A 121,896-nucleotide genomic window follows, 5' to 3' on the forward strand; every position below is an offset into this window, starting at 1 on the left:
TGATTCAAAAGAAATAGGAAAACAGGTGGTTTCTGGCTGGAACAAATGAACCAGTGTGAGACTCATCAGCCATATTATGGTTCTCAGAGTGTGTGTGTCTGTGTGTGGGGAGTGTACAGTGGGCAGCCCAGGCCCAGCCTGAGAGCCTCAGAGATGCCCATCTTCCAGGCCCTTCCCAACTTTGCAATGGAATTAATAACTGGGACATGTGGCTTTGTAAGAAGTGGAGAATAGATTCGGATCAGAAAGGAGATGCCATTTCATCATAGAGGTCTTTAATAGACTTGGAGAACAGGATCTAACTGCTTTGACTGTTTCATTATATTCTAACAGACCAAATTAAGGCCTATTCACAGTCTCAGTCTTTTCATAGGGAACAACTCATGAAATAACTTTCCCAAGGTCATGAGTCAGATGAAGTAGAGACTAGAAGTCACATCTCCGAACTACCTCAGTGCTCTATTCACCACCCAAGTTACTCATTGCCCTCTGGAAAATATCTCTATATAGGTACTATTGATAATCAGGGAATTTTGAGCTTGCTGGCAAATTATTAGCCTGGAGCAGGAGGCCAGGTTGTTGATTAAACAGAGCCGCTGCTGGTTAATGCTGAGCACAGAGGCTAGACCTACAGGAGCACCACCTAGAGGATGGAGGGCAGACAGCGGGGCTCTGCCAGCTCCACAGGTGGGCAAGCATGGCTCTGCACACAGAGCTTCAGAGGACAGACAGAATATTTCTTTCTTTCTAGACATTAAAAAAATAATGACATCCCATCGTTGCAGGGAAACTGTAATTTATATATTATTCAGAGGCAAACAAGTTGGAGAGAGATTTTTGTTCAGCCACACTAGTGACAAACACTAGGGCAAGGTGTTCTCTGTTTACACAGGATGGCTGAAAGGCTAGAGATGTTAATTTTTGATGCGTTGGTGTCTTTTTTTGTTTGTTTTCATGAAATTCCACTTTGCCTTCAAACTTTTAGCTCTTCCTGGACACTTTCGTGCATGATTATTGGCTATTTTAAAAACATTCTCTGGTCACTTTAGCAGAGTTATTTTAATTAAAACCTTTATGTCATCACCCAACCCCCAGGATCTGGATCAGGTCTGTGATCTGATCTTCAAGCCCATAAACCAATCAGACAATTTTAAACCCACTGAGCTCAACAGCACTATTTCAGTTCACTAGCTCTCAGATAAGAAGAGACCTTACATCGAATCTAGGCCACCTTATTTCCCCACACATGTCCTTTTTGCTTTCTTATACAATAAATAATTATTTGCAGTTATTTAAAGTAGAGCTTTGGCAAAGAAGAATTTCACTAGATATTTTTAAATGACAAAATTCCAGTATTTTACAACTATTTCTCCCACTCTCAATGTGAGAGCAATTTTTAAAATGACTTTATGGTGTTCTTCCAAAATATCCAGCTTTTTTCTATCATGTTCAGCTTTCTGCACTGCCATACATGTCAGTTGATGTGTTTAGAAAGGAAACAAGAAGGATTGGTTAATTTAGGTAGTTAAGGACCAATAAGGTAGCTTATGTTACGATGTTTCTTGTTTAAAAAAAAAAAGGAAACTGGATGGGCCGCTTTTCTCTCTACACCCTTTTTAAAAAAGTTAATAGACATTATTTTTATAGAGCAGTTTTAGGTTCACAGCAAAATTGAGGTGAAAGTACAGGGAGTCCTTACATAGATGCCCCATCTCTCTGTCTCTCCCTCTCTCTCTCTTACACACTCACACCCCCCCCACACACACATATCCCAGCCTCCCTTCCGTCAGCATCCTAACCCACAGATTGATACATTTATTATGACCCAAGAGCCAAAACTGACACTTTGTTATCCACCAAAGCCCCTAGTTCAACTTGGGGTCCACTCTGGGCGGTGTATATCCATCCTATGTTCTTTGACAAATGTGTAGAGATGTGTTTCCACCCTTAGAGCAACAGACTGAATAGTTTCACTGCCCTCACAATTGGAATCTGTGCTTGATTCCAATCAAAATGCAGCAAGCACTTTTGTAATATTGATAAACTAATCATAAGACATATATGGTAAGGCAAATGTGCCAGGTAGCTAAAATAATCCTGAAAAGAGTACTGAAGTGGAGGGATCAGTCAACCCAATATTAAGGCCTTCTGTGTAACTATAGTAATCAAGCCATGCTGCTGGCACAGGAATAAAGCCCAGAGCAACAGAAATAGACTCACATAAACACATCCAGCTGATGGCTGACAGGTTGTAAAGCAAGCAGTTCAGCACCAGAAGGGTAAGCTTTCAATCAAAGATGCTGAAATTGGAGTCAGGCAAAGAAAGTGGACCTTCACCTAACCTCACATTTCTTACTAAAATTAACTCACAATAGATCATAAACTTAAATGTAAAATGTAAAACTATAGAAATCTTTAGATTAAATGTAGAAGAAAATCTTTGGGATTTATGGATTGGGAAATGGTTACTAGACTTGATATCAGAGCATAATCCATAAAAGAAAAAAATTGGAAGTTGGACCTTATCACAATTAAAAACTGCTTTATGAAAAGGCAGGATGTAAAAAGGGAGAAAATACTTGTGAGCCAGAACCTCATATCCAATAAACGATTATTATCTAGAATATATGAAGAACACACAACTTAAATAGTAAAAAAGTCAGAGTCCATCAGAAGAATGTGTTTCATGGAATAGCTTTGTGTGCACGGGTGGCAAAGAAACCCCTGAAGAGCTTTGACACACTTAGCCCTCAAGGATGTGCAAATTAAAGCCACAGTGAGATATCACTGCACACCTATAGGAGGGGCTAATGCCATTACTGACCAGATTAGTGCCCAAATGCCAGCAAGGATAAGGAGAATCTGCAATCCTCTAATGTTTCTGGTAAGTATGTAAAATGGTTTGGAAAACACTTTGTTAGTTTCTTATAAAATTAAAACACATGACCCAGCAATAATTGCACCTTTGGACATTATCCCAGGGAAATGGAAGTTTACATTCTCACTAAAAACAGCACCAAAATTCTACAGGAATGGTCCATAGTAGCTTTATTAATAATAGCTCAAAACTGGAAGCAAGCCAGATGTCTTTCAGTGGCTGAGCAGTTAAACAAATTGGAACATCCACACCATAGACCACTTACTGCTCGACAGTAAGAAGGAGCAAGCTGTTGATGTAAACAACTTGGATGAATCTTCAGGAAATTATGCTGGGAAAGGCAATCTCAAAAGGTTGTGTACTGTATGGTTCTATTTATGTAACATTTTAAAATGACAAAGTTATGGAAATGGAGAACAAATTAGTGGTTGCCAGAAATGAGAGATGGGAAGGCCGTCTGCAGAAGCAGGGTTGATGGTGTTACAAAAGGGCCCCCAAGAGGATCCTTGCAGAGACAGAACTGTTCTATAAGTAGACTGTTGGTGTACACAAACCCACACTTGTGATAAAATTGCACAGATGTCAACACACACACAAGCAGAAATGAATAAAAGTAAAAATGGGGAAATGTATAAAATCCCTGGATTTTATCAATGTTGACATTCTGGTTGTCATATTGTACCATAATTTTGCCACATGTTACCATTGGGAGAAACTGGATAAAGGGTGCACAGGATCTCTCTGTCATATTTCTTGCAGCTGCATGTGAATCTATAGTTCTTTCAAAAGAAGTTCATTAAAATTACTACTGAGCTTTTCTCCAGGATGCAGTTCTGTGGTTTGATCCTTTTGAGATTTGCTTTAAGTTTTGTCAGGTGGGTCTTTTTGTCCAGAGGTAATATGGCCCCATTTCTTCTGAGTGTCCCACCCAATGCCCCCTGGATTATGAGGTTTTTCCACTTTGGCTAGTGTGAATGTGAAGTATTCTGGGTGCTGCATGAAGTCCCAGGGTCTCTGTCCATCTCCAGATCCTCTCTGGGAAGTTCTCTCTTTTCCAGAGCTCTTTGCTGCACACACTGGCTGCCTTGGCCAGCCACAGCTCCCAACTCTGTCTCCTGAACCCGAGCAGACCTCTGGGGTCCTCAGGGTTTTTCCTTCCTGTATGTGGCTTTAAACCTCCTGCATCTTCAAACCATTTGGTATCTGTGGCAACTGTAAACTCAGAGCCTTGGTCCTGCTATGACTGATATCCGGTGTCTGAACATTGTCCTTTCAGATAACTTGCCTTTTTTAAAAAAATGTGTTTTAATGTGGAAGATGAAGGTAGCTCCCCTTACTCCATCTTGATTGGAATTGGGAGACTTTTTTAAATTAATAAATTAATTTTTTATTTTGTTATCATTAATCTACAACTACATGAAGAACATTATGTTTACTAGGCTCTCCCCTTCACCAAGTCCCCTCCTACAAACCCCATTACAATCACTGTCTCTCAGCATAGTCAGATGTTGTGTCAGACAAGTAGACAGAATCACTACTTGTCTTCTCTGTGTTGCACAGCCCTCCCCTTTCCGCCACCCCCCACGTTATACATCCTAATCATAATATCCCCTTTCTTATTCCCCACCCTTATCCCTCCCTACCCTCCCATTCTCCCCAGTCCCTTTCCCATTGGCAACTGTTAGTCCCTTCTTGGGTTCTGTGATTCTGCTTCTGTTTTGTTCCTTCAGTTTTCCTTTGTTCTTATACTCCACATATGAGTGAAATCATTTGGTATTTGTCTTTCTCCGCTTGGCTTATTTCACTGAGCATAATACCCTCTAGCTCTATCCATGTTGCAAATGATAGGATTTGTTTTCTTCTTATGGCTGAATAATATTCCATTGTGTATATGTACCACATCTTCTTTATCCATTCATATGCTGATGGACACTTAGGTTCCTTCCATTTCTTGGCTATCGTAAATAGTGCTACGATAAACATAGGGGTGCATCTGTCTTTTTCAAACTGGGCTGCTGCATTCTTAGGGTAAATTCCTAGAAGTGGAATTCCTGGGTCAAATGGTAAGTCTATTTTGAGCATTTTGAGAAACCTCCATACTGCTTTCCACAATGGTTGAATAATTTACATCCCCACCAGCAGTGTAGGAGGGTTCCCCTTTCTCCACACCCTTGCCAACATTTGTTGTTGTTTGTCTTTTGGATGGTAGCCATCCTTACTGGTGTGAGGTGATATCTCAATGTGGTTTTAATTTGCATTTCTCTGATAACTAGTGATGTGGAGCATGTTTTCATGTGTCTGTTGGCCAGCTGAATTTCTTCTTTGGAGAGTGTCTGTTCAGCTCCTCTGCCCATTTTTTAATTGGATTATTTGCTTTCTGTTTGTTGAGGTGTGTGAGCTCTTCATATATTTTGGAGGTCAAGCCTTTATCGGATCTCTCATTTACGAATATATTCTCCCATACTGTAGGGTACCTTTTCGTTCTATTGATGGTGTCCTTTGCTGTACAGAAGATTTTCAGCTTGATGTAGTCCCACTTGTTCATTTTTGCTTTAGTTTTCCTTTCTTAGGGAGATGTCTTGATGAAGAAGTTCCTAATGGTTATGTGCAATAGATTTTTGTCTATGTTTTTTCTAAGGGTTTTATGCTTTGATGACTTACATTCATGTTTTTTATTCATTTTGAATTTACTTTTGTGTATGGGGTTAGACAGTGATCCAGTTTCATTCTCTTACATGTAGCTGTCCAGTTTATCCAGCACCATCTGTTGAAGAGACTGTCATTTCCCCATTGTATGTCCATGGCTCCTTTATCATATATGAATTGACCATATATGTTTGGGTTAATGTCTGAAGTCTCTAATCTGTTCTACTGGTCTGTGACTCTGTTCTTGTGCCAATACCAAATTATCTTGATTACTATGGCTTTGTAGTAGAGCTTGAAGTTGGGGAGTGACATCTCCCCCCCACCCCCACTTTATTCTTCTTTCTCAGGATTGCTTTGGCTGTTCGGGGTCTTTGGTGTTCCCATATGAATTTTTGAAGTATTTGTTCAGTCTGTTGAAGAATGTTGTTGGTAATTTGATAGGGATTGCATCAAATTGGTATATTGCTTTGGGCAGGATGGCCATTTTGACTATATTAATTCTTCCTAGGCAAGAGCATGGGATGAGTTTCCATTTGTTAGTGTCCTCTTTAATTTCTCTTAAGAGTTTCTTATAGTTTTCAGGGTATAGGTCTTTCACTTCTTTGGTTAGGCTTATTCCTAGGTATTTTATTCTTTTTGATGCATTTGTGAATGGAATTGTTTTCCTGATTTCTCTTTCTACTGGTTCATTGTTACTGTATAGGAAAGCCACATATTTCTGTGTGTTAATTTTGTATCCTGCAACTTTGCTGTATTCCAATATCAGTTGTAGTAGTTTTGGAGTGGAGTCTTTAAGGTTTTTTATGTACAATATCATCTCATCTGCAAACAGTGACAGTTTAACTTCTTCTTTACCAATCTAGATTCCTTGTATTTCTTTGTTTTGTCTAATTGCCATGGCTAGGACTGCCAGTACTGTGTTAAATAACAGTGGGGAGAGTGGGCATCCCTGTCTTGTTCCCGATCTCAGAGGAAAAGCTTTCAGCTTCTCACTGTTCAGTATGATGTTAGCTGTGGGTTTATCATATATGGCCTTTGTTATGTTGAGGTACTTGCCCTTATAACCATTTTGCTTAGAGTTTTTAGCATGAATGGATGTTGAATTTTGTCAAATGCTTTTTCTGCATCTATGGAGATGATCATGCCATTTTTGTCCTTCTTTTTGTTTATGTGGTGGATGATGTTGATGGATTTTTGAATGTTGTACCATCCTTGCATCCCTGGGATAAATCCCACTTGGTCATGGTGAATGATCCTTTTGATGTATTTTTGAATTTGGTTTGCTAATATTTTATTGAGTATTTTTGCAACTACATTCATTGGGGATATTGGTCTGTAATTTTTTTTTTTGGTGGGGTCTTTGCCTTGTTTTGGTATTAGGGTGATGTGGGCTTCATAGAATGAGTTTGGGAGTATTCCCTCCTCTTCAATTTTTTGGAAAACTTTATGGAGAATGGGTATTATGTCTTCTCTGTATGTCTGATAAAATTACATGGTGAATCCATCTGGCCCGGTGGTTTTTTTGATTACTGCTTTAATTCCTTTGCTCGTAATTGTTTTTTTAACTTTTGTGTTTCTTCCTTGGTCAGTCTTGGACGGTTGTATTTTTCTAGGAAGTTGTCCATTTCCTCTAGGTTTCCCAGCTTGTTAGCATGTAGGTTTTCAGAGTAGTCTTTAATAATTCTTTGTATTTCTGTGGTGTCTGCATGATTTTTCCATTCTCGTTTCTGATTCTGTTGATGTGTGTTGATTCTCTTTTTCTCTTAAAAAGTCTGGCTAGAGGCTTATCTATTTTGTTTATTTTCTCCAAGAACCAGATCTTGGTTTCACTGATTTTTTTCTATTGTTTTATCCTTCTCAATTTTGTTTATTTCTTCTGTGATCTTTATTATGTCCCTCCTACTGCTGACTTTAGGCCTCATTTGTTCTTCTTTTTCCTGTTTTGATAATTGTGATGCTAGACTATTCATTTGGGATTGTTCTTCCTTCTTTAAGTATGCCTGGATTGCTATATACTTTCCTCTTAAGACTGCTTTTGCTGCATCTCACAGAAGTTGAAACTTTGTGTTGTTGTCCTTTGTTTCCATATATTCCTTGATCTCTGTTTTGATTTGCTTATTGATCCATTGATTATTTAGGAGTATGTTGTTAAGCTTCCATGTGTTTGTGAGCCATTTTGCTTTCTTTGTACAATTTATTTCTAGTTTTATACCTTTGTCGTCTGAAAAGTTGGTTGGTAGAATTTCAATCTTTTTTAATTTACTGGGGCTCTTTTTGTGGCCTAGTATGTGGTCTATTCTGGGGAATGTTCCACATGCACTTGAGAAGAATGTGTATCCTGTTGCTTTTGGATGTAGAGTTCTATAGATGTCTATTAGGTCCATCTGTTCTCATGTGTTGTGTGTTGTTCAGTGCCTCTATGTCCTTACTTATTTTTCTGTCTGGTAGATCTATCCTTTGGAGCAAGTGGCATGCTGAAGTCTCCTAAAATGAATGCATTGCATTCTATTTCCTCCTTTAGGTCTTTTAGTATTTGTTTCACATATGCTGGTGCTCCTGTGATATGTATTTATAATGGTTATATCCTCTTGTTGGACTGTGCCCTTTATCGTTATGTAATGTCCTTCTATATCTCTTGTTACCTTCTTTGTTTTGAAGTCTATTTTGTCTGACAGTAATATTGCAACACCTTCTTTTTTCTCCCTGTTGTTTGCATGAAATATCTCTTTCCATCCCTTGACTTTTAGTCTGTGCATGTCTTTGGATTTGAGGTGAGTTTCTTGTAAGCAGCATATAGATGGGTCTTGCTTTTTTATCCATTGTATTACTCTGTGTCTTTTGATTGGTGCATTCAGTCCTTTTACATTTAGGGTGACTATTGAAAGATATGTACTTATTGCCATTGCAGGCTTTAGATTCGTGGTTACCAAAAGTTCAAGGTTAGCTTCTTTAGTATCTTACTCTCTAGTTTAACTCACTTATTGAGCTGTTATAAACACTATCTGGTGATTCTTTATTTCTGTCCCTTCTTATTCCTCCTCCTCCATTATTTTATATGTTGGTTGTTTCGTTCTGTGCTCTTTTGTGTTTCCTTTAACTGCTTTTGTGGGTAGTTGATTTTATTTTTTGCCTTTAGTTAGTATTTGTTTGGTCTGCTTTCTTTGCTGTGATTTTATTTTCTCTGGTGACATCTATTTAGTCTTAGGAGTGCTGCCTTCTAGAACAGTCCCTCTAAATACCCCGTAGAGGTGGTTTGTGGGAGGCAAATTCCCTCAAGTTTTGCTTGTCTGAGAATTGTTTAATCCCTCCTTCATATTTAAATAATAATCGTGCTGGATACAGTATTCTTGGTTCAAGGCCCTTCTGTTTCTTTGCATTAAATATGTCATGCCATTCTCTTCTGCCCTGTAAGGTGTCTTTTGAGAAGTCTGATGATTGCCTGATGGGTTTTCCTTTGTAGGTGACCTTTTCCCTCTCTCTAGCTGCCTTTAAAACTCTGTCCTTGTCCTTCATCTTTGCCATTTTAATTATTATGTTCTTTGTGATGTCCTCATTGGGTCCCTTCTGTTGGGAGTTTGTGTTCTTCCATGGTCTGATTGATTATTTCCTCCCCCAGTTTGGGGAAGTTTTCAGCAATTATTTCTTCAAAGACACTTTCTTTCCCTTTTTCTTTCTCTTCTTCTTCTGGTACCCCTATAATGCGGATATTGTTCCTTTTGCATTGGTCACACAGTTTCATTCCTGAAGATCCTTTTATCTCTCTCTGCATCAGCTTCTATGAATTCCTGTTCTCTGATTTTTATTCCATCAATGACTTCTTGCATCTTATCCATTCTGCTTTTAAATCCTTCCAGAGATTGTTTCATTTCTGTAATCTCCCTCTGAACATCATCCTTTAGCTCTTGTATATTTCTCTGCAGCTCCGTCAGCATGGTTATGACCTTTATTTTGAATTATTTTTCAGGAAGACTGGTCAGGTCTATCTCCTTCTCAGGGATTGCCTCTATGACTTTGGTCTGTATCAGATTCTTCTGCCTTTTCATGGCGATAGAGATAGTTTGTGGAGCTGGTATGTGTGACGGCTGGGAGAACATCTCTTCTTGCTGGTTTGTGTCCTTCCTCTCCTGGGAGAACAGCAACCTCTAGCAGCTTGTGCTGGGCAGCTGTGTGTAGAGGGGGCTTCTAATTCTTTCCCAGTCACTATGGGGTTAAGATCAGTGGTTGTTGTGCAGTTAAGCTCCCCCGTTTCTATGGGCATGGCCTGCCTCAGGCTGCTGCTCCTATATGGCAGAGCCATGTTGGAGGGGAAACAGGCTGGGAGGCTGTTTATCTCTGTGAGGGGCCTCCAAGCCATGTTGCTGCCCAGGGGATTAGGGCACCCGGAGATCCCCAGGTTTCCCAACTGCTGAGCTACATGTCCTGGAATGCTTCCATCCAGCTGTGAAGTCCCTATCCCTTTAAGACTTTCAAAAAGTACTCCCTTTTCTTTGTCCCAGTGTCACCATCTGCAGGGACCCACTCACAGGTCTTACTGTCCTGTTTCTCTAGTTTCCAGCACCCCATGCATGCATTGTTTGTCTGTGCTCTGATGCGGATGGCTAGGGCTGGCTATTGAGCAGTCCTGGGCTCCCTCACCCTTCCAGCTCTGACTCCCCCCACTGGGAGCTGGGGTGAGGGGCGTTCGGGGTCGTGCTGGGCAGCGGCTTGTATCTTACCCCCTTTGTGAGGTGCTGGGTTCTCGCAATTGTGGATGTAGTCTGGCTGTTGTCCTGTGTCTTCTGGTCTCTCTTTTAGGAAGAGTAGTATTTGTTGTATTTTCAAAAATATATATGGTTTAGGAGGAGATTTCTGCTGCTGTATTTATGCCGCCATCTGGGCTCCACTCCCTAGATTTTGTTTTTTAAATAAAGAAAAATTTTAAATTAGCCACATACATAGTATTTTAGGAAAATGTAGTAGAAGCTGAGAAATCACAGCAGGTCATAAGGGAAGAATGTTAACTAGACAATGTTGAGAGGAATTGAGAATATTCATTAATGGGTATTAGAGAGCATTGGGCAAAGGGAAAATCAGTTATTTTGAAGAGAAAAAGCAGTAAGTTGGTTAGATAATAAGAATATTAGAATGTCAGCAAACTAAAATGTATTATACCTTTTGGAGAAACAGACAAAATCATAAAGATAAAATTGTAAAATATTTGGGAAATTGGAAAGTGGTCTGAAAGCTCATCTCCTGTTGAATAGACACAAATAAGAAAACCAAAGGAAAAATGAAGGAAGCAATTCAGAGTGAAAGAAGACAGAGTTATATCTGAGAAAAATATTGAGAGATCCAAAATATACTGCTTTTATTAAGGAACTAAAAGCATTGAAGAGCCGTACTGAGTAAATGAGGGAGGCATACAGAGAAAAATTAATACAAAAATGTAGGTGAGCTCACATCTCCCAGTATTTTAGAAAAAAAAATTATCAAACCGTGGGGCCTCTGCTTGGAAGCCAAGTAAGTGAAGGCACAGGTGGACCAGCTTATCTCCCATTATTGGCACAAAATATAATGAAAGGGAACCTATAAGCCCCCTTACTATCATGACATAATGGAAGGAGCGGGAATGTGGGCCTTACAGACGCCAACATTCAGTATCAGTGCAAGGCCATGCCACAGCAGGCCCTGAGGGGGGGCCTGGCTGAATGTGAGAGGCTTGCCAGCTTTGTGTAAGCGTGCTGGGACACTGCACGGAGACCTCAGTCTGTGTGTGCCTTCGGCTGACTCTGCCACAGTCAGTCCCCACTGCAGCCACACACGACCATTTCTGTGTCTCTTCCAATACCTCTGAGGATTCAGGGCTGCTCAACTTCCCCTCTCAAAAGGGATCCTCAGCTCCAGCTTCCACTTTCCTTTTTCCACATTGTGACGCCTCACTGGACAATGTTCGGATCCCTTTGCCCCTCAGAGTGCCTCCACTTGAAGGCTGTGTGTGGAGCTGACTTTGCCAAAGGTGGGATCCTGGGAAGGCTTACATCAGAGAGAAGAAAATTAAGTAGCTTAAACTCGAATGGCAGGCAGTCCTGCTCTTAAAAATTCTGTGGACCTTTCAGTCCCTGAGAAACTGCGGGCGGCTGTCCCTTCTCTTGGGGCCTGTCCCCCCCACCCCCACCCCCCTGTGTCCACAGCCCAGAGCACCACACCTGGCCTCGTAAGGCCTCCTGTGTGTCCATGACCTGGTTGTCTTGACTCCAAAGAATTCTGCTCATTATATAGAACAAGCGGGCTAATCTCTCTGCCTTGAGCCATATTCAAATGAAGCCTTCCGGGAATTCATGGGATTCCCCACACAGGCAACTCCAGCTTCTTCTTTGATGTTTGCCCTCAAATTAGACTGTGAACTTCATTAAAACTAGGATCGTGTTGGTTTTGTTGGTTACTGTGTAACCAGGAGCTTGCTCAATCCCCAGCACAGAATACAGTCCAATAAATATATGTGGAATGAATGCATAAATAACCGGTGCCTCTCATTTTCACAATCAAAAACATCCAACTAAATTTATTCTTATGTAATACCCTCCTGTCCCTGGGAAAAATTCTTCTGTTGGCTATTAAAGGATACTTTTCTTCCCATATACATTTGCGGTTGAGGAATGTAACACATTTACTTGGAGAATTATGGAGATCTGCGCAATGGCAATCTGCAGCTTTCTTAGCTGGTTTCACTGCTCACACAGATGTGACCAGTCCTCTGTGGTTCATCGTGCAGCAGAGTGGATCATAACCAGAAAGGGAAATGATATGCCGTGGGAGGTGGGCTTGCAAAAAGATGGGAATTCGGATGCCACATGGGGTTCGTGTGACTAAGTGCTTTGCTAATATTTTAATGGGAGTAAATAGTTAGCTCTAGAATCATAGTACCTTCTTTTGTGCACATTACATGCATTTTATTGTAATTTTTGAACATATGTATGCTTAAGTTGACTCTTTGGTAAATAGTAGATATTTTATCCCCATACATGTTTCTTTCTTGTTTTTTTTTTTTAGTTGCTTTTTGTTCTGATAATAAAGTTAATACAGTCCTGTTTTGAAAAATGCAGAATATAATGAAGAATATAAAAAGTATCCAGTAATCATAATATCTGTTAAAATTAATTGGTTCTGTGTGGTTTTTTTGGTCCCATATTCTGTATGCTGTTTTATACTTTACTGCTTTACTGCTTTTTATGCTTTTATTTGTATCTTTTATTGAGAATGCAATGCTTGAGGGCTCTCTAATATTTTATCATGTAAGTTCATATAATATTCTATCGTAGAATTTATGACTTACTCCTTTGCTATTTAAAATTTAAGTTGATAGTCTTTCACTATTAAGAATTATATGATACAGGATGCCTTTACATATAAATCTGCCAAATGATCTTTCTTATGAAAAATTTCTAAAAATAGAATTAAAGGTTAAAATGTGAATAGTTTTAAAACTCATAGTACATGATAATTTGGAATGTAAAAAATGTCATGTAATTTAAATTTAAAACCTTAACTTTTTCCATCAAAATTTCAGACAATTTGATAGGAGGAAATGATATCACATTATAGTTTCAATTTGTACTTCTTGGCCTACAATGTTTTTTGAGCATGTGAATTATATTGTTCATGTTTTTTATTTATCTAATGGTGATTGATCTCTTTAATGTTAAGAATAATAATACTTTATGTATCATCATTGTTTTTGATGTATTGTTTGCATTTTTAACTTGTAGATTTTCAGTTTATTGGTCAAATCCCATCCCCTGTGATTTTTTATTTCATGTTTGACAGTTTGTCCCAAACTGAGATAAGATTAGTATTCAACATATTCTTCCAGTGTTTAAAACTTTAGTTTTGATACTTAAATCAACCTGGAAGACTATTTTGGTGTGTGGCATTGGATGATACACACACATGATTTTGTAAAAATCAAAGTGTTGCATGAAAAGCAACAGGTCTCTATTTCATTCCCTTCCACCTTAATACCACTCATAAAAGACAAATTTTAAGTGTATATGTTCGCATATCTTTTATTTTCCTAAATAACATGTTTCATTATTTTTCTAGTGTGTTTCAAGTTATTTCTTGACTTACTCAGTTTTTACAATCTTAATCAATTTCATGCTATTAAAATGAAGATTTTAAAAATTTGAACCATATTCAGTTACTCAAACTTCCTCCTCCAAACCTCCTAATATTAACAAGATCAAATCCATTGCTAATCATTTCTATTATTACAAATGGCTTAAATATAAAAGCTCAACATTTTCCACATTAATAATGGAGAACACTTTGTGACTCCTCACTCCCTAAGAAAACATGATTTCCTCCATTTTCCTCTACGTCTCTTCTCTTCCTTCCATCCAACCTTCCTTTATGCAATCAGGTGAGTTTGGTTAGATGACAGGAGAGAGCCTTATCTGAGATAAAATGTAGACCAGGGGATGTCTTCTTTGCCTAGTGTATAGTGTGGCTTTTGGATGAACCCAGTTGAAATAATGTCAAGATCTAGTTCGGTGATTCTGGGGGCAAGATCATAGAGACTTTCCTGGAAGGATTTGAATGACTGAACTGTTTATCACAGTGATTGTCCTAGTTGCCTGAAAGACTAGTGGGTGACTGTTTAAAAGGACAGCGCTTTGGAGAGTGCTGGCTACACACTTGAGCCCTCAGCCTTGGGCCACCACCAACCAATTCAAGCCCCTTTCCTGCCAGAGTGGATGGAGAACAAAATGGATTCCAGTGACAGACAAGCGCTGTGGATCAGATGGTGCTTCTCTCAGGCGGACTCACTGGACTGGAACAGGTTCTCTTGAGAATGCCCCTGGGTCCTTCCCATCCACTGGGTGTGTTGTCTTTGAGCTCTCCACTCCTCTGAGGCAGGGGGAACGGGGGGATGGGATTAGATGGTCTCCATTCTGAAGAAAAACAGTCCTTGAGCCCCACACCCCTGAGATCCCAGCTCACCAAGCTCAACGTTTGTCAGCTTTTCTGACTATAACTGTTAATAAAGAGTGTGCGCTCAAAAAAAAAATTTTTTTGCCTTGGAGTCCAGGGCAAAAATACAAGTGGAAACGTATCTACCGTAAGTCTAAATATCTAGAAGTCATGTAACATGCTAATAAACTGCTAAATAAAATATGTTCTATTCTCCTACCTTAACAAACACACCTTCCGAAGGACAGAAATTCCAGGTTTGAATTTAGAGTTCTCTGACTCTGAGAAAATATATATTTTGTAACTATAACCAAGTTACATCCATATATAAAAACTCAGGTACTTCCTTAATGCAACTTTTTGCAGAGAGTTAAAATCTGGATTTAAAAAGCAGTTTATATAAGCTAAAGTCATGTGTGATTCTCAAATGTAGTTTCTAATAAGAAAGTATGTCCACATGGGCATAGCAGTATCCATGAGATGCTTCCTAAATATGTTTTCAGAGCATCTGAGCAAAGTCCAGATGTGGCTATAAATAAAATATACAGACCTACTCTTGATGTAATTTTCACAGTTAGAGAAAATCTAGATGCATCCAAATAGTATTCATGAATAAAAAGTCCAGCGCATCTCAAATCAACTTTTCACAGAGGCAGAGGCATTAGAGGAAATCTAGATGAAAAAATTCAGTTTATGCATAAAGAACTTCAGACCCACAAACACTTCTCAAATGTAACTTCAAAATGAGGCAGCACATCTGGATGAAACCAAGCAGTATCCCTTAATAAAATTTCAAGATCCTTCTCAAGTTTTAATAGAAAGTTAAAATCCAACTGTAATAGCTAGTCTTTATTGAGTACTTACTCTATTCTAAGACACTTACATAAGTTATGTCATTGAATTCTTCCAATATTTTGAGATAAGTACTAGTCTATGCCCTTTTTTACACTGGGAAACTGAGACTCAGATGAGGTAAGTGAACTCCAGTAGTGGAGCCATAATTTACCTTAGTCAGTCTGATTCTCAGGTCATCTTTCTTTCCCACTGTAATACACCAGTGTCCCACTGTGTGTATTTACTACAATCCAGTACTTCGACTCCCAAGTTATTACCATTAAATTACTGTTTGTATGTTAATGGGCTTCTTTTACATTCATGGTTTAAAAGTATGGTTGCTACTATTCAATTTTATAAGCCTGATTTTGGAAAATTGTTTAGGTAAATTTTTATTTAATTGGCTGGCATTGGCTTTATTTCATTATTTTGACTCGCATCTCATCTCTGAATGAGTTTCAGAAAGGATCTATGGGTTGTATATTTTTGAATCATTCTATATTTAAAGATAACTTTAGGTCACTGTTATATATGGATGACGGTTTGTGTATTGCATTCTTAAGTCATTTTCCCCTCAAAGCACAGTATCTAGTATGCGATTTTTTTCTGCAGTTGGCTTGTAGAGAAACAGTCTGACGATGCTGCGGCTTCTGTTGTAATCACTGTTCCTTTATAATAACTTATTTTAATTCCTAGAGGAGAGCAGAATTTTAAGTTTTAATCTCACATGGAAAAAGTTGCTTTTTATCAATTCAGAAGTGCCAGAGCAGTAGTTCTAATCTTCAGTTCAAAAGGAATGATGATTTTGTTCTGACTTTGTTTTTGTATTCGCAACTGTGTCCTTTTGTTCTGCTGTTCATTTGCTTTCTTCCTGAGGAAAATCATCAGTGTCATATTAAATCTGCTATCTAATGCGCCCATTTCAGTCATCAGCTTTTTGTTTCTCTTAATTCTTTACCTAAGTTTTGCATTCTTCGAAAAACTTCTAAAGCTTCTCAACTTATTTGTTTATTTAAGTTATTCATTCTCTTAAGTGAAAATGCTGTGTGCTGTGTTTTTCTCCCTTAGTGTACAGGGTATTAGAGATTCTGTGTTTTTAATCACAGTGGCAGAGTCTGCGGGTCAGCCATTGGTTTCTCTTCCTTCTTCGGGAGGGGCAGGACTACTATATTTTATGACACAAATTACAGGTAGGCTATGGGCAATTTTTATTTAATCTGCCTTCCTTGTATTCAGAGTTACCTTCTTTCAGATTCTGGCCATAAACTATTATTATATTTTGCTGGTGTTGTTTGGGGTTTTCACCTTTTCCCCCCACCTGCATCTTGATAGGTATATGAAGCTGAACACCTGACAAGTCATACGTCATTGAAAATCATAGCCATTGCTACACTTGCTCTTCCCTGAGTGGAAGTGAAATTCACGTAACACAATATTAACCATTTTATAGTAAATGACTCACTGACATTTAATACATTCACAATGTTGTGCAACCACAAGCTCTATCTAGTTCAAAAACATTTTTATCTCTCCAAAGTAAAACGCCCTAGCCCTCAAGCAGTTCCTCCACATTTCCCCCTATCCCCAGCCCCCAGAATCTCCAATCTGCTTTCTGTCAGTATGGAATTACTCATTCTGGATATGCCATATAAATGGAATAAAAAATGTGAGATCTTTGCATCTGACTTCTTTTACTTAGTTCATTAGTTTTTGGGATGTATCTATGGCATAAAATATATCAGTGCTTTACTCCTTTTCTAGGTTACATATTTTTATATAATTTTAAAAACCTGTGATATATGCATATATATGTGTGTATATATCTCACAGTTTTTGAACATTCATTTGTTGATGGACATTTATCTGTTTCTACCTCTTGTAAATAGGACTGCTCTGAACATTCTTGCACAAGTATTTCTTTCAGTACCTGTTTTTAATTTTTTTTGAGTGTATACTTAAGAAAAGATTTGCTGGGTCTTATTTATGCTAATTCTATGTTTGATATTTTGAGAAATTGCCAAATTTTTTTTCCCACAGCAGCTGAACCATTTACATTCCCACCACCAATGTACAAGTGTCCCAAATTCTCTACATCCTCACTAGTACTTATTTTCATTTTTCTTAAATGATAGCCATCCTAATGGGGTGTGGAGAGCTATTGCATTGTTTTGATTTGATTTCCCTAATGATTAATGATGGTGAGCATCTTTTCATGTGCTCTTTGACCAATTTGCATATCTCCTTCAGAGAAGTGTCTGTTCAAGTCAATTTCCAAGTTTTTAATTGGGTTGTTTGTCTTTTTTGTTACTGAGTTATTGAGGATTTTTGCCCCTATGTTCATAAGACAATATTGCTCTGTGACTTTCTTTCTTATAATGACTTTATCTAATTTTGGTAATTGGTTAATTCTGGTCCCACTGAATGAGTTTAGGGAGTATTTTCTCTCCTGCTATCTTTGGGAAAATATTTCAGAAAATTGGTATAATTTCTTCCTTAAACATTTAGCAGAATTTACCTGTGAGCCCATTGGGGCCTATGTTTTCTCTTTCGGATGTTTCAAATTTTTTATTCAGTTTCTTACATATAGTCCCATTCAGGTTGTCTATTTCTTGTGTCTGTGAGTTTTGGCAGATTGTGCCTTTCAAGGAATTGGTCCATTTCATCTAGGTTTATAAATTTGCAAGTGTAGGCTTGTTCATAATATCCCTTTATGATCCTTTTAATGTCCACAGGCTCTGTAGTGATGTCTCCTTTTTCATTTCTGGTATTAGTAATGTATGTTTCCTTTATTTATTTTTTCTCACTTAGCCTGGCAAGAAGCTTATTGATTTTATTGATCTTTTTAAAGAATTGGCCTTTGGTTTCATTGATTTCCTCTATTGCTTTCCTGTTTTCAATTAATTGATTACTGTTTTAATTTTTATTATTTCTTTTCTTTTACTTATTTTAGATTTAATTTGTTCTTCTTATTCTAGTTTTCTAAAGTGGAAGCTTAAATTATTGAATTTAGATTTTTCTTCTTTTGCAATATAAGTATTTGATGCTATAAAATTTTCTCTAAATATTAGTTTTGCTGCTTTCCACAAGTTCTTATTATTTTCATTTTCAATCAGTTCAGATTATTTTAAAATTTCTCTTCAGATTTCTCTTTTACTCATGTGCTATTTAGAAGTCTGTTGTTTAATAACCAAGAATTTTGGGATTTTTCAGCTGTCTTTCTGTTGATGGTGAGTTGTAAGAGTTTTCTATATACTCTGGATACTAGGCTCATATCACATATAAGATTTGCAAATATTTCTTTCATTAAGTAAACTGTCTTTCTTGATAATGTCTCTTCATGTACAAATGTTTTAATTTTGCTAAAATCTGATTCAGTTCTTTTGTTGTTTATGCTCTTGGTGCTTTATCAAAGAATTCATTGCCAAATTCAGTATCATAAAATTTACCCATCTATTTTCTTCTAAGAGTTTTTTAGTTTTAGATCTTATATTTAAGTCCTTGATACATTTTGAATTAATTTTGTATATGGTGAGACCATTGGTTGAAAAGACTTTTCTTATCCTATTGAATGATATTGGCACACTTATTGAAAATCAATTGACAGTAGATTTACAAGTTTATTTCTGGAATCTCGATTCTGTTCTCTCAGTCTGTATGTCTATGTATCTTATGCCATTACCATACTGTTGGATTACTCTAGCTTTGTAGTAAGTTTTACAGTCTGGAAACATGAGCTCTCCAACTTTATTCTTTTTAAAAATTGTTTTGATTATGCAGGGGTCTTTGAAATTCCATGTGAATTTTAGGATCAGCTTTTCTATTTCTTTTAAATAAAAAGGTCATAAGAATTTTGACACAGATTACACTGACTCTGTAGATTACTTTTGGGTAATATTTCCATTTTAACAATATTAAGTTTTCTAATCCGTGAACATGGGATATCTTTCTATTTATTTAAGTCTTTAATTTCTTCCAGCAATGTTTTGTAGTTATCAGGATGCAAGTTTTGGACTTCTTTTGTTAAATTTATTCCTAAAATATCTTATTATTTTTGGTACTGTTGTAAGTGGAATTGTTTTCTTAATCTTATTTTAGATTGTACACTGCTGGTGAGTAGAAACACAATGGATTTTTGTACATTGAACTTGTAGCCTGTAACTTTGCTGAGTTAGTTTATTAGCTCTAGTAATTGTGTGGGTGTGGGTGTGTGCATTATTTGGAAATTTCTTTATGTAGAATCATGCCACCTTTAAGTAGAAATAGTGTCACTTCTTCCTTTCCAATGTGGAAGCTTTTTGTTTCTTTTTCTTGCCTAAATGCGCTGGCTATGCCTTTCAGTACAATGTTGAAAAGCATTGGTGACAGTGGACATCTTTGTCCTTGTTGTCCAAGCTCTGTTACTCATAAACTATTTTATTTGTCTAATTAATTACAGCATGTATGTGTGGAATCAAGGTTAAAGACTTCAATCTGTGGAAAGGACTCTTTGGTTTCAAATCCTGATTTCTTCAAGACTCACTATATATTCTTGGCCCAGTTAATTTCTTTCAGCATCAATTTCATTACATCTAAAATATGATTCTTCAAAATCACCTACTTCATAGAGATTTATGTGCATTAAATTAGATGATCTACACAAACTTCCTGACACTCTTAGTCATTATAATCTTCACCATTTAAATCCTCAGTTTACTTATCTCTGAGTTAGGGATAGTAATAGTTTCTGCCTTATAGCACTGTGAGGGGTGTCACCTGTTCCAGTGTTTCAAACTCACTCTCAACTTAACAGCATAAAAGGAATACACTTCCTATGCTGTCAGGGATGTCAATCAGGAATTCAGATAAGGCATGGAAGGCAAGGGCTCAGCTAGGGAGACCCAGATACCTGGAATTATAAGTCTGAAAATGTCTTTGATTATAGCACTGCAGCTTACACTTGGATCATCCAAAGGTTGGTCTCAGTTGCAACTGACCACTGAAGTTCCCACAAGTGGCATTTCCATGTGGTTTAGGCTTCCCACTGGATGGGGCCTAGATTCCAAAAGGAGATCTGATAGGGAGAATTCAAATAGATCAAAACAGAAGCTGTAAGTCTTCAGACCCAGCCTCAAAAGACATGCAACATCCATTCTGTTAAAATCAGTGGGTTACAAATGAGTACTTATGCATAGTTCAGACTGAAGAGGAGGTTAATTATATCCCACCTCTTGATGGGACACGGGTGACAGCACACTGCAAAGGTGTATGTAGGATGGGTGACAATATTGTGACCATCTTCGGAAAGGACCATATGCCACAGACAATGCATGTTGTTCACTTAACACACTGAAGAAACATAGTAAGAACTCAATAAAAATAAACTTTTATTATTATGCAGATATGACTAAAACAAATCCCTACTTTTGAGGGACTTACAATTTAGTGGATAAAAACATTATGTAAGGCAATGCATGTAATAATATGTTATGATGGAATTCCATAATGGGTAGGATGGAGTCTCAGAGGAAGGGACCATTAATTCTCCCTGTGAGAATAAGCATCACCTTTCTGGAGTGGATGGACTTTGAGTTGACATATCCAAAGTAAACAGAGGAAATTTCTTACATAGGGTCTTACTGCGCCAGACATAAAGCCCAGAGCAGTTCTAGTTCCTGTTGTTGGACCACAGATCTTTCTCACCATTTTAGAACCACCGAACTGGAACTTACTGACTAAAGCAATGCTCACTAAATTGTCAGATTTATCCTCATGCAATGAGATTTGTAAAAGGAAACTCTTGCTTCTATGGCCCAGATGGATAGAAAACCTCATCTAAGTTCAAAAAGACAACTCAAAATACCTGTCCTCATTTATCCAGCAATGAAGCAGGAGGGTGAAAGGCTCAGTCTACTGGCAAAGCCCCTGTCAGAAAGGAGTATACTGCTCTTGCAGTCAGGGAAGGTGGCTAGTATGAGGATGCTAGGGGGCAGGCTCAGAGTGGATTATGGCAAGAGAAAGAACTTAACAAAACTTTTCATTTCTTACACCTTTCTTATGGCCTTGAGATAGTTGGCTTTTGTCTTACAATCAGTTGGGTGTTTAACAGATCCTCCTTCCATATCCTTTCTGTCCCCACAGAAATAACAAGCTCCTATGAAGGCAGACACTGTGCCTCCGTAATTGCACATTGCAAGGTACTATTGGACCCTCAGTAATGTTTAACAAATAAAGGTCCTTTATTTTCTTGTCCAAGGACATGTCACAGCTTCTCTGTTATATTTTAATATGCATTAAGAACTAGCCACTCCAGTTTCCCAATCCCCATATCACATCACAGTTTCGGGGAAAACTATCCAATATACCTGTTATTCTTAATCTGTGTGTATGTGTTTTGTGTGTTGTGTGTGTGTGTGTGTGTGTGTGTGTGTGTGTGTGTGTGTGAGCTTGCATGCATGCATGTTTGTGTATATTAAGGAAGGGGACTAGTTGGAAGATTTATAGCAACACAGCCTTGTCTAGATTTTCCTAGTAGAATAGATGTCTGGAAGCATTTTTCATAAATTTAATGTTTTCAGGACTGAATTGGAGAGCAGGCACCCATGGTGACATGCCTCTTTCCTGTCCTTGGAAAGAATAACTGTTCTTTTCTCTTTTTCTCTGTGAACAGCCCCATTGGGAGTCTCATATGACTTGGGTGATAGAAAAAGTATTTACAAATGTTTTCCTTTTGCCCCAAGGATGTATTCTGAGCTATTTTCATATTCGTTCAAGTGAATTTGGCTGGAAGAGGAGAGGGAAGGATTTCCATGCCTGGATTTAGAGTTGCATGTTAAATTGTCTGCAGGAAGTCAGAACGAGGAGTGCTAGTGTCACTTTAAAGTAGCCCTCAAGAGCTCTAAGCTGACTGACTGCCCGGTAGTTTTGATGTTCCCTAATATCTTCTTTCCAAAAACATTGAATTGACATTTGCCAAAGCACAGAATTTATTATACATTCTAGAATACAGTGAAGGTACAAATTGCTTTCTGAATGATTTCATTTTCATACTACTTACAGGCACACCAATGTTTTGAAAAATGTCTTTTGCATTGGGCATTTTCAATGCCATTGGTTGTCCATTACGGATTTGGAAGGGAAAATGGCTTGTGATGTGGGCAGATGGGTTCCCCAAGTGCGAACCATTGCTGGAGTCAAGAGATGGCAAAGGAACAGTTTAGCTATGTTCCATTTTCTGCTGAATTGGCACATAATGGTAGAGGATATTTATGCTTCATGTCAACATTTTATGAGGCATTGGCAGAATAAGAGGTGGCCAGGGAAAGAACAAATTTTTCTTGCAGAGACAGCTGTAAATCATTCATGTACAGCTGTTGCCTGATGTATATGATTTTTCACACTGTTCCTGTTAAAGAAAAAATTACTCATGATACTTGCTAAAGGTGGCAAGGAAGAATTTATTTAAAGGGGGTCATGTCAATGGGATTTTGTGGTAGCAGGGGGAGATTGGGCTCAGTTCTGTATATAATAAGGAGAAGTGGGAATTTGGAGCCAAGGAGCAGGGTGGGAGGTCGGTGGGTGGAAATTACTAAGAGGTAGGGCAATTCTTCACTAAAGTGACCTAACAGGATTTTAGGCTGTTAGAGGAGATTTGGCTGGAAGAGGAGAGGGTACCAGAGTGATAGGGTACCAATGGTGGGGAAGTTTTGCTAAACTGATTGAGCAGGATTTCCTGCTTAAACTGGAATGAGTGGGCCAAGGACAGAGCCTAAGGTCATGTCCTTAGGAACCTGGCTTGAGTTTAGTCAAGGGTAGAGTCTTATTTCCTAAATTCTGTTCTCCAGGATATATCACTCAACTGAATGAAATGCAACTTCAAGTACAGATGGCATTTAGTGACTAATAAAAGGGAAATTATCGTAAAGTTGAAAATACTATTTTTGGTAAATTCTCCTTTCTTTAATCTAGGTTTAGAGAGAGGGTTATCTTCCTCACCTTTGTTGGGGCATGGATTTCATTTTCTAAAATTTTTATTTAAATAATTAAAATCTTATAGGTATATAAAAATACAACTTTGTGCTCCATCTATGGATTATCTTATAAATAAATACATAAGATTTTGCCTAAACTTGCAGTTCCCTTGGAAATATGTGTTTTCAGAGTATGGGGTGCAGGGTGATTTGACTCAGAGCTCAGATTAGTGAGATATGAGGGGGACCTACCCCCATCCTGAAACAACAGTAAACTGCTTGGACAACTCCACTGCTTAACGCTGTGATTCCACTTGGGCTAAGCTGGTGTCAGGCTTGGAATTTAAAAGGCAATACAAGAGAACAAACAACCATAGAGAACTTTGAGAAGTTCTAGCATATACTTGGGGACATATAAGACTGGGCCCATGCATACAGCTGGGTGCCTGAATAGGACAGAACAGAGAAAGGGAAAGGTGGCAGGCACTCACCTCTGGTTGACCTTGAGGCTCTGATCAAGAGGCAGTGAGAGCTAAGGCTGTCTTGTAAACTGCCTGACGTTTATGCCTTCCTACGCAGATAGCCTTGGAAAAGGGTGGAAGAGGAGGCATTTTTTAGAAAAAAATCTTCTGACCGATAATTGGGTGACCACTAAATTATGCTGAGCTGGGTGTGAGTTTTAAGAACCAGACTTAAAAGTAAAAACAAGAACTTAGTTGAAACCTCAGAGGCTATGCACTAAAGGAAATACAGAATTAGTCCAGGAAAGTCACTAAGTAAATAAGCAACAACAAGAAGAGAAAAACAATAGACCGCAAGCAACAGACCAGCTACAACAACAATAGTTGGGGGGTGAGTAGAACAATCTGGTATTAGAATTGTTACCATATGCTATCTAAAATGTTCTTTCCAACAAAAACGTTTGTAAGACATACAGAGGAACAAGTAAATATGTCACATACTAAAAAAAGGCAGCCAACAGAAAATGACCTTCATAGATTTAGTTGAAAAAGATTTAATATCAGATATTACAAATATTTCCAAAGATGGAAAGGAAACTGTGTCTAAATAATTAAAATGTGATAACAATGTCTCACCAAACATAGAATCAATGAAGATTATCATGAGAAATCATAAGAAAGAATTAGATAGAAATTTTGGAGTAGAATAGTATTACAGCTGAAATGAAAAATCACTAGTGGTCCTTAATAACAAATCTGGACTGACAAAAGAAAAAAAAAAAAGATAAGCTTAAAGATAGGCCAATAGATATTATCAAGGATGTGGAGTAGAAAGAAAAATAAAAAAACAAAGAAAAAGAAATAGAACCTCCAAGACCTATAAGGCACCATTAAGAGTAACAATATATGCATAATGGAGGCCCAGAAAAAGAGAAAGAGAAAGGGACACAATAAATATTTGGAGAAAATAGTTAACAAAATGCCCCCAATTTAATAAAAAATAATCTACACATTATGAATCTCAATGAAGTCTATGTAGAAAAACTCAAAGGGATCCATATTTAGACAGATAACAAACTGGCTAAAGATAAAAAAAATTTTAAGGATCAAAAGGAAATCTCAAAAGTAGTAAGAGAAAAGCAATTTATTATGTACAAATGATCCTCCATAAGATTAATAGCTGATTCTTATCAAAAGTGATGGAGAGGAAAAAAGTGGGGTAAGTCTTCAAAATGTTGAAAGTAAAAGACTACTAAGTAAGAATCTACGTTCACATATACTCTCCTTCAACAATGAAGGATATTTGCAGATAAACAGAAAATAAAATAATGTTCTGCTACTAGATCCACCCTGTGAGAAAAGATTGGACTGCACTGAGACCGATATGGATGGAATACTACTGAGAATTCTTCCATGTTTATATTGTATTTGTGTTTCAGGTCCTCTGTTAAGAAATGCACACCTCCAAATACATGGCATCTTGAGAAGTCAGTCTCTTCTGAGCTTGGTTCCAGTGACCTGGTTTCCTGGATCAGAACCTGAGTGCTCTGGTGAAATACTCTAATTTACTAACTTATGCTGAGGACTGGACTTGTGATGTGGTAGGACCACATATCTGCATGAGGGAGCAATGACCACATGTGGAGTGAGAACGACCAGGTTTCTAGATCCAGCTTCACCTCTGTAGGGCCCTTGGTAAAATCTTTTAATTTCCTGAGCAACTATTTCCTCATTTCTAAAATACAGATAATAAGGAGTATCTTGCTCTATTATTGTGTAAGTGTGGAGATGTAAGTATAAATATATAGCACATGCTCAATTTTTTCTAAGTGGTAGTTATTGACATGTCAAACGAAACTTTAGAATGCAATTTGTGTTTAATAACAGTAAATTCTAAATATCACCATCAATTCACAGTTGTGTCTGCCAGGCACTGGGTTCCAAACTGGAAATATACCAGTGAACAAATAAGAGACACTAACCCTGATGGGAGGAGAAGAGCCCACTGAGAGCCTTTCAGAGGACAGAGCTCAGCAGGGTCTGACACCTGCTCTGCAGCCTCTCACCTCTCCCCATTTGATTCCACATCTTCCAGGCAATAAAAATCAGGAATAGAACTTTATGTTTGGCCGAGTCAAAAGGATCTGGGCAAATACACTCAAGAGGGAACTGCCCCACGTAGCCTGGGGTGGGCCAGAGAGGATTCTTATTTCAGGACAGCAAGGTTCCAGCTTTTATTATCTGGTGATCCAGACTCCATTTCCTGGACTTCTCCTAGAATCTGTAAGAGACTGTGGCTTCTCTGGACTCAGATCTTCCCTGATGGTCACCGTTAAGGTCCCATGGGATGGCAAGCAGAATTGGTTCAGTCTGGTTCTGTGTGTCCTCCTTCTACACCTGCAGACTTCCTGGGAGCTGTGCCCCGGAGCAGGTCCTTTTTCTTTCTGAAGCATGTTAGTTCAGATCCTCACTTACTCTGTTTACAAGGGAAGAGCTAAGCTTCCATCTTGCACAAAGGAGAGTACTTTTCCTCTGTCCGTGAACATTATTATTTTCCTAAGTTACCATAGTTGAAGCCATCTGTAGGCATAACTAAAAAATAGTTACATGAAAATTTAACTCTGCGCATTGCAATTTGGGGTCCTCAGAGATCCAGGCTGAGAGGGAAGATCCACCTGCACAGTAATTAAGATGCCAAGTCTGGGTGGTGGGTGTTTCTGTGGCCATGCCCAGGTGGCTTCAACTGAGTCTTCTCTATGTTTTAAAAATTTATTATCATAAATGTTAACGCTGAACTACCTTCTACATTTGTAATATCATAGGAACCACACAAATAGCTCATAGAACTTCCATCAAACTGCCTGTATTTGTCCTTTCCCATCCCTCCCACCACCCCAGAGCTTTCTCATGAGAGCATTTCCAGCCCAAGGGCTGAGTTTGGCAGCTATTGAGTCATAAGTCCCTTTTTAAGAAGGACATGTTGGTTGTGATGTCTGGCCTGAGGAGAACAGTTTGTAATGGATGAGGTGTCTGTGAAAAACTTGAGGGAAAAGAGAAATGAATAAACAGGCAGTTTCCACCTCCTGATGCCCTTCACTTGATCTGATGGGACTGTGGGAGACATGGAGGTTTTTGGCTCAGTGGCTCCAGCATTTTCCAGTTCTCCATAGATTGGAACATCATTTGATATATGTCAGCTACTCTCACATTGCAATACCAAAATTCATCTCTATAGCACATCTATCCTTTGAATAATGCTGTCCCAAGTGGTGGGAAAACGTTATTTAAATTAAATTAAAAATAAAAAAGAAAGAAAAGTCCACTCTTTAAGCTGCAAGCCAAGTTCTCCACAAGCCAAAAAAAAGCTCCTAAGACATGAAATAAATATCTGGGATATTTTATGGTGTGACTATTTGAAGGAAAGTCCAACATCATTTAAACAGAGGGTTCAAGTGATTTTCAAACAACAGAAAGTTAATGATTATTACCTCTTATGGGAAATGAGAGGTAAGCCTGTGCAATGCACAGAATCTAGATTATTTGGTTAAGGTGACAGCTCAGAAATGAAGCCAAAATAGGAAACTTTACAGTAAAGGGAAAAGTCCAAGAAGGAAGGCTTCAGACAGAAAAAGTTACAACCCTGAACAAGGAAAATAAAAGGCTCCAACATTGGTCATTTAAGACTGCAGGCTGGTCTAACCTTGAGAAATGTATCTACTTATTGGAAGATTTTAGGGTTATGTGAATAACATTGTTTTGTACAGTTAGGAGAACAACTGAGTTAATGGTGCTGCTTAGAAGGTACTGTTATTAAAAATAATTTATACTCTTGAGTTTTCATCTGACATATTAACAGTGAAAATATCTAGTATATATTTAAGGTGTTTTCTCATCCATAAATGACAATTAGCTCCTACCTTATTGGCATATTGTGAGGGTTGAATTATGTTACGCATGTTAAAAATAAACACAAATGACTCTTGGCAAAATGCATAACACATAATAAAATGTACAATAAATGGCAGTTATTATCATCAGCTAATAGTTACATGAAAATTCAACTCTGCGAATTGCAATGTGGGGTCCTCAGAGATCCAGGCTGAGAGGGAAGATACATAGATGTTTCTGAAAATAAAATTTATTATATCAAGAGAGACCTTGATAATTTGGAGAAGCCGATGGCCCAGACTAGAGCTGGCCTGGCTGTGTACTGACTGTACAACCTTCGGGAATCTATGGAACTACTCCATTTCTCAGCATATTCAACTCTAAGGGATTGTCTAAACAGTGGGTGTCTCCTAGAGTTTGATAGGAATCATTGAGATATGTCATGCAGAGCTCTTAGCAGGGTACCTATAAGAATACATAGTCTAAAATGGTTTTGTTTTTGTCTGTTGTCATCACTAATGGGAAAAAGAATGTCTATTTGTATGAGTTCTTTCACATTTTCATCCTGGTACCAGTAAGCTCTAAAGAGCTGGGATTTTGTTGTGGAAATAGATCTCAGAGAAGCTGAACCTGGGACATAGGAGCTACCAGCCAAAACAAAGGTGGCTATCCAGCCCTTGAAATGTGATTAGTTGAACCTGAAAGGAGTAAGTGTAAAATACAGTGCAGAAAAAGAATGTAAAGTATTCTATTGATAATTCTATATTAATTACATGTTGAAATGATAACATTTTAGAGATTGGGCTAAATAAAATATATTATTAAAATTAGTTTCAATTGTTTATTTTTAGTTCTTTAATAGGCTTTCTAGTAACTTTAGAATTGCATCTGTGGTCCCCTGTTGTTGTTATTATTGGAAAGCACTAGCCTAGCGTTCACTTCCTCACTAAGCAACTCTAATGCCAGGTCAGCTCTGTGCTACACGCTGGAAAAAAAGACACCCGACCCCCCAACCTGTTTAGAACGCCAGGAGAGGTTCTAGAAAATCACAGCTTTTATGAATATTGAATGAAGCAACTTATATTTGGTTACACAGGGATAAGCATATAGAATTCAATAAATATAATATTAGCCAATATTATAACCGTTACTTTTTCTCCATGAAGTGCAAGGTTATATGATTCGCCATTCCTCGGAAGAGGTGGGGAACATCTGACCTGCTTGTATACTTGCTGTGTTCTGGAGTCTGACACATGTACGGCACTCAGGCATACTGATCTTAAACTCTGTGGTCATGAAGATGGCATGGTGGGCAGCAGGGTTGTGGAGCATCTCCCTGGGTCAGTGGACCCTGCGACACCTCCCTGTATGACCTTTAACCCTGCAGTGCCGGAGCAAGTTTACAGATGAGACATTTGAGCAGTATGGAGAATGGAGGTTTGTGCAAGGACGCTGGGGGTGTCTGTGTTCTCCCACATTCCCTGAGAACTGACTGGCTTCTCTATCCTGTATCTCACCCCCCACCAAGCTTTCCAGGGGCCAAAGCATCTCTTTGTGAGGTGCAGCGCACTGGTGATTCATTTGAGGTTCTCCTGCCAAACGTTCTGAATGTTTAACAGGTCTCCACCAGAACATCTCATCTTCCCTTCCCCACTGTCTCAGTTTATTTCTCAGTATTAGATGCTAAATAGATTGGGACAGACAATTTGGCTTGCTCTGCTCCTTCCTGGCCACCGCTTGTGTTAGTTCCCACAAATAAAACCTGAGCTGACAGCAGAGGAATTTATGAAGACCAGTAAGAAATGAGGTATGCAGAGCAGTGCTCACACACAGCTGACCCTAGAAGTGCTGAGGTCCCCATTTCTAGGCCAAATTGCACAAAAGGTAGGGGCCCAACCCTTGCGATTGTGGAGGCCAAATATGCCAAAGTAATTCAAAGAACATAATTTATTTGTCTCTGGAAACCTAGGATTGGAATTGTGCTGAGGGACCCCTGTGCCTCCTCACACCCACGCACCCCAAGTTCACAGTTACCTCCAGGGCTGCCTCATCCTGCAACTGGGTGCGAGTATTCAATTCTCCCCAGGAGCCTGGATCTTGAGCTACAAAGAGAATACAATTCAGAAAGATTTTGTAAGGTTTTTCTTCTGATGGTTTACTTGTAGAGCAGATCAGAATTGATGTAAGCTTGGTAACACTTTCCAGATCCCCCAACAGGTGTGCCTGTCCCCATGGCACAGGAAGGTCTCCTTCCCCAGAGCAGGGCTGCACGCATTGTCCCAGGGACACGAAGAGCTCCAGGGAGTTCACATCTCACTGGTGGAATGTGGTGCCCTCGGGGTCAAAAAGAACCACTCATGAGGCCCGTATACTTTCCAGTCAGACTCACTTGCTTCAGAGTTCTTTGCTCATAAGCTCCATGGAGCCCTTCGGCACACAAGATTGGAAACACACTCTTTCTAGCCTTGAAATATAAAGGAAAGATATAAGTATACTGAATGAGCTTTGATTCTGTTAAAAATACACACTATTACATATATTATCATACACACATACATATATGTATACACAAGTATTTGTTCATGCATACACACATGCACAGATGTACACACAGTGCACATCAGATGTGCATATATGTATAAACACTCACACATATGTATGCATATATACACACATGCATGCACACACACGTGCCTATTTCAGAATCTCTGTAGACACACTGGAAATGGCTGAGGCACAGGGAACCTGAATGAAAAGTTCACTTACTCCAGTTCCTTGTGTGGCTCTCTTGGCTTTGGGAGATGGGCACTGAAGTTCCAGCAGCTCCAGAGCAGACCTGCAGCAGAGGCATTTGTCACACTGAGCTAGAAACCTGCCCGGACAGAATGAGTCCTCCTGCATAGAGGGCACTGCCCGCACTGGCCCAGGTCCCTGGAGGTGTGAGTGGAAGGAGGCAAACCCCACTCCCCTTGAGCTGGGCGCAGACCTGACCCACAAATAAACTTACGCATGCTTCACTACTAAGCACATTTTTATTCTAGACCTGCCATGTATGGTCACTCAGATGCCGTCCTTGAAAGTAAACACAGCCGAGGAAAGGTGGTCCTGGTGGGGAGAGAGGCCGAGGGGCCAAGCAAATGTGCCCTTCCTGCCTCAGATATCAAAGGACAAGTTCCAGAGCTGGAAACTGTGTTGGATACAGATGAATATTAGTACTAAAAAGTAAGTTCAAGGAAAGGAAAAAAGAAAAAAAACCCAGATATGTCCCAAACAAATGCTATTTGGGAAAATGTGGAAATGGTATTTGGAAATAAGAGATTTCCGAGCCCCCAGCCCCGGCTCCCTGGAACAGAATGCCTCCCAGCCTCCGGCAGTGGGCACCCACAGTGGGGCAGGCGGGTTGCCATCCTCTGCGCTCCGGCTGTGGGAGTGTCCTGCAGGGGAGTCCCGTTTCTCCTCTCGGTCTTGACCTGTTTACTCAAGCAAGTCTGATGAAAGTGAAAAAGCAACATTGCCTAAATAATTGCCTGAGATTTCTGTGACTATATACGGCTCTGTACAGGCACAGCATGCCTTTAAGTGAGCACATTAAGGCTCCACAGAAGTACTGATTTATTGTACCACTATCCACAGGCTGAGCTTCATGCACAGCAGTTCAATTCTGGCCCGCTGACATCAACTGCACTTTGTAATGAGGCAAAGCAGACAGCAGCCCGGCAGTCCAGAATGTGGTATTTACACCTCCCAGAGAACTGTCGGCACCTGAAACTATGTGGAGTTGATTCTCCTTTGGACATTGTTCCTTCCCGCTTCTGAGTATTTTAGAGAAGACAAAGCATAGTGTCAGCATGGCACGTAGGAGTGAGTGCTGTGTTTGTACAGGCGCCACTCCTGGGCTCAGCTTAAAACAGCTCTGTCCACAGCATTTAGCATGACTGTGAAATCACCCAGAAAAGGCGTGTCTAAGATGTACATGCCTTTTCTGGGTGATTTCACAGTTGGGTGCCTATATATTTATAATGGTTATATCCTCTTGTTGGACTGAGCCCTTTATCATTATGTAATGTCCTTCTTTATCTCTTGTTACTTTCTTTGTTTTGAAGTCTATTTTGTCTGATACTAGTACTGCAGCATCTACTTTTTTTCTCCCTGTTGTTTGCATGAAGTATCTTTTTCATCCCTTGACTTTTAGTCTGTGCATGTCTTTGGGTTTGAGGTGAGTTTCTTTTCAGCAGCATATAGATGGGTCTTGCTTTTTTATCCATTCTATTACTCTGTGTCTTTTGATTTGTGCATTCAGTCCGTTTACATTTAGGGTGTCTATTGAAAGATATGTATTTATTGCCATTGCAAGCTTTAGATTCGTGGTTACCAAAGGTTCAAGGTTAGCTTCTTTAGTATCTTACTGTCCAACTTAACGCATTTATTGAGCTGTTATAAACACTGTCTGGTGATTCTTTACTTCTGTCCCTTCTTATTTCTCCCCCTCCATTCTTTATACGTTGGTTGTTTTATTCTGTGCTGTTTTGTGTTTACTTAACTGCTTTTGTGGGTAGTTGATCTTATTTTTTGCCTTTAGTTAGTACTTGGTTGATCTGCTTTCTTTACTGTGATTTTATTTGCTGTGGTGACATCTATTTAGTCTTAGGAGTGCTCCCATCTAGAGCAGTCCCTCTAAAACACCCTGTAGAGGTGGTTGTGGGAGGCAAATTCCCTCAACTTTTGCTTGTCTGGGAATTGTTTAAGCCCTCCTTCATATTTAGATAATAATCATGCTGGATACAGTATTCAGGTTCAAGGCCCTTCTGTTTCATTGCACTGAATATATCATGCCATTCTCTTCTGGCCTGTAAGGTGTCTTTTGAGAAGTCTGATGATAGCCTATTGGGTTTTCCTTTGTAGGTGACCTTTTTCCTCTACCTAGCTGCCTTTAAAACTCTGTCCTTGTCCTTGATCTTTGTCATTTTAATTATTATGTGTCTTGGTGTTGTCCTCCTTGGATCCATTCTGTTGGGAGTTATGTGTACTTCTGTTGTCTGAGTGACTATTTCCTCCCCCAGTTTGGGTAAGTTTTCAGGAATTATTTTTTCAAAGACACTTTCCTTCCCTTTCTCTCTCTCTTCTTCTTCTGGTACCCCTACAATGTGAATATTGTTCCTTTTGGATTGGTCGCACAGTTCTCTAACTATTGTTTCATTCCTTGAGATCCTTTTATCTCTCTCTGCATCAGCTTCTATGCATTCCTGTTCTCTGTTTTCTATTCCATCAATGGCCTCTTCCATCTTATCCATTCTGCTTATAAATCCTTCCAGAGATTGTTTCATTTCTGTAATCTCCCTCCAGACATCATCCCTTAGCTCTTGCATATTTCTCTGCAGCTTCATCAACATGGTTATGACCTTTATTTTGAATTCTTTTTCAGGGAGATTTGTTAGTTCTATCTCCTTCTCAGGGGTTGACTCTGTGATTTTGGTCTGCATCAAATTCTTCTGCCTTTTCATGGCGATAGAGATAGTTTGCAGAACTGGCGCGTGTGATGACTGGGAGAACGTCCCTTCTTGCTGGTTTGTGGCCTTCCTCTCTTGGGAGAACAGCAAACTCTAGCAGCTTGTGCTGGGTAGCTGCGTGCAGACAGGGGCTCTGATTCTTGCCCAGCCGCTGTGGAGTTTAGCTCTGTGGTTGCAGTGGGCTTGGCCTGACTCAGGCTGTTGCTCTGATGTGGCGGAGCCGTGTTAAAGGGGAAACGGCCGGGAGGCGTTTATCTCTGTGAGTGGCCTCTGAGCTGTGCTGCTGCCCAGGGGGTTAGGGTACCCAGAGTTCCCTGGGATTCCCAGCTGCTGGGCAAAGTGTCCTGGGAAGCCTCCGTCCAGGTGTAGGGTCCCTGTCCCTTTAAGTCTTTCAAAAAGCACTTGCTTTTCTTCATCCCAGGGGCACCGGCTGCAGGGATCCACTCACAGGTCTTACAGTCCTGTTTCCCTAGTTTCCAGCACCCCATGCACGCACTGTGTGTCTGCGCTCTGGTGCGGATGGGTTGGGCTGGGTGTTCAGCAGTCCTGTGCTCTCTCTCCCTCCCCGTTCTGACTCTTCTCTTCCCACCAGGAGCTGAGGTGAGGGGCTCTCGGGTCCCACTGGGCCACAGCTTGTAACTTACCCCCTTCGCAAGGCACTGGGTTCTCGTGGGTGTTAATGTAGTCTGGCTGTTGTCCTGTGTCTTCTGGTCTCTCTTTTAGGAAGAGTCGTATTTGTTGTATTTTCAATAATATATATATGGTTTTGGGAGGAGATTTCCGCTGCTCTACTCACACCGCCATCATGGCTCCACCTCCCCCAAAACTCTTTTAAACTATATATTTTTATTGCTTGGGAAAGGCGAAGAGGACAGGTGCAGCATGCCCCACCCCCCAGCAGCCACTTTGGGAAAGCACTTGGGTGAGTAGGCTTGTCCGCCTGATACCACCTCATCCCTGCTACTCCACACCTGTCCTCTGGAGCACGCTCACTGGGCGTTCTCACCTGCTTAAGTTGCTCTTACATGAGCACATGAGCACACATATGCACACTGCCTCCCTGGAAAGGGAAATGGGGGAATCAGGACCAGATGTGGGCACGCACCACAGGATGCCTGTACTGGATGCTTACTTGTTTACACTCACCTCACAGCACATAGCTTCTTTCCTGCTGCAGCCCACCTGTGACTTGCAGGCACTGAGGTGGTCCTGCGTTGTCAGTCTGGCCTCTGTCTGACTGGGTCAGATGCCCAATGACCTGGCTGAGTTGCTTAGTTTTGTCCTTCGTTGGCTGAGGAAAGACACCAGCTCCCTCACCACAGTATGTTTAAGGAGAGGCCTTCAGACACTGTCGCTGGAGGAAGGGTTGGTCATTAGAAGGTGGGGCAGTGACAGAGACAATAATTAGCACTCACCTTAGCCCTTTTATCCCAGAAACTGGCAACAAATTTGTTAAGACTTCCTCATCCTTATGTATTGTAATTTGGATATGTAAAGGCTTTCTTCTGAAAGAATTGGCAGGGGATGGGTGGAAATGGATTTTAGAGCTGGGAGGAAGCTCCCTTTCAGAAGAATAATTAGCTGATTAGAGATGGAAGAAAGAGAGAGATCACAATGAGGCTTTCCAACCTCTCTCCAACACTGTGTAATGAAGAAAGAAAAGGTCAAAAGGGGAAACAATTACACTACTACTAATTATTGCAGTCTTCACATGCGGATTCAGGGAAAATGCATTACAAACAAAGTGATTATACACAGTACATTTCATGTTTAATTTTTGAGAGATTGCCAGTTTTATTAATAATTTAAAAAGTAATGTGTGTGTACACACAGTTCTTTTTGAGACATTCCCATGTTATCCTCTTATGAGCATGAGTATCTCATTTTCAAAATCTGTTCCTAGTTGTGCCACTGGGTCATCATGCAATTCTGTGATTTTTTTCTCATTTATATTCATCCTCACTGTCATTATTATTCTATGGGTAATTATCTATTCTTATTTTGTAAAATAGTAAATACAGTGCCATTTTCTTTCTAAAAATAATTATTATGCTGAAAAATTAGATAAAATCTAAATTAACAATAGAAAATAAGGAACATTATCAAGCATTTGGACATTATTCATGTTTTTGTTTATTTCTATCCTTTCTCGAGGTGTAAAATCCATTCAAGTGTACAAAGGGAACTGGTATATATATATGTGCATGCATATGTACATACACACATGCTTGCATGTATATACACACATGTGCATGCACAAATATATACATGCATGCATATATAGTATATGTACTATATACATGTGTGCATGTGTTCACATTTATGTATATGTTATATAATAAATATGCATGTATATTTGTCTCTGTGTGTGTACGTATCTATGAGTATATATTTCCATGTAACCACAACCCAGACCAAGATACAGAACCTGTATGTTTCCTTGTATGTCTCGCAGTGCATATACCCCACCCTTCAGAGATAACACCTATCCTAACTTCAGTCTCTATTGACTTATTTTCCTGCTATTGACTACCACCTAAATAAAGTAATAGGATATGTATTCTCCTGTGCCAAGCTGCAGTTTCTCAGTATAACATCTGTGTGATTTACCTATTGATTCATGCAGCAGGAATACAGCTGGGTCATTTCTAGGTTTGGGCTATTATATATAAGCTACTGTGAACATTCCTGTGTTAGTCTTTTGAGGGACATATGCAGTTATTTTCTCTTGGGCCATTTACTCTCAACTTACTTGTTCCATTTACTTAAATTATGTCTCATATAAACAGAGCATAGTGGGTCTTCTTCTTCTCCTCTTCCCCCTCATCTTTCTCCTCCTCCTCCTCCTTCTTTATTATTACTATTTTTTTTGTCTAGTCTGACAATCTCAGCCTTTTAATTAGAGTCAACCACTTACATCTTTTTGTTTGTTTGTTTGTTTTCTGGGCTGTGTGCTGTTTATTTTATTTGTTTATTTATTTTTTTCAACTGCTTACATCTTAATGTAATGATGGGTATATTTGGCTTAAGTCTTTTGCTTTTTGTTTTCTAATTATTGTATCTGTATTTTTATTTGATCTTTCTAGCCTTCTTTTTCTTCAATCAACTGCTTGGCTTTACAGAACATTTACTTTTATTATAGTTTATTTTTTAAATAAAGATTGCATATATTTAAGGTGTACAGTACATAGTGAACTAGCTTTTTCATTATATATTTGGTGTATTAGTCTTAGTGATCATCATGATTTCAATATACATCTTTGAATTATAAGTCTACCTTAAATTTGTACTCTTACCATATCAAGGATAACAAAATTATCCTGTTAATATTATTAACATAAAAAATTTTATATTGGAGTAACCACACAAAATCTTATTCCTATACATCCTCTCCCACTCTTTGGGCTATTGGTTTCATGGTTTACTTCACAAATGTTATGAGCCCTACAGAGCATTGTTATTACTGTTGCTTTGAATAAACAATATTGTCTTATATGCACCCACAGTCTTACTACATTTGGCACTCTATTCCTACAACACTCTTAGAAGAAAAGATGGGAAAATTTCATGACATTGGATTTACCAATGACTTTCTTTGGATATGGCACCAAAACCACAGGAAACAAAAGACAAAATAGGCAAGTTGCACTTCACCAACATTAAAAACTTTTATGCATCAAAGGTCACTACCAATAGAGTGAAAAGGTAGCACATGGAATGGGGGAAAATATTTGCAATCAAGTACTGATAAGGGATTAACATTTAGCATATCTAAAAAACACCTGTAACTTAACACCAAATAAACAAACAACACAACTTAAAAATGGGCAAAGGACTTGAATAGACATTTCTCTGAAGACTATATACAAATGGCCGGCATGGGCATGAAGGTCATTAACACCACTGGCCATTTGGGAAATGAAAATCAGAACTACAGTGAGATGTCACATCATACCTACTAGGATGGCATCAAGCAAAAACCAGAAATAATAAGTGGATTGTGGTTAAATTTGAACCCCCGTACACTGCCGCTGGGACTATAAAATGGTGCAGCCACCCTGGGAAAGATATGGTGATTCCTCAAAAAGCTAAACATAGAATTGCCTTCTCACTCAGGAAATCCACTCCTAGGAGTATAACCTAATGAATGGAAAACAGGGACTCAAACAAATGCTCGTGTACCATGCTCACTGCCACGGTACACGGTACCAAACAAACGCTCGTGTACCATCCAGTTCAGGCACAAGGTGCTCCTTCCTAACCATGTTCTGTTGGGAGAGAAAGGAAATCTGAACAGCGACACATTAGAAATGCCTGGTACCTAAATTAGAAATTTAGGTAAGACATATTTTACCAAAATAAAAAATATTTCAAAAGATACATTTTCAGTAAAAAGTAGGCTCTTCTTCTGGAAAAAATCATACCACAAGGAGCACCATTTTTGCTTCTGCACCCTCTGTGTGTGAACTTGGGGAGGTCACACGCCTCCTCTGGGTCTTACTTTTCTCAGGCACTGTGTCAGTTTACTGATGATTAAATGTACAAGTATGCACTCGGATTTTGCTAATACGCATGATATATTGATTGCAGAAATGCCTCCTACCAATGCAGGCAGGAAAGGTGGAGTATGTGATAACTTCTACTTTTCTGTTTTGGACTAACTACTCTTTTCTTAATCTGCAAGTTTTTTTCTTTTTTTCATGCCAAACCCACATGTAACCCAGCTTACACCGGAAGAACCTTATTGCAAGATTTTTTTTCCCTCATTGACAGGGAATATATTATTTTCTGTTGCTCCTTCAAGGGCCCATTCCATTTCCTCCATGTTTCCAGAGTGGTCCCAGAGCATTAGCTTTTCCTGATCCCTTCCAGGGCCACTAAAGGAATTCCTTCTCGTAATGTCACTGGTGAAGATTTATTTCAAGTTTCGAAGGGAGGTCAGGTAAATTGACCTCAAACATACCCTTCAGCCATGAGATTCTATGATTCTTGAATTCTATAACCTATTGAAGGAATGAGATATGACCCATTTCTCTCCCCATCTCTCCACCAATAAAATAAAATTAACAGGAGCCCCAGGTGATTTGAAATGTCTTTTAATAGAAAATGGAGTTCAGGTTTTTGGAGATACTGATCTTTATGAGCTTTTTAAGGAGTCGGAAAAGATCTGACCTGTTATTTGGACTGAAATCTCTTGTGAACCACTTTCCATCTGATTTACATCCAGTTCAGGCACGAGGTTCTCTTTTCTAACCATGTTCTGTTGGGAGAGAAAGGAAATACGAACAATGACACATTAGAAATGCTTTCCACCAGATTTGCCACACTTGAGGAAGGCACACAAGGGACTGCACTGCCACACATTGCCCCAGTCAGCCCTGCATTCCAGAACACCCCTGGCATAGCCCAGCAGGGAGGCAGTGTTTCCTGAAGTTTCCTCTTCTAGCAGCTGTCTGGCTTAGGATCCTCATGTGACTGTGTCCACGTGCAGACCTGACCCAGTACCTCCTGCTCGTCTGACTCCAAGTGGGTCTGTTTGCAGAAGGGAGCTCCCCCTTGCCCCTGACTCTCATTAGCAAGTCTGATACCATTCTGGTCTTTTCACAACCATACTCCATACAGTCTCCAGACTATTAATTGGAAAATTCAGTTCATATTATGTCATTCTTCATCATCAACTCTTTCAAGGGTTCCTCCATTGCCTTTACAATAAAAATCCAACCTCCCTCCAGAAAGCCACGATCTTCCATGACCTGCCCCACCCCCAGCTTCTAATACACACGGCGGTTGTCTGTTTGTTTGTCTGCCTCAGTGCCCTTCTCACGCCATCCCTTCTATCTGTAATGCAATTCCCGTATTCTTCACTTGTTGAACTTATATTGTCTAATGATTAACTCAGAGCCTTCCTCAAACCTCTGTTCTCAGCTCTTGCTCTTCCCCCACCAGGAACAGTTTCTTATTTCCACAATATTCTTTGAGGAATTTTATCACTGGATTTACCACGCTGTGTTGTAGCTTTCTGTTGGAAGTGTCTGTCTCCTTAACGAGACTGCGTGTTTGAAGGCATGGGCAATGGCATTTTTATCACTTTATGCCCAGAGTCCAGCACAGGGATGGACACATGCATGAATGATGGTGAGTGATTGCCTAAGCCAGAGTGCTTTGCCCTTCTGGATCCTCCTCACGGCCCCCCTGACCCCACTGAGTTACTGCATAGATGGGCCTGGGCCTCATGCGTCTCTGTGCCTCCCCGCCCATCTCCCAGTTGAACCACACAACAGGAAATCAAGTGTCTCTGCTGAGTCAATGACACTGTTGCTGGGTATGGATGCCTTTTGGAATAGAGGAGCAGACATAAATGAAGACCCACCAACCTATCTGACCGGGGGAGGGTAAGGGAAAGAAGACTTTTCACATAAGCCTATTGGCTTCTTTCGGTTGAATTCATTCACTGAAGAGCTGCTGGGAAATAAACTCAGTACTGTCTTGAAACTCACTGTCCTCTGGTTCAGGTGGGGATCCTTTGTCTTATAAGAACTCATCTTTCACGTCACTAAGGGACGTAGATCATTACAGGCTGATTGCCTGCCTGGCTTAATTGCCCTGGGCCATAGAGCAGGTCCGTGCGCTCTGCATGGTCTCTAGATCAGCTCCTGGTGGGCGGGGGTTCTTTCTACCCCGCCTCCGCACTCCACACTGCTACCTTGCCTGCAGGACCCCACCTGGCACCACCTGAGTGAGAGTCGATCAGATATACCTTTGCAAGTTTGTGATTCATCTCTCTGGCTTCCCTAGTTGAAATGAGTTTATTTGTTATTTATCATTTTAGTGCAGAAATTTTCAAAACTATGCAAAACAGCGTCGTGAACATCCATTATCAACAATTACAGACTCATGGCCGATCTTGTTTCATCTTAATCCTGACTCACTTCCCCATCTTCTAGACTATTTTAAATCAATCTCAAACATCATATCCTGAAATCCAATAACATTTTAGTCATATCTGTGAGAGATAACATCTCTTTAAAAATACTACAATACCAATATCATATATAAAATTAACAATACTTCTTTAATACAATGAGATAATCAATGATCAAATTTCCTCAATTGTTTTATTTTAGCCATTTGTTACTTCAAGATTCAAGTAAAGTTCATGCATTGACACTGGTTAATATATTTTCATCTATGTTCTTTTTCCTTGTAATTTACTAGTTGAAGAAACTGAATCATCTTCTACAGAAATTCCTATAACCTATAATAATCTAGTTGTTGCTAATTTCATTCCAGTGATGCCCTTAAAATATAGGTATTCTCTAGATAATTAAGTTTAAAAAAATTGATCAGATTTAGGGGTTTTTTTGGCAAGAGCACTCATATGTGGTAATGAATACTTCTATCAGGAGACACACAATTTCTGGTTTGCATTTTTTTAGAACCAGTTATTTAATCAAAAGTTACCACATAATGAAATTCTTTCATTCCTTCTCTGCTTATTACGTAGAATACTTCTATAAAGTGAATGTTCTCCCAACAACAACTTTATTATCCTGAGGTGGAATTATATAAGAAAAGCTATATAGGCTGGATTATTCTCCTTTATCAGTTTTAAAATAATGCATTGATTCCATAGCATGCTTGAAAGGGGATGAATTAAGGGTCTTTTTTCTCCTAGAATTTTTATGCACTTCTGGATTTAAACATTTCAATTCGTAACAAATATAATTACCACTGATGTTTAAATTCTTGCACTTTCTGCCAGTGGGAGCTTCTTCAAGGTGGTTCCTGAGTGTCTGGGCATAACCTCAGTAATTCTTGGTAGTTTCTCTGCTTTCTGGCATTTCAAGGTGCCCCAGATTCAGATGGTACATATCTTGTTTCAGATTTAGAAACACAACTTCTCCAAGACGTCTGTGTTCCATTTAATTTAAAATGATATTTAGAGACCCCAATATAGTTGATAGTGGTGCTCTTTACAACTCAGTGATCATTTCTAGGTGCAAATAATTGGGAAATAAACATTATTTTTTCTTTTAAGAGAAAATACAGGATTGATCAGATTTAGGGATTTCCAGTTCAGATTGAGAACTACAAGATTTCACTAAACTTTATGAATCTTAGATCAATATATCCTTCTTCTCAAGATAGAAATCTTCATTTGTTTTATCTCACCATAGATGGACACCAATCCAAAAATAGCAGTAACAGACAATGTTTCCTGAAAGCTGTTTAAGATCTTCATTCAAGTCTTTTTGTCCTTAGAGTTTATCCCACTAAAGACACACAAATTATTGTGTTTCAAGGTTATTTGAAAAAAATTCTCCATGTGTGTTTAGGCAACCAAATCAATCCATAGCCAAATACATAGCTTTTGCTTTATTTTGCCCTCCATTTTTAGGAATTGATTTTTACCAAATACAATTTTGTTTTATAATTATGCAAAATATTTGCCTGTCATCATCAAAGTCAGATGTATAAAACGGGACATATTTTTTAAAGGGTAGATTTGAACTCTGTCTTCTGAACCTTGTTTCCTCCCTCCTCACAGTTTTGTTATTTTTTATTCCTCTAATTTTAATTTAGGAAAATATGCATATACATCCATATGCCCCAATTTCTTTGATAAATAGTAGCGCACTACTTTTTTTTCCTCTACTTTCTTTTTCTTTCAAGTTAATATTGTGTAGTTTCCTCTTTGTATGTACCATAGCTGATTAAGTTAATGACCTTCTGGTGCATATTTAATTTTTGTTTTTGTTTTCACAAATCATGCTGCAGTGAAGACCTTTATGCATGCAACTTCTAGCATTTGTTGCTAGAATTTCAGCATTTATTTAATTTTTATAATGAATGGATATCAAATTTTGTCAAATGCCTTTTCTCCATCCTGGAGATATTTATAGGTTTGCCTTTTTTCTTCATAATTTTATTAGTATGAACAGATTATGTAAATGGTTTTTCCAATGGTGGATATTTCTACAATATATGCCTCTTTGCAATAATAATTTTTAAATGTGCTATTAAATTGTTTGCTTTTATTCATTTAGGATTTTTGCATCAGTATTCATGAGTGAGAGTGGTCTGTGGTTTTTCCATTTGGTTCATTCTTGGGCAGCTTTAGGGTTAGAAGTTATCCTTATGTTCTAGTTTAAGATGCCCTCTGTGAACTGATCCCTTGCAGACATTAACCTCCAGCCTACACTTCTGCCCTCAACTCCAGATCCATTTATCCAGCTGTCTTTTTAACATCTTCCCTACCCTGTTGAGCATTTCAAACTCAGCAATTCCAAAACTGAGCTCCTGCCCTTCCCTTCACACTTGTTCCTCTGTTGTCTCCCATCTCTGGAAATGTTGGCTCCATCCTTCTAGTTGTTCAAGCCATGAGCCTTGGAGCTTTCCTGAGCCACTCCTCCTCATAGTCCAGATCAGATCTATCGCCAATTCCGGCCAATTCTACTTTTCGTATATCCACCCAGAAGGCAGTCACATCCCACTTCTGTACCACTGAATCCCTCCTCCCACACCACTGTCACCACTCACTTGGGTAACTGCACTCATCTCCTAATTGTTCTCTCTGCTTGTGTTCAGACCATTTTTAACACAGAGGCAGGGACAATTTTTAAAGATCCATTTGCAAAGTGTGCCTATTTAATTTCAACTGTGAAGTGGCTCCCCCCAATGCACACACTCTTTGCAGTGGCCTGCAAGGCCCTATATGGTCTGGTTCCCTGTCACTTCCCCTCTGCTTCTGCTCTCCACTCACTCGGCACTAGTCACACCACTATAGGTCACACATGCCCGGCAGCCTCCATCCCTCTGCTGAAGACATTTTCCTCCACTGGCCACATGGCTTTCTTCCTCACACTGCTGGGATACTTGCTCTAATGTCACTTTCTCAGTGAGGCTTTCTTGGACGAAGCCTTCTCTAGCCAGCGTTCATCCCCACTCTCGTGGGAGCATTTATCATGCGGATCCCGACTGTGCACCCCGTTCACTGGTCCATGGTCTCTCCTGTTCACTGCTGCTCACTCCCCAGAGCCCAGAAGAGTGCTCTGCTCACAGTGTCATTCAATAAATACCCGCTGAACTTGTTTCCCAGGGATTAACCCACCTTGGTCATTATCTCATTTATAGTCATTGCTGGATTAGGTTTGCTAGCATTTTGTTTAGGATTTTTGTTTCTTCATTCACTAAGGAGATTGATTTGTAAAATTTCTGCTCCTTACTTGGCTCTTGTCTGGCTTTGAAGGAATTTGAGCGTATTTCCTCTTTAACTACTTTTCCTGAACATTTTATATAAGACTTGAGTTGAAATTTACTATCTTGTTTTCTTTGTGAGATTTTTTTTGTAAAGATTTCACTTAAATTTTTTATTTTATTCATGAGTAATTAGAATTAAAGTTAAAATTAAACTAAGTATTCAGTTCTTCAATCCCAGCAGCCACATTTCAATGCTCCACAGCTGCATGTGAGTGGACAGCATAGATATGGAATGTTCCCATCTTCTCAGAAAGTTCTACTGGATAGCACTGGTCTAGAATATTCTTCTCCCAGATATTTTCACGGCTGGTTTCCTTTTGCTCCCAGATCCTAGCACACATGCCTGCGCCAGCAAGGGGCTTTCCTGACGGATGACACAGTGTGAGTGGGCCCGCCACCCACAGAGCTGTCACTTTCATTTTACTCACAGTCCCAGCACTCTCTGAAAAAATCTTATTTCTTCATCTCCCCCGACTATCGACATGTACAGTCCATAAGAACAGGCACCTTTCTGACGTGTTTACCACTAAACCCCAGAATGCAGACAGAGTGCCTTGGACAGAGTAGGTGTTCAAAAATGATATGTTAAGTAAAGTAGATTAAGTGATCAGGGACACTATGAATGGCAAGTTGAAACTTTTACATAAAAAGAGATAAAGTTGTACATATTATTATCTTAACCTTTTGATCACTTATGTCCCACTTTTTATCCTTCATGGTTTCATTTGTGCCTTTTTATTCTCTCTTACTTATGTCTTATTAATCAGTCTCACCAGAGGTTTGCTTATTCCATTAGCTTCTTTCCAAAAAACAGCATTGACCTTACTGATGATCTCTAGTGCATATTTGGTGTCTCTATCATTTGTATTTGACGTTATTTTATTATTTCCTTTCTTCTGCCACCTTTGGGTTTGTTCTGTTGATTTTATGCTAACTTCTTTTTCTTTTAACTTAGCCCAATAATGTAAAGACATATTTTCTTTATACCATAAATAAAATACTTAAATGCCCTTTGATGTAATATTTTAGCTAGTACTATGTGTTTAGATATGTTTTTTTTTCATTTTCATTAAAGTTTAAATACGTTTACATTTTAAATATGCTTAAAATGTCTATGTCTTCTTTGATCCCTGAAGTAGTTAGAAGAAGACTTTTTTTGACTGGTTTCTTTGTTGTTAATATTATTGCAAAATGTATGAGGCTGTTTTTAGTTGCTTTGCATCATGGTGAGGGAAGTTTTTTTCTGCATGTTACAGATTCCTTAGAATTTGTTGGGGCTTGCTTTAAAGCTTAATACTTAGTCAATTTAAATAAAAAAATATACATATATACCATGTGTGCCTGAGAAGAATGTTTATTCTATAATCACTAGGTACAATGTGCCATATGTGTCCATTAAAAACTTAATTTGAAACATTTCTGCTGCTCACCAAAAGTGAGTCTGTGGTGACCCTGGTAAGAAGCCAGTAGGAAAAAGAAAGTCCCTTCTTCTCTTCTAGTCATGGGGTCATCCTTGCTCCCCCAGTTGGTAGGGCCTAACAGGAGGTGGCTGGCCAAAGAGAAATGGAGGTGAGTGCCAGCCCCAGCGTCGCAGACCCAGAAGTAGGAGGCCAGTTTCAGAGCCAAAAGAGAATGTCCTGATAACAGGTGCATACATGCTATGAAATGATGATCATGATTGACTTACTGATGGACATCTGAGGTTCCAAAATACTGTACAGAAAGCATCACAACATGATCAGTCCAGACTCGGGAGAAAAATCTCTACTCTGACTTTGTATAAACAGCACCTCCAGGGAAGGAATGAGCAGTGAGTCAATAACTCTTTTGAAAATAACTATTTTGAAAAGTTGAATGATTTCCTGTGTCTTGCCTTTTCAAATATCTCTTTCAGGCTGGATGCATTTGAAGTGTTTCTCATTCAGTAGGAAATGACCATTGTTCAGTGAAATAAGCAGAATTTCCACAATATGGAAGAGTCTCCCACACAGTTTTGATTTGTCCAGATGGTCCACACCATCCTGCCCGAGCCTGTTTGTTGGGGTCTCTTGCTCACAGCCTGATTAGCAAGGCCACCACACTTTGTGAACTATGAGTGATGGCTGCGGGCATACTCTGCTGGCAGGTGGTAGCCGCACAAAAGAGACAGAACCAAATGTTAATGTTGGAAGGCTGACTATGGTAGAATTACTCCACTGCTTTTTCAAGGTAGTGTCCCATTTCCATCGCTTTGGCCCAAAGTCTCAGAGTTACCCCACCCCTCTGCTTTCTCATAGCCTGTCAGTCCTCATATGCAGGTGACTTTCATTAGGCATCTGCAGACGTCTCAGTCCTTATCTTCCCAAACATCCCTTTATAGGACTCCATCAACCCAACCCTTGTCTCTTCACACGCTGGCTCCCTGCTGAACAACTTCCCTCACACTACTTTCTGGTTGACCTGCGTGACTCAGCAGAAAGCCTCAGGGCCACCATTCCCAGTTCGTACAAGCCACCGCCTAAACTCCTTAAACAGCTTCCAGCCTCCTCTCTCTGCTGTCTGGTCTCCCTGTTTTGCCCTGCCTCTCCTGCTTTCCCACATTAACCCCGTGCTGCTCATCTTGTGCTCTTCTGACATGTACGGGTCCCTCTCCCCTCTGCCAGCATGGCCAGAGAAGGAAACATCTTCAGGGGAAAAAGTATTTTTAGGAAACTAGTCCCTTGGGATGTTTTCATCTGAAACAGAATCATCCTGATTACCTTATCCAGTATCATTACTTGGTTATCTAACGTGGTCAGATCAAAGTTCTTGTTTTGTTTTGTTTTTCATTCCCTGAGGGATAAAAACATGGTCATCATTACCCACAAATTATAAAATAAATAACCATCTATTTCATGAATGCTTCCTTGAAAATTGCATATCTTTTCTAAGACACATAATTTGCAGGGTCCAGTATAAAATTAATTGCAAGATCCCTTGTTCAAAAATTGTTAAGAATTTTAAGTCGGTGACAGTAGAGCATGACCATTCCGGAGCTCAAAGCCCTATGAAATTTCACAAGTTGCATGTCCATGACTCCAGCCCTGATCCTTCTGTTGTATGTTTGACTTTTTTCCACGGGGAACCTAAGAAATATGAGCTAAATGCAATGCTTAAATATATACACTACATTACCTGAGGCTTCTAATATCTCTGACACAGGCAGACAACCCTCTTGGGTAAGGGCACAGCCCTGGGAATAGGAATGTATGATTCTAATTGTGTTGCCTAGTGGATTACTTAACCAATCTGTAGCTTCAGCTTCCTCTTCTGTAAAGCTGGGATAATAATAGCACCCACATCATGAGGCCCTTGGAGGGATTTAATAATTTAATACAAGTAATATGCTTAGTGCCTGGGATGTAGCATACTCTAAAATAAAGTTTGGTCTATTAAAATAACCTCTTTTTTAAAAAAGATTTCTGATTTCATTTTTTATCCTTAGTCAAATACTTCCAAAATGTAGCTACACTGTATTACAAGGCTTTGAAGTATCAATTAGAAAGAAAAAACCAACCAATTTAGAAAGTAACACAAATTCCACTTAGGATTGAGGTATAAACAAGAAGCGTGTAAACCTTGGTGTTGAGCCTAAATTAATTTATTGATTGATTGGTTGATTTGATTCTTCATTCTTTCACAAAGTATTCACTCTTGCCTATTGATTTCTGAGGATTTAGAAAGGCATAGATGAACAGAGCAAAATCCCAACTATTGCGACACTGTGTAATGCAGCCCCACAAAAGAAGTAAACACACGCCCGAACGGATGCCCGAAGGGAGTGTGATTCAGTTGTAGAGGAGGGCATGATGGAGAGAATTTGGCAAGTCTTTTTAGAAAAGGTGATGGTTAAGCTATCTCTAAAAAGATGAATCGTCATTTCCCAGGAAGATTCATTCAGGGTAATAGTATATTCAAAGGGCTGATGGTGCAAAAGGACAGGCTGTAACCAGGACTCACAGGATGTGTAGAGTAATAGAAGCGTAAGATACAGATTAGGGGGAAGGACAAAGAAGTGAGACTCGCGGCTGTAAGCTATGCGGTTGCCAGACCTCAGGAATGGCTTCCCACTGTACTCTCTGGAAGCATGCACCATGTGGGCAGGTGGGTGGAAGGTGGACAGTGAGATACAGTAGATACCTGACAAACTGACTGCTCAGAAGGTCATGAGTCCTCCTTGTCTGAGTGGCATATTGGCACACTGACCTTGTCCAGTGAATGTGACCCTGCTCCCCTCCTCTAAGCAAATGACCCAGTGGCTGGCACCTGATATGCAGATCAAACCAGGCTGAGAGAAGGTGTTCTTGTTAGACTAAATCAGTTTGGTTTTTGCAATAGAGGAGATAACTTTCTGTGCTGGACCCAGTACCAAATAGAATTTGGAATTGAAATGGTTTGTTTTATGTAATGTCACTTTAATATGATAACCAAATTTAGGAATCTATCTGTTGGTAGACTGTGTATGGTAATTTTTTTGTTTTTGTTTTTGTTTTTTTGATCATAGAACTTAAACTGGAATTCTGGCTTGTGATGGTAAGAAGGGTTATTGCTTGATGTGTACTTGCATTGGAGAGAGGTAAGTTGTTTTTTGGTTTGGTTTGGGTTTTCTTTTTTCTGTCAGGCATCCACTCTTTGACTCTAAGTCTACACTGAGCATTCCACCTCAAAAAAATAAATCTGTAAAAAAAAAAGGAAAGAATACATGGAAGTGATCCAATCTCCTTGCCAATGATGGCTTATTTCTAGTGTGGATGTCTACCCTTGTTCTCAACTCCCTAGGAGCTCCATACTGGCTTCAGTACCCCTAGTCTCAACTCCATTTTCAGTGGACAATTTGACAATATGATATAAGCTTGCATTTTGAGCTTTGAATGGTTTCCAGTCCATTTTAGGGCTATCTTCATTGGTGGAATTTTGTCAGATAACTGACTGCGGAATTTTGTCAGATAACTGCTTGCAGAATCAAGCAGAACACCAGCCAGCAGGGTCTTAAGAGAGGAACTCATAGGGAATCCAGGTCACAGGTAACAGGTAATCTGGCATATGATGTGGGTGAATTACAGAGGCTGTGTTCTTTTCAGTGTTGTCACCAAAGCCCTGTGGCAGTCGGTAATGCCAAGCCCTTGCTAATATCAGCTTTTACATTCCTTAGAAGTCACAGATTAGTTGATAATTGCTGTTTCTACCAAATCAGTTCAGAGATTCGTGGGGGAAAATCCATTTTGGGCTGATCTCATCCTGGTCATGCCAAATATCTGTGGGGTTAATTAGATTCATAGATCTCTGTCTATATATATGCAAGAGATAAGGGTTCAACAGGGATACACATTCTTCCAGTTTTCAGTCATCCTTGAAGAGTTGCGGCACAGCTAAAACAAGCTGCTTTGCTGCATTTAGAATGCATTAGACTAACTTCTGTGTTTATGGGGAGGCAAAATCCTGCACTTGGAAACCAACACCATATTTGACCATATTGTCTGTTTGCTAAAGAGTAAGTTAAGAATCTTACGTTCTTAACTTCATGGGTATTAAAATACAATTTTTAAGATGGAATCCTTCCTGCCTTTCACCATGTTGTTCATGTCTGGGCCTGCATGCTAAAATAGTTGTGTAGGTTACAAACTACCTAATTAGGACTGAAATTATGAAAAAAAAGCATATAGGTAAATGCAAAAAAATAAGCTGGGCCTGCATGATTAACACAATAAAGAAATAGGCTATGCTGAGGTACCCTCCTTTATCTGGGGAATAGTCAAACATTCCAGGCCAAGTTGCTCTTGGCTTTTTGAGCTTTAATTGATAAATTTTGGGTCCTCTTAGTGGACTTTCTGGCCTTTTTCTCTGTCCACCCCAATCATATCTATTTTCCTGCCTAATACAATTATGTCAGCCCCTGTAGGGAAAACGGAAGTTCCATGGGTAGGATCGTCACCTGATACCCATTGTGTACATGCAATGATGTAATACTTAGCCAACTGTACAGGCGTATGCTTGCATACCTGTTGGAAATAAGCTAATACTGCTGGTATGACTATAAAAGAGATCCCCTGGTAGAAGAGCAGAGCCTAGACAAGAGAGCAGAAGCTGGGCACAGAGGCAGAGCCTGGAATAGAGGCAGCACATGGGGCAGAGACTGGAGCTGAGGCAGAGACTGAGACAGGCCTGCCACATGCAGAGGCAGATGTGATTCTAGCACTTGGTCAGCCACCATGAGAATAAAGCTTAGTATGAGCCGCTTTTTACCCCAAACATTTGTTGTCATTGTGGGGTAAATTGCATTATTTTCAGAGTCTCCTGCCTGTCCTTTGTCCTTTTACATATACTGCTGCAGTTTCTCACAGCATCCAGGGCAAGAGGTGGGGAGAGACTGTTCGCTCTTCCCCTCTGTTGCATAATTGGTCTGGCACCTGTCAGTCGCCAGGGATCCACCCACAGAGTTTCTCCGGGAAGGGGCTGGCAGAGAGGTGAGCCCACATGCTGCCTGCGGAGTTGGAGGGTGAGAGCGGCAGCCAGAGGGGCCTAATGGAGCCAGGCCTTGTGGTGAGCAATAAAAGGTTTTCTCCCAACCTGGCCTTTCCCCAGACTGATTTCGGTTACACCAGTTTATTTGCCCACCCCTGGTGGGAATATGTTTCCCCCGGGAGCCACAATCATTTTTCCATCTCACTTACCTGGAGCTGAAACCCTCAGGTGAGACAACCCCCAATATATTCCCAATGCAGAAGAAAATCCAAAGTTCTGGCCTATGAAGTCAGCCATGATGTAGCCCCTTATTGCTTATGGTCCCCTCACTTGTGCAGCGATCTAGACTTTAGTGGCCCCAAGATGTGCCACTTTCGCATGCAGATTCTTTTGAGGTGAAAACCATCAAGGCCCAAAACACTAAGGAAAATACTTTGACCACCATCCCCACCCCTCCCCCCAACTTCAGAAAAAGGGATTTAGATAAAGGAACTGCTTTCGGAGGAGGGCTATCACAATAGATAGCTATATTATAATATAAACTAGGGATGATAGATAGGAAAGAATGTGACAGAGCATTTGGTTAAATTTTCCTCTCTGCCCCAATTGATTCTGTGTAGCCCATCATGTTTTTTTTAATCAAACATTTATTCTTTTCATATTCCTGTGGATTGCTTCCCTTTTCCTTATAAGTCTCAGATTCCTGCTCCCTTCTCCGTTCAGGATGACATATGTACCTTATTCTCCCTGTCTTTGCAACCCACATCTATGGCTCCCCCATACATATATAACCAACTTTGGGTTTTCTTTATCTGTCTCACATCAATTTGATTCTTAGATCAGCTAGAAAAACTTTGAGGGGTAGATGTTTCTTCCTCCCTGTTAGGCTGGAGGAAGGAAAAACAAGGACATGCAAACAGAACAGAGAGATACCATGAAAGGAGAACAGACCAGACCCCAAGGTCTGTGCCTTATATGGAAAGGGGACAGCTCTTCCTGAATTCAATCCCTCTGATGTGCCAACTAAGACCCAGATATCAGCCTCCTCCCTCTTGGAAGAGAAAAGTTTCTAGTTGTCTATTATGTCACCTTTAGCCAATCATACCTCTCCATGCCCCCTAGGATAGCTTGCCCACTCACCCCGCTCCTAACCCCTTATAAGCCCCCACCTCCCTGACTGGGTGTGACTTCCCCAGCCTGTGATAGCCAGACCAGGGAACATCACCCAGGAATTGCGCTCAAATAAACTGCCTGGCCCTTTGTTTCTTCTTGTTGCCTGCTTATTTTGGCTAGAATTTATCTTACATTTGGTGCCAAAACCCAGGAAGGAGCATGAGCATGGGGCCCCAACTGGCCATCAGCAGCCCTGCCCCCTCCTTCCCCAACCCAGGACCTCTGCTCTCTGCTGCATGGACTATTTTCCTGTGAATCCCTCAGTTTCCCCCGGTCTGTTTCCCTCCCTAACTCCGTTTCACCTGGTCCATTAGAAATTGTAGCTACGTCCAGGTTGGGGCATCTGGCCCTTGGGTATCCAGCCCACACTCTGCAGGCATCTGGCCCGCCCCTGTCCCTGCGGTGTGGGAGACGTCCCTCACCCAGGCTCCCAGGCAGTCTCCCCTGACTTGGTGCACTTGGGATGCTGGGTGCTCCTCTCAGGGGGATTAGTTGGGGAGTGACACAGACATGGGGAACCAGCCCTCAAAAGCAGAGCCTCAAACCCCACTGTGGTGTCTCATTTCTAATTTGGCTACTCTGTATTTGTCCTGGGAAGTTCGCAAATGGAAGCTAGTCTTTCTTTGCTCTGAGGCCGGGCCTCAGTATCCCTTGGACAATCAATCTCGCTGGCCCCCTGAGGGAACTTTCGATTTTGGCCTCCTCACTGACTTAAGTAATTATTGCCACTGGAGCAGAGAGTAGGGTGAAATCTCATATGTGCAGGCTTTTTGGACTTTGCACACCCGCCCAGACCTTTATGTCAAGTGTTCAATGACTCAGGTTCTCCGGGCCTGATCTCCAGTTAAAGATTGTCAGCCTCTTACTCTGCCCAGTCCTTCTTCCTTTTCAGATCCGCCGGAGGACCTTAGTCTCCCACCTCCCTCAGCTCACTACCCCCACCCCTCTCTGCCACCATCTTTAAGTCCTTTGTCTTCACACATGTCGCCGCCATCTTAAAGTCCTACATTCTCAACCATGCTGCCTTCCTGCTCCTCTCCTATTTCGGTGGCTGCAACACCCCTTGCCCCTCTCCTTCTGCCTTCACCGCCTTCTTCCCCACAGGAACACGCTCCTCCCACCCTCCGGTTCTGGGAGCCACGGACAAAAAGCTAAAAAGAAAGAAAGCAATTAAATATCAGTAACTCAAATCTTTATATCAGTTTGTCAGTCTGTGTATATGTTTTTATATGAAAAGTGTTGCTAACTGTAGTCATTATGTCTCAATTTGTAAGTTTGTGTGTCTAAGTGTGCAAATGAAAAGTATTTTCCTACCTCCGGATGGTATTAATAAAAATTGATTTAAAAACAAGCACTTGTGAAAATTGGGCATTCTAAAACTTCCAGAAAATCTGATAAAAAATGTTAAGCATTAATGCTAATTTGGGTTTGGCTGAGGCGGGCATGTCCTTGTGGTTATCAGCTGCCTAAGTTTACCTAAGGTCATTTAAATTGATGTTATCTGCTAAATCTTTTAAGAATAAAATGCTTAAAGGCTTTGCTTTGTCTAATATTCAGTAAAGATCTTGTAAGTAATCTAGCATAGTTGTTATGAATGAGTGAACTAAATAAGTGTGGCAAGTGAACACCTTTTTAATTGTGTGTTAGTGTGTATACCTATCTACAGCCTGAGAATCTTTGTGGTAACCTAAAACCTTAAAGTTTTGCTAAGTTAAGAAGATATACTTTGTGTTTAGTGAGAGATTGTGCTGTAAAGCTCATAGTTACAGAAATTATAAAATGTTCATAAATTTGTCAATCTAAAGAATGCTATTGTAACAGTTTACAATAGCCTGCTTCTCAGTGTTCACTAGAAATTAAGGTACCTAATGGTTTTAAGTTCTAATTAAAACTACTTAAAGTAATAAGGAAAACATTTCTGCATCCTAAAGAATGTGTCTTTTGATAAGAGAAAGTAACTTCGTTCTAAAGTACAGCTGTTTTTACAGAGAGAACTCTAAATGAAAAAAGAAGGGTATAGAAAGTTTATAGAAGAGTTTAATATGGTGTGCTATATATATAAAGTTAAAGCAAATGAGTCTTGGTATGAAGTACACAGCAAAATTAAAATTTTGTATTCAGTTAAAAAGGACAAAGTTTTTTTTAACTGTTAGTCTGCTCTTAATATTGAAAGATTGCAATGGGTTCTCTAATTGTTTAATCAAAGCAGTTTCTCATGCTTAAAGTCTCAGTGAGTTGTCAGAGTAGTTAAGAAAATGAAATCTTAATATTAAAAGAACTAAAAGCTAAACTTTGCTAACAACTGTGTAACCTTCTTTATTTGCCTTTGAGGTACTTTGTTGTCATTCTAGATAAATGGATAAGTATTGCTTCATGGCAACCTATAATCCTATTTAAGCAAGTGGCAAAGAAACTTTCTTCTGACAACTTCCCAAAATCAAATTCAAAAAGGTACTTTCACCTCTAGTTAACTCTGATATTTTCCAGAGGGCCCCTGGAACATGTCAGAGGAACTTTTTCTCATTGGACAAAATATTTGGCTAATTTGGCTTATTTATCTGATATATATTTACCTAGAAAGCCCTGTCAAAAGGAATGATGCTAAACTTTGTTACTGAATGTTTTGTGTTACAGAAATTTCCAAATTTCCTTATGACAACTGTCTTATAGTAAGCTCTCATCAGATCTTTAACCATTGTCATATGTAAGTCTTTTGTCATCTATACTCACTCTTTATTACTCCTAAACTAGAAAGAAACTAGATTTCAGCAGAACAGGTATTAGTTACATAGGATTAAGTAAACTAAGGAAGATGATTTTGTGGCTTTTTGTTTCAAATGTTGTTGATAAAGTGCTTTAAGTTTTTTCTCTTAAGCTGACAATAGTTTAGTAAATGACTGCCTTTATAAGCAGAATTGAAACATTTATCTTTCTCTCTACATGATCTCTCCAGAATTTAAAAACTTTCAGTGACTATTTTTATATTTCATGGCAGTATGTTTATTTGCATAAGTTCAATAAGAACCTGCTTTCCTTGTAAGAGGACCAAATAAAAACACAGGTTATACTACCAAGACTTTGACTAGAATGTCATACCTGAGAGACACGTGCATAAACTCAGGTATGAACAGCTTTAAGGAACTAAGGTTGATTTAATAAAGCCAACAAAGCCCCTTAGAAGAACTGGCCTGGTACCTTGCTTACAGAGTTCCCAGCAGCCTTACCAGGTGAGTAAGGAAGGTCACTTCCTGGCAGGTGCAGGAACCTCATGATGTCTTGGGAACCTCAAGAAGAGAGGGATTCACCCAAATGTACAGTACTGCAGGCACAACCTGATGGCAAATCTGGCTGGGCTTTCTGGCCTCAAGAAGCTTTTAAAGTCCAATCTGAAATTCCTTATAAAAAGTTCCAGCAAAGCATATTTAAAAGAGCCTATGTAATCAATTGCTCTTCTTGCTGCACTTCTGCAAATATTCAAGCCAACTGTTAACTATTTTCTTAATCTGGCTACTTCCAATAAAAATGAGGGTGATTTTAGAGAAAAGTATGATTTCAATAATGCAGTCTTATCTATACTAAATCCTAATACTAGTCATTGAGATGTAAACTCGATCCAGAATTCCAGTCCCCCATAATGGCCCGGCTAATGCCCCTACTGGGCCCCTTAATAACAGTTTGTGGTTTACTCTTAGTTGCCCCTTGTGTCCTAAGGTTCCTCCAGCAGTGGCTAACCCAGATGATCCGGGTCGCCACCAACCAGATGTTACTTCACCGTTACGCACCTCTTCCCACTGAACCCCCTCCTTCAGCCTGATACCAGCCTCAAACCCCCACCACGCCCCTTGTCAGCCAGAAGTAGCCAGATCGAGTCGTCACCCATTATGACCAAAAGGCTGGAATGTTAGGCTGGAGGAAGGAAAAACAAGGACATGCAAACAGAACAGAGAGATACCATGAAAGGAGAACAGACCAGACCCCAAGGTCTGTGCCTTATATGGAAAGGGGACAGCTCTTCCTGAATTCCAACCTTCTGATGTGCCAACTAAGACCCAGATGTCAGCCTCCTCCCTCTTGGAAGAGAAAAGTTTCTAGTTGTCTATTATGTCACCTTTAGTTAATCATACCTCTCCATGCCCCCTAGGATAGCTTGCCCACTCCCCCTGCTCCTAACCCCTTATAAGCCCCCACCTCCCTGACTGGGTGTGACTTCCCCAGCCTGTGATAGCCAGACCAGGGAACATCACCCAGGAATTGCGCTCAAATAAACTGCCTGGCCCTTTGTTGCCTCTCGTTGCCTGCTTATTTTGGCTAGAATTTATCTTATACTCCCTAACAAGGGGATAAAACGAATTCAAGGAGCTCAGTTAGGAAGCTATTGGAATAGCTTAGGTGAAACCTATGGTGACATGGACCAGGGTAACTGCAGAGGCATGGGTGAATTTGAAATAACTACTGTAACAAACAATAACTGACCACTGTGGACTAAGAATATGTCTCCTTCAAATTTACATGTTGAAGTCCTAATCCCCAGTGTGGCTGTATCTGGAGTAGAGAAGTAATTAAGATTAAACGAGGTGATAAGAATGGGGCCTTTGGTATCATAGGATTAATGTCTTTACAAAAAGAGACACCAAAGAGGTCCATGTCCACACACCCGGGAAAGGCCATGTGAGGACACAAGGAGGCCAGGAAAGAGAGAGCTCACCAGAAACCTACTCTGCTGGAACTTGATGTGGGACTTTTAGTCTCTAGAAGTATAAAAAATTGATTTCTGTTATTTAAGCCATCCAGCCTGTGATATTTTGTTATGGCAGCATGAGCAGACTAATACGCTAATAACTGGGAACTAAATATTGAGGTAATGTGTTACCATGCAAGATTCCTCATCTGTAATAACAGAGTGTCAAAAAATAATTTCTAAATATATTGGCGGGGCTGCCCATGGTGAAATTTTTACTTTCATTTTTTAGCCTTATATAATTTTTCTTAAACCATGTACTTTAATTTCATCTATGATTTTAAAAGTTTAATGTAATTTTTAAAGAAAATTCAAGAACATTATACTATTTCCCAGATTCCATTCATATCTACATTTATGATTTTATTGTATGTACCCTTTCTTGTTAATTTTCAGTCAACTTGTAACTTATATCAATTTTACTTCACTTTCAATTTAAGCTATTTATATTTCTATGATTCACATTAAAAATATGTAATTATTTTAAAATGTACCTCTATGTAAATCATCTTATCTCCTAACAGTGGTAGAGGTATTACAGTAGGTAGTTACTAAGGTATGAGCCGCAGAAAAGGAGAAGTGCAAACTGCTAACCTCTCTAGGTGGGTTCATACCCACTCTTTGCCTAAAACAAGAAGCCAGCCAGAGCCGGGAAATCCCCAGGTGGATGTCTGCACACGAGAACTGAGACAGGTTGGAGAACAACCTTGGCCCATTCACATGAACATACTGCATCTGGGGAGGTCTCTCCCTGCACACTAGGTGCAACCTCAACCTCGACAGGGAAGGGTTCTTGATTCTGATCAGGAAAGAATTCACACACAGGCCAGGCAAGTGTAAATAAGCAAGGAATTTATTAAAGCAAGAGTAATAGTGGATGGTGGCAGCCATACAGTTAGTAGAGAGCAAGGAAGAACAGAGGGAAGAAAGAAAAGCTCACTGAACTCCTGCTCAGCATGAGGCCAGTCCCTTGCCAACTCCTGAAACTAGGTCACCTGGCATCTGCTGTGTGCTTGAATCTGCACGGTTCAGGAACTAACCCCTACTACCCCAGGATTTGGGGGAGCTGCAGAGCACTGAATGGAGTGAGAGTATGTCTGGGAACTTCCTCAAAGCAAATAAAGGAGATTTTCATGCAGGCTACTAAAGAGTATGACTGTACAGCCACAGTCCCATCCAGGTCACTACAATGTGTTCTTTCATACACAACAATAGTAGTATTATACACAGCAGTAATAGTAATATAACTCCATTCAGGTTCCTGGACCCAATTCCAATGTGTGAATATGGGAGAGGGACTTCCTACACATACACCGAGCAATTGTCAAACACCAGCAGGATGTAGAGAACTCAACTAAATTCTGATGCCGTCTGCCCCAAGACAACACCTGATTCCCCAGGTTAAGGGCTCCAACCTACAAGACTGCCCTCCATCCTCTACTCCAGACACCAGTTGCAAGCCCCAGGCTGTTTGTTACCTGTATTTCTGACCTATGGGCTACAGATTGGAGGTTCCAAAGACCACCCCCCTAGTTTTGATGAATTTGCTAGTGGCTCACAGCACTCAGGAAAACACTTACGTTTACCAGTTTAATGAAGGATACTGTAAAGGATACAACAGCCAGATGAAGAAATACATAGAACAAGGTCCCAAATAATAGAGCTTCTACCCTTGTGGAGCTTGGGGTCTGGCTTGGTGGCACAGGGAGGCATTCCAGTTCCCCAAGCACAGAAGCTTTCTCCAACTGATTAGCAGAATCCAAGAGAGTGATAAGCTCTTTTTTTGAGGGCTTCATTACATAGTCATAATTGACTAAATCATTGGTCATTGGTTGATTCAACCTCCAGCCCTCACTCTTGGGTTGGGGTCCAAAGTTTCTCATTAACATGGCAAGACACCCATTTCACCTTTAAGACTCTGCAGTATTTTCAGGAAATGTGGATGAGACCAAATAAACCTGGGAAATATGAATTAGGTCATCTGAATGGCCAAATATGTATTTCTTATGACTCATGATATCACGGTCACCCAGGTTACTGGAACTTGCGAGCCCTAATTAGAGATCTTATAGCCCTTCCCTACCTGTCTGAAGTAGAACAGAGAGAGAGAAGACTAGTACTTAAGTTTAGAAAATTGAATGAACTAGTAAAGTAACAACACGCTTACCAGTAGGAAAGGTCTCTCACAGAGACAAAATGCTGTAAGTTAGCAGCAGGGCTTTATTTAATGCAAAGTACACACTTGAAAGAAAGGGGAATGCAGGCAGCCTCAGAGAGGAGGCATGCTTAAAGGTTTAGGATTCTTGTTTTTTAGGGATTTTAAGGATGGGATAAAGGGCCAAGGGAGCATAGCTTTGAATGTGGCCTCACAGTGTCCATCTCCAGTGGGAGACATTATGTCTTCAGGGATAGTCAGTCCTCTTAAGATTCTGTATGATAATAAACTTAACATAAGGAATTTATTGATCCCGTTCTTCTCCAAGATAGTGGTTACCCTCAGGCAGTGGGAACTTATCATGTAGGACTACTTGCCTGCCCTGCCTTAAAATAGGGTCAGTTGTTGACTAACTACCATAAAGTATGTTAGGAATCTTACCTCCTAACTCCCTGGTTTTAATATTCATATTTATTTATAGAATAAACAGGTTTTGGTCCACTTTTTAGCAGCCTGTCCATGTAACAGAGTTCTTCTATTTTCAATGTCTAAAGCACATGCTGTCTTGATAAGAGGGGAAAACTGAACTACTCAACACAGATGAAAATATTTCTCATTAGCCTGTATAGCTCCCCTAAAAGGTACATTAACACCTAATTGTGTCACTCCACTAACTTCTCACCTTTCCCTCTGTAAATGTATTTCTCCTTCTTGCTCAGAAGGAGCACCTTCAGATGTCTTTAGGAAAATGAAGGCATCTTTGTCCATTCAGTATTTAGTCTCATACAGGAAGTAGCGGAAAGGTAACCTAACTCTCCAGTTGGACCTTGCGTGGGGAAAGAAGCCCTGTACGGCACCTTCTGGTACCCCAACAGATCCCACCTGGGTTGGGCTACAGTTGCAGAGTCTACCTGTCTACCTGGATTGCTGCCTGTTATTTACAAGGGTTCAGGATCAGATCTGGCTAAGTTTCCATGAAGCAAGTGGTCTCCCAAAAGTTTAGCTGCTTTATAGGTTATATCTGGGAAGCAGAGCACCTTTAATGCCCTAAAAGAATACTTTTATACTTATAGTCATTTATTCCAAGTAGAACAAATTACTGATTTAATTAAATGATTTTATAAAGAAGGTATATATAAAATAAAAATTATTGTAAATAATCAAATAACCAAACTCATAATGAATAAACATTTATTTGAATTTCTCCTGGTAATAGCACTCAACATATAAGAAAAACAAACCAAGCTGTAAGATTTTACTTTAAGTATAGCCATTTTTCAAAAAGTGTAAAGTTGGGTTCTGTATTTAATGGCAACAAGAGGGACAGCTTCTGTTTTAAAACTACCATTCAAAAAGTAGTATTTTAAGAAATATATACTATGATTAACATGCTGTGTTTTATAGAATGGATACATATCTGAATGCCAATCTGAATACGGAAGAAATATATGTGTTAAAACTACACAAGAAAACCAAATGCTCTTTTTTATAAAAAACACCTTAAAATAAAAAGGCACTTGTTTTAGTAAACTCAATAATTTTTACATGGATTTTTTTTAAACTCCCACTTACCCTACTCCAATAAAAAAAAAAAACAGGTAGATTTGAATAGAGCTATTACTTGATAGATCATTTCAGTGCAGTGTGGAAGCTGGTCACACAGTTAATGTTAATTTCCTAAAGTGCATCTTTTGAAGACTTGTCTAGTAAAATTGCAGTATCAAATATAACATAACACAAGACATGCAATAACAAAGCTAAATCATTATAAAGTTTTTCAAACTACTTTTAAAACTTTTGATTCACCAAAGAATAAAGATGTCAAATACAGTAGCATTCTCAGTCTCCAACATTATGCATCTTATACTTTTGTCATTTGGCAAATCTTTTGGAGCCGAACAAAAACAATGCCGTCTAAACAGTATTTCTTCTGTCACTGTAATACAATTCTTCAGGCAGAACAGTAGGCACAGAGCAAGAATTAGATTTTTGGAAGTTTTGGTGCATTTACCACAGGATTTGCTTCCTGTAAGTATCTCTTCCCTGCACTCTTGTAATCATAGGTGCAGCCATGAGTTTCTGCGTAGCGATGAGGTGCACAAAAGTTGCTTCCACATCTAAAGCACAAAAAAAGATTGTGTGAATAGTCATGTTTCTATTAGAGGCTCATCTCCAGGAGAGGTGACCCTGACTGCAGGTAGTCCAAAAGGAGCCCTTTGGTTCTCGTTAGCAATTACAGTGCCTTGCACTCATAAATAAGCACAGGAATCCCCCCAGAAGAACAAGTTAACCACCCATGAACAGGAGAGTTTAGAATAAAGAATTCATTATGGAATGAAACAGGGTATAGACATTTATGAAGTAGTAAAATTGCAAAAAGTAGTAGTAAATATGTCCACCAATCTCTTACATCTAGTAAACCTGGGAGAACTCTCAATTTCTGAGAAATTGTCTCCTAAGAAATTTACATTATATAAAACCTAACTATGCCATGAAGGGTTTAAAAAATATTTCTAGCAACAAAATAAGTTATTTACATTTGAACAGAACATGCTCTAAAAAAACAGCTGATATTTTTAATGCCATGGCCTTGGCTTAAGGGCAGACACCAATCTTGAAGCATATTAATCATATTAATCAATGCTAATGAAAAAAATAATTATAGGTAGAAAAAAAATCATTGTTTTGTAAATATATTATTCATCTGTTTTGAAATAAAAGTGTACCATATGATTTTTAAAATTTATAGTACATTAACTTTAAATTTACTCCTTTTTTTGTTCAATCTGAAACAGAATCTTAGAGGAGGGTTCCTTCCAACCCATATTCAAACAAAAAACATGTATATCTAACATTAAACTTAAAGAAAGTACATTCTCCAATTGGTTTCAATCTCCTAATTTAAAGGGCAGGGGAGGATCTCATGTGTTTGGAAATGCATGAGCTGCGGACTATTTGCTCTTCACACTAGCCAATTAGGAGTTCTATTCTAGGCTGCTATCTGAACAGCATCTTAACGATGTAATCAATACCCAACTTAAAGAGTGTCTTATACTGTGTTCCCAGGTGGAGGCACCGCAAAGAAAGCATCTCAGCTTTTCCAGCTAGCCAACCTGCCTGCATTTGTAGCTAGTAGCCAGTCCAGTTTTCTTTCCACAAAGGAAACAATGCTTTGTCGTTTTCTTCTTTGTGTGAATGGGGGCTTTCACAGGTGGGAGGTGATGAATACCTTCTCCTGTTTAGAGAAAGGGCAGCTAGATTAATACAGACATAAAATTCTAAATGTGAAATACTATTAAGCAAAACACAAAATGCGTTCCTGTCACTGCAAAATTCTATGCCATGAAAAATTTGGACTACTTTTTATTCAGAATTACTTACAAAATCTGCAAGTGAAGATGCAGTAGAACTTACATTTTTCGAGATGTGCTAGGTTTCTACTGACTGGGACTTACATTTTAATACTTTTTATACACACCAATACTTTTCTGATTATTTCAAAGAGCAATCAATAAAGTACTCCAACTTTGATAGATCACCAAGAAAAATGTCTGGTTCAAAATCACAGTTATAAGGTCTCTGTGAAAAACCATAATATGTAATAAAATCACCTTGTTCTTTCCCACCAAGAAGGAGCATCAGTATCATAACACTGGTTTTTCATGATTACACCATAACAATTAATCAAACCATGAGCAAGTTATTTACCCTTTCAAAAATTCAATTTGTTTCTTTTTTAAGATAAGAGAACATGTATTTTTTCTCCTAGGTTTCTAAGTATCAACTCAGTTTTCGTGTGTAAAAATCATTCTGAAAGTTTTAAATTTTATAATTATATAAAATATCACGTTATCAATAGTGACTAACATGGTGCCCTATTCAATTTCACAGTGCTATCTATACCTTTTCAAGAATATTTACTAAATTTGGTACTATTGTAACAACTTGACTTTTTAACTTAAAAATAAGAGAACATGTTATTTTATAAGAAATAACTAAATTTATTTCTTTAACTACTAAGTGAAAGGATTTTAGAACTGAGCAAAATTCCCACAAACCCCATTCATAAGTAGAGAGGCTCCAAGTCACTGTCCATTGTTACAATAACAATGCAAGTACTTTGTGGCACTCAAAGGCCAAGAAGCAAGAGGCAATGAAAGAAAACAAAGCACAGGGAAGGAATGAGAAGAAAAATGATAGAGTGTCAGTGGTACAAGTACCTATTCTCCACTACTGGAAAAGTTTGGGAGGCCTGGGCTTACTGTTTATCTGGCAGGTATAAGTCTCTGGACTGGAAACAAATATCTCATCACTTTTACGGAATGTCATTGATAACGCTAAGCACACTTGGAGAAGAAGGCACTTGTTGAGTTGGTGCCTGGGCAGCATTAGGGGCCATTCAGTTGGTTGTTTCAAATTTTTTCTAGTTTGGGGCAAGATCTGGGAACATATTTTAGACTGGTAATAAGGCAGACTTAATTTTGCTGGGATTGTATACCTAGCACCCAATCTGGGTTTTGGCGAAAGACTCAGCACCAATTAATTGTAATTCCAATGTTTTGAACCCTTGAAGGATTTGCAGGGAGGTTTAGCTGCCAGATACACAGTTATCTTCTTCAAGGGCACTTACAGTTATCAAGAACATTTCACAAAGGTGATGGGGTACTTTCTGCTTCTTAAAAAATAAAAAGAAGCATTTACATAGGACACATAAGAAAGACATATACTACCAGAATCCCTGTGGAAGCTCATCTAATTGCAATTATCTTTGAAATCAGGCTTAGGATAGTCTTCTTTAAACAACAGTAGGAAAATCTGTTGATGATAATTTAGTTTGGTGTAGTTATATTTTCATTTTCTTCTTTCTTTGGAGTTGCTTAACTCAATGTTTCCTGAATGTTTTTTCCTTCAGTAACTCCTGTGAATGTGTGAGACAGAGAACAGAGTAGGGACAGGAATGAGGTGGCACAGAGACATAATGCTGTCCTCTCCAAGGAGAATGTATCCCTCTGCCCACCAGAGAAAAACCACTTGTCAGTTATTTATTCTAGGCAATGAACTATCACTGATAGGTTCCCTACTACCAACAGGAAAAATTCAAATTCCTTTGACTGGCATTCAAAGTCATTTGTGTCCAAAATGATACCTTTCTAACTTTCCAGAGTCAAGTTCTGTCATTTACCACATCATACCCACTCTGAATGATGCACCAGAGCCATTCACATGTGCTGTCTCTTCTAAAATGTTCTACTCCACCTTGTCACCAAGTAAGACTCTACTTATCCTGTACGAAGATATCATCAATAATCAACTCCTCTCTGAAGCCTTCTCTCAATGTGTATTGAACATGTGAATAAGGAAGAAGCCAGTTTTTCAGTCAAGATATCAATCCCTTATCAGATACATCATTTGCAAGTATTTTCTCCCATTCCTCAGGTTGCCTTTTTACTCTGGTTGATAGTGTCTTTTGATGCACAATAGTTTCAAAAGAATTGAAAGCAGGGTGTCAAAGGTGTAGTTGAATACTCATGTTCATAGCAGCATTATTCTCAAAAGCTAAAATGTGGAAGCAACACAAGTCTCCATCCAAAGGTGCATGGATAAGCAAAGCAAAATGTGGTCTCTACATACCATGGAATATTAGTCAGTCTTAAGTATGGAAACACTGAGCCATGCTACAACACAGATGAACCCCGAGGGCATTTACTAAATGAAGTCAGTCAGACACAAAAGATGAATACTATAGTATTTAGAGTAGTTAAAACTAACAGAACATAGAATGGTGATTGCCAGGGGTTAGGGAAAGGAGGGAATGACACAATGAGGAGTTAGTCTAAAGGTACAAGAGTTTCAGGTTTTCAAGATGAAAAGAGGTCTGGAGATGGATGGTGGATGATGGTTGCCCAAAAAGGTGAAATGTATTTAATGCTACTGAATTGTATACTTTAAAATGGTTAATATGGTAAATTTTATGTTACCTGTATTTTACCACAATAAAAAATTTGAAAAAAAAGTCGATGTATTAAGACTTTGGAACCTTGGGCCTCACACAGTAGTGGAGTGCAAACCTTAGGTATCTCTTTAAAGACAAAACTCCCATGACAACCATAATACATAAAGTATCCTTTGGAACCTTGGGGCTACAGGAGTGGTACATCTTTGGTAATGAGTTTCCCCCCTTTAGTCTGAGCATTAAAACACAAAAGATGATGATAGTAATGGCTTCCTTGGAAATAAGCACTGGTCAGTGCACGTTTAAGGGGTTACTGGTAAGTGCTAATGTTATAGGCATTTTTGCTACTATGCTTTAGAAAATGCTAGTGCTAGCGATTGTCCTTTTCTTTCATCCAGAAATAACCAATTCATCAAAAGGGGCTCTTACTACCACCCTTGATAGTATTGTGATGTTAACAAATACCTTTCTTGGGTACATCCTCACAACCCTCCCAGCCCCCCAATGTGGCTCTAGAGTGGCCAGTGTCTCGGCGGGTTGAGAACTACATGTTAATTCTTCCTTTATCTTGTCTTTTCACATAGACCATATCTCTTCCTCAATAGCAGAGACCTCCATTTAAATTTTTGTTTTATACTTTAAATATGTCCTACAGTGAATTTTCATAATCATTTCCTTAAGTGGAACAAAGTTTAGGCAGAGCATACTCTGTACACACTACAGAGAATTCTTATTTCTCTTTGAAAGGTCAGCAGTATGAATGAGATGATTTTGTTTTCAAAATCATCTGTGGCTTACCTATTCTTTTCCCTGCTGCTGTATTATTTCCATTCATTCCAATACCATGAGCAGACTACAATTAAAACACAAAACATTTATAGAGGTGAGTTAATGGAGAATGGAAGAAAAGTCACCAAACATGAAATACTTGTATTTTATTACAAAAAATGCTGTTGAGCTTTCATTTTTAACTATTTACTCTAATTTTTAATTAAATTAACATGGAACCTGATTCTCACTTCCAGTAATATTGTACTTATTATTTATCTTTGAATAATATTTCATGGTTCAAATAAAATTTATTTGAAGAAAACACTAATAAAAATATCATTTGAAAATCTGTGATAAATTATTTACACAAAATTATTTTCAAATTACAGTTTTCAATACAGGGTTAAAACATTACTTAAAATTCAACTGTCAGAAAGATTTCTACAAACTGGATAAACATTTTAAGAGAAACTTAGGAAAATAATTCAACCTTATGCCTCCTTAAGTATGTAAACAAAAGCCAAACCTTAAATATATTGAATCACTACAAGGATAACTAGTTGAACATACTGAAAGGCAAATACTTACTGAAAAAAATTCTGTAGGTTCTAACTGGGGAGAACTTTTCCTGAAGCTTTCTTCCTGAAAATGCTGGAGGTTTGCAGACAGCCCAATTCCAGAGGTCTGAAGCCTGCCTGCCCCACGTGTGCTCTGTAAACTGTCCCTACTTGCGCTCTGGGCCAGCAAAGCAAGAGAACCTGTATTATTTACACAATCAACAGGCTCTTTAGAAGCCTTGTTAGCCATTTCTGTGATATCCCTAGCCTCAACTTGAGAAATAATATCAGATCTTTTCCCAGGGGAATCAACTTTAACAGCTTGAAAGCAAGTAGACCTTGAGAAAGAAGAATCAGTTTTATTTCGAACATCCAATGACTGAAGGACTTTTTGTGAAGTAGAAGACTGGAGGTTCCCAGACGCAAAACATTTGGGTGGTCTCTGTGGTTTCACCACAGAATTATGTAGTGACATTGGTGTAGAATAGCAAAGAGGTGACAAGAGTCTTTTTTTGTGAGGACTTAAGTCATTGTGGTTGAGAACTGTAGTCTCTACTGATTCACCACTTAACCTTCTTGCAACATGTTCAAGATGCTCCTCTGTAGCTTTCAACCCTTTATCACCATTTGTGAGTAAGAACTCTGGATTTCCCTTCCAAGTGCCTTCTAAGACACTGCTCTGTTCATCACCATTTCCTTCTGCAAACGAAGCAAAAGAACCTACTTCAGGTAGAAGCGAATCTTCAGTTACACACTCTTCTAAAGTCGGAGATAAAACAGTGTCATTCTCATTATTAGATATCAAATTTCCTGAAAAGTGTTTTGTCTGCCTAGGCAAGGATGATCCAAGGTGGAGAAGAGGATCAACAAGCTCTTTGTCACTTTCCAACTCCGTATGGGGTATCCGAGGTCGCAGTTTGATGCTGCTATTGGAATGAGACAGTGGGTTACTCTCCCAGTCATCTTCCGTAGGAAAACCGCTAGCTATAGATGACGTGGGTCCATCAGCAGGGGGCAGAGCTGCCAAACTTGAAATTGCACCGCTGGATATTTCCCGTAGATAAGCATCCCCAGGAGAAGGCAAACAAGGCTGCCCAATGTTGGGGAGAGCCCTTGACAATCTGTGGTGAGCAGCTGCCGTGGAACTACTAGAAGGTCGAGGAGCTATAGGTGGATGAGGTTTTACCTTGACAGCTTTCTTAGGCTAAAAGAAAAGAGTGAATATATAATTCCTACTACAGTAATTTTCTTGGCCCATTAACAAAAATTAATGAAGGAAGAAACTTATTTTCCTTTAGCATATTGGCATTTTGGTTACCTCAGTTTAAAATGTTTAAAAATATCGAAAGCTTAAGCTTATGATTAAGAAGAATTTTGCTATTTTCCTTCATTAAGTAAATTTTCTGAGAATGTTAAAGTAATTTGCTTCACTGATTTTCCTCATTTCTGTTTATCTGTCAGAGTTTTGCTGAGAAGTAAACCCACTGGTAATATTGGATATAACATTGCTGACCTACTTTAGATATCCAACAACTTTTCCTAGTAAGATGGTATTTGGCTAGGTAGATATTGCAGAAAAGAGTTAACAAGCCTAAAGTGCTATCTGTGAAAAGGCCTGCTTGCAAGGTTGTCCCTTGGGTGGCTTCTGGGAACTTGTATTTCAGGATGACTCCCATCAACCTAACCAATAAGACTGTCTTCATTGTGCCTAACCTGTTTGTGCAAACAATAGGTTTACACTGACATTAAACTTTCCTTTTGGGAGTCTAGAATTTTGGTACATGCTAAGTAGAGGGTGCCTACATGAGCAGCCCCCAATAAAACCCCTGAGCAGAGATTCTGAAATGAGCTTCCATGGTAGACATCACTTTGCATGTGCTGACATAACTCATTAAAAGGAATTAAGCATGTCCTATGAGACACAACTGGTAAAGGACTCTGGGAAGCTTGTGCCTGGTTTCCTCTGGACTTTACCTTATACGTCTTTTCCCTTTGCTGCTTTTGTTTTGTACCCCTTTGCTGCAATAAATCGTAGCCATCAATACACCTATATAATACTCCTATGAGTGTTCCTAAGCTAATCATCAAATCTGCAGTGGTTTAGGGGTCACCAATACAGTAGGTTATAATAAAGGTGTCATAACAATTCCTGATGTTACGGATAAAGTTGCAAATTAAATATATGGAGTCTTAGCCCTTATCTTTAAGATATGAGCTGATATGGGCATCAGGATACAATGGAATACCTGATGACATACCATACTCCCAACTTATAAGAAATATAATTCAGTGGACATCAGTTGAGGCACAAACTAAAGGAGCTAAACATTCAAAGAAAGAAGAATCTTGGAAAGATACCTAAGCTCCTGTAGTCGCTTTTAGCCTAGGGTCTTGTCTTGCTACTCTGCAATTCTATACTCAGCAAAAATAAACTATTTTTCAAAAATGAAGATGATGACTTCTGGGCTTAGAGGTTAACAGTTGATGGCTAAATATGAATTTCCCTCATGCATCCTCTAAACAATCATACAGATGAACAATATAAAAAAATCAACCATAATTCATAATTTCATTAAACCAGGTAATAGATAAAATTAACTTCAAGTTACCTTAAGTAGGAAAATACCCAAATACAAAATCTAGGGGACTCTGCACAGCTTCTGCCTGTGGTGAGAGACAAGGGTGTGCAGTGAGAGAGAGGAAGGAAGGAAGGCAGGGATGGAGGGAGGGAGGATGGAAGGATTGGAAAGAAGACATGAAGAAAAAGAGTGGTGTGAGAGGAGCTCCAGATGGTGGTGTGACTAGGGCGGCAGAAATCTCCTTCCAAAACCATATGTATTTTTGAAAAACAGCATGTACAATGATTCCTAAAAGAGAGACCAGAAGATACCGTACAAAAGCCAGGCTACATCTACATCTGCAAGAAGTCGGAATCTCATGAAAAGGGTAAGCTACAAAGCCGTGACCAGGCAGAAGCCTAGCACTCTCCCCACCCCAGTGCAATGGTGGGAGGAAAAGAATCAGAGTAGGGAGGGACTGGAAGCACAGGACTGCTAATTACCAGCTCTAGTAATCTGCACCAGGAGCACAGACACACATTGCATGGTGTACTTGAGATTAGAGAAATGGAAAAGTAAAGTCAGAGACTGAGACTGCAAGTGGGTCCCCACAGCCGGCTCCCAGTGGGACAAAAGAAAAGCGGGCACTTTAAAAGTTTAAAGGGACAAGGGCTTAACAGGGGGACAAAATCGTCCTGGCACACTGAGCCCAGCAGGCTGGGGATTTTAAGGAACTTCAGGCACCATAACCCCCTGGATGGCAATGCAGCTCTGAAGCCTCTCACGGCGATAAACAGCTGGCCATTCATTTACCCCACTGGCATTGCAAGCAAACTGGCTGACCTCACCACTGCTGCAGGACCAGCTCCACCCACAGCAGCCACACAGAGTCCTTCTCCTAGCACGCAGCTAACCAGGCCAGACCCAGAGGCTGCTGCCAGCATGCAGCTGACAGGGACAGGAAGAGGAAGCCGGTGTGAAGTCTGGAAGGCACGAAGGGGCACCGTTCTTGCAGGAGAAACACACCTGGCAAGTTGGCAACCCCTCCACAGTGCTCTATGCTATCCCAAGGGCTTCCCACCCATGGCAGCTCAGGGGATTAACCCAGAGACTGATCCTAGAGTGTGGGTAACCGGCACAGGCAGCGGAGAAGGGCAAGGTGACCAGCAAGCCAGAAGAGACTTTGTTCTCCCAGCTGACACATGCACCACCAGCTGGCGATCACTTCTATCACCATTAAAAGGCTGAGGAACCTGGTCTTGTCAAAAATCACTCAAACAACCCTAGAGAGAGGGCCGGGCGAGAGAGATATAACCAATGTTCCTAAAAAAGGATTCAAAATAAAAGCCATAACCATGCTGATGGACCTGAAGAGAAATATGCAAGAGCTAAGGGATGAAGTCCAGAGGGAGATATAAGAAATGAAACAATCAACAGAAGGACTTAACAGCAGACTGGATGAGGTGCAAGAGGACTGTTAATGGAACAGAAATCAGAGAACAGGAATACAGAGAAGCTGAGGGAGAGAAAAATAAAAGAATCTCTAGGAATGAAAGAATATTAAGAGAACTGTGTGGCCAATCCAAACGGAACAATATTCACATAATAGGGGTACCAGAAGAAGAAGAGAGAAAAAGGGATAGAAAGTGCCTTTTGAAGAAATAATTGCTGAAAAACTTCCCCAAGCTGGGGAACGGAAATAGTCTCTCAGAACATGGAAGCCCCATAGATCTCTCAATACAAGGGACCCAAGGGAGGACAACACCAAGACATATATTAACTAAAATGTAAAAGATCAAAGACAAGGACAGGGTATTAAAGGTTGCCAGAGAGGAGGAAGAAAGATCACCTACAAAGGAAAACCCATCAGGCTATCATCAGACATCTCATCAGAAACCTTACAGGCAAAAAGATAATGGCATGATATATTTAATGCAATGAAACAGAAGGGTGTTGAACCAAGATTGCTGTATTTGGCAAGATTATTGTTTTAAAATTGAAGGAGGGATTAAGCACTTGCAAGATAAGAAAAAAGTTGAGGGAATTTGCTGCCCACAAACTACCTCGACAGGGTATTTTAAAGGGACTGCTCTAGATGGAAGTATTCCTAAGGGCTAAATAGATGTCACCAGAGAAATCAGAGCAAAGAAAGCAGACAAACCAAATATTAAGTAAAGGCAAAAAAATAAAATCAACTATCCATAAAAGCAGTCAAAGGAAACACAAAAGAGTACAGAATAAAACACCTAACATATGAAGAGTGGGAGGAGTAAAAATAAGAAGGGAGAGAAATAAAGAATCATCAGACTGTGTTTATAGTAGTGTAATAAGGGAGTTAAAATTAGATGGTTAGATAGCAAAGAAGATTCCCTTGAACCTTTGGTAAACATGAATGCAAATACTTACAATGGTGATAAGTACATATCTATTGACAATCACCTTAAATGTAAAATGGACTGAATGCACCAATCAAAAGACATAGGAGTAATAGAATGGATGAAAAAGCGAGACACATCTATATGCTGCTTACAAGAGACTAAACTTCAAACACAAAGACATACGCAGACTAAAAGTGAAAGGACAGAAAAAGATATTTCATGCAAACAATAGAGATAAAAAAGCAGTACTTGTATCAGACAAAACAGATTTCAAAACAAAGAAAGTAACAAGAGATAAAGAAGGACATTACATAATGATAAAGGGGTCAGTCCAACATGAGGATATAACCATTGTAAGTATGTATGTACCCAACACAGGAGCACTGACATATGTGAAACAAATACTAACAAAATTAAAGGAGGAAATAGAATGCAATGCATTCATTTTAGGAGACTTCAACACACCACTGATTCCAGAGCACACATCAACCAGACAGAAAGTAAGTAAGGACACAGAGGCACTGAAGAACAAACTAGAACAGATGGACTTAAACGGACATCTACACAACTCTACACCCCAAAAGCAGCAGAATAGACATTTATCTCAAGTGCCAAATGGGAAAATTTTCCAGAATAGACCACATAATAGGCCAAAAAAAGAGCCTCCGTAAATTCTGAAAGGTTGAAATTCTACCAACCAACTCTCAGATCACACAGGTATAAAACTAGAAATTTTACAAAGAAAACAAAAAGGCACACAAACACATGGAGGGCTAAACAACATGCTCCCTAAATAATGAATGGATCAATGACCAAATTAAAACAGAGATCAAGGAATATTTGGGAAACAAATGACAACAACAGCAGCACAATGCCCCAACCACTGTGAGATGCAGTGAAGGCAGTTTTAAGAGGAAAGTATATAGCAATCAAGGCCTGTTTAAAGAAGGAAGAATTAATCCCCAAATGAATAGTCTAAATTCACAATTAATGAAATAGGAAAAAGAGAGAACAAATGAGGCCCAAAGTCAGCAGAAGGAGGGACATAATAAAGATAAGAGAAGAAATAAATAAAATTGAGAAGAATAAAAACAATAGAAAAAAATCAATGAAACCAAGAGCTGGTTCTTTGAGAAAATAAAGAAAATAGACAAATCCCTAGCCAGACTTAGTAAGAGAAAAAGAGAATCTACACACATAAACAGAATCATAAATGAGAGAGGAAAAAATCATGACAGACCCACACAGAAATACAAAACAATTATTAGAGAATACTACAAAAAACCTATATGCTAACAAGCTGGAAAACCTTGAAGAAATGGACAACTTCCCAGAAAAACACAAACTTCCAAGGGACCGACCAAGGAAGAAACAGAAAATCTAAACAGAGCAATTAGTAGCAACAAAATTGGATCGGTAATCAAAAAACTACCCAAGAACAAAACCCATGGGCCAGATGGATTCATCGCTGAATTTTATCAGAAAATAGAGAAGACATAATATCCATTCTCCTTAAAGTTTTCCAAAAAATAGAAGAGGAGGGAATACTCCCAAACTCATTCTATGAAGCCAGAATCACTCTGATATCAAAACCAGCCAAAGATGCCATGAAAAAGGAAAATTACAGACCAATACCCCTGTTTAACATAGATGCAAAAATACTCAACAAAATACTGCAAACCGAATTCAAATACACATCAAAGGGATGATACAACATGACCACGTGGGATCCAATGCAGGGATACAAGGATGGTACAACATTTGAAAATCCATCAACATCATCCATCACATCAACAAAAAAGGACAAAAACCTCATGATCATCTCCACAGACGCTGAAAAAGCATTCGACAAAATTCAACATCTATTCATGATAAAAACTCTTAACAAAATGGATATAGAGGACAAGAAACTCAACATAATAAAGGCCTTATACGATAAACCCACAGGTAACATCATACTGAACACCGAGAGGCTGAAAGGTTTTCCTCTGAGATGGGGAACAAGACAGGGATGCCCACTCTCCCCAATGTTATTCAACATAGTACTGGAGGTCCTAGCCATGGCAATTAGACAAAATATATACAGAAATACAAGGCATCCAGATTGGTAAAGAAGAAGTCAAACTGTCATCATTTGCAGATGATATGATATTGGACATAAAAAACCCTAAAGACTCCACTCCAAAAATACTAGAACTAATATCGGAATTCAGCAAAGTTACAGTATACAAAATTAATACACAGAAATTTGTTGCCTTTTCATACATTAACAATGAACTAATAGAAAGAGAAATCAGGAAAATAATTCCATTCACAATAGCATCAAAAAGAATAAAATACCTAAGAATAAACCTAACCAAGGAAGTGAAAGTCCTTTACCCTGAAAACTACAAGACACTCTTAAGAGAAATTAAAGAGACACTAACAAATAGAAACTCATCCCATGCTCTTGGCTAGGAAGAATGAATATTCTCAAAATGTCCAACCTGCCTAAGACAATCTACAGATTCAAGGCAATTCCTATGAAAATACCAACAGCATTCTTCAATTAACTGGAACAAATAGTTCTAAAACTCATATGGAGCCAGAAAAGATCCCAAATAGCCAAAGCTCCTGAAAAGGAGGAATAAAGCAGGGGGGGATCTCATTTCCTAACTCCAAGTTCTACTACAAAGCCACAGTAATCAGAACAATTTGGTATTTGCACAAGAACAGATCCACATACCAGTGAAACAAAATAGAAAGTCCAGATATTAAACCAAACATGTATGGTCAATGAATATATGATAAAAGAGCCATGGATATACAATGGGGAAATGACAGCCTCTTCAATAGCTGGTGTTGGCAAAACTGGACAGCTACATGTAAGAGAATGAAACTGGATCATTGTCTAACCCCATACACAAAGTAAACTCAAAATGGATCAAGGACCTGAATGAAAGTCATGAAACCATAAAATTCTTAGGAAAAAACATAGGCAAAAATCTCTTGGACATAAACATGAGCCACTTGTTCACGAATATATCTCCCTGGGCAAGGGAAACAAAAGCAAGAGTGAACAAGTGGGACTATATCAAGCTGAAAACCTGCAAAGCAAAGGACACCATCAATAGAACAAAAACGCATGCAACAGTGTGGGAGAATAAATTCATAAATGACAGGTCAAATAAAGGATTGACATCTAAAATATATAGAGAGCTCATGCACTGTGAACAAACAGCAAATAATCCAGTTAAAAAATGGGCAGAGGATATGAATAGACAGTTCTCCAAAGAAGAAATTCAGATGACCAACAGACACGTGAAAGGATGCTCCACATCACTAGTCATCAGAGAAATGCCACAATGAGATAACACCTCATGCAATTATGCACAGAAATTTGTTGCCTTTTCATACATTAACAATGAACTAATAGAAAGAGAAATCAGGAAAATAATTCCATTCACAATAGTATCAAAAAGAATAAAATACCTAGGAATAAACCTAACCAAGGAAGTGAAAAACCTATACCCTGAAAACTATAAGACACTCAAGAGAAATTAAAGAAATCACTAACAAATGGAAACTCATTCCATGCTCTTGGCTAGAAAGAATTCATATTGTCAAAATGGCCATCCTGCCCAAAGCAGTCTACAGATTCAATGCAATCTGTATCAAATGACCAGCAGCATTCTTCAATAAATTGGAACAAATAGTTCTAAAATTCATATGGAACCCCCGAATAGCCAAAGCAATCCTGAGAAGGAAGAATAAAGTTGGGGGTTCTTGCTCCCCAATTTCAAGCTCTAGTACAAAGCTACAGTAATCAAGACAATTTAGTACTGACACAAGAACAGACCCACAGACGAGTAGAACAGAATAGGAACTCCAGACGTTAACCCATTGGTAACTAAAAGTTACCAATTGGAAAGCGACTGGGTACGATGGGTGGGAATGGAGGGATAAGGGGGAAAGAGGGCCATTATGTTAAGCAGACATAATGTGTGTGGGGGGTGCAAGAGGAAGGCTATACAACAGAGAAGACAAGTAGTGATTCTATAGCATCTTACTACGCTGATGGACAATGACTGTGATGCGGTATGTGGTGGGGACTTGATAATGGGTGGAGTCTAGTAAGCATAATGTTGCCATTGTAATTGTAGATCAATGACACCAAAATAGAAAAAAAAAGAAAAAGAGTGGTGTGGATAATCTAGGGCTAATGGAACTAAGATAAACCTGCATGAAAGAAAGAAAATCCCACTTGATTATGAAAAACATGAAAACAGGTTTAAGATCTAGGATATTGTAACATAGGCTATTGAAAAATCAGAAATAATTGATTTGAAACTGTTCAGGACTTAAGGAGATAGTTTCAAGAGGACACCACTTCTGGGGGAAGAAGGCATAAGTCAGAAAGAAAAGGCACCCATTGGTTGAGAACTTGACAGTGAAGATAAAGAAGGCAGCAAGAATGTGAAAGTAAAGAGCCTACAGACAAAAAACAAAATCAGAAAATTAGGAAACAAAACTCCACCCTCCAATAAAACAGCACCATTGATTTAAAAAACTGCATTTCACTGTACTGAGACAAGAGGATGCTTTTCAAATAAGATACTTACTTTGCCACACAGAATCTTCACGTTTGTCTACTCACAATTGTTAATATCCATTAAAGCAAATTAAAACCCCCACCCCCCCAAAATCAGGAAGTAAACAGAAAAAGGTAGGCCAAATTCATACAAAGCTACTATAAAAATACATCAGAAAATGAGAGTGTCATTTCAGCTGATGAAAATTGACCTCCAAAACAATGAACCAAAAGAAAACTGATTTACAACACTCCAACATGAATATACTTGTTATTTTTTAAAAGTTCACATCATGGGAGGAGCGAAGATGGCGGTGTGAGTTGGGCAGTGGAAATCCCCTTTCAAAACCATATATATATTTGAAAATACAACAAATACAACTATTCCTGAAAGAGAGACGAGGAGGTACAGCACAACAGCCAGGCTACATCTACACCTGCAAGAACCCAGTGTCCCACAAATGTGGTAAGATACAAGCCGTGGCCTCGTGGGCCCCGAGCATGACCCCTACCCCAGTTCACTGGTGGGAGGAAAGGAGTCGGAGCGGAGAGGGAGAGGGAGCCCAGGACTGCTATATAGCCAGCCCTAGTCATCTGCACTGGGAGCGCAGACACACAGTGAGTGGTGTGCTGGATACTAGGGAAATGGAACAGTAAAACCTGCAAGTGGGTACCCACAGTCGGTGTTCCTGGGACAAAAGAAAAGCGAGTGCTTTCCAAAAGTCTTAAAGGGACAGGAGCTACACAGCTGGAGGAAAGTGTCCTGGCACACACAGCCCAGCTGCTGGGAATCCCGGAAAACACCAGGCACCCTAACCACCTGGGTGGCAGTGCAGCTCTGAGGCCCCTAACGGTGAAAAACAGCCTTCCGCATGTAACCCCTCTGGCACAGCCCCGCCATAGCGAAGCAGTAGCCTGAGAGCATCCAAGCCCACAGGAGCTGTGCAGAGCCTCCTCCACAGCCGCCCAGCCCAGATGGAAAGGCCCCATCAGCACGCAGCTGCCCAGCACAAGCCGCTAGGGATCGCCATTCTCACAGGAAGGGAAGGCAACTGGCAAAAAGGAAGGGACTTTGTTCTCCCAGCTGACATATGCGCCAACTGCCTACAACTACCTCCATCACCATGAAAAGGCAGTAGAATTTGATACAGACAAGAATAACCCAGACATCCCCAGAGGGGGACCCTGGGGAGATAGATTTAACCAATCTTCCTGAAAAAGAATTCAAAATAAAGGTCATAACCATGCTGATGGAGCTGCAGAGAAAAATGCAAGAGCTAATGGATAAAGTAGGAAGGTAGAACACAGAAATAAAGCAATCTCTGGAAGAACTTAAAAGCAGAATGGACGTGGTGCAAGAGGCTGTTAATGGAATAGAAATTAGAGAACAGGAACGCAGAGAAGCTGACACAGAGAGAGATAAAAGGATCTCCAGGAATGAAACAATATTAAGAGAACTGTGTGATCAATCCAAACGGAACAATATTTGCATTATAGGGGTACCAGAAGAAGAAGAAGAAGAAGAGAGAAAAAGGGATACAAAGCATCTTTGAAGAAATAATTGCCGAAAACTTCCCCAAACTGGGGGAGGAAATAGTTGCTCAGACCACGGAAGCACACAGAACTCCCAACAGAAGGGACCCAAGGAGGACAGCACCAAGACACATAATAATTAAAATGGCAAAGATCAAGGACAAGGACAGAGTATTAAAGGCAGTCAGAGAGAGAAAAAAGGTCACCTACAAAGGAAAACCCATCAGGCTATCATCAGACTTCACAAAAGAAACGTTACAGGCCAGAAGAGAATGGCATGATATATTTAATGCAATGAAACAGAAGGGCCTTGAACCAAGAGTACTGTATGCAGCATGATTATCATTTAAATATGAAGGAGGGGTTAAACAATTCCAAGACACGCAAAAGTTGAGGGAATTTGCCTCCCACAAACCACCTCCACAGGTTTTTTTAAAGGTATTGCTCTAGATGGAAGCTCACCTAAGGCTAAATAGATGTCAGCAGGGAAAATAAAAGCACAGCAAAGAAAGCAGACCAACCAAATACTAACAAAAGGCGAAAAATAAAATCAACTACTCACAAAAGCAGTCAAAGGAAACATAAAAGAGTACAGAATAAAACACCTAACATTTAAAAAATGGAGGAGGAGGAATAAGAAGGGTGAGAGATAAAGAATCATCAGACTGTGTTTATAATAGCTCAATAAGTGAGTAAAGTTAGACAGTAAGATAGTAAAGAAGCTAATCTTGAATCTTTGGTAACCACGAGTCTAAAGCCTGCAATGGCAAGAAGTACATACCTTTCAATAATCACCCTAAACATAAATGGACTGAATGCATCAATCAAAAGACACAGAGTACTAGAATGGATAAAAAAGCAAGACCACTCTATATGCTGCTTACAAGAGACTCACCTAAAACCCAAAGACATGCACAGACTAAAAGAGAAGGAATGGAAAAAGAAATTTCATGCAAACAATAGGGATAAAAAAGGAGGTGTTGCAGTACTAGTATCAGACAAAATAGACTTCAAAACAAAGAAAGTAACAAGAAATAAAGAAGGATATTACATAATGATAAAGGAGTCAGTCCAACAAGAGGATATAACCATTATAAATATATATGCACCCAACACAGGAGAACCGACATATGTGAAACAAATACTAACAGAATTAGAGGAGGAAACAGAATGCAATGCATTCATTTTAGGAGACTTCAACACAACACTCACTCCAAAGGGCACATCCACCAGACAGAAAATAAGTAAGGACACAGAGGCACTGAAATACACACTAGAACAGTTGGACCTAATAGACATCTATAGAACTCTACACTAAAAAGCAGCAGGATACACATTCTTCTCAAGTGCCCGTGGAACATTCTCCAGAATAGAACACATACTAGGATACAAAAAGAGCCTCAGTAAATTCAAAAAGACTGAAATTCTACCAACCAGCTACTCAGACAATGAAGGTATAAAACTAGAAATAAATTGTACAAAGAAAGCAAAAAAGACTCAAAAACACATGGAGGCTTAACAAAATGCTTCTAAATAATCAATGGATCAATGACCAAATTAAAATAGAGATCAAACAATATATGGAAACAAATGACAACAACAATACTAAGCCCCAAGTTTTGTGGGACGCAGCGAAAGCAGTTTTAAGAGGAAAGTCTATCACAATCCAGGCATATTTAAAGAAGGAAGGACAATCCCAAATGAATAGTGTAAAGTCATGATTATCAAAATTGGAAAAAAGATGAACAAATGAGGCCTAAAGTCTGCAGAAAGAGGGACATAGTAAAGATCAGAGAAGAAATAAATAAAATTGAGAGGAATAAAACAATAGAAAAAAATCAATGAAACCAAGATTGGTTCTTTGAGAAAATAAACAAAATAGATAAGCCTCTAGCCAGACTTATTAAGAGAAAAAGAGAATCAATACACACAAACAGAATCAGAAATGAGAAAGGTAAAATCACAACGGACCACACAGAAATACAAAGAATTATTAGAGAATACTACAAAAACCTATACGCTAACAAGCTGGAAAACCTTGATGAAATGGACAACTTCCTAGAAAAATACAACCTTCCAAGACTGACCAAGGAAGAAACAGAAAATCTAAACAAACCAATTACCAGCAACGAAATTGAAGCAGTAATTAAAAAACTACCCAAGAGCAAAACCCCTGGGCCAGATGGCTATACCATGGAATTTTATAAGACATACAGAGATGACATAATACCCATTCTCCTTAAAGTTTTCCAAAAAATAGAAGAGGAGGGAATACTTCCAAACTCACTGTATGACGCCAGCATCACCCTAATAACAAAAACAGGCAAAGACCCCACCAAAAAAGAAAATTACAGACCAATATTCCTGATAAACATAGATGCAAAAATACTCAACAAAATATTAGCAAACCGAATTCAAAAATATATCAAGAGTATCATACACCATGACCAAGTGGGATTCATCTCAGGGATACAAATATGGTACAACATTTGAAAATCCATCAACATCATCCACCACATAGACAAAAAGAAGGACAAAAATCACATGATCATCTCCATAGACACTGAAAAAGCATTTGACAAAATTCAACATCCATTCATGATAAAACTCTCAACAAATTGGGTTTAGAGGGCAAGTACCTCAACATAATTAAGGCAATATATGAAAAACCCACAGCCAACATCATGCCAACAGCGGGAAGCTGAAAGCTTTTCCCCTGAGATCGGGAACAAGACAGGGATGCCCACAAGACAGGGATGCCCACTCTCCCCACTGGAGGTCCTTGCCATGGCAATTAGACAAAACAAAGACATACAAGGCATCCAGATGGTAAAGAAGAAGTCAATCTGTCACTATTTGTGTATAACATGATATTGTACATAAAAAACCCTAAAGACTCCACTCTAAAACTACTAGAACTAATATTGGAATACTGCAAAGTTGCAGGATACAAAATTAATACACAGAAATCTGAGGCTTTCCTGTACACTAACAATGAACTAATAGAATGAGAAAGCAGGAAAACAATTCCATTCATAATTGCATGGAATTTTGCACAGAAATTTTGCAAGGGAAACAAAAGCAAGAATGAACAAGTGGGACTATATCAAACTGAAAAGCTTCTGTACAGCAAAGGACATCATCAATAGAACAAAAAGGCATCCTACAGTATGGAAGAATATATTCAAAAATGACAGATCCAATAAAGGGTTAACATCCAAAAATATATAAAGAGCTCATGCACCTCAACATACTAAAAGCAAATAATACAATTAAAAAATGGGCAGAGGAGCTGAACAGACACTTCTCCAAAGAAGAAATTCAGATGACCAACAGACACGTGAAAGGATGCTCCACATCACTAGTCATCAGAGAAATGCCACAATGAGATAACACCTCACACCAGTAAGGATCGCCACTATCCAAAAGACAAACAAGAACAAATGTTGGTGAGGGTGTGGAGAAAGGGGATCCCTCCTGCACCACTGGTGGGAATGTAAATTAGTTCACCCATTGTGGAAAGCAGTATGGAGGTTCCACAAAAAGCTCAAAATAGAAATACCATTTGACCCAGAAATCCCACTTCTAGGAATTTACCCTAAGAATGCAGCCACCCAATTTGAAAAAGACAGATGCACCCCTATGTTTATCGCTGCACTATTTAGAACTGCCAAGTAATGGAAGCACTCTAAGTGTCCATCAGTAGATGAATGGATAAAGAAGTGTAGTACATATACACAATGGAATATTATTCAATCATAAGAAGAAAACAAATCATACCATTTGCAACAACATGGATGGAGCTAGAGGGTATTATGCTCAGTGAAATAAGCCAGGCAGAGAAAGACAAGTACCAAATGATTTCACTCATATGTGGAGTATAAGAACAAAGAAAAAACTGAAGGAACAAAACAGCAGCAGAATCACAGAACCCAAGAATGGACTAACGGTTACTAAAGGGAAAGGGACTGCGGAGGATGGGTGGGAAGGGAGGGATAAGGACGGGGAAAAGAAAGGGGGCATTAAGATTAGCATGTATAATTTGGAGGGAGGCACGGGGAGGGCTGTGCAACACAGAGAAGACAAGTAGTGCTTCTACAGCATCTTACTACACTGATGGACAGTGACTGTAATGGGGTTTGTGCAGTGGACTTGCTGAAGGGGGTAGTGTAGTAAACATAATGTTCCGCATGTAATGGTATATTAATGATACCAAAAAAACAAAACAAAAGAACAACAAAATCATACAACCCTACAGAAAAATGGGCAAAAGATTTGAATAGACATTTTACAAAAAAGGGATATCAAAACACCCAATGAACATGTGAAAGTTGCTCAACTTCATTAGTCAGAGAAATGCAAATTAAGCCATAATGTGATGCTGCTATACATCAAGAAGAATGACAAAAATAAAAAAGGACCATACCAAATACTAGTAAGGATGTGTGAAAACTGCCGTTCTCATTCACTACAGAACAGAATGTAAACTGGTTCAATTACTTTGGAATCACTTTGGAAAACTAACTGTACCTAGTAAAGCTGAACATAGGTATACTCCATATCCACACCCAGAAAGAGGAGATACCCATAATACGCAAATATTAACAAAGTATCTAAAAAAGTAATTACTGTAAGATTAAGATGAGGTTCCTTTTATTGTCCTTCTTGGCTCTAGAACTACAAAATTATTAAAAATCATGAATTAGTTTAAGTGCAGCATAAATTACATTACATGTGCTGTTGGCCTAAAAACCCATTCATCGCTTTCAATATGTCAACAAATAACTGAAGGCAAAAACTTGAAATGAGTAATATTTTATGTATGTATGTATGTATGTATGTATATATATATATATATATATATATAATTTTTTTGGTCAGGACCATCAAAGAGAATGGCCTGGTCAAGTGCAAAGAGCGTCACCTTTTTGCTGGGATTCGTGTTCTCCATCTTGGCCTTCAGCAGCTTCATCTTATTCTTAGTTATTGAATTCTCGATGATCTGTTGCCCAGAGGGAGAATGCTCAAGTTCCTTATCCTCCGCAGTATGTGAACCATACACAGTGCCACGACTGCAAAGAAATAATGACTACCATTGAAATGTGCCTGATATCTGGCCCAACGGTTTAAAATATTCTATGTGCACTAGAAACCACAGATGCTGCTGCTGGTAAAACAATAAATCCGCCATGTCAGTGTAAACTCAAGGCAATTATACTTCAAAAAATATATTTCGTAGGAGAAAAAAATAAATGGGGAGGAATATCACGATCTAGCATTACTGTAAATCTAGGGCAGCCAAGCTTTTTCTGAAGCCAGTATGCCATAAGTAAAGATCTTTTGGCATCTGCTTGCTTATATTACTCCCACAGCAGGAAAATCCATTTCCACAAGAATGTTCAGATTTCATTTTGTCAGCCAAGGCAACCTAGACCATAGGTTGATCAGATTTCCATTAACCAGGAAGAAAAAGAAATTCACACAGAAGTCCAGATTTTTATTCCTCCTGAAAGGATTCTCTGTAAAAAAAGGAAGTCATTCAGACTTCATCAGAATATTTTCTGTTCTTAAAAAACAACAGCAACAAAAAAGAGTAACTTAAGATTTTTCTTGGTGTGTTTGGAGTAACCACCTAGAAGAGCATAGATTGTAAAATGAAAAAAGACACTCGAATCATGACACAAATTATTAAATATGTAAAATATTTCAATTACTAACCAATCACCATGACATTTATTCACACCTCAACAAATTATTATTTGGGGGCCCTTCCCTTTTAGTGCATAATATAATGGCACTTACCACACTACCCTCACATGTATTCTTCGATGTCACCCTCCCCTCTTACCTCCCATATGTAAGTAAGTGGGAAGCAGGAATTAGGTTTTATTCATCTTTCTAGTCTTAGCACCTGATACAGTGCCTGGCACATATCCAATAAATGTTTGTTGAATTGAACAGAAACATTACTTAAATTTCAACATTACTCAGCATTTTCAATAATGGGAATATTAGAATGGTAAGGGTTTGCTAAAAACACAAGCTTGGGATATTTGAAGAATGACTAAAATTTTAAATAGAGAAAAATAAGAACGTGTGGAAGTCATTCTGCCTGACTGATTTAAAGGAAAACTAAAGTTTGTATCTGGGGAAGGAAACCAAAGATATATGAGGGTTAAGATTTCTTGTTCTATATGGTTGTAAGAAATGAAAACAGTTTAGGATAGCCTTAATAAGGGGCATATTCCATAATGCTTCTGAAGTACATAGTACCACCACATGAAGGCAAAGTAGAGAGTGGAGAGCCCCATTCTTAAACTTTAATGGTAAAACTGATGATATTCTGAAATCATGGGTTACTTATATGCATAGAGGGCATGGGTATCACAAGGGAGAATGCTCGGAATAGGCTCCAAAACCAGTTTAGTCTCTAGTGCTTGACTCATGACCACCACTTCTACTATTTTAGATGCTGACTACAGTATAAAAATTGACACAACAGGCGCAATGCTGAATTAACATTGCTCTATTTACTGAATGCCGTCTGCCAGGTACTTGCCATGTATTATTTCCAATCCTCACAAAAACTATGTAAGGTGATACGGTGTCCCTTTTTATAAATGAAGAAACTGCAGTCAAGAGAAGTGATTTTGTTTGGACCAGAAAGCTAGTAAATAGAGGCCCTAAGATTGAAATCCCCTGATGTCTCATACCAAAGTCCATTCTTTATACAATTTCCTGCTGCTTCCTCAGGCACCAAGCAAGATGTTACCATGTCATGCTTGTGTACCCATGTAAGTGACAGAACTTAACAGTATGTGAAGGCTCTTGTCTTGAAGTTAACTATACCTGAAAAGGAAGGATAACTGAAGATTTTTACCAGTTCATCATTGGAGTTGGAAGGAATGACTCGAGTATACTCTATTCTTATTTTAACTTTACCCTGCAATACTTTAAGTACTTCTCTGTTACATCCTGTAGTATTTTAACTTCAAGTACCCATACTGAATACTGAAAGAGGTTCCTGACTCAACTTTCTGTCAGAACAAACTGGTCCTTTACTATTTTCCTGTGGAGAACAATATGTGCATGTATTTTCAAAAGTATAAGCACAATAAATATTTCATTGGATGTAGTTTAGAGAATTAAAAAACACTTTGAAATTCACCTATTTTTTTCAAATAAACACATTACTGTGTTTTCTTTCATAAAGCACAGATTCATGAGGGTCAGTTAGAAGCCCCTCACAACTTTTTTTCTAAATGGAAAATGTGACTAGACTAGGATAATACAGTAATTTATAAACTTAATCAAAAATATCTTTTATACTATTTAAATATTCCAAATATTTTCTTGGATTTCTAAATACTTTCTTTAATGCTGTATTTAGCCTTTTCTAAATCTTTTAATCTAATAATACAATTTAAAAATGAGATGGACAAATGTAATATTTATTTCAACAGGAATAATTGTTTATTCCAAAGTCAATCCTTGTGTGACATTCATAGACAAGTTATCATTTAATTAAGTCTTGCAATGCCTCCTTTTATTTCTTTCCACTTAAAAAAGCAGTAGGTGGCACAATTAACTAAAAAGATATGAGACAAAAAAGTGACAGATACTAGATCTTGTATCAGAATGATTCAAATAAGCACCCAATTCACTCTGTTTCTTCTTAGAGCAGAACTTGGTAAACTACGGTGACAGGCTAAATTCAGTCCACCATTTACTTTGGTGTGGCCTACAAGCTAAGAATGTTCTTTAAATTTTCAAATAGTTGATAAAAATCAAAATAATATTTTATACCATGAAAATTATATGACAAAGTTGTGCCCAGAAATAAAGTTTTACTGGAACACAGCCACACACTCATGTGATCACATATTTCATATGGCTGCTTTCGTACTAAACCAGCAGTGTAGCCCCAAAAGATATATAGCCCTTCATAGCTTTGCATTGTATCTTGCACTACAAATGTGACACAATCAATATTCAACAGCAGTTTGAGTGCCACACGTATCATTGTACCATGATAGGTTGTTTTTACTGCTAGTATATATATCCAACATGTTAAAAAAAGAATGAATAGTGGACTTCAAGTGCTGCAGTTTCAAGGCACAGGAGAAAGTTATCAATTAAATGGCAAAGCATTCTGTGTATTATGCACTGTTACTATAACTGTACTAAAGAAAAACCATGCATTTGGACATAACCAGACTAAGGACTCATCACAGCATTTCAAACTTGCAGAAAAGCAAGTTGAAAAATCAGAAAATTTAAAATGGAGTATGTCATCAGAATAGAATTTCTAAATAAAAATGTACAATGCAAATGAGACAGCAGCCAAAATAAGTTCCTGGGTGACTTATGTACTAGCCAAGCTAAAACTCTGTTTACCAATAGTAAGTTAATAAAACCATGTTTGATCACAGCAGTTGAAGAAATGTGCCCAAAGAAAACAAACTTGTTTAAAGACCAGTCCTGAGGATTAAAGATGGCGGCATGAGAGGTGAGACAGGGGCATTCTCCTAAAACCACATATAATATGAAAATACAATTAAAATGACTAATCCTGAAAGAGCAACAGGAAAGACATCTGCGCCAAACTAAATACACCTGGAGAAAAGAATAAACCTCAAGGAACAGGGTAACATACAAAAGCCGTGGCCCGGTGGGACCCAAGGCCTTCCCCCACCCCAGCTCACCAGTGGGAGGAAGAGAAATCGAGCAGGGAGGAAGTGGAGGCCTGAGACTGCTGAATACCTAACTCCGGAGATGTGCTCTGGGAGCACAAATGTACATTTCACGGTGCTTACGTGGCACTCTTGTGATTAGGGGATTGGAAAGCTAAGACAGACAGAACACCTGGAGAGACTGAGATTCCAGCCAATTGTGGAAAGCAGGGATCCATATCTGGCTGCTCTGGGACAAAAGAAAGGTGGGCAGGCTGAGAGACTTCCTAAGAGCAAGAGGGCTGCTAAAGGGGCAAGGATTGCACAGAGCTTACTGCTCAGGAGAAAGGTAGACAAAATTGTCCGGGTGCACTCTGCCCAGCAGGTTGGGAACTTTCTCGATCTTCAGGCGCTCCAGCTCCCTGGCTAGCTACCCACTTTGAAAGACCCCCTCCATGATATACAGCCTACTGCGCCTTTCTCCCGGCCAGCCCCCATGGCTCACAAACTGGCAAACCCTACCCCAGCATTAGGCCAGCCAGAGGGTAGCCACATCGACAGTAACTACAAATGCAAAGCATAGAGGCTTATATCTGTGTGCTCGGTCCACTGATTCTGCAGTGGAGCAGGCATAGCACCAGGCAACAGCTCTTTCCTCCCCCCAGGCACTAATACTGCACCCCTGCGAACCCCGACATTGCTTCAGGGGCAGAGCAGCTCCAGAAAGAAGAGTTTCTGGGCACTAGAGGGTGCAATATACAAATATGAAATGCCAAAGAAACTTGGTTCAAAGTAAAATTATGCATACAACACCTGAGAAAGATTCAGATGAAACTGAATTCATGAATTTTCTGGAAAGGGAGTTCAAAGTAAAAATCATTAACATGCTCATGGAGGAACAGAATAATATTCAAGAACTCAGGAATGAATTCTGGTCAGAGATCCAATCGTTAAAGAGCACAATTGAGGGTATTAAAAGCAGATTAGATACCGTGCAGGAGATGATAAATGAAATAGAAATTAGAGAAGAAGAATACAAAGAAGCTGAGGTACACAGAGAAAAAAGGATCTCTAAGAATGAAAGAATATTAAGAGAACTGTGTGGTCATTTGAAATGGAACAATATTCACATTATAGGGGTACCAGAAGAAGAAGAGAGAGAAAAAGGGAAAGAAAGTGTCTTTGACGAGGTAATTGTTGAAAACTTCCCCAACCTGGGGAAGGAGATAGTCTCTCAGGCAATGGAGGTATACAGATCTCCCAACTCAAGGGACCCAAGGAAGACAACACCAAGACATATAGTAATTAAAATGGCAAAGATCAAGGATAAGGACAGACTATTAAAAGAAGCCACAGAGAGAGGATCATGGAAAGAGGGTGGCATGAGTAGTTCAGTGGAAATCTCCTCCCAAAAACATATATATTTATGAAAATACAATAAATACAACTATTTCTAAAAGAGACACCAGTGGATGCAGTACAACAGTCAGGATACATCTATATCTGCGAGAACTCAACATCACACAAAGGGGGTAAGATACAAGCTGCAGCCAGGCAGGACGTGAATGCTCCCCCATCCCAGACCTGGTGGGAAGAAAGGAGTAGGAACGGGGAGGGAGTGAAAGCCCAGGACTGCTAAACAAGCATCTCTAGAAATCCGGACGCGGAGCACAGACACAAGGTGCATGGGGTGCTGGATATTAGAGAAACGGAAAAGCAAAACCTGTGGAGAGGTCTCTGCAACTGGCTCCCCTGAGACAAAAGAAAAGCAAGTGCTTTTTGCAAGTCTTAAAGACACAGGGACCCCACAGCTGGACGAAGTCGTCCCAGCACACTTAGCCAGCTGCTGGGAATCCTGGGGAACTTTAGGCATCCTAAACCCCTGGGCAAAAGAGAAGCTCTGAAGCCCCTCATGGCACTAAGCAGCCTGCCAGTCATTCCCCCAACTGGCACAGACCCCGACACACCGGCCCAGTAGTGGGAGAGTGGCAGTGTGCGCCGGGTGTGGTGGCGCCGCAGGGGACTGGGAATGGCCCGCATGCACCGGCGGTACCAGAGGGGACTGGGAGCAGCTCATGCAAGCCCGCCATGGTGGCGACTGAGCAGCCCGGGAGAGGCCTATGCGTGCTGGCGGCAGTGACGCCAGAGGAGACCGGGAGAGGTCCGCGTGGGAGAGGCCTGCATGCACCGGCAGGAGTGCCAGAAGGAGCAGCTGCGCTCCCAGCAGCCGACCGGAATCCCAGCCCGATGCACAGCGGCCCAGGCCAGATTCAAAGGCCGCTGCTGGCACACAGCCGCCTGGCAGCGGTGCTGCTATTGTGGAGGAGCCCACCTGGGATGCCTGCAACTCCCTGCAGGGCTCCGCACTGCTCTGATGGAGACCCTGCCCACAGCAGCTTAGGGGATTAAACCGGTGGCTGCTCCAGGAGTGTGGGTAACTGACACAGGCAGCGGAGAAGGACAAGGCAACCAGCAAGCAGAAAACGACTTTCTTCTCCCAGCTGACACACCTGAAACATGCCTATAGCCACTGCAAGCACCATGAAAAGGCAAAAAATTTAGTCCAGCCCAAAATAGTTCAGACAAGCCCCGAGAGAGGATCTGCACAGACAGATCTAAACAGTCTCCCTGAAAAAGAATTCAAAATAAAAAGCATAAACATGGTGACAGAGCCACAGAGAAATATACAAGAGCTAAGGGATGATGTCCAGAGGGAGATTACAGAAATGAAACAATCTCTGGAAGGATTTATAAGCAGAATGGATAAGATGCAAGAGGCCACTGATGGAATAGACACCAGAAAAACAGGAATGCATAGAAGCTGATGCAGAGAGAGATAAAAGGATCTCCAGGAATGAAACAATATTAAGAGAACTGTGTGACCAATCCAAAAGGAAAAATATCTGCATTATAGGGGTACCAGAAGAAGAAAAGAGAGGAAAAGGGATAGAAAATGTCTTCGAAGAAATAGTTGCTGAGAACTTCCCCAAACTGGGGGAGGAAATAGTTGCTCAGACCATGGAAGCACACAGAACTCCCAACAGAAGGGATCGAAACAGGACAACACCAAGACACATAATAATTAAAATGGTGATGATCAAGGACAAGGACAGATTATTAAAGGCAGCCAGAGAGACAAAAAAGGTCACCTACAAAGGAAAACCCATCAGGCTATCATCAGACTTCTCAACAGAAAGCTTACAGGCCAGAAGAGAATGGCATGATACATTTAATGCAATGAAAGAGAAGGGCCTGGAACCAAGGATACTGTATCCAGCACGATTATCATTTAAATATGAAGGAGGGATTAAACAATTCCCAGACAAGCAAAAAGTTGAGGGAATTTGCCTCCCACAAACCACCTCTACAGGGTATCTCAGTGGGACTGCTCTAGATGGGAGCACTCCTAAAAAGAGCACAGAACAATAGAAACAACATATGAAGAATGGAGAAGGAGAAAAAAGAAGAGAAAGAAATAATCATCAGACTGTGTTTATAACAGTTCAATAAACAAGTTAAATCAGACAGTAAGGTAGTAAAGAAGCTAACCTTGAACCTTTGGTAACCATGAATCTAAAGCCTGCAATGGCAATAAGTATGTATCTTTTAATAATCACGCTAAATGTAAATGGACTGAATGCACCAATCAAAAGACACAGAGTAATAGAATGGATAAAAAAGCAAGACCCATCTATGTACTGCATACAAGAGACTCACCTCAAAGCCAAAGACATGCACAGATTAAAAGTCAAGGGCTGGAAAAAGATATTTCATGCAAACAACAGGGAGAAAAAAGTAGGAGCTGCAATACTACTATCAGACTAAATAGACTTCAAAACAAAGAAAGTAACAAGAGATAAAGAAGGACATTACATAATGATAAAGGGCTCAGTCCAACAAGAGGATATTACCATTATAAACATATATGTACCCAATACAGGAGCATCAATATATGTGAAACAAATACTAACAGAATTAAAGGAGGAAATAGAATGCAGTGCATTCATTTTGGGAGACTTTAACACACCACTCACTCCAAAGGACAGATGCACCAGACAGAAAATAAGTAAGGACACAGAGGCACTGAACAACACACTACAACAGATGGACCTACCAGACATCTATAGAACTCTACATCCAAAAGCAACAGGATACACATTCTTCTCAAGTGCACATGGAACATTCTCCAGAATAGACCACATACTAGGCCACAAAAAAAGCCTCAGTAAATTCCAAAAGACTGAAATCCTACCAACCAACTTTTCAGACCACAAAGGTACAAAACTAGAAATAAATTGTACAAAGAAAGCAAAAAGGCTCACAAACATATGGAGGCTTAACAACATGCTCCTAAATAATCAATAGATCAAGGACCAAATTAAAATGGAGATCCAGCAATACATGGAAACAAATAACAACAACAACACAAAGCCCCTACTTCTGTGGAATGCAGCAAAAGCAGTCTTATGAGGAAAGTACATAGCAATCCAGGCATAGTTAAAGAAGGAAGAACCATCCCAAATGAATAGTCTAACATCACAATTATCAAAATAGGAAAAAGAAGAACAAATGAGGCCAAAGTTCAGCGGACAGATGGACATAATAAAGATCAGAGAAGAAATAAATAAAATTGAGAAGAAAAAACAATAGAAAAAAATTAATGAAACCAAGAGTTGGTTCTTCAAGGAAATAAACAAAGTAGATAAGCCTCTAGCCAGACTTATTAAGAGAAAAAGAGAATCAACACACATCAACAGAATCAGAATCGAGAAAGGAAAAATCATGACAGGCCACACAGAAACACAAAGAATTATTAGAGAATACTATGAAAACCTATATGCTAACAAGCTGGAAAACCTAGGAGAAATGGACAACTTCCTAGAAAAATACAACCTTCCAAGACTGATCCAGAAAGAAACAGACAATATAAACAGACTGATTACCAGCAACGAAACTGAAGCGGTAATCAAAAAACTATCCAAGAACAAAAACGCGGGCCAGATGGATTTACCTCGGAATTTTATCAGACATACGGAGAAGACATAATACCAATTCACATTAAACTTTTCCAAAAAATAGAAGAGGAGGGAATACTCCGAAACTCATTCTGTGAAGCCAACATCACCCTAATACCAAAACCAGGAAAAGACCCCACCAAAAAAGAAAACAACAGACCAGTATCCCTGATGAACTAGACGCAAAAATACTCAATAAAATATTAGCAAACCGAATTCAAAAATACATCAAGAGAATCATACACCATGACCAAGTGAGATTCATCCCAGGAATGCAAGGAAGGTACAACATTCGAAAATCCATCAACATCATCCACCACATCAACAAAAAAAGGACAAAAACCATATGACCATCTCCATAGATGCTGAAAAAGCATTCAACAAAATTCAACATCCATTCATGATAAAAAGTCTCAACAAAATGGGTATAGAGGGCAAGTACCTCAACATAATAAAGGCCATATATGATAAACCCACAGGTAACATCGTACTGAACAGCGAGAGGCTGAAAGCTTTTCCTCTGAGACAAGGAACAAGACAGGGATGCCCACTCTCCCCACTGTTATTCCACATAGTACTGGAGGTCCTAGCCATGGCAAATAGACAAAACTAAGAAATACAAGGAATTCAGATTGGTAAAGAAGAGGTCAAACTGTCACTATTTGCAGATGACATGATATTGTACATAAAAAACCCTGAAGACTCCACTCCAAAACTACTAGAACTGATATCAGAATACAGAAAAGTTGCAGGATACAAAATTAACACACAGAAATCTGTGGCTTTCCTATACACTAACAATGAACTAATAGAAATAGAAATCAGGAAAACAATTCCATTCATAATAGCATCAAAAAGAATAAAATACCTAGGAATAAACCTAACCAAGGAAGTGAAAGACCTATACCCTGAACACTACAAGACACTCTTAAGAGAAGTCCTCTTAAGGACACTAACAAATGGACCCTCATCCCATGCTCCTGGCTAGGAAGAATTAATATCGTCAAAATGGCCATCCTGCCCAAGGCAATATACAGACTTGATGCCATCCCTATCAAATTACCAATAGCATTCTTCAATGAACTGGAAGAAATAGTTCAAAAATTCATATGGAACCACCAAAGACCCTGAACAGCCAAAGCAATCCAGAGAAGGAAGAATAAAGTGGGGGGGATTTTGCTCCCCAACTTAAAGCTCTACTACAAAGCCATAGTAATCAAGACAATTTGGTATTGGCACAAGAACAGAGCCACAGACCAGTGGAAAAAAGAGACTCCAAACATTAACCGAAACACATATGGCCAATTAATATACGATAAAGGAGCCATGGACATGGGAAATGACAGTCTCTTCAACAGACGGTGCTGGCAAAACTGGACAGCTACATGTAAGAGAATGAAACTGGATCACTGTCTAGCCCCATACACAAAAGTAAATTTGAAATGGATCAAAGACCTGAATGTAAGTCATGAAACCATAAAACTCTTAGAGAAAAACATAGGCAAAAATCTGATTGACATAAACATGAGTGACTTCTTCAAGAACATTTCTCCCCGGGCCAGGGAAATAAAAGCAAAAATGAACAATTGGGACTATATCAAGCTAAAAAGCTTCTGTACAGCAAAGGACACCATCAATAGAACAAAAAGGTATCCTACAGTATGGGAGAATATATTCATAAATGACAGATCCGATAAAGGGCTGACATCCAAAATATATAAAGAGCTCACACACCTCAACAAACAAAAAGCAAATAATCCAATTATAAAATGAACAGAGGAGCTGAATAGACAGTTCTCCAAATACTAAATTCAGATGGCCAACAGACACATGAAAAGATGCTCCACATCACTTGTCATTAGAGAAATGCAAATTAAAACCACAATGAGATATCACCTCACACCAGGAAGGATCACCATCATTGAAAAGACAAACAACAACAAATGTGGGCAAGGTTGTGGAGAAAGGGGAACCCTCCTACACTGCTGGTGGGAATGTAAATTAGTTCAACCATTGTGGAAAGCAGTATGGAGGTTCCTCAAAATGCTCAAAATAAAGATACCATTTGACCCAGGAATTCCACTTCTAGGAATTTACCCAAAGAATGCAGCACTCTAGTTTGAAAAAGACAGATGCACCCTTATGTTTATCGCTGCACTATTTACAATAGCCAAGATATGGAAGCAACCTAAATGTCCATCAGTAGATGAATGGATAAAGAAGATGTGGTACATATACACAATGGAATATTATTCAGCCATAAGAAGAAAGCAAATTGTACCATTCGCAAAAACATGGATGGAGCTAGAGGGTATTATGCTCAGTGAAATAAGCAAGGTGGAGAAAGACAAGTATCAAATGATTTCACTCATATGGGGAGTATAAGAACAAAGAAAAACTGAAGGAACAAAACAGCAGCAGAATCACAGAACCCTAGAATGGACTAACAGTTACCAAAGGGAAAGGGACTGGGGAGGATGGATAGAAGGGAGGGATAATGGCGGGGAAATAGAAAGGGGCATTACTAATAGCATGTATAGTGTGTGTGGGGGCAGAGGGAGGGCTGTGCAACACAGAGAAGACAAGTAGTGATTTTACAGCGTCTTACTACGTTGATGAACAGTGACTGTGAAGGTGTATGTGGGGGGGGGACTTGGTGAAGGGGGCAACCTAGTAAACATAATGTTCTTAATGCAATTGCAGATTAATGATACAAAAAAACACTTAAGAAGGTAGATTTCATTTACATGTTTTTTCCACAATAAAAAATTAGTCATTAATAATGAAGAAAAAAAGCAGCCACAGAGAGAAATAAGATCACATACAAACGGAAGTCCATAAGGCTAACATCAGACTTCTCAGCAGAAACCTTACAGGCCAGAGGCGGTGGCATGAAGTACTTAATGCAATGAAGCAGAGGGGCCTCGAACCAAGAATACTTTATCTGGCAAGATTATCACTTAAATTTGAAGGAGGGATTAAACAACTTCCAGATAAGAAAAAGCTGAGGGAATTTACCTCCCACAAACCATCTCTACAGTCTATTTTGGAGGGACTGCTATAGATGGAAGTGTTCCTAAGGTATAATAGCTGTCACCAGAGGTAATAAAACCACAGTAAAGAAAGTAGAACAGTTAATTTCTAAGCAAATGTGAAATTAAATCAACTACCCCCAAAGGCAATCAAGGGATAGATAAAGAGTACAGAATATGATACGTAATATATAAAGAACAGAGGAGGAAGAAAAAGGAACAGAAGAAAAGAACCTTTAGATTGTGTTTGTAATAGCATATTAAGGGAGTTAAGTTAGACTCTTAGATAGTAAGGAAGTTAACCTTGAACTTTTGGTAACCACGAATCTAAAGCCTGCAATGGCAATAAGCACATGCCTATCGATAATCACCCTAAATGTAAATGGACTGAATGCACCAATCAAAAGACATAGAGTCACTGAATGGATAAAAAAACAAGACATATCTATATGCTGCCTACAAGAGACTCACTTTAAACCCAAAGACATACACAGACTAAAACTGAAGGGATGGAAAAGATATTTCATGCAACTAAGAGGGAGAAAAGAGCAGGTGTTGCAGTACTTGCAGCAGACAAAATTGCCTTCAAAACAAAGGAAGTCACAAGAGACAAAGAAGGACATTACATAATGATTAAGGAGTCAATCCAACAATAAGATATCAGCATTATAAATATCTATGCACCCAACACAGGAGCACCGACATATGGGTCCTAAAAGGGAATATATGATGCAGTGCATTCATTCTAGGAGACTTCAACACTCCACTCACTCCGAAGGACAGATCAACCAGACAGAAAATAAGTAAGGAGACAGAGGCACTGAAGAACACAATAGAACAGATGGACCTAACAGACATCTATAGAACTCTACACCCAAAAGCTGCAGAATACACATTCTTCTTAAGTACACATGGAACATTTTTAACAGATCACATACTAGGCCAGAAAAGAGCCTTAGTAAATTTAAAAGAGTGAAATTATACCAACCATTTCTCAGACCACAAAGGTATGAAACTAGATGCAAAGAAAAAGAAAAATTACACAAACACCTGGAGACTTCACAACATGCTCCTAAATAACCAATGGATCAGTGACCAAATAAAAACAGAGATCAAGCAATATATGGAGACAAATGACGACAATAATTCAACAATGCAAAATCTGTGGGACACAGCGAAGACTGTGCTGATAGGAAAGTATATTGCAATACAGGCCTACCTCAGGAAAGAAGACCAATCCTACATAAGCAGTGTAAACTCACAATTAACAAAACAAGAAAAAGAATAACAAATGAGGCCCAAAGTCAGTAGAAGGAGGGACATGATAAACATTAGATCATAAGTAAATCAAATCGAGAAGAATAAAACAATAGAAAGAATCAACAAATGCAAGAGCTGGTTCCTCGAGAAAAAAACAAAATAGATAAACCCCTAGTGAGACTTATCAAGAAAAAAAGAGAGTCCATACACATAAACAGAATCAGAAATGAGAAAGGAAAAATCACTATGGACACCACAGAAATACAAAGAATTCTTAGAGAATACTATGAAAAACTATATACCAACAAACTCGATAACCTAGAGGAAATGGACAACTTTCTAGAAAAATACAAACTTCCAATCTAGAAAAATACAACCCCCCAAGGCTGACCCAGGAGGAAACAGAAAATCTGAATACACCAATTACCAGCAACAAAATTGAATTTGTAATAAAAAAACTACCTAAGAACAAGATCCCTGGACCAGATGGCTTCACCGCTGAATTTTATCGAACATTTAGTGAAGATGTAATACCCATCCTCCTTAAAGTTTTCCAAAGAGTGGAAGAAGGGGGAATACTTCCAAACTCATTCTATGAGGCCAGCATCACTCTAATACCAAAATCAGGGAAAGAACCCACCAAAAAAGAAAATTACAGACTAATATCCCTGATGAACATAAATGCAAAAATACTCAACAAAATATTAGCAAACCGAATTAAAAAATACATCCAGCTGATCATACACCATGATCGAGTGGGATTCATCTCAATGTTGCAAGGATGGTACAGCATTCGAAAATCCATCAGCATCATCCACCACATCAACAAAAAGAACAGAACCATATGATCATCTCCATATATACTGAAAAAGCATTCGACAAAATTCAACATCCATTCATGATGAAAACTCTCAACAAAATGGGTATAGAGGGCAAGTACCTCAACATAATAGAGGCCATATGACAAAACCACAGCTGACATTATACTTAACAGCAAGAAGCTGAAAGCTTTTCCTTTAAGATCGGAAATAAGACAGGGATGCCCACTCTCCCCACCTCTATTCAACATAGTACTGGAGGTCCTAGCCATGGCAATCAGACAACACAAAGAAATAAAAGGCATCCAGATTGCTAGGGGAGAAGTTAAACTGTTCCTATTTGTAGATGACATGATATTGTACCTAAAAATCCCTAAAAAATCCACTCCAAAACTCCTAGATCTAATATCTAAATTCAGCAATGTTGCGGGATACAAAATTAATACACAGAAATCTGCTGCATTCCTATACACTAATGATGAACTAGCAGAGAGAGAAATCAGTAAAACAATTCCATTCACAGTTGCATCAAAAAGAATAAAATACCTTGGAATAAACCTAATCAAGGAACTGAAAAACCTATACTCTGAAAACTACAAGACACTTATGAGAGAAATTAAAGACACCAACAAATGGAAACACATCCCATGCTCATTTACAGGAAGAATTAATATTGTCAAAATGGCTATTCTGCCTAAAGCAATCAAAGATTAAATGCAATTCCTATTAAAATACCAACAGCATTCTTCAATGAACTAGAGTAAATCGTTCTAAAATTCACATGGAACCACAAAAGACCCTGAATAGCCAAAGCAATCCTGAGAAAGAAGAATAAAGCAGGGGGGATCTTGCTTCCCAACTTCAAGCTCTATTACAAAGCCACAGTTATCAAGACAATTTGGTACTGGCACAAGAACAGATCCATAGACCAATTGAACAGACTAGAGAGCCCTGATATAAACCCAACCATATATGGTCAATTAATATACGATAAAGGAGCCATGGACATACAAAGGGAAAATGACAGCCTCTTCAACAACTGTTGTTGGCAATACTGGACAGCTACATGCAAGAGAATGATAATGGATTATTGTCTAACCTCCCACACAAAAGTAAACTTGAAATGGATCAAAGACCTGAATGTAAGTCATGAAACCATAAAACTCTTAGAAGGTAACATAGGCAAAACTCTCCTGAATATAAGCATGAGCAACTTCTTCCTGAACACATCTCCTCGAGCAAGTGAAACAAAAGCAAAAATGAACACATGGGACTACATGAAACTAAAAAGTTTCTGCACGACAAAGGACATCACCAACAGAACAAAAAGGCATCCTACAGTATAGGAGAATATATTTGTCAATGACATTTCCGACAAGTTGTTAACATCCAAAATATATAAAGAACTTACATGCCTCAACACCCAAAAAGCAAATAACCCAATTAAAAACTGGGCAGAGGATATGAGGAGACAATTCTCCAAAGAAGAAATTCAGATGGCCAACAGAGACATGAAAAGATGCTCCACATCACTAATCATCAAGGGAATGCAAATTAAAACCACAATGAGATATCACCTCATACCAGTAAAGATGGCCTGCATAGAGAAGACTAAGAACAACAAATGCTGGCAAGGATGTGGAGAAAGGGGAACTGTCCTACACTGCTGGTGGGAATGTAAGCTAGTTCTACCATTGTGTAAAGCAATACGGAGGTTCCTCAAAAAACTAAAAATAGAAATACCATTTGACTCGGGAATCCCACTCCTTGGAATTTACCCAAAGAATACAACTTCTCAGACTCAAAAAGACATATGCACCGTTGTGTTTATCGCAGCACTGTTTACAATAGCCAAGACATGGAAGCAACCTAAGTGTCCATTCATAGATGAATGGATAGAGAAGATGTAGTACATATGCACAATGGAATACTATTCAGCCATAAGAAAGAAACAAATCCTACCATTTGCCACAACATGGATGGAGATGGAGGATATTATGCTCAGTGGAATAAGCCAGGTGGAGAAAGACAAGTGCCAAATGATTTCCCTCATTTGTGGAGTATAACAATGAAGCAAACCTGAAGGAATAAAATAGCAGCAGACTCATATACTGCAAGAAGGGACTAGTTGTTACCAAAGGGGAGAGGTGGGGGAGGCTGGGTGGGGAGGGATGGAGAAGGGGGTTATTGGGAAAACAGTAGCAAGAGAAGGCAAAAAGTGAATCTGTGGCATCTTACTATACTGATGGATAGTAACTGCAATGGGGTATGGCAGGGACTTGATAATATGGGTGTATGTAGTAACTACATTGTTTTTCATGTGAAACATTCATAAGAGTGTGTATCAATAATACCTTAATTATATATATATAAATTCCCCCACAGTGGAGTACAGACAGGAAGGACATTTTAAAATAGAACAGTGGTACCTGCTGTTGCATTAAAGATGTTTATGCTAGAAAATAAAATCTCATTACAGATCAATATCAGCAAGTAAACTTTTGCAATTGATTCTGCAAACTGGATAGGCAACACTAACTTTCAACCTCAATTAAGTAAAATGTAATTCCCCCCAAAAAGAAGTCCATTCTTCTCATTAGAAGACCTGACTCGAACACACACACACACAAAGTACTCTAGTCCTATATTTTGAATTTTGTCAGTAAAAAATTTGTGGAAATTTTTCTCTTTTGCTATGTAAGTACCTACATAGTATCCTTGATTTTATCTCTTGACTTGAAAAACCTAAAATAGTCACTATCTGGCCCTTTACAGAGACAGTTTGCTGCCCCCTGTTGTAGAGTAGAAAGCTTCTCCTAGAATAGGCAAGATAAATGTCTTTCAAGGTATGACCAGAAAAAGTTTTCTACTCCCTTTCTCATCCACTCTATCCCTTGTCCAGTTCAGGAAGGTGAATAGAAAGGAAGAGAAAAATAAAAAAATTATTTTGAGAAGAATAGTAACAATTTTAAAAGAAATCCACAGCAACATTTGGGATATGTCTTAAATACAAATTGAGGCTGACTGGAGAAAAACTGGAGTAAAAGGAGGAAATGACATTTCAAGCAAACGGACAAAGATGTGCAAAAACATGGTATAATAAGGTATCTAAAAAATGATGATGATGACAGGTTGTAAAGGGTATTACAGGCTAAGCTGAGGAGCTTAGATTTTCTCCTTTAGGTAAGGAGAGCCAAAACAGGATGTTCTAAGAAAACCGAAACAGTAAGTTAGCACACAGCCTACGTAAGAGACACAGGATTAAGGCCGTAACCCTCAGTGCTTCTTCTTCTCTACTTCTGGCCCATTACGTTTATGCCATGGTTGTTTGTAGTGCTAACCAGACCCTGACATGTTAGAGTCAACAGTTAGCACCAATTTGTCACAGTCTGCTCTCTGTGGCCACGAAGAATCAGTCAAATCTTTCTTCCACATAACACTCTGGGTTGCGCAGAATCCTGACGAAATCTTTGTGATTTGTGATCCCTGGTGCTCACACTCTGGAGACTCTCCTATCCCTGAGTGTGGGCATGACTTAGGACTTGCTTCTGGCCAACAGAACATGGCAAGAGCAATGGGATTTTCAGATATAATTTAGGCCCCAAATCAGTTGATTCTGAGTTACTCAAAAGGGAGCTGAGGGCACCCTCTAGCCAAAAGCAGCAAAAACGCAGTAACATAACAGCCAGGAAATGAATTATGCCAGCAGTGTGAATGAGCTTGAAAGTACGTTCTCTTCCGCAGTCAAGCCTCCAGATAACAGCTCACCTTTGCCAACAGCTTGACTGCAGCTCTGTGGGACTCTGAGCAGAGCACCCAGATAAACTGCCTAGACTACTGACCCACAAAAACTGTTCCCCAGACTACAGGTTATTTTTTCTATGAAAGGTTTGGCTACTAGGTTTTTATATTGTGGGATTTAATTTATACCTGTAATACCTTTTTCTCCTGTGCCCGCTTGGCAAACACCTACTCCTCTTTTAAGGTCACTTCTACTCAGAACTTGACTTTTAACTGTCTGTCTTTCAGGCAAAATGAAGGCCCTCTCATCCGGTTTTCCAGAGATGCTGACAACTTGTTATACCAACTGCCAACATTGTATCATGGATATTATTTGTAGCAAATTACATGCTCCATGAAGGGAGGGACAATCACCTTTGTAACCCAGTGCCTAGTGTAGAGACTGGCTATAAAAGTTCAGTAAATGTTTAGTGACTTAAAGTGAAAGGTGATTAAGAATCAGAGGAAGACAGAATGCATGAACCCCTTGGTTACCTTGTCCAATTCCCTATTGCCCAGCTCGGTACCTTTAGGTTGCTTCCTTCTGATTTTATAAGTAATAACTCCTTCCCAATTTATAGAGTAGGAAAACAAGACTACGGAAGTAGAGACATCCACCTTTAAGCAGCACAGTTAAATTTTGAAAAAGGTAGCAACTTTAGGTTCAACCCTTTCTACTTCAAGTCTACATGATTAAACACTGTTAAAACAAGACTCTGTAATCTAGCAGGCACCCTAGCGTTTCATCAAGTGACAGAAATAAATCTTTTGTATAAAAAAACCCTACTCTGTAAATAACTTTCAGTTTTAAAATAGTAAATATCAACCATATTGAAGGACAATTTCAGAATTACATACCTGGGGCAGAGAGGGTAGGGGACAATGCATGAAATTTAGTCAGTCTTGGGAATATAATAAGACTATTTTGATGACACAAGGTAAACATAAAGGTATCATACGATGTTCTCTTTTTCTACGTGAGACATGCAAATGAAAACCTATTTACCTTAAAGTTTCAGATGATGGTGTTAAAGTGCCATCTCCCCTATTTACTACACGAAAGAAATTCAATTGATCTCCTTCTCGGTATACCAAAAATGTAACTTGTTTGTTGCAGGAGGTCTTCTCCCAGACTTCACCTCGACTGGAATCCATGCACTCAGCCATCTCCCTCAGTGGATCTTCCATAGGAACTAAAAATGGAAAAGCTGATAAACAAACTTTCAATTTATATCAAGCTTTATGCCTCTTGGTACAGTGACAGGAGATAATGTGCTGAATTTGAATAACAATGCTGTGCATACAATATACACACGATACTCTTCAAAGAAGTTTCTGGTCTTTTTACAGTTAAGACAGCATTCCTTATGTGAAAGAAATGAAATGCATTATCATGCTCTTAGGTACAAAGACAGTGCTTAACCAAACACATGAGGTTTACACCTTCTTCCTGTATTTTCCAATATTGTTTCCAACAATTAATAATTAAAAAGCAATATAAATCTCACTTATTACTTTAGATTAAAAACACACACACATAATTGAGAGACATAATGTTAGAAATTCAAAGCAAACAAATCCCTTTTTCTTTCTGGTTTTATATAAAGAATGATTCTTCTTAAAACTGTTTTTTAACCTGAAGTTAAGGTAATTAAAAGTACACAATAAGAACACAAGGGGGCCAGTGAATGTACTGAAACCGCAGTGTGTGCAGTGCGTGATGGTCAGCATGTTTGTTTCTTAGGACCTCAACTGTCCCGGTGTGAATCCATGGGCTTAGGCACAGCATAAGGACCAGGGTAAAGCCACCACTACTGACAGGCTCCAGCGGCCTAGAGTTGTCCTCTTGTTTGAATGATACTGCAGCCATGATTACAACTTGCTCTCATCTACAGCAGCCACAGATTCTGCTCCTGCGGTGCAAAGGGCCTCAAGAGACTGGTAGTTCTTAGGGTGAATATTCTAAAAGACCCTGAACCCCAGACTTGGGAGTCTTAAGTAATGGTTACAGGAAAAAAAGTTCACTCCCAAAGACATTATCATGTCAAGCTGCAGAAACATTTGCTCTTTCCTAAAAGAGGTAATAATTTCTCAAACTCCCTTTCATTCAAGTAGCTTATTTATTAACAAAATCACAGCAGTAAGAAATACTAAATTCTGAAATTAACAAGGTGAAAAATTAAAGATGCTCCCATACTTTACATTCACTACCAAACCACAAAACCTCTGGAAATATAACAAGATTTAGGTGATTTTATAAAAATATTTGGAAGTTTGATCAACTCTTTCATAGGCACAAAATGTGTGAATATGTGAAGACATTTTTAAAACAAGTTCTTGCCATTTCTAAGTTAATGTTACACTTTCCACAGTATATTAAGAAAAAATAAAAACTATGCTACAGCTATCATAGAGCCACATGAAAGTCTTCCTTAAATCAACATAGTGTGCCTTTCTTAGGGAGGCATTAGGATGGAATATGTGTATGAATGAACATATATTTTCATAACAGAAAAATCATTTAGAGTTTATCAATTATAAAACATTGTATTTATATAGTTTAGTCTAAAATTAATTTTAGAAAGGAAGTATTTTCTATGCTTTTTTGACAATGGTTAGTTAAAAAAAAATTTTAAAGCTAAATATTATGGGAGCTCATATGGTAAGGGTTCTTTTAAAACAATTTTCAAGTAAGACTAAACAGCTAAAAAATATGGTTTCTTAAATACCATATGGTTAAGTTCTAGATCTGGGTACAGTTTTTCTTTTACACAAAGTTTTCAATGATGTAAGATAGACAAGAGCAAGCTTTTAATTAAAAAAAAGTTGATTTGATAAAGGCAACATTAAATATTTAATGTAAAATGTCAAAAAATAGATGTTTTCTAAATGCTGATTTTTCAGTTCACAAGGCACAGAAAGTTGGAGGGAAAAAAAGTATTATAAAGCTTCAACTATGTAAGTAGTGATACCTTTTATTTTCACTTTTTAAAAAAGCTTTTAAAAAGTGTATATGTATATATGTGCACGTGTGTGTGCGTGTGTATGTATTTTAAGTTAGAATCTGTAGCACTTACACTCCTCCTCATGAACATAAAATAATTTCAGTCCTAGTAAGAAAAGTGAGTGTTCTGATTATAATCATTCTGGCTTAAAGGTAATACTACACACAAATAGCCAACTTTCAGAAATATAATACAATGGAATTCACATGTCATGAAACACTGTATAATTCTATCTTATCATTGCTCAGTAACACTTTAGTGTTCTTGTACTGCCCTCAGAATTGGTATTATAAATATCACTTTATGCCACATAGGAATCTTTGTAAGTCCAATTAATAGAAAGTCCCTGATGTTAGGAGTGCTAGTTAATCAGCTCTAACATTATTAACTTTGTTTTTTCTAACTATCCAAGACAGTTCAACAGCCAAAGCAACACATGTCACAAAATCCTCCCAAATTAGCTAGGAGAAAGATGGTAATAACCCTTTTCTCTAACCAAAATTAGAAAGGATAGAGATAAAATTTGACTTGTGGAAGAAGTAAGTTAGCACTGGAATCAATATTAACCACCAGTTTTTTGGTTAGTGCAGGATCTGACAAATAGGAAGGCCCTCCCCAAAATGAGGCCCACAGAGCAGTCTAAGGATTCATCTACTTGTTGAGGACTCATGTGACATATCTTAACCAGGGACCAGTATTGACACCCCAGCTCTTCCCATGCTAGAACTTTCTTGTTAATTAAGTCTCTGCTCACATCATCCTCTCAGAGAGCCCTTCCACAATCATCCTTCTACTACCCTACTTTCACGGACACTAACATGCTTTCCTATTTCTCCACAGCATTTATTACTGCTTAAAATGATGTCATTCTTTACATGTTTATTGTGGGCACTGTCATGAAGCAGGGATGTTTTCTCCCACAGAACATTGCACTGAACCTCTAGAAGATGTTCAAATGTATTCACTGAGTGGATGAATGGATTCACAAAGACTGTCCACCACTTTCTGAAAAAGGATTCCAAAGGGCCATGATAATATCCATGAAACCCAAATGCATCACAAACCAGGCTAACAAGCATCTTTGGAATTTCCTACAACAATCATTACTGAAGACTCAGTGGATAAAAAAAGCAACAAGACTGGTATGAACCTAAACGCAATGATAATATGATATTTACACTATGCCATCTCATTTCCCTTCACTGTACAGGTGAGGTTTATTTTTAAATCTCTCTGGGTTGAAACAGGAATCAGGAGATTTCTAGAATATGTGTTCCCCTGTGCATTTAGGCTTTAAATTACAATGCCTAGAGAAATAAGTGTGGTTCTTCTAAGAGAACCTGATGAAAACCCAAGGCTATAAAAACACCAACTGTCTTGAAGATTATTATTGTCAAATTAAATCAGTATACATCATTTTAACATACACCTACCTCTTCTAGTATTTATAGGTCCACCATGCATAGCCAACACCAGCTTCAGGGTACAACCTTCTGAAATGCTGTGGATAGTTAACACAGAAATAAACCACAATCATCAAAATGCATTCAGCGTCAAATGTACACATAATTACGTGCTGAGTTATCAGGCATACAGCCTACCCTCTAAAGCATGTTTTTAAAAGACATGTGAACGTGGAGAAGACACATAATAACTCTATAGCATCTTACTACACTGACAGACAGTGACTGCAGTGGGGTGGGGGTGAGGACTTGATAATATGGGTGACTGTTGAAACCACAAGGTTGTTCATGTGAAACCTTCATAAGACTGTATATCTATCAATGATACTCTAATTAAATAAAAAAAGACATGTGCATAAATATAAAATGTTAACTTTTTCTTGTATAAATAATGAAAAAGTGAAAAAGTTCTAGTAAGCCTTAAATATGACATGAAATCTCAGAATAGAAGTACTGGAAAGGTCCTCTGTGACCATCTGGTTTAGCCTTTTCATTTCACCTGTAAGGAAAAAGAGATCCCAAGAAGAAAAGAAGCTTGTCCAAGACCCAAAGTAGTAGAAATAGCAGATCTATTTAATAAGGTAGAAAATAGAAAAACAGCAAATCTCCAGGTTCTGTTGTTCTCCCAACTATTCCACACCATCACTGACCCCCTTGTTCTTAAGAAAAAAGTGAAGAATTATTACTTGAGAGAAGGGAGAATGACAGACAAAGGTCAGATAGCATCCCTGCAGTCACTGGTGTCACAGTGTCACTTAGTAACATAGTGGGCTTAATGAGGATGGGAGGCTTGGTGATGAGTGATACTCTCTTACCCGATACTCTTGTGGAAATGGAAAGAAAAGGAATATAGCCAGGTGGGAATGGGTCAATATTCAAAGAAAGGAGCAAAGAAGGCCAGACCAGAAGAGGACTCTAAAAAGGATCTAAAAGGAATCTAAAGAGGACCTAAAAAGGCAGGGGCCAAATAGCATGGCATGAAAATGAAAAGGTAAAACAAAGGGGGCAAGGATCAGGTAGTATGGGTACTGGGCCCACACATCTTAAAGTTCAGGAATTACACTGACATCTAGGGATCAGAACTATTCAGAAGAAGATACATGATCCAGGGACTCAGAATAAAAACACTGGTATACAGAGTTGTAATACTGAAAGTCTATAAAATAGCTAATACGCAGTTACACTCACTTGTAATAATTCAAGCAATATTCATCTTCAAGTTCCATGTTATTCCAAATTAAATGCTGCTGACAGGTGGGAATACCTTAGGGGAAGGTTATAAAAAATGGTTAAAAATTCAATAGAATCTTCAAAAGAATATGATACAAAGCTACTTTATTAAAGAAATAATACACACTTTTAAACTAAATGCTTGGTGCTAAGCTAAAATTTGTAGAATCATAGATAAAAGGCTTGGTAAAAGTATATGTAGTTCAATCCACTCACTTTAGAAAAGAACAATGTTTCAGTAACTCTTGGCCTTGAAAGAAAGCATGACATTAGGGATCCTTCTAAAAGACAAGATATCAAGAAATCAACCCTGAAGAGCTTGGAATTTAAGGCCTATAAGACATTTTAAATGCTGTAAAGTACAGTCTTTATTTGTTATATTCAGTGTTAAAAGCATATTGACTGTGTGTGTGCGTGTGTGCGGGGGGTGGGGTGGGGGTTTGAAATGGGTTAAAAGGTACAAACTCCCTGCTATTAACTACATAAGTCACAGGGATGTAATGTACAGCATGGGGACTGCAGTTAATAACACTGTGTTGTATGTCAGTGGTCTATATATACTAAGCTAGCAGACCTTAAAAGTTTTCATAACAAGAAAAAAAATTGTTTAATTATGTATGGTAATGGATGTTAACTAGACTTATTGTGATTATTTTGTAATACAGTATACACAAATATTGAATAATGTTGCACACCTGAAATTAATACATCAATTATACCTAAATAAAAAAATAAGGAACATTTAATTTAGTTTACTGTCCTTAGGGATTTGTATTCTAAAAATCTGTTCTCAGAGTAACATACCCATGTGGAATAATGATTCTTTATATGTGAGTTTATTTAATTATTAAGATGGCATCTTTCATATCTCTTCCAAATAGAAATTGCAATAATTTCAAAAAAGGGCAGAAAATATAATTTCCAATAAAAAGCATTATTAGAAAATTCCTTCCACCTTAGAGTTTGTGATTATAGTTCATTACTATATGCTTTTCTGCAGAGCCTGTTTCTTTACATTTTATGTAATAATAAGGGACTATTAAGGTAGATTCCATACTCCAGCAAAATTAATCTATTTTCTTGCAAGTAGCACATTTGAATGCTCAAAGAAAATTTGGATTATATTAGCCAAGCAAGTGGGCATTATTTACTCAATAGAACATTTAATCGATATTGATATTGATGAAAACACTTTTCAATATCTCACATACTGTCTTCTCAAATTAATTTTGCTTATGATACTATAAAATAAATTGACCAGAACAACAACAGGAAGTGCTGTATGTGCTGACATTTATCACTATAAGCCAGGCACAGTTATAAGTGCTTCATACATATTATCATTACTTAATTACAACAATCTTTTGAAGTGAAAATCAATATTATGTTCATTTCACAGGTGATACAACTTAAGTCCTGAGAGATTAAGAGACACAAAGAAAGTGTATAGATTAGAGATGCAAGGCCCATGCAGGCTCACTCCAGAAACTGCACTCTTAACCTTCATGCTGATCAGTCTCTAGAAAAATCAGCCTACATAAAGTAAAAGTATCTTTCTGGAAGCTATTTACTGCTTGTTGATAGACCTCAGTGTTTACTACATGTTCACCAAATGTTCCAAAAGATCACCATGGAATACAGCTCACCAGGGCTCAGAGGGTGGGTACACATTTATCTCCCCAATGGAACAGTTTGCTTCTTTTGCTTCCAGCTAAAAAAGAATGCCAGTAAGCAAAGGCTTTTAAGCTAGAAAATATTAAAAATATTTCACATTAAAAATATTATAGTATTTAGAAACATTTTCGATGTGCCCAGGTCATCTTTTCAATCAAAGTTGTGGGATTTCAGCATAAGTAGATAAAGGAATTCTGGCAACATTACATAAATTTAATAATGGAAACTTTGTAACTGGATCGAAGACACAGTAACAACACTGCTTAGACACAACTCCTGTTACCACTTTTAATGGACTTAGCCATCATTCACCAGGCTAAAAATAATAAAAATAATAGAAGGTTGGTAGTCAAGCCAGGGTGGCAAGAGAATCCAAGACAACTGTGGTCCTGACAGGTACTTAACTTACTGAATGACTAAGACAAGGTCATTAACCTCAGTGAGCCTTAGCATTCTCTCTTGCACATTAAAATGGCCAGGGTTCTTTTTGCCACAAACACTTGTAGAATCCCAAATGTATAAAGCAAACCAACTTTGTTTTAAGATAGCATTGCCAGATTTAGCAAATAAAAATTTGGAAACCTTACTTAAAGGTGGCCCTTTGCTTTAAACCTCAACTCTTATTTATTGTACAACTAAATCCAGAAAAATTAATTCCTATAAAACAGATATGTTTTTCCAAAGAAACCCAGATTATATACATACACATTTTCTATTAAGTGTTATAAAACTTTTTACTATTTTATTTATCATAAAAGTAAGTCACTTGTGAAAAACTGACAACATAGAAATATACAGAAGAAATGTAATCCTAAACCAGTAGAATCTATTAACATTTTGAGGATATTGAGAAAAATATTTCAATGAAATGGGAACACATTTTGTGAGCTGTTTTATAAACTGCTTTTCTTACTTAACATATTATGTATGTATTTTCATATAAATAGATAAAAGCATACATTGTGTTTAGTAATTGCATGGTCCTTCAGTATGTGCTTTTGTCATACGTTATTTACCCAGCTCCCTACTAAGACATATTTTCACCTATCCAATTTTTCATTATTATAAACAAAGCTGTGGTAAGTGATAAAGTGTGAGTGTATTTGTGAATATGTATATGTATATTAATCTGCTTGGGTTGTCATAAAAAAGTGCCATAGACTGGGTGGTTCGAACAACAGAAATTTATTTCTCATAGTTCTGGAGGCTGGGAAGTCTAAGATCAAAGTTCCAGCAAAATAGGTTTCATTTTGAGTCCCCTTCTCTTGGCTTGTAGGCAGCTGACATTTTCCTGTGTGCTCACATGCCTTCTTTGCAAATGTGCACAGAGAGAGAGGGGGAGCTCTCTTAGCGTCTCTTCTCATAAGGGTACTAGTTCCATAGGGGGATGGGAGCTCATTTAATCCTAATAATAAATCAAAAGTATTTGTTTAGCCCTTTTTAGAATTTTCATGAAGATAAATGTCTTTGAGAACATGTTTACATATGCATTTAGAAAAGAAACCAGAATCAATAGAACTTATAGATAATTAAATGGGGGACCGTAGCTCTGATCTTCCAATATTTCCTCTCCAAACAATACAGAACAAGAAGGGAAATGACTCTACATAGAAACCATGGCTTCAGCTCTCAAAACTTGAAGACAGACAATGTCCAAACTTCAAAACAACTGGGAATAAAAAGGAGGAGTCACCCAATCCCAGTGCAGGGCATTCATGTTCCTGCCCTTGCAGGGCTGACTAAGGAAAATTTCAGAGAAGACAGAGAGGAAAGCTAGTAATGTTAAATAAACTTGATATAAAACCACCACGAGGAAGAAGCCATTCTAAGTTTGAAAAGTCTACAAAAAGGACTTGGGTAGATCAGAGTACTGAGTACAATGAAGGGACTTTAAAGCAAAGCAATATGAAGGAGCTTCTATGGGACGCAAGAGACAAAGAAGACTGTCCTTTAGTAATTCAGTGATCAAGAGGAAAAGGAGCAAGCGGTGAAATCTTAAGAGTCCTGCAAGACCAAAGAGTACCACAAAACTGGCGGACTCACAACTTTCCCCCACCCATCACTGTGAAACAAACATAAAACATCTACTAAGATATCTGGACATTGTTATACAGAAAGCACTGGTAAACAGAATCTATGAAACACCCAATACCACAAAAATCAACAAGGGAAAAATTAAATACATAGAGTTAACAATAAAAACTAGAAAACAAAATTCCACACCTATCAACTGAGGTAAATCTGTGCAGAAAAATAACGACAAAGTAGAAGAAAACTGTAAGGTCATACCCCAAACAGAATTAATATATTCAAGCATTTGAGGACATGAAAATATATTCTGAATCAGAATTCAAAAATCAAAAGACAGAAAATGCTCCCCCCACCAAAAAACAAGGAGAAATGAAAAAGAGAGCAGACTGACCTCAGAAAAGAAATGGAGGAAAAAGGCAAAACTACATAAAAAATGATGAATAAATTATAAGATACCAAGAGGTAATAGATTCAAATACATATTTAGTATGGGACAAGGCAGGAAATCAATCAAGAGAATGAAAATAGACAGAAGTAATAAGGGTCAGAGAGAAAGTAATAGAAATGTAAGACAGGTGAAGCAGGAATAATAATCATATTATTAAGGTCCCTGAAAAACAAAATAGTGGAATAGAATTAATATTTAGAACTATAATCCTGGGAAACTTCCAGAAGTAGAAAAAGATATGAATCTACACATTGAAAGGACCCACTAGGTACTTGAGAAACTCAACCCAGAACTATTAAGCCCAGGACATAGTCTAGTAATAAAATAATTTTATTACAGTGATAAATGTAAAATCCTCAACAGTTACTCATATACACATGTAGAAAAATCAAGTAACTCATAAGGCAGAAGAATTAGATTGCACTCAAAAACAACAACAACAAAGAAAAAACAAATGGGATTTTTAAAATGAGCTGAAATGTCCCCAAAGAAAACATACAGCAAGCCAATAAGCCAATAAAAAAAATGCTCAACATCACAAATCCTGAGTGAAATGCAAATCAAAACCACAATAAAAGATCACACCCAACATGTCCACTATCAAAAAAACTAAGAAAATAACAAATGTTGAGAGCCTGTAGAGAAAATGTAAAACTTGTGCACTTTTGGTGGGAATGTAATATCCTGCAGCCATAGTGGAAAATGGTATGGAGGCTCCTCAAAACATTAAAAATAGAATTACAATATGATCCAGCAATTCCACTTCTGGGTATATATTCAGGATTTGGAAGAGATATTCATATACAGATGCTCACTGCACCATTATTCATAATAGCCAAGAGATGGAAGCAACCTAAATATTTGCTGATAGAAGAATGGATAAAGAAAATGTGATATAAATGTATAATGGAATATTATTTAGCCTTTAAAAACAATATCCTGTCACATGCTACAACATGGATGAAACTTAAAGACACTATGCTAAGTGAAATAAGACAATCCCCAAGAAAAAAATATTGCATGATGAGTACAGTATCTAAAGTAGTCAAACTCTAGAAAGTAAAATGGTGGTGGTCAGGGGCTGGAAGGAAGTGGAAAAGCAGAATTGTTCAATAGATACAGTGTGTGTCTACCACAGCAATAGAAAAAGTTCTCAACTTATAGGAACTTACCATAAAATTCTGCATCCATGGGATGCAACCACTGCATCTCAATGCTTTGATTAAACAATCGACTAAGAGGATGAGCTTCTTCCAACCAAGATATGACCAGAAAAACTTCAGCAAAAAGATTAATGTAAAGATTAGATATTTAAAAATATATAAATGTACATCTAAGACTAAAACAAAAGTGGGAATAAAGTTTGGAAGGCTAATATGATGTTAGATGACAAGTAGAAAAGATTTTCAACTTGCCACACAAAACAAACATCCAACTATATGCTGCAGGAAAAAAACACACCTAAAATAAAGTGATTCAGAAAGGCTAAAATAAGGGATGGTCAAAGGTATACAAGATATCAGAATCAAAAAGGAAGAGACGGTGGAGAGTCTGGTTAATAGGCAAAGTAGAATTCACACCTCAAAACATCAAATGTGACAATGAGGGATATTTTTTAATGCTAAAATTCATAATGGAAAAGTAACACTTACAGATATTTTTATGTACCAAAAAACAAGTGACTACCTTTATGAAACAAAAACCATAGAAGATGCAAAGAGACATCGAGGGAAATAGAACAGTAAGAGACTTTAATATACCTTTCAGTACAAATTATGCCAAGTATGAAAAAACTCATAGAGATAGAACACCTAACCAACTTAATCAATGAGACAGATCTTTATTACCCTATATAAGTAATATATCCATACTCAAGTGTTTATGGCACAAATACTGTTCAAATATTGAGTCAAAAAGAAAAGAAAATATAAGTCCTTTCCCACAAAGTGGAAATACTACAAAAAACACTCTCTGCTTGTGATGTAATAAAAGTTAAAGTTACTAACAAACAAAAAACAGAAAGACCCTTCCAACTGGAAATTAAAAGAGCTTCTATTAACCACCTCTTGGGTGAAAGCGAACATATAAAAATTACAGAATTTTTTAAAGCAATGACAATAAGAATCTAAAGTACACAGTTAAATCAGTAATAAAAGAGAATTTACAGCACCAAACACAAAGAAACTTTTTTAGAAAGCATAAGAAAAAATACAATAAAGTTAAAAGCAGAAAACAAGGTGGAAAATACAATAGCAATTAATAAATCAAAACCGTAGTTTTTAAAAAGCATTAACAAAGTGGACAAACTTCTAGCTGCCTTCACAAAGGAAAAAAAGGAAGGAAATCATAAACAAACAAGAATAGAAATGGTAATTTCCTAGGGAAGAATGTATTGACATAAATTGATGCCCGTACCAATTTCCATAGAAGAACAGGAGAATGTTACTCAGGAACTAAAGCAATAAAAACTACCAGGACAGACAGATTCAAAGGAATTCACTGAGCCTTCAAAGACAAACTAAACCCTAGGATATATGAATTTTTCAAGAGCACTGAAAATGAATGAAAACATCTTAATTTTTTTAAATGAAGAAAAATTTACTAATTTTTTTGAAGAAGCAAGTACAGCATCGACTACTAAGCCCAATAAAGACAGTACTAAAAAAAAAACTGAAGACTAATATTATTCATTTATATTGATATAAAAATGTATATATTACCAAATAGAATCCAATGGTAGGTCAAGAAAATAATATACTGTGACCAAGTGAGAGGTATTCCTAGATTGCAGAGTGGTTCAATTACTAAGAAATCTGTTAGTATCATCCACCACATTAACAGTACTAGGAGAAAAAAAAAAACACAAAACCCTATGTCCATGGGTGTTAAGAAACTCTCAGATGAAACTCAGTATTAATTCATGGTATGAAAAAAAAGTTAAGAAAATAGGAATTGAGAGTATTCTCTTAATATGTTAAAACACTAACCAGTTCCAGACACAAGTAAATTAAGTATCTTAACAGTTATCGTAAAATAGTATCTTATTTAATACTAGAGAATTTCTACTAAGATCGGGAATAAGGCAAACATGTCCACTATCTCTGCTACTATTGAACACACAGCAATAGAAATATAAGTCAATAAAATAATTAGATAAGAGAAATCAACTATAGGCCAAAGAATGGTTAAAGAAGTAGAGAATCTCTATTGTAGATGATATGATAGATAACACACACATGAAAAGATGCTCCACATTGCTAATCATCAGGGAATTGCAAATTAAAACCACAATGAGATATCACCTCACACCAGTAAGGATGGCCGCCATGCAAAAGACAGACAAAAACAAATGTTGGCGAAGATGTGGAGAAAGGGGAACCCTCCTACCATGCTGGTGGGAAAGTAAATTAGTTCAACCATTGTGGAAACCTGTACGGAGGTTCCCCAAAAAACTAAAAATAGAAATACCATTTGACCCAGGAATTCAACTTATAAGAATTTACCCTATGAATGTAGCAGCCCAGTTTGAAAAATACACATGCACCCCTACGTTAATCGCAGACCTATATATAACAGCCAAGAAATGGAAGCAACCTAAGTGTCCATCAGTAGATGAATGGATAAAGAAGATGTGGTACATATACACAATGGAATATTATTCAGCCATAAGAAGAAAACAAATCCTACCGTTTACAACAACATGGATGGTGCTAGAGGGTATTATGCTCAGTGAAATAAGCCAGGTGGAAAAAGACAAGTATCAAATGATTTCACTTATCTGTGGAGTATAAGAACAAAGCAAAAACTGAAGAAACAAAACAGCTTTAAAGAATGGACTTTAAAGAATGGACTAACAGTTACCAAAGGAAAGGGACTGGGGAGGATGGGTGGAAAGGCAGGGATAAGGGCAAAAAAGGGGCATTATGATTAGCAGACATAATGTGGGGATGGGCACGGGGAGGGCTGTACAACACAGAGAAGATAAGCAGTGATTCTATAACATCTTAGTACACTGATGGACAGTGACTGTATCGGGTATGTGGTGGGGACTCGATGATGGGGGGATCTAGTAACCATAATTTTGTTCATGTAATTGTAGATTAATGATATGAAAACAAAAAGAGAAATCTACTTTAAAAATAAGTAGACATATAGATTAATAAAAGCATGGGAAGAGATACATTTATTTTTTAATATACATCAAGCTGGTTTAAAAAAGTAAAGACATGGAGAAAGATATATCATGCCAACACTAATGAAATAAAGTGCCCTAATTAGTTCCAGCCATCCCACCAGGGTGGCCAGGGCACAAAGCACTACAGGACACTCCAGCTCAAGCCTACCCCAGCATTAGCCATCCTGTCAGGATGGCCCCAGCACAGAGAATACAATAACTGAAATGAAAAATACACAATAGGGAATCAAGAGCAGATTAGGGGATGCAGAAAAATGGATCAGCATATGGAAGACAGGGTAACAGAAAGCACCCAAGCTGAATAGCAAAAGAAAAAAAGAATTTTAAAAGTGGGGATAAGTTAAGAGACCTGAGGTAATATCAAACATACTAACATTTGCATTATAGGGTTCCCAGAAGAACAGAGAAAGGGGAAGAAAACTTATTTAAAGAAATAATAACTGAAAATTTCCCTATTGTGGGAAAGGGAACAGACTTCCAGTTCCAGGATGCATGGACAGACCTTAACTAGATGAATCCAAGGAGGTCCACACCAAGACACATAATAATCAAAATGACAAAGGTTAAAGATGATGAGAGAATCTTAAAAGCAGCAGGAGAAAAGCAACGAGGCACTTTACAAGGGAGACTGCACAAAGCTATCAGCTTATTTTTCTGCAGAACTTGGCAGGCATTATATATTCAAACTGCTGAAAGGAAAAAACCTGCAAGCAGGAATACTACACACTACACCTGTTAAAGGTATTGTTCAGAATTGAAGGAGAAAGAGTTTCCCAGGCAGAAGCTAAAGGGGTTTATCACCACTAAACCAGTCTTACAAGGAATGTTAAAAGAACTTTGTTAAGTGGAAGAAGCCATAATTAGAAGAAAATTGTGAAAGGAAAAAAGTCACTTATGGAAACAAACATATAGTAAATGTAGATAAATCATTTATAATGATAGTATGAAGGCTAAAAGTCAGAAGTAGCAAAATCAATTCTATCTAAAGAAATTAAAGGATTCATAAAATAAAAATATGTAAAATATGACCTTACATACATATATAGTACATGGAAAGGGGAGTAAAAATGTAGTGCTTATAGAATGTTATATATGAACTTCATGGTAATCAAAAACTAAAAACCCGTAAAAGAGGCACAAAAAATAAAGAGAAAGTATTCCAAGCATAACACTAAAGAAAGTCAGAGAATAGAGTGAGAAAGAAAGGAATACAGAACTACAAGAACCAGAAAACAACAAAACGGCAATAAGCACATAACTACCAATAATATCTTTAAATGTAAATGGTCTAAATTCTACAAACAAAAGAAAGAGGGTGACTGAATGGAATAAAAAAAAGACACATCTATATGCTGCCTACAAGAAACCCACTTAAGACCTAAAGACACATATAGACTGAAAGTGAAGGGACTTAAAAATACATTTCATGCAAATGGAAGTGATACAGAAAGATGGGATAGCAATACTTGTATCACACAAAATAGATTTTAAAACAAAGATTGTAACGAGAGTAACAAAAGCATTACATAATAATAAATGGATCAAACATGAGACTATAATAATTGTAAATATCTATGCACCAACAAAAAAGCATCTAAATATATAAAGCAAATATTAACAGACCTAAAGGGAGAAATTGACAGTAATATAATAATAGTCGGGCACTTTAACACCCACTAATATCAATGGAGAGAGCATCCAGACAAAAGCCATAAGGTAACAGTGGCTTTTGAACAACACATTAGATCAGATTGGCTTAACAGATATATACAGATTATTGTGTCCTAAAACACCAGAATACATGCACTCTTCAAGTGCATATAGAACATTCTCCAGGATAGATCATGTATTAGGTCACAAAACAAGTCTCAATGAATTGATAAAAAGAATGAAATCATATCAAACATCTTTTCCTACTACAACACTATGAAACTATAAATCAATTTTATGGGAAAAAACAAATGGAGGCTGAACAACATAGCATTTGTGGAGAAAATGAAAGTTCCTGCGGCCAGGACCCTCACCTGACCCTAAACTACTTGATGATGTAATTGGCCTACTGCTAAGCTAATGCTCCCACACCCACTGGTAATGAGCTATTACTGACTGAGTCACTATATAAAGAGCTCTGCCCAGTGCTTTCAGAGGAGGCAGAGACAGAGGTGGATTACAGACCTGCAGACTGATGGATACAGACCTGATTCTAGTGCCTGACCTACTGCCATGATAATAAAGCTGGGTATAAACTCTTTTACCCCAAGAACATTCTGTTATCTTTCTTCAGTCTCACCAAATCCATAGTGAACTTGCCCGGGCTGAAACCCTTTGGTGAGACACTATTAAACAAACAATGTGTCAAAGAAGAAATCAAAGAGGAAATAAATAACTAGACAAAAATGGAAATGGAAACACAATGGTTCAAAATGTTTGGGACACAATAGAAGTAGCTCTAAGAGGGAAGTTCATAACAATACAGGCCTACCACAGGAAACAAGAAAAATTATCAACCAGAAGAACCAAAGCCCAAAGTTAGTATAAATAAAGAAATAATAAAACCTAGAGGAGAAATAAAAGAAAGGGAGACCACTAAAGCAATAGGAAAAAAAGCCAATAAAACTAATTGCCATTTGTTTTAAAAGAAAAACAAAATTGATAAACCGTTAGCCAGACTTATTAAGAAAAAAAGAGAAAACTCAAAATCAGAAATGACAGAGAAATTACAAATAACACCTCAGAAGTTCAAAGGACTATAACAGACTACTGATAGCAGAGGTGCATGGGGAAGGCAGTATACACAGAGAAGACAAGTAGTGATTCTGTACCATCTTACTATGCTGATGGACAGTGACTGTAATGGGGCATGTGGTGTGGACTTGATAATGGGGGGAGTCTAGTAACCACAATGTTGCTCATGTAATTGTATATTAATGATACCAAAATAAAAATACATAAATAAATAAAATTAAAAAAAAAAATAGAAAAATAGAAAAAAAAAGACTATTGAGAAAAATTATATGCCAAAAAATTGGACAACCTAGAAGAAATGGACAAATTCCTAGAAGCATATAATTTTCCAGAACTGAATCAGGACAAAAAAAGAAAATCTTAACAAACCAATTATTAGTAATGATACTGGACTAGTAATAAAAAACCACAAACAAAAATTCAGGACCAGATGGCTTTGATTGTGAATTTGATCAATTCAATAAAAATTTAAAGAAGATTTAATATCCATCCTTCTCAAACTAATCCACAAAATAGAAGAGGAAAGAATGCTTCCAAATTCACTCAATGAGTCCAGCATTATCTGATATCAAACCAGACAAAAACACAACAAAAAGAAGCAGCAGCAGTAAAGAAAATTATAGGCCAAAATCCCTGGTGAACATAGATGCAAAAATACTCAACAAAATATTAGCAAACTGAATGAAACAATACATTAAGTAAAAGGATCATTCACCAGAATCAAGTGGAATCTAGTCCAGAGATGCAATGACGGTACAATATCCACAAATTAATCAACATGATACACAACATTATTTGATGAAAATTCAACAGCCATTCATAATAAAAACTCTCAATTAAGTGGGTTTAGTGGGAACATACCCAAACAGAATAATAGTTATATAAGACAAATTCATCTAACGTCATACTTAATGGCAAAAGCTGAAACCTTTTTCTCTAAGGTTGGGAGCAAGGCAAAGAAAACCACTCTCACAATTCTTATTCAACATAATACTCAAAGTTCCAGCCACAACAATTAAACAGGAAAAAGAAATAAAAGGTATCCAAACTGGTAACGAATAAGCAAAATTTTCACTATTTCCAGATAACATGATACTATTGACAGAAAACCCTAAAGACTCCACCATAACAATTATTGGAACTAATAAATGAATTCAGCAGAGTTGCTGAAGGCTAAAATGTTCGTGTAAAAATATGCTGTGTTTTTATATACTAATAACAAAGTAGACAAAGTAGACAAAAGAGAAATTAAGAAAACAGTCCCCTTACAACTGCATCAAAAAGAATAAAATATCTAGGAATAAATAAAACCACAGAGGTGAAAACTCTGTACCCTGAAAACTCTCACACACTGATGAAAGAAATCAAAGATAATATAAGTGGAAAAATATACCGTTCTCATGGATTAGAAGAGTTAATATTGTTAAAAAGTCCACACTACCCAAAGCAATCTACAGATTAAATGCAATCCCTATGAAAATACTGATGGCATTTTTCACAAAATCAGAATAATCCTAAATTTGTATGGAACCAAAAATGACCCTGCAATCTCAATAGCCAAAGCAATCTCAGGAAAAATGTACAAAGCTGGAGGTATCATAATTCTAGACTTCAAACTATACTACAAAGCTATAGTAATCAAAATGGTATGGTACTAACACACTAGGCACATAGATCAATGGAATGGACTAGAGAGGCCAGAAATAAACGGAAGTTTATATAGTCAACTCCACCCAAACCTGCCCACCCGGAGTTACACACAGATTAACCATTTTCCCCTGAAAAAGAACACAAATGTTCTACTAAATGTTTTACATTCATTAATTCATAATCCTAAGAAAAACTCTTTGAGATAGGTACTATTATTATTCCCATTTTAAATTGGCACAACTGAGGGAAAAAAATTAAATATTTTGCTCAACTAATAATCTGTAAATCAGGCAGTCTAGCTTCAGTGCTCATGTCTCTTCAAGGCCCATTTAAAATCGCCATGTAGGTACTGTTCATTTCATGCTATAGCCTTGCCATTCCTAATCTGGTATTCTCTTTAAGGCTTTTTCTGCAGTTCTCTCCACTTACCCTCCTATCTCCTACTAAGCTCTAGTTCTAAAGTTACCAAAATTTACCAAAGGAAAAGCTATCTGGCAGAGCAACCGCTTCCCTGAAGGATTAAACCAAGCAGAGTCACCTCTGCCCTCTTATCCTCCCCACTCCATATCTATTGTGAGGGACTTTCCCATCATGTCAACCCCCAATGTAGTCCTGGGTAGAAATGGAAAGATCACCCAGAAAAGGACTAAAACTGATTTGTCATGGAGGATGCCTTCTTGAAGCCTCCTGAAGAATAGGATGACTGTCACTGCCCATGGCTGCAAGAAGTTACACGGAAGTAGGGGAACAGGAGGGAAGGAGGGGGTGAGGAGTATGAGGACGAGGAATGGCAATAGGAATTCAGATCTACTGACCACTAGTAGGGACTGAAAGTGTTCCCCACAAATTTATATCTTGAAATCTTTACCTCCCATGTGATGGTATTTGGAGACAGGGCTTTTGGGAAATAACTAGGCTTAGATGAGGTCATGGGAATGAGACCCTCATGGTGGAATCGGTGCTCTTATAAGAAGAGACGCCAGAGAGCTCATTCTTTCTCTCTGCCATCTGAGGACACAGACAGATTTCTGGTGGCCATCTACACGTCAGGAACAAAGTCCTCACCTACCCATGCTAGCACCCTTAACTCAGACTTTCACCTCCAGAACTGTGAGATAATAAATTTCTGTTGTTTAAGCCACTCAGTCTATGATAACTTTGTTATGACAGCCCCACCCAAGCTAAGAGAGTAGGAATTTTATGTATTGCCTCATTTAATTTCTAAAAAACTGCATTTGTCTTATAAATGTCTAAACTAGTCTAATAACTACAAAGTCTAAATGTCTGAACTGTCTAATAACTACAAAGCCACTGCTTTTACCCTAACAACACCTCCTCCTCCAGGGTGGACAAGAAGTCTGCATGTCAGCTCTGGTTCCAATCTATCAGTAACAAATTATTTCCCTTGGACATAATCTTCTCTTAAGATCAAATTGACTCTTCAGACATTAAGTGACCTAAATGGATGTTCTCTAAAGTGCTTTTGCTATATGGAGATTATTCAAAATGCATAAAGGGTCAGGGAGTGCAGCAAAATACAGAGATTATTTAGAACACAAGAAGGTTTTATTTTCCTTTTCTTAAAAATGCAGTATTACACCATCACATAAATAAATAAAAAATAGATCAAAGTCAAAATAAACTTTTCTCACTCCATTTTTTATCATCAAATCATTTGGGGATGCAAAAGCTTTACGTGCCATTACTGGATGGTCACTGAACATCCAGAGAAGTTAGTTACTGGAGAAGAGCAAATATTCAAAAGCTCAGATCCCAGGATCCTTGATTTTAGAAAGACAGAAAATTCCAACCCTCCTCATCCTACAATTCCCAACTTAAAACTCAACTAGAGGGCAATGCTAGTTACTGTCTTTATATTACAGCAAGTTCCAGCTGGCTCAAAAAGGCCCATTCATATTAAATAGAACAATTTAATGCTCTAGTCACTACTGGATTTTAACAACTATAAATGGCAAATACGACTTATTTCAGAAATCAGCAAAGTACAAAGGAAAAGACTAATTTTAACACACAGTAATTTATGACACTTTTCTCAAATACACAAACCACAAGAGACATTGCATAACATCCAGTATGCTTGCTATACCGAGGAAACTGCAAATATATGTAAATGTAAGCCCAAAGCTCTTCACAGAAAACCTCTGTATTACAAAAATAAGTATTCACAAAGCACTATAAAAAGGTAAACAAGCTCACTAAAAGGAATTCAATTCCTATTACCCAAGAAAAGTAACTAACTGTAAGGTAGTTACACCAGAATTTGCATTCATCATAACCTGCTGAAAAACTATTTAAAAATATTATTTCATACTATTAATATGATGACAGCAATTTGCTTCAAAAGAATCCAGTACAAGAACAGGGTGGGGGAAACATACACATGCAAGCCAGATAGTTCATGAATTGATAACTGTTGAAGGAGTATATGGGGGTTGAATATATGTTTAACCTTTCTCCATAAGAAAAGTTAAAAGTCATTATACACTCTTGATGAAAAAATTTAATCCTCATATCCTGAAAATAAAGACTAGTACCTTTCAATCTTTGAATTTTTGCTTTCACAGAAATGACAGCTTCAAAGGGTGAAACTCTCAGCTCAAAACATGTTCCAGTCACTGTTTCAATGAAGAGCTTTATGGTATAGAAAGGAAGTTTGTAGTAAAATGGTCCCATGTTATCTTCATTGAAGAATGGAGGGTCTTTTCTGTTATCCATTACTTTGACTTTCCTAATTCCTCTGGACTATGTTGCAGACAACTGTATTCCAGTTCTAGCCAAGTCAGCTTTGAACATTGGTAATATCTATCATTCATGTTTTGAGTCTTGCACCTAAAAAACAAGAATATATATTTTTAAAGAAGCTTATCTGAAAGTCTCATTCCTCTATAAAGATTTTCTGAACAACTCTGGCCCATATCAATCTTCCAGACAGCCCCAGATTTCACTTTGATGCTTAGTATGTCTTATCTTGAACTTCTCCCATTTGTCTCTGAAACCACTCTCCCAGTTAGACTGAAAGATTAATAACAGATATATTCGGGTACTTTTCTGTATCCCACTAGAGCTCAAGACAGTTACTTATATATAGTACAAGATCAACAAATATTTGTTCTGTTGTTAATAATTAAACCAATGAACTTAATTTGTAGGTATATACTTGCAAGGCCTTGAAAAATTCATGCACATTTTTCTAAAACATGTAAATTGTTTTCTAACCCATACAAAGTATAACTTTATAACCATTGTACATTTGAATCCACTGGAATAGCAACCATCTTACTAGACTTCTTAAAAGTAAAAGTAGGACTCACTAAATGATCAATGAGCATTTGAGTTTCCAGAGGTTATCTATCAGTACAGCACTGAGATGAGGTTAATACTGGTAAAGGACACTAGACATAATCCCTACAGGCACATACAGTTACTTAATGAGTATGAGAGACAAACACACCAACAGAAGTCCTGAGATAAATTACAAGTATATGATCAGGAAACTAGGAATTACAAAACTGATAAATTGCTATTAATCAGTGAAAACGTTGTTAAAAGGGTCTTGAAAAACTTAAACTACAAGGACAGATGGATGATTCACATCTTCCTGGACAGGTAGGTAAATCCTTTTATTAGCCATATCTAGATATAATTGACATACCATAAAATTCACCCTTTCAGTCTAACATTTACTAGGCTTTAGTATGCTCACGGAACTGTACAACTATCACCACAATCATTTTTAGAATATTTTCACCACCCCAAAAGGAGCCCCATACTCTAGACATCACACCCAAATTCTCCTTTGCCTTCTCAGCCCTAAGCAACCACTAATAAACTTTCTGTCTCTATAATTTTGCCTATTGTGTACATGTCACATAAACAAATCATGCAATGTCATCTTTTGTGACTGTCTTCTTTCACTTACTATAATGTCTTCAACGTTCTTCCATGTTCTAAGATGTATCAGTACTTCATTCTTTCTTATTGCTGAATAATAGTCCATTGTATAGATATACCACTTTTATCCAGCCATCAGTTGATTGGTATTTTGGGTTATTTGCAATTTTTGGTTATTATGAATAATGGTATGAAAACATTCAATTAGAAGTTTTTGTGTGGACATGTTTTCCTTTCTCTTCCATACAGACCTAGGAATGGAATTGCTGAGTTATGTGGTTTAACTCCATATTTACAATTTGTGAACTACCAAACTTCCAGAGATGGTCTAAACCATTTTACATTCCCACCAATAAATGAGGGTGCTGACTTCTCCGCGTCCTTGTAGATACTTTTTGTCTTTTTGTTAAATTAAAGCCATCTTAGTGGGTGTGGGACTGCATCTTATTGTGGTTGTGATTTGCCTTTCTCTGATGACTAATGATGTTGATCATCTTTTCATGGGCTTATTTGCCATCTGTATACCTTCTTTACATAAATGTCTATTCAGAAAATCTGTTTAGATTCTTTGTCCATTTTTTTTTTTTTTTTTTTTTTTTTTTTTTTTTGATAGGGCATCTCTCATATTTATTGATCAAATGGTTGTTAACAACAATAAAATTCAGTATAGGGGGGTCAATGCTCAATGTACAATCATTAATCCATCTCAAGCCTAATTCTCGTCAGTCTCC

General features: G+C 38.4%; 1 protein-coding gene and 1 long non-coding RNA gene across 2 annotated transcripts; both read right to left on the bottom strand.

Annotated features, from left to right (window-relative positions):
* Positions 1-22,306: 22,306 nt before the first annotated feature.
* On the bottom strand, positions 22,307-29,836 carry LOC140850589 (uncharacterized). Its single transcript, XR_012133530.1, has 3 exons — positions 29,637-29,836; positions 23,745-23,837; positions 22,307-22,688 (listed from the first exon to the last, which is right to left on the bottom strand). It is a non-coding gene; the product is annotated as an uncharacterized lncRNA (long non-coding RNA).
* A 30,060-nt stretch (positions 29,837-59,896) lies between these two features.
* On the bottom strand, positions 59,897-120,069 carry LOC140850304 (AN1-type zinc finger protein 4-like). Its single transcript, XM_073240046.1, has 9 exons — positions 119,809-120,069; positions 104,469-104,544; positions 103,251-103,318; positions 99,819-100,005; positions 81,160-81,307; positions 65,228-66,400; positions 64,667-64,721; positions 61,033-61,150; positions 59,897-60,032 (listed from the first exon to the last, which is right to left on the bottom strand). The coding sequence occupies exons 1-9, from the start codon at positions 119,987-119,989 to the stop codon at positions 59,897-59,899; spliced, it is 2,142 nt and encodes a 713-aa protein (XP_073096147.1). The 5' UTR covers positions 119,990-120,069.
* Between the last annotated feature and the right edge of the window lie 1,827 nt (positions 120,070-121,896).

This window comes from Manis javanica, chromosome 7, assembly GCF_040802235.1.
Source record: "Manis javanica isolate MJ-LG chromosome 7, MJ_LKY, whole genome shotgun sequence".
NCBI classification, from domain to species: domain Eukaryota; kingdom Metazoa; phylum Chordata; class Mammalia; order Pholidota; family Manidae; genus Manis; species Manis javanica.

What these genes read in the sequence shown, in the direction of transcription:
- LOC140850304 (XM_073240046.1), bottom strand. Translation starts at nt 119,989, where the DNA reads ATGGATAACAGAAAAGACCCTCCATTCTTCAATGAAGATAACATGGGA. An exon ending in AGCAGCAGGGAAAAGAATAG is followed by an intron (nt 61,151 to 64,666) that starts GTAAGCCACAGA and finishes TTCTCTAAACAG; the next exon opens with GAGAAGGTATTCATCACCTC. An exon ending in GCTACTAGCTACAAATGCAG is followed by an intron (nt 60,033 to 61,032) that starts GCAGGTTGGCTA and finishes TTTGTGCTTTAG; the next exon opens with ATGTGGAAGCAACTTTTGTG.